Source organism: Eleutherodactylus coqui, chromosome 11 (genome assembly GCF_035609145.1).
Source record: "Eleutherodactylus coqui strain aEleCoq1 chromosome 11, aEleCoq1.hap1, whole genome shotgun sequence".
NCBI lineage: Eukaryota > Metazoa > Chordata > Amphibia > Anura > Eleutherodactylidae > Eleutherodactylus > Eleutherodactylus coqui.
In genome coordinates this window covers 91,871,911-91,993,806 of record NC_089847.1, presented here as the reverse complement: position 1 = coordinate 91,993,806, position 121,896 = coordinate 91,871,911, and the positions used below count along the sequence as shown (strand labels likewise).

The following is a 121,896-nucleotide window of genomic DNA, read 5'->3' as shown; positions in this document are numbered from 1 at the left end:
CCTGGGTCCCACTGGTCTCTACTAGTTCTGAGCTGGTGGCACTATTGGACATTTTCTGATTTGGAAGGGAAGTAAGCATGATGTGTCTTTCAGCTACTGCACCAACCTCCCTTAGCCGACCACTGCATCTACGGTCCTCAATGTTGGCCCTTTTTTTTTTTGCCTTTTCAAAAAAAAAACCTGAACAGCACTTGTTAAAACTTCATTTTATTTTGAAATCTTTATTTTGAAAACTGGGAAAATAAGGATTCCGAATCTGGCACCCAATGTCCTCCGCATGTTCCAGCTGCAATCTGACAGGGAAGATGAATTTGTATGGCATCTGGACAGCTCTCTTCCCTCCAGAACTTCAGGCTGGGGTTGGGGTTCTTCCTCTTCCTCATGACTCTTCCAGACTGCACACTCTTCTTCCAAGTCTGCAAGAAAATGAAACCCAAATGATTTGAATGACCTCATTAAGATTCTCAAGTGCATAACTGCCGCAATATCCAGAGGCCCTGGCGACCCGGTGACATTTAAAGGCCCTGGTGATATAGTTCCCATTCCTTTGTGGTATATTGATAGCTAGAGCTCCCAGTCTTCTGTAGCACATCGGTAACTGCAGCTCCCTGGTTGTTCAGCGATGCGCACCGCACCAGCTCCTACCATAGTTTATTACATACCAATAAGTGGATAATTTCACATACCTGCTTGTTTCTCCATCTGCACCAAAGTATCTTCTGTGGGGGCTCGTCCAGTAGCTTCTCTGCCAGATGACAACCACGAGCCTTCAGTAACCTGCCAAAAACTTAGTCAGGTTATATCACAATACCAAGTAAGACGATGCAACCAGAAAATCAGCATTAACATCCTACGTTCTCGATCCATCAGCCCCATACCTTACATGTGGTTTGGAGATGAATTCATTTCCACAATTATTAGTCCACCATAGTAGATACAATACATAGGCGGATACAGCAGTTCCTTTCCTATTCCTATGTATTGTGGACTTGACAGCTGATGACCCCGGTGAAGAGAGCTAAAAGGTGGATCCTAGATTTGTCAATGAAATGATTAGCCATGCATTGGCTGTTGGTTGTCCCTCTGTGTCACAGGGGATATATGAACCAGGTGACCACTACAAATCTGCTGGGGGAAAAAAGGTGTCTACCTGAAAAGGAAATCCCCCTTAAAATTTGAAAAAAATTCCCCCCCCTAGTCAGAATTAGCCGGCTCCCGGCTTGTCCCAGTTTTTCCTGGCAAGAGACCATCTCTTAGGTATTCCAATCCCCTTGCTGACATGATTCATTAGTGACCCGGTTATACATTTCATTTAAAGGCTTTTTCTGGGTCAGGCAAGTGTTTATTTTTTGCGCGGGCAAAAATAGCGCTTCCAAAATAACCAATGGGTTCCTATGGAAGCGCTCACATGAAAGAATGTAGTTGCGTAAAACGGTTCGCACACCTAACAAAGATAGGACATGCCGCAGGTCACATGCAGCTCTGCGGTGCGCACCAAAGATAGGACCTGTCCTATTTTTGGTGTGCTCTGTGCAGGAGTTTCCATTGACCCCTATGGGAGCAGGAGCTTATGCAGGACATTTAAAACCCGCTGTCCAGAAGCACATTTTAAATGACTGCTGTAAACTCCTATTAGTCCTCGCGGGGATGAGGGGACTCCCTGAGGGTTCCCCTAATCCCTGCGGGGACTAACAGGAATTTACAACAGGACATTTACAATGTGCTTCTCGGCAGCATGTTTTAAAATGTCCTGCTGTAACCAGCGGGGTATTCCTCCAGCTCTGCTGGTGGGCAATTCTCCAGCAGTTCAGAGCAGTAGGGGATGCTCTCCCCCAGGGATTTCCATATAGCAGAAATAGAGAGGGGGTGGAGTTACGGGGCTTTCCCGAGGGCTTTCCAGAAAGCGTGGGTGGAGGGGGTGGGGCTAGAGGATCCAAGCTCTAGCCCCACCCTCTATATATTTGCTATGGGAAATCTGAGAGAAGCCCTATAGCTCCGCCCCCACCCTAGCCCGCACTGCGGGCATGTTTTTTTTCCTTTTTGCCACACACAGCCAATCCCACTGCGGGCATCTTTTTTTTTTTGCTTTTTGCCACACACAGCCAATCGCATCACAGACACCCTTTCTTCTCCACACACTGTCAATCGCACTGCGGGCATCTTTTTTTTTTCTTTTTGCCACACACAGCCAATCGCACTGCGGGCATGTTTTTTTTCTTTTTGCCACACACAGCCAATTGCACCACAGACATCCTTTTTTTCCCACACACAGCCAATCGCATTGCGGGCATCTTTTTTTTTTCCTTTTTGCCACACACAGCCAATCGCACTGCGGGCATCTTTTTTTTTCTTTTTGCCACACACAGCCAATCACGCTGCGGGCATGTTTCTTTTATTTTTGCCACACACAGCCAATCGCACCACAGACATCTTTTTTTTCCCACACACAGCCAATCGCACTGCGGGCATCTTTTTTTTTTCTTTTTGCCACACACAGCCAATCGCACTGCGGGCATCTTTTTTTTTTCTTTTTGCCACACACAGCCAATCGCACCACAGACATCCTTTTTTTCCCACACACAGCCAATCGCACTGCGGGCATCTTTTTTTTTCTTTTTGCCACACACAGCCAATCGCACTGCGGGCACCTTTTTTTTTTTTTCTTTTTGCCACACACAGCCAATCGCACCACAGACATCCTTTTTTTTCCACACACAGCCAATCGCACTGCGGGCATCTTTTTTTTTTTTTCTTTTTGCCACACACAGCCAATCGCACTGCGGGCATCTTTTTTTTTTCTTTTTGCCACACACAGCCAATCGCACTGCGGGCATCTTTTTTTTCTTTTTGCCACACACAGCCAATCACACTGCGGGCATGTTTTTTTTCTTTTTGCCACACACAGCCAATCGCATCACAGACACCCTTTCTTTTACACACACTGCCAATCGCACTGCGGCATGTTTTTTTTTTATTTTGCCCCGCACAGCCAATCGCACTGCGGGCATCTTTTTTTTTTCTTTTTGCCACACACAGCCAATCGCACCACAGACATCCTTTTTTTTCCACACACAGCCAATCGCACTGCGGGCATCTTTTTTTTTTCTTTTTGCCACACACAGCCAATCGCACTGCGGGCATCTTTTTTTTTTTTTTCTTTTTGCCACACACAGCCAATCGCAACACAGACATCCTTTTTTTTCCACACACAGCCAATCGCACTGCGGGCATCTTTTTTTTTTCTTTTTGCCACACACAGCCAATCGCACTGCGGGTATCTTTTTTCTTTTACTTTTTGCCACACACAGCCAATCGCACTGCGGGCATCTTTTTTTTCTTTTTGCCACACACAGCCAATCACACTGCGGGCATGTTTTTTTTCTTTTTCCTTTTTGCCACACACAGCCAATCGCACTGCGGACATCTTTTTTTTTTTTTTGCTTTTTGCCACACACAGCCAATCGCACTGCGGGCATCTTTTTTTTTTTTTTGCTTTTTGCCACACACAGCCAATCGCATCACAGACATCCTTTTTTTTCCACACACAGCCAATCGCACTGCGGGCATCTTTTTTTTCTTTTTGCCACACACAGCCAATCGCACTGCGGGCATCTTTTTTTTTTTTTCTTTTTGCCACACACAGCCAATCGCACTGTGGGCATGTTTTTTTTCTTTTTGCCACACACAGCCAATCGCACAACAGACATCCTTTTTTTTCCACACACAGCCAATTGCACTGCGGGCGTCTTTTAAGATCTATTTCATGGAAAAACGTCTTCCAAAATATATAGATTTTTAGGGCTCAGTCAGAGGAGCGTTTTTTCCCCGCATCCATAGAACAAATGCTTTCTAATGAATGTGGTCACATATCCATTTTTTACTAGTGAACAATTCGCCCCTGCAAAAAAATAGGGCAACGTTTTTTTGATTCGCACAAAAATGCTGTTTTCGTGCAAATGGATGCAACTTTGACAATATGAAATCTTAGTCAAAGCCCTTAAATGAGCCCTAGATGCAGTAAAAAAAAATTAAAATATATATATTATAGCTGTGATTGGTCAAAGCGTTCAACCAATCAGGAAGAGCTGTGGCAGAGGAATTCTTCAGCCTATATATGTATATATTATTATTTTTTTCCTTAAAGAGAAACCATGGCTGATTTTCAGGGAAGGGCTTATATTTCAAACCCTTCTCTGAAAATCACTGCAGGGGTTGCCGGCATCCTATGTGTTCCATTGAAAGCAATGCTACACGGACCTGCATTCACGCGTGTTTGTGCACATATGTGGGTGCGTGCTTTGTGCGCACCTATGTATGGCACACGCACACACTCATCTGAATGCACCCTTAGGGCTCAGTCAGTCGGGCGATTTTTCAGCCCCGGTCACGCGATTTGCGGATGCGCATCCGTCATGCGATCCGCAAATCGCAGGAGAAAACACCCCTGTGACTAAGGCCTTATAAAGCAAAAAATACGATATATACAGTTAGTTATATCGTCTTTTAAATGTACATTTTCTTTTGCCCTATAGCTGCCATGCAGGGACTAACGTTATGCCAAGACTCATTTTATTTGATAGTCTCTATTGCCATTATCGCTACTATTGGTTTTATTCCTATGAGGGCTCTTTCACATGGCCGTTGGTGTTTTGACGTGTGCCCACCGGCGCCATAAAAACGTGTGAACGGGCACAGAAATCTAACGTTTGTGCGTCCGTTCAGACGGCCTGAGCCCAGTGCATATACGCTGAAGCCGCAATGCCGTTGGGCAGGGGAAGAAGACAGTTTAGCTCTGCTAAGCTGTTCTCCCCCTTCCCTTCCCCTCACTGACTCTCTGCAAAGGGAGGAGGCGGGACGGGGCAGGAGCTAGTGTGCCAAGCTCCCGCCCCCTCTCCGTCCCTTGTTGGCCGCCAGCAATAGGAGGGGTGGTGCTTAGCTCCGTCCCCGCCCCGCTCCCTCCCATTGCAAACAACTGGCAAGGGGCAAAGAGGAGGAGAGAAGGGGGAGAGAGTTCAGCAGTAACGCTGCTAAACTCCCTCCCATCTCCCCTCTCCGGCAGCTGTCATTGGCTCCCATAGGAGTCTATGGCAGTGGCTATATTCCGGCCGGGAAAGATAGTTCCAGGACTATCTTTCCTGCGTGGCATAAAAGCGCCTGGTATATCACACTACCAACTACTGTCCACGTCACCTTTTACTCCACTGTGACTCTACACCATATATGAATGTGTTGTATCGTGTAACCCCAGCAAGTACTGAGGAAGACGTTCCCAAACCCCCAGACGCGGATACAAGCTGGTTTTAAATGAAAAAAAACTGAGTTCTTTTTTGACAAAACACCCGAGATCAAGCAGTCCCACTTCCATTTTTATCCCATTTCCTCTTCCCCGGGGGCGCTCCATCCATTTTTCTTCCCCTCCTCCACACTATTGTCACTATAGGGGGATGTCTCCCCTTTAAGGGCTCATGTCCACGGGTATATATATATAAAACACTCCGGGTCTCCCGCAGTGTTGTACACATATATAGCCAATACACTCCTCCGGCAGAGACCTTTTATGGGCTGTGTATGGCACTGCGTATGCCTGGGAATCTGTCGTCACGCACATGCGCAGTCTGATTTTCTCTTTCTAATTCCCTGCTCTGAACAGCGCAGGGATGTGTATGGAAACGCTGCCTGTATCAATGTATTGTGTATGGACAGCGTATTGATACACAGCCCAAACAAGGGCAGTGTGATACACAGAGAATAGTGCATGCTGCAATTTATTTCCCTTGCGTATCGATAGGCAGTGCCCACACGCAGGTGTGTATGGAGCAATGGAAGCCCATATACTTTCATTGCCTCCATTCTATGCATATCACTCATGCGTGCAATGCATGCGGAATTCGTGGCGGGAAAACGCCCGTGGACATGAGCCCTAACTGGGGCTGATATGGATGCCTCAGCTATAGTGGGAAAGTGTGAAATAGAAAAGAGGCAATATAAATGACCCCCCAGGAGGTGTTTGATGTAAAAATAAATAAATACAGAATTATATATTAAATAAAACGACTCAACACTGACGCCAGCCAAAATCAGCGCTATTTGCGCCCTGTAATCTAAAACTATACAAATTATATATCTATACAGCGAAACCGAAATGAGGAACCCATTCCCTACTTTATTTTAGTGTAAATATTCTAATTTTACAAATAAACAACTATTATTTAAAAAAACAACATTTTTTAGCTTATTACTAGATATTTAAAAAAAAATAAAATAAATAAAAAATAAATAAAAAATGGCCCTATATGTCATAGAAAGAAAAATGCAGCAAAAATCATTTTGGTAGCTAAAGAAAACAAACAAAAAATAGGGGAGTAAAATCACCATACGGGTAAAATCCAGAAAAAGTGGTCCTTAAGGGGTTTTAAAAAAATGATTTTTCACAGCAGTTTAGCAGCAAAGCGCATCAAAAAGACACAAAAAAAATGCGCCTGCAGTATAAAGGAAGGACTTGTCTATTAGATGTTCTCTAGCGAGCGGCTGAGAATACAATCCCCTCATATAAAAGGGTTCCCCATGATATCTAACAATCACCGGCTCAGTATATAAACATGGAAACCCAGAGAGATGTGACACTTATCTGTGAGCGGCCAGAAGCTCCTCCGGACAGGGATGATGAAGGGTGCTAACAGCGAGCAGCAGCGGTTACATCCACGTAACGTCCACCTGCAGCGTCCAGAAGCTCCTCTCAGACAGGGATGATGTAGGCTGCTAACAGCAAGCAGCAGCGGTTATATCCACGTAACGTCCACCTAGAGCGTCGAGAAGCTCCTCTCGGACAGAGATGATGTAGGCTGCTAACAGCGAGCAGCAGCGGTTATATCCACGTGACGTCTATCTAGAGCGTCCAGAAACTCCTCTCGGACAGAGATGATGTAGGCTGATAACAGCGAACAGCAGCGGTTATATCCACATAACGTCCACCTAAAGCGTCCAGAAGCTCCTCTCAGACAGAGATGATGTAGGCTGCTAACAGCGAGCAACAGCGGTTATATCCACGTAACATCCACCTAGAGCGTCCAGAAGCTCCTCTCGGACAGGGATGATGTAGGCTGCTAACAGCGAGCAGCAGCGGTTATATCCACGTAACGTCCACCTAGAGCGCCCAGAAGCTCCTCTCGGACAGGGATGATGTACGCAGCCAACGGTTGAGGAGAAGTTATGGGGTGCAGCAGAGGCAGCAGAGCTCCGGTGACTGTTGTAGTGCCGCTGCTGCAGGAACTGCCTGTGTGGACGGGTTCTATCTGCTTCTAGAACTGCAGACCGCTGTGACCTCACAGGAATTCTATAGAAACCCCTGTGACCTCACTCGACCGCACATACACACACCCTCACAGGTGGGCAGGACCGGCCGCAGGCCTCTCTAACCTGGATCTTCTATACACGTTTTGGGCTCATTTCTCACATATTGCGTAAATCCACACTGGAATTCAGCAGAATAATCCACAACAAATTCTGAGGCTTTTGGCGCAGATTTCACTCATATTAAAATGAATAAAATCCGCCTTGAAATATCCACAACCTGCAGAGCATGCTGGGAAGGGGAAAATCCGCAGCGAGACTCCAATCCACGGCAGATTGTTTTCCGCTGTGAGTGAAATCCCCATTCACCGGTATTTGACTCTAACTGGAATTTCGGTGCTAAATCAGCAACCAAACCGGACTATGACCCTTTCACCAATATTTGGCTATATGTTCTGATGAAGCGCCCCATATTCAGCCCAGCGTTACGCAGCTTATGCCGCCATACTGCAATGTGTGAGCCACGTTTGTTGCTACTTGGGGAGGGCTCTGTAATACGATTTCTGTCAAAAACCTAAAAAATACGACAATGCGGGATTTTCACCATCACAAGATCAGATCCGCATGACACTGCAGGTACAGATTCAGTGTAATGCGTTCGTGTAGGCGAATACTACAAGGAATATCGCAGTGCAATATAGCATAAACATGTGATAATCACTCACATTAACACCCTGCAGGGACCTGAACTTAATAAAAACGGCTAGTGTACTAGAATCGCGAGGGTTAAACATCATATATCTTGTAAGATAAGAGGAGAAGCCGTCACATTACTGTTCCCCTGACCCCAGATACCGGCGCTACAAGGGTCCTCCACCGCTCTCCTGCCCCCAGATACCGGCGCTACCAGGGTCTTCCACCGCTCTCCTGACCCCAGATACTGGTGCTACCAAGGTCCTCCACCGCTCTCCTGCCCCCAGATACCGGCACTACCAGGGTCCTTCACCGCTCTCCTGACCCCAGATACTGGTGCTACCAAGGTCCTCCACTGCTCTCCTGCCCCTTGATGCCAGCACTACCAGGGTCCTCCACCGCTCTCCTGCCCCCTGATGCCAGCACTACCAGGGTCCTCCACCGCTCTCCTGCCCCCAGATACCGACACTACCAGGGTCCTCCACCGCTCTCCTTCCCCCTGATGCCGGCGCTACCAAGACCCTTCACCACTCTCCTGCCCCCTGATGATGGCGATACCACCCTTCTCTCGCCTTCATTTATCAAAGCTGTCTGAAAAAAAAATTTGGCCTTGTTGCCCATAGCAACCAATCACAGCACAGCTCTGATTTCTGAAACGGCTCTAGTTACATGACAGCTGCGCTCTGATTGGTTGCTATGGGCAACAAGGCAGGTTTGTCTTCTAGATAGATTAGATTAATGAGCCCGTCTGTTCTTCCTGTCCCAGCGCTGACATGTCCGCACCACATACGATGCGGTGACCTGCAGTAATGCCAAACCTGCAGGATGCTGCGATTACAAAAATAGCCACTGACCCAAGAAACGCACGACTAAAAGAGAAAACCCCCCACAAAGGATCCCTGTAGTGTTTATGGAGCTCCACACTTCACTGTTGATCTACTGCTAAAATCCGGCCGCAGGGTTTATGGAAAAAAATAATCCAGAAAAACGTCCCTAAAAATACGTCACTATAAATGCGCGGGAGTAAAAACGTCCGTAAAGCGTATTCACGTGTCGCAGTCAGGGTGTGGCTGAGAACCACATCAAAGACCGCGTGTACTTTTACCTGTAAAAACCATGTGACCAAAAACACATCTCACATCTGCGGCAAAACTGGCGGGGTTCTTAGATTTGGTGTGACTATACCCTTACACACCGCGCTCCGCACCGCGTGCTTTACACTGTATTTACACAGGCCAGTGCGATATAGGTGAGAGAAAATCGTATATATATATCACAGTTGTAAACCTGCGTTTTTCAGGTTTCTGCGAAACGTTCCCATGTTCAAAATGCGCTATTCGCATCACTGTAGGTGCGTTTTTAAACGTGAAAAATAATAAAAAAGAAAGAATGAGCAGTTCTTGCAGTGGAATTGCCTCAAAACAGGACATGCTGCGTTATTTTGCACTTGCACTTGTGTGCGCCGTGAGGTCACAACCGCTGCATGAGCAACGAGTAACGTGAATATTCCCACAAAGAGACAGTTCATCTGTGCATGCGCCAGCGGAAGACCTCGCGGTGCACATGTGAGACTTGGCAGCGCTACATGGATGACGCCTACTGTGTTATCCACGGCTAAGGAGTTGGGAGGGGTGGACTTTGGAGCCGAATAAGCTGCTAGTAGATGGTTCAGCCCGCCCAGCTGATCGCTCCGCCTATTTTGGCCATAAAGTCATGATGATTTTTGGGGTATTTTCATCTCTAATTTTCAAAAGACATAACTTTTTTATTTTTCCGCTGACTTGGCGTTATTTTGTAAGGCAAAATGAACAAAATGAGCATTTTGCCTCTGCATCTTTTAGGGTTTATATTTACGTTTTTTGCAAGATGAATAGTGCGTTCAATTCACTGTAGAGATCGTTACGGATACCAGAAATGTGGGTTTATATATATATATATTATTTTTTTTTTTTTATAGAAAGGGGAAAGTGCGTAAAAGAGTTTTTTTGGTAATTTAATTTTACTTCTTTTTTTACCATTTTTTTTTTCTTTCATTTTTTATGTCACTGTGGGGGACTTGAACCGTAAAAGCTCTGTTTGCTATGACGTTGCACTGCAGTACTTTTGTAGTGCAGTGCATTATTGCTTACCATAGGCCAGTCTCTATGTACAGGTCATGTGCCGCACAGTGTAATGGGAGACACGATACTGGCCAAAGTCACAACTAAGTTGGCCTAACTTCACATAGGTATGCGTGATACGAGACCGTGAATCCCGCCACCATATCGTGCCCCCACCATGTGAATTCAATCCTCTGCCGCGGCTGTTCTCTCCCCATTGCTGTCGCCGGCCCCATTAAAAACAATGGACGCTGCAATGCAAGATCACGCAGCCAGATAGAACATGCCGCGGTTTGTTTCCCGCATCGCATCGTTCATGTGTATGACTCCATTCACAAGGTGGTGGTTCAGATTTGTGCGTCTCAAAATGCAAAAACAAGAACACTGTCGTGACAGGTTTAGGAACGGATGACAGGAAGTCTCTACAACCAACCCGCTCCCCTGTCCCTACCTACTTGTCCCCCTGGGCTAAACCCCGGGGACAGGGACAGGAGAGACCAACTAACCAGAAGACAGAATATCACAAAATCCAACTTAGAACTAAGAGGGTCAAATAATCACCAAAGAACTACCAAAGAATCCAAAGGAAGACAGATAGGTCAGAGCAAACCGCGTTAGAGGACTGGAGCGAGCAATGTGAGCGGGTGTTAGCTGGAGAACAATTAGCAACCACTGGTAGGGACTGACAGTGTCTGCAGAGCTAAATACCCAAAGCCCCACCTAGGTTGAGGCAGAACCTGGTGACGCGCCAGCCGGTAAAGCATGAAGCCCTCCTCCGGCCGCGCCCCGTAACAGGGGAACTCCGAGCCCAGCCGAGGCCCCGCCCAGCAGTGCCATGGACCCCACACCCAACACCGTACCAGACGCCAACCACCCCAGGAGACCCCGGGTGACATCACCAAGGCCACCAACGACCCTAGGCACTCCACCACACCCGTGCCGCTCATGACCGCCGACGGCCGCAAGTCCCCTCCTGACAAACACCATGCAAATTTTTGAGGTAACCGATGGTCTTGGAAACATAGTCTTCTACTAAAAGCTCTGAAGCAAAACAGAGTAGCATTGAGATTCTACCTTGTATTTAACCTTATGGCCTTTAGTTGTAATTCTCCTTTTAAACATGTGTACAGCAAATAATACTGGTGGTTTTGTTAATGATTAGAGATGAGCGAACGTGTTCTTCCGAGCTTGATATTCGTGCGAATATTAGGGTGTTCGGGATGTTCGTTATTCGTAACGAACACCATGCGGTGTTCTGGTTATTTTCACTTCCTTCCCTGAGACGTTAGCGCGCTTTTCTGGCCAATTGAAAGACAGGGAAGGCATTACAACTTCCCCCTGTGACGTTCAAGCCCTATACCACCCCCCTGCTGTGAGTGGCTGGGAAGATCAGGTGTCACCCGAACATAAAAGTCGGCCCCTCCCGCGGTTCGCCTCAGATGCCGTGTGAGTTAGATGAGGGACAGTGCTGTTTGTACCGGAGCTGCTGTAGGGAAAGAATTGGTAGTTAGTGTAGGCTTCAAGACCCCCCAAAGGTCCTTATTAGGGCCACTGATAGCTGTGTGTTGGCTGCTGTTAGCAGTGGCAATTTTTTTTTCCTCAAAATCGCCTCTGCAGACCGTTGCACCTGGCATTAGGGACAGAAGTGCTGCATAGGCAGGGAGAGTGTTAGGAGTGAGTGTAGCCTTCAAGAACCTCAACGGTCCTTTCTAGGGCCATATTTATCCATGTGCAGTACTGTCCAGGCTGCTGTTAGCTGTGCTGCATTTTTTTTTGCTTCTCAAAATCGCTTCTGCAGAGCATTGCACCCTCCATTGATACTGCAGGGAAAGAATTGTATAGGCAGGGCCACAACACAGTTATTATTCATTGAATATACGCAGTGCTGCCTTTTGCTTGTAAAACAAGTGAAAATAATTCTATTTGTCCGGCCTCTGTCCGTCCTAAGGGCGGTGGACACGTGTCGGCTGCGTGTGACACCTTTAAAAATCATACGCACCCAGCTACGTTTTACTCCTGGCTTCGCCATTTGCTTTCCTTAATTGGGAAAAAAAATACCTGCTCTGCCACAGTTAATAACTCTGCTACCCTCACGTTCTGTGACACATTAGCAGGGACACAGCACAGTTATTAAACTTCTCATGTTCATAGAATATACGCAGTGCTGCCTTTTGGTGCCAAAAAACGGAAAATAATTCTATTTGTCCGGCCTCTGTCCGTCCTAAGGGCGGTGGACACGTGTCGGCTGCGTGTGACACCTTTAAAAATCATACGCACCCAGCTACGTTTTACTCCTGGCTTCGCCATTTGCTTTCCTTAATTGGGAAAAAAAATACCTGCTCTGCCACAGTTAATAACTCTGCTACCCTCACGTTCTGTGACACATTAGCAGGGACACAGCACAGTTATTAAACTTCTCATGTTCATAGAATATACGCAGTGCTGCCTTTTGGTGCCAAAAAACGGAAAATAATTCTATTTGTCCGGCCTCTGTCCGTCCTAAGGGCGGTGGACACGTGTCGGCTGCGTGTGACACCTTTAAAAATCATACGCACCCAGCTACGTTTTACTCCTGGCTTCGCCATTTGCTTTCCTTAATTGGGAAAAAAAATACCTGCTCTGCCACAGTTAATAACTCTGCTACCCTCACGTTCTGTGACACATTAGCAGGGACACAGCACAGTTATTAAACTTCTCATGTTCATAGAATATACGCAGTGCTGCCTTTTGGTGCCAAAAAACGGAAAATAATTCTATTTGTCCGGCCTCTGTCCGTCCTAAGGGCGGTGGACACGTGTCGGCTGCGTGTGACACCTTTAAAAATCATACGCACCCAGCTACGTTTTACTCCTGGCTTCGCCATTTGCTTTCCTTAATTGGGAAAAAATATACCTGCTCTGCCACAGTTAATAACTCTGCTACCCTCACGTTCTGCGACACATTAGCAGGAAAACAGCACAGTTATTAAACTTAGATTATTCATTCACTAGAGGCAGTGGGGCCTTTCGTTTTCAAAAAAGGGAAAAAATTATATTTGGCCTGCAGTCTTGCGCCAATTTATTTCCTGCCTGTGAAATCAAATCACTGGTAATACAGCATGCTGAGGGGTAGGGGTAGGCCTAGAGGACGTGGACGCGGCCGAGGACGCGGAGGGCCAAGTCAGGGTGTGGGCACAGGCCAAGCTCCTGATCCAGGTGTGTCGCAGCCGACTGCTGCGCGATTAGGAGAGAGGCACGTTTCTGGCGTCCCCACATTCATCGCCCAATTAATGGGTCCACGCGGGAGACGGTTATTAGAAAATGAGCAGTGTGAGCAGGTCCTGTCCTGGATGGCAGAAAGTGCTTCGAGCAACCTATCGTCTACCCGCAGTTCTGCGCCGTCCACTGCTGCCAATCCGAATCCTCTGTCTGCTGCTCCTCCTTCCTCCCAGCCTCCTCACTCCACTACAATAACACCTGCTCAGGAGCGGGAGCACTCCCAGGAACTGTTCTCGGGCCCCTGCTTAGATTGGGCAGCAGCGGTTCCTCTCCCACCAGAGGAGTTTATCGTCACTGATGCCCAACCATTCGAAAGTTCCCGGGGTCCGGGGGAAGAGGCTGGGGACTTCCGCCAACTGTCTCAACAACTTTCTGTGGGTGAGGAGGACGATGACGATCAGACACAGTTGTCTTGCAGTGAGGTAGTAGTAAGGGCAGTAAGTCCGAGGGAGCAGCGCACAGAGGATTCGGAGGAAGAGCAGCAGGACGATGAGGTGACTGACCCCACCTGGTGTGCAACGCTTACTCAGGAGGACAGGTCTTCAGAGGGGGAGTCAAGGGCATCAGCAGGGCAGGTTGCAAGAGGCAGTGCGGTGGCCAGGGGTAGAGGCAGGGCCAGACCGAATAATCCACCAACTGTTTCCCAAAGGGCCCCCTCGCGCCATGCCACCCTGCAGAGGCCGAGGTGCTCTAAGATCTGGCAGTTTTTCACAGAGACGCCTGACGACCGACGAACAGTGGTGTGCAACCTTTGTCGCGCAAAGCTCAGCCGGGGAGCCAACACCAACAGCCTCACCACCACCACCATGCGCAGACATATGATGGCCAAGCACCCCGCAAGGTGGGACGAAGGCCGTTCAGCGCCTCCGGTTTGCACCCCTGCCTCTCCCCCTGTGCCCCAACCTGCCATTGAGATGCAACCCCCCTCTCAGGACACAGGCACTACCGTCTCCTGGCCTGCACCCACACCCTCACCTCCGCTGTCCTCGGCCCCATCCAGCAGTGTAGTTCAGCGCACCGTCCAGCCGTCGCTTGCGCAACTGTTGGAGCGCAAGCGCAAGTACGCCGCCACGCACCCGCACGCTCAAACGTTAACCGTCCGCATAGCAAAATTCATCAGCCTTGAGATGCTGCCGTATAGGGTTGTGGAAACGGAGTCCTTCAAAAGTATCATGGAGGCGGCGGCCCCGCGCTACTCAGTTCCCAGTCGCCACTACTTTTCCCGATGTGCCGTCCCAGCCCTGCACGACCACGTCTCCCGCAACATTGTACGCGCCCTCACCAACGCGGTTACTGCCACGGTCCACTTAACTACGGACACGTGGACAAGCACAGGCGGGCAGGGCCACTACATCTCCCTGACGGCACATTGGGTGAATTTAGTGGAGGCTGGGACAGAGTCAGAGCCTGGGACCGCTCACGTCCTACCCACCCCCAGAATTGCGGGCCCCAGCTCGGTGGTGGTATCTGCGGAGGTGTATGCTTCCTCCACTAAAGCACCCTCCTCCTCCTCCTCCTCCTCCTCTGTCTCGCAATCAAGATGTGTTAGCAGCAGCATGTCGCCAGCAGTCGGTGTCGCGCGGTGTGGCAGCACAGCGGTGGGCAAGCGTCAGCAGGCCGTGCTGAAACTACTCAGCTTAGGCGATAAGAGGCACACGGCCCACGAACTGCTGCAGGGTCTGACACAGCAGACCGACCGCTGGCTTGCGCCGCTGAGCCTCCAACCGGGCATGGTCGTGTGTGACAACGGCCGTAACCTGGTGGCGGCTCTGCAGCTCGGCAGCCTCACGCACGTGCCATGCCTGGCCCACGTCTTTAATTTGGTGGTTCAGCGCTTTCTGAAAAGCTACCCACGCTTGTCAGACCTGCTCGTAAAGGCGCGCCGGCTCTGTGCACATTTTCGCAAGTCCCACACGGACGCTGCCACCCTGCGCACCCTGCAACATCACTTTAAGCTGCCAGTGCACCGACTGCTGTGCGACGTGCCCACACGGTGGAACTCTACGCTCCACATGTTGGCCAGGCTCTATGAACAACGTAGAGCTATAGTCGAATACCAACTCCAACATGGGCGGCGCAGTGGGAGTCAGCCTCCTCAATTCCTTTCAGAAGAGTGGGCCTGGTTGGCAGACATCTGCCATGTCCTTGGTAATTTTGAGGAGTCTACCCAGGTGGTGAGCGGCGATGCTACAATCATTAGCGTCACCATTCCTCTGCTATGCATCTTGAGAAATTCCCTGCAAACCATAAAGGAAGCTGCTTTGCGCTCGGAAACGGGGGCGGGGGAAGACAGTATGCCGCTGGATAGTCAGGGCACCCTCCTGTCTATTTCTCAGCGCGTACAGGAGGAGGAGGAGCATGAGGAGGATGAGGAGGAGGGGGAAGAGACAGCTTGGGCCGCTGCTGACGGTACACCGGCTGATTGCCTGTCATCCTTTCAGCGTGTATGGCCTGAGGAGGAGGAGGAGGAGGAGGATCCTGAAAGTGATCTTCCTAGTGACGACAGCCATGTGTTGCGTACAGGTACCCTGGCACACATGGCTGACTTCATGTTAGGATGCCTTTCTCGTGACCCTCGCGTTGCACGCATTCTGGCCACGACGGATTACTGGGTGTACACACTGCTCGATCCACGGTATAAGGAGAACCTGCCCACTCTGATTCCCGAAGAGGAAAGGGGTTCGAGAGTGTTGCTATACCACAGGACCCTTGCGGACAAGCTGATGGTAAAATTCCCAGCCGACAGCGCTAGTGGCAGAAGGCGCAGTACCGAGGGCAAGGTAGCAGGGGATGTGCGTAGATCGAGCAGCATGTACATCCCAGGCAGTGCAACAGTCTTTAAGGGCCTGGCCAGCTTTATGGCTCCCCACCAAGACTGTGTCACCGCTCCCCAGTCAAGGCTGAGTCGGCGGGAGCACTGTAAAAGGATGGTGAGGGAGTACGTAGCGGATCGCACGGCCATCCTTGGTGACGCCTCTGCCCCCTACAACTACTGGGTGTCGAAGCTGGACACGTGGCCTGAACTAGCGCTGTATGCCCTGGAGGTGCTTGCTTGTCCTGCGGCTAGCGTCTTGTCGGAGAGGGTGTTTAGTGCGGCTGGGGGAATCATCACAGATAAGCGTAGCCGCTTGTCAACCGACAGTGCCGACAGGCTAACACTCATCAAGATGAACAAAGCCTGGATTTCCCCAGACTTCTGTTCTCCACCAGCGGACAGCAGCGATACGTAAGCAATACGTAGGCTGCACCCGCGGATGGAAGCTACGTTCTCTCTCACCATCCAAAACGGGGACATTTCTGCTTCATCAATCTGTGTCTAATATTCCTCCTCCTCCTCCTCCTGCTCCTCCTCCTGAAACCTCACGTAATCACGCTGAACGGGCAATTTTTCTTAGGGCCACAAGGCTCTCTCAAATAATTTTTCGGAACAATTTTTATAAGTTTCAATGCGCTTAAAAGCATTGGAACTGTAACTTGAACCAATTTTTCGTTACACTGGGCTGCCTCCAGGCCTAGTTACCACTTAAGCCACATTAACCAAAGCGATTAATGGGTTTCACCTGCCCTCTTGGCTGGCCATGGCCAATTTTTGGGATGTACATTAGTACTGTTGATACAGCAATTTTTGTGGGCCCTCGCCTACAGTGTAATCAAATTAATTTTTAGCCCACCTGCATTACAGCTGACGTTCCCTCAGCTGTGTTGGGCAATGCAATGGGATATTTTTATGTACCGCCGGTGGGTTCCAGGGAGCCACCCATGCTGTAGGTGCACACGGAGTTTTTAATACATGTGTCCACTTCTAAAGAACCCCAGTCTGACTGGGGCATGCAGTGTGGGCCGAAGCCCACCTGTATTACGCACGACATTACTACCTCAGCTGTGTTGGGCAATGCAATGGGATATTTCTATGTACCGCCGGTGGCTTCCTGGCACCCACCCAGGCAGTGGGTCCACAGGGAGTTTAACCTACATGTGTCCACTTCTAAAGAACCCCAGTCTGACTGGGGCATGCATTGTGGGCCGAAGCCCACCTGCATTAAGCACGACATTACTACCTCAGCTGTGTTGGGCAATGCAATGGGATATTTTTATGTACCGCCGGTGGGTTCCAGGGAGCCACCCATGCTGTAGGTGCACACGGAGTTTTTAATACATGTGTCCACTTCTAAAGAACCCCAGTCTGACTGGGGCATGCAGTGTGGGCCGAAGCCCACCTGTATTACGCACAACATTACTACCTCAGCTGTGTTGGGCAATGCAATGGGATATTTCTATGTGCCGCCGGTGGCTTCCTGGCACCCACCCATGCTGTGGGTCCACAGGGAATTATAAATGCATCTGTTTCCACTTATAAAGAAACCCAGTCTGACTGGGGCATGCAGTGTGGGCCGAAACCCACCTGCATTAACCCTTTCCAGTCCACTGTGTGACCTGTGAAGACATTAGGGTTTAAGGCTGTACAGCTCCGTTGTTGGTAGACGTCCGTCGGGGTTCTCTTACTGTATATTGCCAGCCTCTCTGCTGTCGGAGCCTATCCTACGTGTCAGCTCATGCAGTACTGGCTTTAGCCAGCATATAGCGCCGTTGTATAACGGCAGAAAAAGAGTAAGCCCCCTAGGAAAACCATATACAAATTGGATTGGAAAGGGTTAAGCACAACATTACTACCTCAGCTGTGTTGGGCAATGCAATGGGATATTTCTATGTACCGCCGGTGGCTTCCTGGCACCCACCCATGCTGTAGGTGCACACGGAGTTTTTACTACATCTGTACACTTATAAAGAACCCCAGTCAGACTGGGGCATGCAGTGTGGGCCGAAGCCCACCTGCATTAAGCACGACATTACTACCTCAGCTGTGTTGGGCAATGCAATGGGATATTTCTGTGTACCGCCGGTGGGTTCCAGGGAGCCACCCATGCTGTGGGTCGACAGGGACTTCACAATAGGGAGTTGTACCTGCCTGTGTCTATGAATTAAAAAGCCCGGTCTGACTGGGGCATGCAGACACCTTGACAGAATGAATAGTGTGTGGCACATAGGTTCCCCATTGCTATGCCCACGTGTGCAGCTCCTGATGGCGGTGGCACAGGATTCTATTTCTCATTGCTTCTGTACAGCATTGTGGGCTATCGCTCCGCCACTTTTAAAGAGGGTCGCTGCCTAGCCGTGCCAACCTCTGCAGTGTGTGCCTGCGGTCCCTCGTCATGGCAGACGCAATTCTAAATAGACATGAGCGTGGTGTGGCATGAGGGCAGCTGAAGGCTGCCCAGGGACACTTTGGTGTGCGCTGTGGGGGGAGGGGGGGCGGTTGGGCAGCATGTAACCCAGGAGAAGTGTCAGTGGAGTGTCATGCAGGCAGTGATTGTGCTTTGTTGGAGGTAGTGTGGTGCTTAGCAAAGATATGCCATGTTAATGAGGGCTTTTCAGAAGTAAAAGTTGTTGGGAGGGGGGGGGGGGCCCACTCTTGCCGGTATTGTGGCTTAATAGTGGGACCTGTGAACTTGAGATGCAGCCCAACATGTAGCCCCTCGCCTGCCCTATCCGTTGCTGTGTCGTTCCCATCACTTTGCTGAATTGCCCAGATTTTCACACATGAAAACCTTAGCGAGCATCGGCGAAATACAAAAATGTTCTGGTCGCCCATTGACTTCAATGGGGTTCGTTGTTCGAAACGAACCCTCGAGCATCGCGGGAAGTTCGTTCCGAATAACGAGCACCCGAACATTTTGGTGTTCGCTCATCTCTATTAATGATCATTTAGGGTTGTACCATTAACAAGGATCAGGGTCCAAACTCTTTGCTGATGGAAGTGCAATTCCAGAGCTACAATTCCTACTATAGCTGTCAGGTTATAAATAGAGATGAGCGAACACCAAAATGTTCGGGTGTTCGTTATTCGAAACGAACTTCCCGCGATGTTCGAGGGTTCGTTTCGAATAACGAACCCCATTGAAGTCAATGGGCGACCAGAACATTTTTGTATTTCGCCGATGCTCGCTAAGGTTTTCATGTGTGAAAATCTGGGCAATTCAAGAAAGTGATGGGAACGACACAGCAACGGATAGGGCAGGCGAGGGGCTACATGTTGGGCTGCATCTCAAGTTCACAGGTCCCACTATTAAGCCACAATAGCGGCAAGAGTGGGGCCCCCCCCTCCCAACAACTTTTACTTCTGAAAAGCCATCATTAGCATGGCATACCTTTGCTAAGCACCACACTACCTCCAACAAAGCACAATCACCGCCTGCATGACACTCCACTGCCACTTCTACTGGGTTACATGCTGCCCAACCGCCCCCCCTCCCCCCCACAGCGCACACCAAAGTGTCCCTGGGCAGCCTTCAGCTGCCCTCATGCCACACCACCCTCATGTCTATTTAGAAGTGCGTCTGCCATGACGAGGGACAGCAGGCACACACTGGACAGGGTTGGCACGGCTAGGCAGCGACCCTCTTTAAAAGGGGCGGGGCGATAGCCCACAATGCTGTACAGAAGCAATGAGAAATAGAATCCTGTGCCACCGCCATCAGGAGCTGCACACGTGGGCATAGCAATGGGGAACCTATGTGCCACACACTATTCATTCTGTCAAGGTGTCTGCATGCCCCAGTTAGACCGGGCTTTTTAATTCATAGACACAGGCAGGTACAACTCCCTATTGTGAAGTCCCTGTCGACCGACAGCATGGGTGGCTCCCTGGAACCCACCGGCGGTACACAAAAATATCCCATTGCATTGCCCAACACAGCTGAGGTAGTAATGTCGTGCGTAATACAGGTGGGCTTCGGCCCACACTGCATGCCCCAGTCAGACTGGGGTTCTTTACAAGTGGACACATGTAGGTTACACTCCGTGTGCACCTACAGCATGGGTGGCTCCCTGGAACCCACCGGCGGTACACAAAAATATCCCATTGCATTGCCCAACACAGCTGAGGTAGTAATGTCGTGCGTAATACAGGTGGGCTTCGGCCCACACTGCATGCCCCAGTCTGACTGGGGTTCTTTAGAAGTGGACACAGATGCATTTACAACTCCCTGTGGACCGACAGCATGGGTGGGTGCCAGGAAGCCACCGGCGGTACATAGAAATATCCCATTGCATTGCTCAACACAGCTGGGGTAGTAATGTCGTGCTTAATGCAGGTGGGCTAAAAATTTATTTGATTACACTGTAGGCGAGGGCCCACAAAAATTGCTGTATCAACAGTACTAATGTACATCCCAAAAATTGGCCATGGCCAGCCAAGAGGGCAGGTGAAACCCATTAATCGCTTTGGTTAATGTGGCTTAAGTGGTAACTAGGCCTGGAGGCAGCCCAGTGTAACGAAAAATTGGTTCAAGTTACAGTTCCAATGCTTTTAAGCGCATTGAAACTTTTAAAAATTGTTTAGAAAAATTATTTGAGTGAGCCTTGTAGCCCTAAGAAAAATTGCCCGTTCAGCGTGATTACGTGAGGTTTCAGGAGGAGGAGCAGGAGCAGGAGGAGGAGGAATATTAGACACAGATTGATGAAGCAGAAATGTCCCCGTTTTGGATGGTGAGAGAGAACGTAGCTTCCATCCGCGGGTGCAGCCTACGTATTGCTTACGTATCGCTGCTGTCCGCTGGTGGAGAAGAGAAGTCTGGCGAAATCCAGCTTTTGTTCATCTTGATGAGTGTTAGCCTGTCGGCACTGTCGGTTGACAGGCGGGTACGCTTATCTGTGATGATTCCCCCAGCCGCACTAAACACCCTCTCCGACAAGACGCTAGCCGCAGGACAAGCAAGCACCTCCAGGGCATACAGCGCTAGTTCAGGCCATGTGTCCAGCTTCGACACCCAGTAGTTGTAGGTGGCAGAGGCGTCACAGAGGACGGTCGTGCGATCGGCTACGTACTCCCTCACCATCCTTTTACAGTGCTCCCGCCGACTCAGCCTTGACTGGGGAGCGGTGACACAGTCTTGGTGGGGAGCCATAAAGCTGTCCAGGCCCTTAAAGACTGTTGCACTGCCTGGGATGTACATGCTGCTCGATCTCCGCACCTCCCCTGCTACCTTGCCCTCGGTACTGCGCCTTCTGCCACTAGCGCTGTCGGCTGGGAATTTTACCATCAGCTTGTCCGCAAGGGTCCTGTGGTATAGCAACACTCTCGAACCCCTTTCCTCTTCGGGAATGAGAGTGGGCAGGTTCTCCTTATAGCGTGGGTCGAGCAGTGTGTACACCCAGTATTCCGTTGTGGCCAGAATGCGTGCAACGCGAGGGTCACGAGAAAGGCATCCTAACATGAAGTCAGCCATGTGTGCCAGGGTACCAGTACGCAACACATGGCTGTCTTCACTAGGAAGATCACTTTCAGGATCCTCCTCCTCCTCCTCAGGCCATACACGCTGAAAGGATGACAGGCAATCAGCCGGTGTACCGTCAGCAGCGGGCCAAGCTGTCTCTTCCCCCTCCTCCTCATCCTCCTCATGCTCCTCCTCCTCCTCCTGTACGCGCTGAGAAATAGACAGGAGGGTGCCCTGACTATCCAGCGGCATACTGTCTTCCCCCGCCCCCGTTTCCGAGCGCAAAGCAGCTGCCTTTATGCTTTGCAGGGAATTTCTCAAGATGCATAGCAGAGGAATGGTGACGCTAATGATTGTAGCATCGCCGCTCACCACCTGGGTAGACTGCTCAAAATTACCAAGGACATGGCAGATGTCTGCCAACCAGGCCCACTCTTCTGAAAGGAATTGAGGAGGCTGACTCCCACTGCGCCGCCATGTTGGAGTTGGTATTCGACTATAGCTCTACGCTGTTCATAGAGCCTGGCCAACATGTGGAGCGTAGAGTTCCACCGTGTGGGCACGTCGCACAGCAGTCGGTGCACTGGCAGCTTAAAGTGATGTTGCAGGGTGCGCAGGGTGGCAGCGTCCGTGTGGGACTTGCGGAAATGTGCGCAGAGCCGGCGCGCCTTTACGAGCAGGTCTGACAAGCGTGGGTAGCTTTTCAGAAAGCGCTGAACCACCAAATTAAAGACATGGGCCAGGCATGGCACGTGCGTGAGGCTGCCGAGCTGCAGAGCCGCCACCAGGTTACGGCCGTTGTCACACACGACCATGCCCGGTTGGAGGCTCAGCGGCGCAAGCCAGCGGTCGGTCTGCTGTGTCAGACCCTGCAGCAGTTCGTGGGCCGTGTGCCTCTTATCGCCTAAGCTGAGTAGTTTCAGCACGGCCTGCTGACGCTTGCCCACCGCTGTGCTGCCACACCGCGCGACACCGACTGCTGGCGACATGCTGCTGCTAACACATCTTGATTGTGAGACAGAGGAGGAGGAGGAGGGTGCTTTAGTGGAGGAAGCATACACCTCCGCAGATACAACCACCAAGCTGGTGCCCGCAATTCTGGGGGTGGGTAGGACGTGAGCGGTCCCAGGCTCTGACTCTGTCCCAGCCTCCACTAAATTCACCCAATGTGCCGTCAGGGAGATGTAGTGGCCCTGCCCGCCTGTGCTTGTCCACGTGTCCGTTGTTAAGTGGACCGTGGCAGTAACCGCGTTGGTGAGGGTGCGTACAATGTTGCGGGAGATGTGGTCGTGCAGGGCTGGGACGGCACATCGGGAAAAGTAGTGGCGACTGGGAACTGAGTAGCGCGGGGCCGCCGCCTCCATGATACTTTTGAAGGACTCCGTTTCCACAACCCTATACGGCAGCATCTCAAGGCTGATGAATTTTGCTATGCGGACGGTTAACGCTTGAGCGTGCGGGTGCGTGGCGGCGTACTTGCGCTTGCGCTCAAACACTTGCGCAAGCGACGGCTGGACGGTGCGCTGAACTACACTGGTGGATGGGGCCGAGGACAGCGGAGGTGAGGGTGTGGGTGCAGGCCATGAGGCGGTAGTGCCTGTGTCCTGAGAGGGGGGTTGGATAGCAGTGTCAGGTTGGGGCACAGGGGGAGAGGCAGCGGTGCAAACCGGAGGTGGTGAACGGCCTTCGTCCCACCTTGTGGGGTGCTTGGCCATCATATGTCTGCGCATGCTGGTGGTGCTGAGGCTGTTGGTGTTGGCTCCCCGCCTGAGCTTTGCGCGACAAAGGTTGCACACCACTGCTCGTCGGTCGTCAGGCGTCTCTGTGAAAAACTCCCAGACCTTAGAGCACCTCGGCCTCTGCAGGGTGGCATGGCGCGAGGGTGCGCTTTGGGAAACAGTTGGTGGATTATTCGGTCTGGCCCTGCCTCTACCCCTGGACACCGCACTGCCTCTTGCAACCTGCCCTGCTGCTGCCCCTGCCTCCCCCTCTGAAGACCTGTCCTGAGTAGGCGTTGCAAACCAGGTGGGGTCAGTCACCTCATCATCCTGCTGCTCTTCCTCAGAATCCTCTGTGCGCTCCTCCCTCGCACTTACTGCCCTCACTACTACCTGACTGCAAGACAACTGTGTCTCATCGTCATCGTCCTGCGCACCCACAGAAAGTTCTTGAGACAGTTTGCGGTAGTCCCCAGCCTCATCCCCCGGACCCCGGGAACTTTGCAATGGTTGGGCATCAGTGACGATAAACTCCTCTGGTGGGAGAGGAACCGCTGCTGCCCAATCTGAGCAGGGGCCAGAGAACAGTTCCTGGGAGTCTTCACGCAGCTGAGCAGGTGTCATTGTAGTGGAGTGAGGAGGCTGGGAGGAAGGAGGAGCAGCAGACAGAGGATTCTGATTTGCAGCAGTGGACGGCGCAGAACTGCGGTTGTACGATAGGTTGCTCGAAGCACTTTCTGCCATCCAGGACAGGACCTGCTCACACTGCTCATTTTCTAATAACCGTCTCCCGCGTGGACCCATGAATTGTGCGATGACTGTCGGGACGCCAGAAACGTGCCTCTCTACTAATCGCGCTGCAGTCGGCTGCGATACACCTGGATCAGGAGTTTGGCCTGTGCCCACACCCTGACTTGGCCCTCCGCGTCCTCGGCCACGTCCACGTCCTCTAGGCCTACCCCTACCCCTCAGCATGCTGTATTACCAGTGATTTGATTTCACAGGCAGGAAATAAATTGGCGCAAGACTGCAGGCCAAATATAATTTTTTCCCTTTTTAAAAAAAGGAAAGGCCCCACTGCCTCTAGTGAATGAATAATCTAAGTTTAATAACTGTGCTGTGTCCCTGCTAATGTGTCACAGAACTTGAGGGTAGCAGAGTTATTAACTCTGGCAGAGCAGGTATTTTTTTCCCAATTAAGGAAAGCAAATGGCGAAGCCAGGAGTAAAACGTAGCTGGGTGCGTCTGATTTTTAAACGTTGCACACGCAGCCGACACGTGTCCACCGCCCTTAGGACGGACAGAGGCAGGACAAATAGAATTTTTTTCAGTTTTTTTCCACCAAAAGGCAGCACTGCGTATATTCAATGAACATGAGAAGTTTAATAACTGTGCTGTGGCCCTGCTAATGTGGCACAGAACTTGAGGGTAGCAGAGTTATTATAACTCTGGCAGAGCAGGTATTTTTTTCCCAATTAAGGAAAGCAAATGGCGAAGCCAGGAGTAAAACGTAGCTGGGTGCGTCTGATTTTTAAACGTTGCACACGCAGCCGACACGTGTCCACCGCCCTTAGGACGGACAGAGGTAGGACAAATAGAATTTTTTTCAGTTTTTTTCCACCAAAAGGCAGCACTGCGTATATTCAATGAACATGAGAAGTTTAATAACTGTGCTGTGGCCCTGCTAATGTGGCACAGAACTTGAGGGTAGCAGAGTTATTATAACTCTGGCAGAGCTGGTATTTTTTTTCCAAATTAAGGAAAGCAAATGGCGAAGCCAGCAGTAAAACGTAGCTGGGTGCGTCTGATTTTTAAACGTTGCACACGCCGCCGACACGTGTCCACAGCCCTTAGGACGGACAGAGGCAGGTCAAATAGAATTTTTGTCACTTGTTTTACAAGCAAAAGGCCGCACTGCGTATATTCAATGAATAATAACTGTGTTGTGGCCCTGCCTACACAATTCTTTCCCTGCAGTATCAATGGAGGGTGCAATGCTCTGCAGAGGCGATTTTGAGAAGAAAAAAAATATGCAGCACAGCTAACAGCAGCCAGCACATTACTGCACACGGTTAAATATGGCCCTAGAAAGGACCGTTGAGGTTCTTGAAGGCTACACTCACTCCTAACACTCTCCCTGCCTATGCAACACTTCTGTCCCTAATGCCGGGTGCAACGCTCTGCAGAGGCGATTTTGAGAAGAAAAAAAATTGCCACTGCTAACAGCAGCCAACACACAGCTATCAGTGGCCCTAATAAGGACCTTTGGGGGTCTTGAAGCCTACACTAACTACCAATTCTTTCCCTACAGCAGCTCCGGTACAAACAGCACTGTCCCTCATCTAACTCACAAGGTATCTGAGGCGAGCCGCGGGAGGGGCCGACTTTTATATTAGGCGGACACCTGATCTCGCCAGCCACTCACGGCAGGGGGGTGGTATAGGGCTGGAACAACACAGGAGGAAGTTGTAATGCCTTCCCTGTCTTTCAATTGGCCAGAAAAGCGCGCTAACCTCTCAGGGAACGAAGTGAAAGTAACCCGAACACCGCATGGTGTTCGTTACGAATAACGAACATCCCGAACACCCTAATATCCGCACGGATATCAAGTTCGGACGAACACGTTCGCTCATCTCTAGTTATAAAAACACCCATTGTTATTCCGAAGTAATCTCAGGTCTTCAGTAATGGGAATAATGGGTCATTCTGCGCTGTCTTCCTGTTTAAAGGGATTATTTTGAAAGATTTATGCTACCTCAACTACGGGCAGCATGAATTCAAGACAGAGTAGCCTATTGCCTTGTGAGTTCCTTATTCTGATACATTACATTTCATAAATATATTTTGAAGTTTAACTCTCTGGCATCTACTCATCCGCTGCATTAAGGCCTCATGTCCACGGGCGGGTCAGATTCCGCATGCGAAAGCCCACAGTGGAATCTGACCCTGCCCACGGCCAGTGACCCTGCTTACCTGTCCAGGTCTTCTTTTTTCTGTGGATGTGTGCGGAAGTGCCGCCTCGTGTGCCGGGGAACATGCGCAATAAAAATTTTTTTTCAAACTGCTGCTTTCCTGTGGGATGCACGGCCCATCATAAAGATTATCTAGTCTTTCTTGTTCCAAAATAGTAACAGAGAATACTGTAAAATCTTTGTTAGGCCCAATGCCCATGGCCGTATTTGTACTGCGGGATCTGGAGTGAGCGTTCGCCCCTGGATCTCGCAGTAGATACTCCCCATGGAACATGAAAAGAAAACAATTTTCCACGCCTTCGAGCGGAAATCGACTGCAATTTTCCGCTCACGGAGAAAAATCGCAGCATGTCCTATTCTAGTCCCGGCCTTGCACAGGCAGCTTCCATTGCAGTGAATGGAAGCCGTCCGTCCCACTGCGAGTTTCGGATCTGCAGAGATTTTGCAGTCGGAATCCGACCCGGCCGTGGGCATTTGGCCTTATGGGTAATGTCTGAAAAGGCTGTGTTTAAAAAAGTTGGAGTTGGATCTGTGCTTGTTGATCTGGCACCTTAATGCCTGGGTGATACATTCAATGTAAGCGGCAGGGACATTCTAGTAAATACATAACAAAATTCAGTAACAATTTAAAGGTGATTTAATTGGAAAGCTCTCGTCAGTCACGTAGCTCGTAAAACATTTTTTCTTGTAGCCTCTTTTCCCACAATGGTAACAACATATTATATGGGAAATAAGGGCACGCCATTGTGGTTTTGCTACCAATTTTAGTTTACAAGGTGCCAATATTGATTTCAGTATACGTGCCCTTCTAAAGGTAATTTGTAGATTGGGTGGAATATGTTTGGTGAGCTAAGGATCCTGTGATAGGATGGGCCAAAGCCGAGAAATCAGGGGACATTGTTCTACGTGACAAGTCCTCCTATATCCAAGAGGCTATTCGCATATTGGGCGATGAAGAAGAGGCGGTGCAATCATGTGAGCAATGCCTAGGCGGCACATGTTGTGGTAGGGAGTAGCCACTCTCGGTCTCTCAGTGGCACAGAAAATTTACACAAGTGCTATCAGCAAATTTAGGCACAGCCTGACTATTAAAGGAGTTATTGATTATTCAAAGTGAAAATTAGAGGCTTTATAAGGTGATAACATGTAATTTTTCAATATAATGTTAGAACTTGTTTAACAAAGCTGCTGAGATATTGTTTTTGTAGTCTCACCCCCCCCCCCCCCCCCCCTCCTTCCATCCGCTTAGTTCTCAATTGATTAAAGCCTGAATGTTTTATTGTTTTACTAGTCAGGTATACTCAGCGCCTTCACGTTCTGTAATGATGACACAGTTTCTACAGTTGTGAATGTGCACTTGCAATGGGGCATTGTGGGAGATGTATTTTTAGTAATTCTTGGCACCATTTTAGATAGCAATGTGGAAATCTGAAGCTTGCACAGTGGTGCGGGTCAGCAAAAAAGGTACTGGAGTTCAATTTGACGATTTAGATAAATGTTTGGAATATGACAATAAGTGGAAATGATAGTGAAATTTTGAAAAATGTTCCCATCTTCTGTAATACCCCTTTAAGGGTGGCTTATATTTGGTTTCAATGGGTTAATTCTCATTTACTTGTTTTGCATACCCTAAGTCTTAAAAAAAACTGCACAAGTTTTCTGTAACTGTTCTATTCTGCTGTTTAACAGATTGTGCCCAAGTATGAGAAAAAAAGTCAAGCCGTGTAGGGACTCTAGCGAAATTATACTTCTGTTCTACTTAAAGTAAAGTGGGTTGAGAGTCGGAATGTTGTCGGAAAAGAAGGACATGTAGGCTGAGGCTCTCCTTCTGAAGTCTAAGCGCAGGATGTGAAAATTCCAATTTGTCTTGGGATATGTTCTCTTGGTGGACTGGAAGAAGGAAGAGGTGTAAGGAACAGTAGAGAACACTGTGTGTTATGCTCCTGGTCTTCGAAGTGTTCTCCCAAGGACGTTTTCCAGCAGATAACTAAGACTGGTGATGACTGTGTTCCTGGGAAGAAGCGCCGCTCAAATGCAAATGTGTTTGGGGATTGTAAAGTGGGAAACAAGTATGCCAAAGGTATTATGTCAAAGACCGTTGCTGTGTAATGTTTGGAAAATCAAAGTTGGAAATGTTAAGTAAAGAACCGTGTGCCTCCGATTTAAACCTGCAATTTGACTGAGGACTCGTTTATTTAATTACTTAAAAAAGGGCACTGGCATCACATGAAACAGTAAGTCATAAATCTTCTTAGCACGGTTGCTAACTTTACCCCTGCACGCAGCCAGTTCAGGCCGTATTTTGGGTGTAATGGGAGGAGACAGCAGAGCCACCGTAGACAACCATAATTTCTCCCCACTGTCTTCCCCACCCAAGGGTCTGGCACTCGGCAATCATCAAGAACTGGAGGCCCACAGACTCTTCAGCACTATCTCATTGGTTCTGTTTAGTTGACTTCTATATTTTAATATACAGGATTTTGTATATAACAAGGCAATATCTTCCAAAATCTGAGATTTACCTGTATCAATTCAGCAGAGAAAAAGGCCTTTTTTCCACATGAGTGAAATTGCAGTCTTTTACATTGCCTTGTGTTTTGTCACTGTTGCAGCTGCTGCATAGTAGGTGTACAAAGGAAACTATTTGCAATGTTTTACACCATTTTTTTTTCATTTTCCAAGATTTTATAATGGACTTTATGAGGAACTATAACTATGCAACTAGCAATCTTACTAGTAATGCATTATGTTAAATTTTATTCTGCTGTAGCAGGGCGTCAGAATCCCCTGCTACAGGGTGTCTGCTACTGTTGATATATGAGATACTGCAGTACCAGGTTTGGAAACAAGAGGTAGCTCCAATACGGAGAAAAAGACATTCTCCATTAGAAATGAAAGGAGCAATGTTAATCTAAAGGAACCTGCTGGAAGGTTCTAGTAGACTTGCCAGATCACTCTACACTACAGAAGAACATTCTTGACATGGATGCTAAAGTAAGGGGCTACCCTAAAGGGTTAAAGTTTTGCTATATCAACAGACTGTAAAATGCACCAAAATCTGCACTAAATTATTATGTGCTTCAAAATCTGTGCCAAACTTCAGCATAGATGCCTAGTGGATACTTATTGAGTGGTTGATGAGTGGCATATAAATGGGACAATATCTTGCTTCTCAACAAGACAGCACAGGGTCTTCAGTAGTAAGCAGGAGATGCTCCTGGAGCACCATTAGAAAGAGGTGTCATAGCTTACAGAGGGTCTGCGGATGATGAGGCAGAAGAAGAGTAGTGGGAGCATAGAGCCTGCCTGTGTGGAAAGTGCAGTGGGCTCTGCACACAGGGACCTGGTATGCAAGCTGCCAGAGGTCCAGAAGGAAAAAGTTGTTGTGTAACTACCTCAACCCAATGGGGCATCTGGAGTGCGACTAGAAGCAAAGGCAATGACGCAGTAGAGTTGTACTCCTGACCTAAGGCAGCTTGGATCAGTGGCTCGCTGAGCGATCGTTTTGCACAGGGACCTGTTGCGCATCTGTTTCTGACAGGTTATTTCGTGTAAAAGGGCCCTAACTCCTGAAAATGGTGAAATGGGTTGCAGGTGTGGAATATGACAGCAGTTATGCAGAGACTTTACACAAGTTCAGTTAAACAAACAATGCTTTACTAAATTAGAATAAAATATCATATGGCAATAGCATACAATGGTATTATTTGGATACACTGCAGTTTACTAATATTCAGCAATGCTTTGACTCGGTCCATACCCTACAAATAGGGTGTCCTTAATATTTTGCACACAATACAGAATTATCACAGTCAATAAATGGTTTACCCTGGCCAGGGGTAAATAGCCCCACAGATGCTGGTGGAAAGTAGAAGTCTCCTTTAAAATAATTTAGTTTGGCAGGAACTTCAGTTAAAGGGGTTGTCCCGCGGCAGCAAGTGGGTCTATACACTTCTGTATGGCCATATTAATGCACTTTGTAATGTACATTGTGCATCAATTATGAGCCATACAGAAGTTATCAAAAGTTTTATACTTACCTGCTCCGTTGCTGGCGTCCTCGTCTCCATGGTGCCGACTAATTTTCGGCCTCCGATGGCCAAATTAGCCGCGCTTGCGCAGTCCGGGTCTTCTGCTGTCTTCAATGGGGCCGCTCGTGCAGAATGCCGGCTCCGTGTAGCTCCGCCCCGTCACGTGCCGATTCCAGCCAATCAGGAGGCTGGAATCGGCAATGGACCGTACAGAAGAGCTGCGGTCCACGGAGGGAGCAGACCCCGGCGGCCATCTTCAGCAGGTGAGTATGAAGACGCCGGACCGCCGGGATTCAGGTAAGCACTCTCCGGTTTGTTTTTTTAACCCCTGCATCGGGGTTGTCTCGCGCCGAACGGGGGGAGGGGGGGTTAAAAAAAAAGAAAAAAACCCGTTTCGGCGCGGGACAACCCCTTTAACTAAATGACTAAATCTGCTAACCGAAATATTCAATCACTGTTCCCTGAACAAATTATTAGCACAGAACCTCTGGGGAGGCCGGACAGTGATTAAGTAAGAACTATCCGTTTTAGGGTGGCTTCACACAAGCGTGTTTTTGTGCGTACATAGGTGTGTACATAAGTGCGCACCCATGTACTTGCAAAAACACACGTGAATGCAGGTCTGTGCATTGTTTAAAATGGAGCCGCGGCTGCTGCAGGTGCCTCCATTGAAAACAATGATCTGCCAACACCCCTGCATTGTTTTTCAGGGAAGGTCTTTACATATAAGCCCTTCCCTGAAAATCTAAAATTTTAGTGTAAAAAAATAAATAAATAAATAAACTTACCTGTCCACCGCTGCCATGTACCCTGCAGGGATGAAGAACACATCTGCCGCATGCGGCAGATGTTTCCTTCATCCCCACTAGTAAAAAGAATTCCTTGCTGCTACATCTGCCACATCTGTGACAGATGCAGCAAAGGAATTCTTCAATTCTCTACCGCAGCTGTCACACATGACAGCTGGGGTAGAGGATGCTCCTGCCGGCACCCTGTCATTGGTTTTCAGGGAAGGGCTTTAAATATAAGCAATTCCCTGAAAATCAAGTAAAAGGGCTGTAAAAAACAACAACAAAATAGATACTCACCTTGCTTCAGCTGCCGGGACTCAGCCACATCTTCTCCTGCTGGCCCCTGCTCTGTAGTGCTGATCTATCAGCAGGTGGGGATTTGAAATCTCCGCCTGCTAAAAGAACTAAGGCCTCATGTCCACGGGGAAAATAAGATCCGCTGCAGATTCTCCATGTAGAATCTGCAGCGGGTCCCTCCTGCCCCGCGGACATGAGCGCCGAAAATAAGAATTTAAAAGCATTTACCTATCCGGCGCGGGCGGGGAAGGTCAGCTGTTCCTCACGGCCGGATCTTCATTTTCGGCCGGCGGATGAATTCCTGACGCCGGCGGCACGTCGCCGGCACGTCGTCGACGTGCCGCGCGCATGCGCCGGGCACATCCGCCGAGCCGAAGCAAGGAAGATGCGGCCGTGAGGAAGAGGAGACCTTCCCAGTCCGCTACGGATGGTAAATACTTTAAATTCCTATTTTAGGTCCCCGCGGGAGACCCGCACGAAAATGGAGCATGGTCCAGATTTTTCCATGCTCCATTTTTTTTAAAATCCCTTTTATTGACGATCCGCGGGTATTTATCTACCCGCGGGTGGTCAATGCATCCCTATGGGATGCGGATCCGCATGCGGGAGATCCGCTGCGGATCTTAAATCACATTTTGCCCGTGGACATGAGCCCTAAATGTGCTTGGCTGAGGTGCTCAGCCAATCACAGGCAGATCTCTCCTGTCATTCATTCAGCGAGAGCTGCCAGATGTGTTTTTCATCCCTGCAGGGTACACGGCAGCGGCGGACGGGTAAGTTTATTTTTTTATTTATTTATTTTTTACACTAAAATTTTTGTTTTTCAGGGAAGGGCTTATATGTAAAGCCCTTCCATGAAAAACAAATCAGGGGTGCCGGCAGACCATTGCTTCCAATGGAGCCGCTGGGAGCGGCCGCGGCTCCATTGAAAACAATGCATGCATTCATTATGGTGCACACATGTCCTATCTTTGCAGGCACATGCCTGTAAAGCACAGACATGTGCACACACCATAGGGAATGCATTGAGGCCAATAGACGTGTGTTTTTGTGCGTGCTTCTGCACACACAAAATATACGCTTGTCTGAAGCCACCCTTACTGGTGATGAGCCTGGGTGATGGCACTCATGATTACATACCACCAAAACTTTAATATCCAGATACTGGCGCTCAGACTTTTTGCTCTCACTGGTGATTTCTTTCCCAGTGAAAGTTCGGCACTTGTGGTCGATAGTTGCAGCTGACATCTGCTTGGCAGACCAACCTCTGGCACTTGCTTTGCAGCAGTTGGGTAGTGCCACTTCAGGAATCCAAGTTGATCTCACTCTAGTATAAGAAAACCCCAGCACACTCGGATTTGGGATTTGCTGTCATTCCTCTCTGCAGTTCTTCTCAAGCTCTGTCAGGTTGGATGGTGACCATTTGTGGACATCATTCTCAGGTCTCTAGAGATGTTCAATTGACTTCAAGCCAGGACTCTGGCTGGGCCACTCAAGGACATTTACAGAGTTGTCCTTAAGCTTCTCCTGTGTTGTCTTAGATGTATGCTTAGGGTCATTGTCTTGTTGGTAAGTGAACCTTCTGCTCAGTCTGAGGTCTCTTGCACTTGACCCGGGTATAACGGAGTCGTATGCTGCTATGACCTACCCCTTTAAAATCCCCCTCCCCACCTACCATTACCCGAACAGACCACGGACACCATCTGTTGGATAAAATTTGGCCACAGCAGCCAATTTATTAAAACAAACAACATTAACATACAATTTTAAACGCATTTCCTTTCAAATATATCATACACCATTATAACCTCCTAACCATTATAAACATTCCCTAATGAAAAACCTGCGAAGAGGACCTTGGAGCCCCTCCTACTTCTAAAAATATCCTGTCGCCTCAAACCAACAAAGGAAATAGCTGTCCCGGTCACCCGCCGCAACTTGGCTGACTCAGGCGACGCTATTTCCAAAACCTTCTTCCTCCCGCCGCCGGTGGCAGACTCGGGAGCCCAAGCAAATTCCCCATTAACCTCCGGCCGCCGTTTCTTCCCGACCCCGAGGCCAGCTAGCCACCCCTGGCTAGCCTCTCCCACCGGCTATCAGGGCTCCGCCCTCTAACCCAGGAGGCGACAGGCCACGATTGACCAAATACAAAAAAGGGGGGAAGGGGCTATGTAGCCCCTGCTTTCCCCCACTAACCTTCTACACGGGCTCCAAGGGCCCCTCCCCCTCCCCTGCCACAGCAAGTGAGGCTCGACCACCTTGAGCCTGCGCCGCCCCCCACACCAATAGCGCCCGCTCAATGCCCTCCTGTAATCCTTCCGTCCATAGGTCAATGCCGATGTCATTTAAGTGGACGCCGTCTGACCTCCAGTAATTGCCGACCCCTTTCTCCAGGTCTATATGTCTCGCTGCTACCCCCCCTTTGCTGCCCAGGAACCGCGACACTTCCCTGTTGAGCTTCACTCTTGCTCTGTTCAGGTCCTTCTCCGACTGCGCCCCCCTCCAAACTTTCCTAGGCACGATTTCGGACCACACCACGACCGTTCCCGGGTATGACGCTTGCAGTCTAAGACAGTCATACCTTATGTCCCTTGATAGGTCCCTAAACCTCCTTTTTCCCAAATCGTTTCCTCCCGCGTGTATGACCAAAACCTCCGGCGCCCTATCCCACCTAACCCTCCTTTCAACTTCCTCCAATACGCTGCCCCAAGTCATCCCTCTAATCCCCATCCATCTCACTACCGCCTCACTCTTTTTAAACCGTAGCTGCCTCCCATTCGGCCGTACCCCCGCTCTCTCTGCTCCCCAAAAAACATAGGAGTCTCCCAAGATCCAAACTAATGCTGGACGACCATCTGTAAAATAAACAGCAACAATACTATATTAGCAAACCGCCATTATGACCCCCCCCCCCCCCTCCAGACGACCCCGCCTTGAACTTAAAGCAGGTGGGGTCGCACGTATGATTTAAAACGCCCTGACTCCCACCGACCTATTCTCTTCACTGCCTCCTCCCCCATACCTCTTACTGACGCTTCCGTCGCCGCCCCCACCCGAAATGAGTGAGACCCGAATTGTGTATTATTAAAACCCGCCACCTCTAAGGCCTTCTTGAACACCGCTATAAACTGAAAACGCGACAAAAACTGCCCGTTCTCGTGCCGCAAAAATGGTCCCGTGCGAAAATTTAACCCTTTGCTATACTGCTCCCAGGCACTCAGAGGGCACATACTGGCCCCCGGCACCTCACCCAACCGAATCACCTGCCCGCGTCCTTGCTGATCCGTCTTGGACCGACGGATAAGCAAGTCCAACCTCCCGCCTACCAACCGTACATCCTCCGCCTGCAGGCCGCCCCCCACGTTCTTGCTAGGTGACACCAATTCGCTTACCCGTAGGGCCCCGAAAAATGCAAATGAAAAAGCCGCCCTAAACAACCGCCGCTCGAACTCTTTTCCGCAAATAACGTCAACCGCCTCCCCTAATTTCTCCAAAACATCAAATGATACCGGTCGCCTAGTGTCCTGTCTCCCCTTCCCTCTCCTCAGACCCTTCAGCGCCTGTTTTACAAAAAATTTTTTCGCCGCGTCCTCCACCCCCCGTATTTTAAACCCAAAAGCCACCCCTGCTATAAACTGGTTCACTTTTGCCACTGACCGACCCAAATCTGCACTCACTCCCAACCAACTCAACAGTAAGCCCACTCTATCCTCCTCTGAACGCTCCCCCCCACGCTGCCTCAACCATTCTTCCCACTCGCTCCATGCTGCGCAATATGCCGCCCTAGTCCGCCGAGCCAGTGGCCGTTCTATCAGGCCCCCCACTGCTCGCTTACCACGTTCCAGATTCGAGACGGGCACTTCCTCCCCTCCTTCTCCGCACTCGGCGCCAGTGTCCGGAACCGCTCCCACTGAAAGCGAGAGAGAGCATCCGCAATTGAATTCTCGACACCTGGAACGTGTACAGCTACTACCCACATGTTTAATGACAAGGCCTCTAGCACCAACTGACGCAGCAGGTTAACCACCGGGGGGGGATGACGCCGAGAGGTTGTTAATTACCTGCACCACCCCCATATTGTCACAGTGGAATCTCACTTTTCTATCCCGGAAGTGGTTACCCCACAGCGTGATAGCCACTACTATTGGAAATAATTCCAATAGTACTAAGTTCCGAACTAAGCCTTCTTGCTTCCACTGCTCCGGCCATTCCCCCGCACACCATCTACCTTGAAAATAGGCCCCAAACCCTGCGCTTCCTGCTGCATCAGTATAGAGCTCCCAGTCCACGTTGCTACTGACCTCCCCCATAATTACCGACCTGCCATTGTACTTCTCCAAAAAGACGGACCAGACTGCCAGGTCCGCCTTGTGACTAACTCCCAAACGGATAAAGTGATGAGGGGCCCGAATCCCTGCTGTTGCCGCCGTCAACCGTCTACTGAAAACCCGGCCCATGGGCATGATCCTGCAGGCAAAATTCAGCTTGCCCAGCAGTGACTGCAGCCCTTTGAGCGTGATTTTCTTCGCCACCCGCGCCGCACCTAATTCCTCCTGCAAGTTTCTTATTTTTTCTTCTGGTAATCGGCACTCCATTGCCTCCGAGTCAATGGTGATGCCCAAAAAACTTAAACAAGTTGTGGGCCCCTCCGTCTTTTCCGGTGCCAGAGGCACCCCGAACCGTTTGGCCACCCATTGCAAGGTTCCCAGTAAGTTCGCACAAATTGGCGAACCCCCGGGCCCTACGCATAGAAAATCATCCAGGTAATGAATGACCGACTGCACTGCCGCCGTGTCCTTCACCACCCACTCTAAAAACGAACTAAACGCTTCGAAGTATGCACATGAGATTGAACATCCCATGGGCAAGCAACGATCCGCAAAATAACTCCCTGCCCAAAAACACCCCAACAACCTCACACTTTCCTGTGTTACTGGCAGCAAGCGAAAGGCTGACTCTATGTCAGCCTTTGCCATCAATGCCCCCCTTCCATATTTCCGAACCCATTGAAGCGCCGCATCAAACGATGTATACACCACCGAGCATAGCTCGGGGTCTATTCCGTCGTTTACAGACGCCCCCTTTGGGTACGATAAGTGGTGAATAAGCCGGAATTTATTCGGCTCCTTCTTCGGTACCACTCCCAAAGGTGACACCACAAACTCTTGCACGGGTGGCTCTTCAAACGGCCCCGCCATGCGCCATAAGCTAACCTCTTTCATTAACTTCTCCGTCACCACTTCCGGATATTCTAACGCCGAACGTAAATTTTTTAACGAAAAGGGGACCCCATGAACCGGAGGCGGGATGCGAAAACCATCCCTAAAACCCTTAAACAGTAACTCTGCCTTCTCTCTATCCGGGTACCTACTTAGGTACGGTACCATCTCTTCCAGAATCACTGGGGTCATCCCTTTTCGTAAAACCCCCTGGACCTTTACCCTTTCCCTTCTTGAAACATCTGGCAGCCCCGTGAGACCCCGCGCCGCAGTGAGAGCAGGCATGACGGAACTTGCATGTTGTTCCGAATTTGCACTGACCCTCGTTGTACTGCCAGCAGTACCCGGTCCTACTCCCCCCTGCTGAACCACCCTGCCCCCCGGCTGAACTAGAGGCCGAGCCGAAGGACCCGGCACTGCCCTGAAAGGGCTGACCGAACCGCGCGGGGGCCATTACTCTCAACCACAACCCTATATCTTTGTGATCCCATCTGATAGATGGGCACACTGCCTTGCGCTGCCTGAACTGCTCATCATAGCGCAGACAGGTCTGTCCCCCATATACTCGATAGGCCTCACGAATGGAGTCCATGTAACAGAAAAGGCCGGAGCAATTGTCCGGCGCTTTTTCTCCGATTACGCTCGCTAGAATGGCAAACGCCTGCAGCCAGTTCGCGAACGTCTGGGGTATAAGGCGCCACCTACGCTTCTCCTCCTCCTCTTTTTTAATCTCAGTCCGCTTTCCCTTGTCTAAATTAAATTTTTCCAAGGGTAGGAGGGAGAATATCTCGACATATTCGTCCCTCCAAATCTTTTCCCTCACCTTTTTTTAGGTGGGCCCCCCAACGGGCCCTCAAAGCAGACGTAGACCTCGCCTTTTGCCTTATCGTCTAGCCGCACCCCCTCCCCGTCCTTTTCTGTCTGGACCGCTACTGCCACCCCGGCCGACCCCCCTGACTCCAACGTACCTGCTGCACCCCCCACTTGAGAGATTTCCCCAGTGGATTGTGCCCCCGTCTGTAACCCGCCCGTGGACATCTGTCCTACCAGCGGGGCAGATTGTAACACCCCAACCGCCTGGTCCTACCCCAGTCCCACCAGCCAACGGTCCTCCCGGTCCGTCCCTAATGCTGGACGACGCACTGCATGGTGAGCTCCATGCTGTGACAGGCGACGGAGCGTAACCTACCCCCTGCCTCCTTAACAAACAATTCTAATACAACCCCCAGCAATGCGCCTGCTTCGCCGCCTACCCCTAGCGCGTTAGTTAACGCAGCGCTACCCCCCGCAAATACCCCACTACTAGACCCCGCATGCGCCACGCGGCTAACATTGCTGGACACACCAGACATAGAGCATGACTCACCTGGCTGCGTAGGGGCTGTGAACCCACCAGCCGCCGACCAGTCTTGTTGCTCTTCCTCCTGGACTCAGCTAACGCCGGGCTGTGACCGCTCCGCTGGGACCGCAACCGCCGCTGATCTTCTTGGTGCCGAAGAAACATAGGCCACCTCTGTCGCCGTCGCACGCCTTCCGGATGACTCCGCCACCGGACCCCGAGAAACCGCGGGCCGCCCGTCACTGGAACTGTTGCAGGGCTGCTCCCCCTCCGATGCACCTCCGGGTGAGCAGCCCCTGACCCCTACCACGCTCTTTGCTTTCTGTGCAGCGCTTGGCCCCGCCCCCCTCTCAGCACGGGACCTCGCGCTGCCCGCCGCACCTCGTCTTTTGGCGGGAGTCCTCCCCGCCCTGCTCCCCCTGCCTGTTGGTGTTGCCGGGGGGAGCCTACTACGGGGGGGGGGGGGGGGGCCGGAGAGGCACTCCGCAGCCTCTGCCTGCGCGAGGGAGCATGTTCGGGGCTCAGTCTCTCGGGGGCACGCGCCCTCCGCGGCCGCTCTTTTGCCAGCCCCGCTGGTGCTCCCGCCGCCGGCCCCGCACCTGTCCTCCGACTCCGGTCCGCGGTCCGGACCTCTGCAGCCGCCTCTGCACCTCCCGCCGCCTCCACTCGAGCTCCCGCTGCTCCTGCTTCTGCCGCCGCTGCCGTGCATACCGCCGCTGCTTCCAGGGCTTCACCCGGATCTTCTCGAGGATCGCCTCCATCTTCTCCCGGTAAGTGGCTGGTCTTCGGGCTCCGCTGCTTCTTTTCTGGCACCTCGGGTCTCCGGTCTTCAGTCTTCTTGCCTCGCTGACGTCTGCTGCGCTCTTCAGCTCCGCTGGGCACCTCAGGTCTGCTGGGCTCTTTGGGACTGCTGGGGTCTTCGGTCCGCTGGGGTCTTCGGTCCGCTGGGGTCTTCGGTCCGCTGGGGTCTTCGGTCCGCTGGGGTCTTCGGTCCGCTGGGCTCTTCTAACTTCAGCTTCTTTCTTCCTCTTCTTCTGGACGCTGTAATGCCTTTCCCTGCTCTAAGCTCTCTATTTAACCCCTCTTCCTAAGCTCCGCCCCCTCCTGCCATCCTCTACTCTAATTAACCCCCCTCCTCCCCGTTAACCCTATCATGCTGCCTTCCTCCTACCGCCCTGCGGGCTTCCGGCTCCGGCAGACCTTTAAATCAGATTTTCATTAAGAACATCTTCCTACTTTGCTCCGTTTAGCTTTCCATCAACTCTAACCAGTTTCCTTGACCCAACCACTGAAAAATACTCCCACAACATGATGCCATCACCACTAGGCTTTACTATAGGTATGGTATTGAGCAGGTGATGGGCAGTGGGTGGTTTCCTCCAGACAGAACGCTTAGAATTGAGATAAAAAAATTCTGTCTCGGTTTTATCAGATCAGAAATCTTGTTTCTCACACTCTGAGAGTCCTTTAGGTGCTTTTTGACAAACTCCAGATGGGCTTTCATGTGTGAGTAAAGCTTCTTTCTGGCCACTCTGCCATAAAGCCATACATCTCAAAGATGATCAAGAGAAATTGGAGGCACTAGAGCTAAATTTTAAGTGTCATGGCAAAGCGTCTGAACACTTATGTGAATGCAAAATATTAGTTTTTAATTTTTCTTTTTTGATTACAAAGATTTCTAAAATTCTGTTTTCTCTTTGTCATTATGGGGTAATGAGTGTGAATAATGGGGGGGAAATTGATATATATATATTTTGAATTTGCACAAGGCTACAACTAGAGATGAGCGAGCACGCTCTGTTAAGGCAGATACTCGAGCAAGCATCGCCCTTCTCGAGTAACTGAATACTCATCCGAGCAAATGCTGGGGGGGCAAGGGGAGAGTGAAAGAGATCTCTCTCTTCCCCCGTTCACCCGCGTTTCCCCTCGCTCACCTCTGCCGCCCCCCCCCTCCCCCACCCCCCACATTTGCTTGGGCAAGTATTCAGTTACTCGAGAAGAGCGATGCTCGCTCGAGTACCTGCCTTAACCGAGCATGCTCGCTCATCTCTAGCCACAACATAACAAAATGTAAATAAAAGTATAAGGGTCTGAAGATTTTCCAGACCCAATATAGTACAGCCAACCATGACAGCTGGCACGCTACATAAATTGAGTAGGTGGCTATGCTACTCTAGCATGTCCGCTGCCATTTAGTTTTAATGGCTGTCTGTGCTACACAAATAGTCTCGCTACCTCTGTAGCATGCTAATGAGATTTGCGTTAGCATTGCTACAATTGTACGTAGGTTCACCTTGGCAAGAGTTGAGGCCAACGCAAGTAAGTGGGGTCACAAAACAATTTCAAAAGTAAACAATAAAGACAATGCACAGAGGCTGGTGGATTATCAAGCTGGGAATACCTGTTTTTACAGTGGTGCCATAAAAACACGGTGTCCTACTAAGTCTGCCATGTAAATCCCATTCTAGGAAGAGCTGGGGCTTAGATGTCTGACAGCCAGGCTCCTGCTCTAACTGTTGGAATCAAAGAAACCCCAGATCCTGGCCATTTAATCCCTTAAATGCCATGGTATCTATCATGACATGTAAACTGATGACATCTGCATGCCAAAAAATATGCCGATACACATTGCTGAGTATAATTTAGCAAGAATACAGGTAGGAAGTCTAATTTTCAAAAATGTATTAAGTCCTTGAAGACCTGACATTCAATAGGCCCTAGGCTGCCATGGCAAACCATCAGCACTCCACAATCACATTGCAGGGACCAATGGGGTGCTGTATGATAGGGTGTTGTGGTAGAATCAGTACCAGCATGATGGCCGTATTTTCTGTGGGCTCCCTTGCGTCGATAACACTCTGACTAAAGTGGTGGTGGTGTGTACTTATTAGAGATGAGCGAGTATACTCGCTAAAGGCAATTGCTCGAGTGAGCATTGCCTTTAGCGAGTACCTGCCCGCTTGAGACCAAAGGTTCGGGTGCAGGCAGCGGGCAGGGAGCTTCGGGGGAGAGCGGGGCGGAACGGAGGGGAGATCTCTCTCTCCCTCTCTCGCCCCCTCCTGCTGACAGCCGCTACTCACCGCTCCCTGGCGCCGGCACCTGAACCTTCCGTCTCGAGCGGGGAGATACTCGCTAAAGGCAATGCTCGCTCGAGCAATTGCCTTTAGCGAGTATACTCTCTCATCTCTAGTACTTATTTTAGGGCTAGAATGTTACAAAAGCTATTAGACATGTATCTAGAACTGGTAATCCTTCTAACTCAGTATTTTCCAACTCCAGTCCTCAGGGACCACCGACAGGTCATGTTTTCAGGATATCCTCTAGTAAGAACACCTGTGGCGATGTCTGAGGCACTGACAATAATTACATCACTTGTGCAACACTGAGGAAATCCTGAAAACATGACCTGTTGGGGTCCCTGAGGACTGTAGTTGGGGAACAGATTAAAGGATGTTTGCAGAGAGTGCTGCTTACATTTGCTTGCCCGGATACTACAGCGTGCTCTGATCCTGGACAGGTCATTCCCATGATGTCTAGTTATTTATTGTACAAATTTGCCGATCATTACCATAATGGTTTTCTGCATCAATGACTAATAGAATAGTTAACTGCTTAAAAAAACCCTTTTTTTTATGCTTTTTCTCATATTGCCATAAAAAAAAGGTTAAAAAAATTAAACCCCCACATATTTGGTATTGTCGCGTCTACAACGACGCGTACAATAAGCTGCACATGCTTTTGAGTGTGCACGGAAAAAAGCGTAAAAAAAAAGCTACAAAACTGAGGCAAAATGCTACTTTTTAGCATTTTGCCTCCCTAAAAATGCAATAAAAGTGATCAAAAAACCCGTATGTACCCCAAAATGGTACCAATAAAAACTGCAGCTCGTCTCACAAATAATAAGCCCTCACAGAGCTCCGTACATAAAAAAATAAAAAAGTTACAGGACTTTCAATGCAGCGATTTAGAAAAAAAAAACAGATAAAAAAAAAAGGGATTTTATTGCAGAAAAGTGGAAAAAAAATGTAAGAATTATGGTATTGTTGTAACCGTACCAACCCGCAGAAAAAATAGAATGTCTCATTTATGCTGCATGATTAACGCTGTAAAAAAAGAAAAAAAAAATCTATGGCAGAATTGATGCGTTTTCTCTCCATGCTATCATAAAAAAAAATAAAAGTTTTACAATATAGTCAATGTATCCAAAAGTGGCACCGATAAAAACTACAGTTTGCCACGCAAAAAACAAGCCCTTATACGGCCGCGTCGACGGAAAAATAAAAAAGTTATGGCTTTGATAAACGGAGAAGAAAATCCGCCAAAAATTGTTGCGTCCTTAAGCCTAAAGTAGGCCATGTCATGAAGGGGTTAAATAATTAAAATCTGTTACTATTAAAGGGATATTCCGGTTACCCAAAGTTGCTGTCAGAGAATGGTAATCAAAAGTTTTTAAGGTTTTCAGTGTGGTTATAAACCATCACCTTCTACTGGAACTTCAGAAGTGTTTATCTGGTTATGACCTGTAGGCATTCCAGCTCGATAGGGTTGACACCCAGCCGGTAACTCACTGGCCCAGTTGGTAATCAAGTCCAAAGGCCTCCGTACCAGTATTTATTTTTCATCAGCCATATTAATGGGTAATAAAAAATAAATGTCAGGTGGTCTCACCTGTGGCCAGGCAGCAATCCAGCACCATCCAGTATGTCACTTACCTTGTCAAGCTTCCAGTGGGCCATTGCTGTTGTAAACAGACACTGTGACCGTTGACCTCTCCTCCCAACATCTATGTCCTGTATGCACTGCAGATGCCAGGAGGAGAGGTCAGGAGTCACATCCTCTGATCACAACAGTGGCGACCGGATAGGAGCTAGACAGAGTGACTGACATATTGGATGGTGCTGGTTTGCTGCCTGGCCGCAGGTTCAAGGTGGGTAGTGTACAAGGGGAGCCCTATTACTATTGGGGGCCACTACTAGGGGCATTATTACTACTGGGGACCACTACTGGGAGCACTGTTACTAATAGAAGCACTATTGCTACAAGAGGCACTGCTACTACTGCAGACACTGTCACTAATGGGGCCACTACTGGGTGCATTGTTACTATGGGGACACTACTGTGGGCACTATTACTACTGGGGCATCTCTGAGAGCACTGTTATTATTGTGGCCATTTCTGGGGGTACTATTACTACTATGAGCACTGTTACCATTGAGTCACTTCTGGGGGCATTATTACTACTGCAGTCACTGTTACTATTGGGACCACTACTGGGTGCATTGTTACTATGGGGAAACTATTGCGGGCACTATTACTACTAAGGCACTACTGAGAACACTAATACTATTGGGGCCACTTCCGGGGGCACTACCACTACTGTGGGCACTGTTACTATTTGGGCCACTACTAGGTGCATTGTTACTATGGGGACACTATTGTGGACACTGTTATTACTGGGGCACTGTTACTATTGGGGCCACTTCTGGGGACACTACTACTGTGGGCACTGTTACTACTGGGGCCACTTCTGGGAGTACTATTACTACTGCAGGCATTGTTACTATTGGGGCCACTACTAGGTGCATTGTTACTATGGGGACACTATTGTGGACACTGTTATTACTGGGGCACTACTGAGAGCACTGTTACTACTGGGGCCACTACTTTGAGTACTGTAACTATTGGGGCCACTCCTTTGAGCACTATTACTATTGGGGTGACCTCTGAGGGTGCTATTACTACTGCAGGTATTTCTACTATTGGAGCACTACTACTTTTGGGAACACTAAGGCCTCCTTCCCACGAGCGTGACGGGCTCCGCAGCGTAATATTCCGCTGTGAAGCCCGTCACGGCGCCCCCCAGAGCCCCTATACTTACCTGCGGGAGATAGCGTGAAATCGCTTCCCCGCCCACCACCGCCGCGTCACCGCTCGTCACCGCTCGTCACCGCCCACCGCTCTCGCGTCACCAGCCGTGTCACGTGACGCGGCCGGACCGCGTCATTTGGCGTCATATGACGCTCGGCGGTGGGCGGGAAAGCGTTTTTTCACGCTATCTCCCGCTGGTTACAGCGGGAGATAGCGTGAATGGACGGCTTCCATTGACTGCAATGGAAGCCGTCAGTGCGTACAGCCCGTCCTCACCCGCAGAAAATAGAGCATGCTGCGGGTGAGGACGGGAGAAATCGCGGTGCGTAATTCCGCGGTGGAATTACGCATCGTGAGCATGGAGCTATTAGGTTCAATAGAACCTAATAGCTGCGTGCAACGCAGCGGATTTTCGCCGCGAATTACGCGGCGGAAATCCGTTCGTGGGAAGGAGGCCTTAGGGATACAATTACTAGTGGCAGCCACTGAAATTATATAGGTAAAACTAGATTTTCATCTAAGAACTAATTAATGTAAAAAGGTAAATGTGATGGTGATGGGCCTTATTTCAACATATGTGATAATAATATAATTATAGAATAATTTTTAAGAAACCAATGCCATTTAACTTAGGGAGGCATTTCAGAAATGATGTCTACTCTTGAATCCAACATTGTCACAGGCAGTAAATTAGAGGTGGAGAACTGCTGAGTATATAACTAATGGTTAACTCGATCCAAAAAAGTACATAAAAGGCCTTTCTGAACTTCTTGCCCTTCTTAATGACTTTTCTTCTCAATGTTAATAGTGAAGATTTTTCACTCAAAATATTCAATAATAATTTAATAACAAAATGCCCAGATTACAGATTCCAGAAATCATCACATTTGCGGTGTGGGACTACCTTGTTTTTGGGTCGTTGTTTTTGATATCTGCAGGAATTGGAGTATTTTTTGCTGTAAAAGAGAGAAAAAAAACAACCTCGGCTGACTTTCTTGTTGGCGGTAAACAGATGACATGCGGACCGGTGGCATTATCCCTGACTGCCAGCTTTATGTCAGCGGTGACGATTCTTGGGGCCCCGGCTGAAGTTTATCGTTTCGGGGCTTCCTTTGGCTTATTTTTCATTGCCTATACCTTCGTTGTCATTTTTTCAGCAGAGTTGTTTGTACCTGTGTTCTATAGAGCTGGAATTACTAGTACATATGAGGTAAGCCCATCTTTACCAGACATTGCCAACAATGGATGTTATAATCAGTGATTACGGAAAATATTTAGATGTGATATTAATAATTTAGCATGACTTTCCTATTAACATAATTTTAACCGCTTATAGACCAGCCAGCTTTATTTTTTTTATTTTTTTTTCACCCCACCTCCCAAGAGCCATAACTTTTTGATATTTCCCATGACATAGCTGTATGAGGGCTTGCTTTTTGTGAAATGAGTTGTAATTTTTAATGGCACCATTTAATGTAACATATATAGTATTGAAAAACCTTTCAATTTTTTGTGAGAAGAAATAGGAAAAAAAACACAATTAATTTTTTTTTGGGGGGGGGGATTGCTTTTATAGAGTTCACTACACAGTGCAAATATTTTAGCTGCATTTTGTGACGATACCTAATTTATATAGTTTTTGTTACATTTTAGCAATTTTTTATAATAAAAAAAAAATCACATCTCCTGTATATAATTATATATGTACAACTGGTATAAGCTATACATTTCCTGTATATAGTGATATTGACCATTCTGATATAACCTGGATATTTCCTGTATATGATTGCACACTTTACACACAATTTAAAAATGTATCCAAAACTGACCAGTTACTCGTAGTGGTGGTGCTATGTCTTTCATGCACATGAACTGTCAAACCCCGGTGGAACATGGAGACAGCAGACATAACTAATGGACTGGCAACCAAAACATGCACCATACATACCTACACACATAATAGGGGGAACAGATCAAGAATGTAGGAGGTATTGGTTTGTGGATTGGCCAAGTCACTTAAGCCCGCAAGCCCACTTCAAAGGTCCTTGTTGTCTCGCGGGTCCCTACTCTAATGAGACAACTACACCCAGAAAACCGGCCTGCAAACAGGGTGATCATCTGATTAGGACAGCCCCATGCTGCAAACCAAGTACTAACTCACCCAGATATGGTAAACAATCAAAGCAGATTAGGACACAATTCACACTAATACAGCATGGAAACACATACAAAATGGAACAGGACTGTTTACACTACATCTCTGCAACCAGCTCAGTCACACAGAACACATCAGAGCTCACAACCACAAAGCAACAAGCATGAATGCAAACACAAGGGGGAATGAGTAATACCAGCTCTTTCCAGCCAGAGGGCTGATTTTTATATGCAACAGACCGGTGATGATTGGCTGGCTAGAGAACATCACACCCAGCCAGCTCAATCATTCCACCCCTGTGGAAATGTAGTCCTGACAACCCATAATACTACAGGTCCCAGAAGCACAACCTAACAGGTGGCTGTAGCACTCTCACTCCATCTCAGTCAATGTTACTGGACCTTGGTTACTTCTTATGGTTATTAGTTCCACCCACTCAGATTCGTTCCACAGCTAGGTGCCCCAGTCGGCCAATGACTTCCTGCTTTCTGCACTTCACTGAAAATGTTCCCCTTTACCCTCTTGCAGAATCACACCTACTATGTATGGTCAGGTTCAGCACCAATATTGCTGGTGGCATACACCAGGCCTCACTGCCCCTGCTCTCATCCTTCATGCTGACAAGTGGTGGTAGTTCTATGTTCAAGCTATTCTGCTTTGAATCCATCAATAGGCCACATCTTCCAGGCATAACCAAACTCAATGCAGGACTACAAGCTTTGTAAGCTTACTCTAAGCTGCACAAGCTGAGGTCTAGACTATATAACCTTTACTCATTCCCCTGCTTTGCATGGACTTTGGGAAATGACCTAAATTTGTTTAGCAGCGTGAGGCCTGACTTACATGAGCGTATGGTCACAGTTTATTACATGAGCAGGTTTTGAGCGAGTAATACTGTAACATCAAACTGGGTCATGTACACTCAGCAGAGTTTTACTGGCCCGCAAACTGCCGAACTGCGGGCTGGACATGCAAATCGCCAGCAGGCAAATTCAGAAGCAGCAAACATAACTAAAGGATAGACATAATACACTGACTGACAAACACTCAAAACACTTACCAGCATTCTTGCACGCATAGCCAGTTTGAATAACTATAGAATGAACCAATGAAATTAGTTTGTATTTTGGCCAAGATACTTAATCCTGCGAGCCCAACTTCAAGAGTCCCTACACTAATGAGACAACTAACCCCAGGAAAACTTTCCTGCAATGTGGGGCGATCGTCCTGATAGGGTCGACCCTGTGCTGGAACCTAGGGACCTACCTCGTTCTAGATGATACACGACCCACACCAAGATACAGATCACACCACACACACTGAGAGCCACAGACATTCAGGAGCATGACACTGTTCACACTGAACATCCTGAACGCTGCACAGACACTTTAGGAGCAAACACTGTTCACACTGAATATCCTGAACGCTGCACAGACTCTTCAGGAACAAACACTGTTCACACTGAACATCCTGAACGCTGCGCAGACACTTCAGGAACAAACACTGTTCACACTGGAAATACAGAATAAGCACAAAAGATACAGAAGGTTGCACAGACATGCAGAAGTAAGGCACAGTTCATGCAGAACAGAGCCTGCTCAGACACGCAGGAGCATGACACTGTTCAGACCAGAACAGACTGGAAAAAGAACAGCAGTCTCACGCAAAGGAGCTGGTATATATATGAGCACAGACCTTAGGGATTGGCTGACTGGGGAAATCCACACCCAACAAGGTCAATCATTCCACTCCTGTGGGACTATGCTGCTGAAAACCTATACAGTACAACAGATCCCAGCAGCAACCCTAACAGTACCTCTTCCTTAAAAAAAGGGGCCTCTGGGGATACAGGTACCTAGCAAATACGCTGTACCAATCTCCCATAGGCTGCAATGTTGCAGCTCATACAAATTAAATGAACTACGCGCACAAGAAAAATCGCAGTATGCACTATTTCGGCACATAAAACACGAGCATACACGCCAAGATAGTGCATGGTGATACACAGCAGGTATGCAATATCATTGCATATTTGCTGCATGCTGTGCCAGCGGCTCTCGTTTGCGGCACACCAGCTTACAATGTTGTGTGAGCCTGGCCTGTGATAGAGACAGAGCCACCACCCTGTACATAATAAATAGACATATAAAAGAGCAATAAAACAGCAGCGCAACATTTCATATTATTAAACATTTATACCAATTGCCACTTCTGATAGATAGATAGATAGATATACGATAGATAGATATACGATAGATAGATATACGATAGATAGATAGATAGATAGATAGATAGATAGATAGATAGATAGATAGATAGATAGATAGAAAGATCGATATAAGATAGATAGGTGATGGATAGATAAATAGATATGAGAAAGATAGATAGATATTAGATAGAAAGAAGATAGATAGTTGATAGATGGAAAAATAGATATGAGATAGATAGAAGATAGATAGATAGAGAGATTAATAGATATTAGATAGATAGATAGATAGATAGATAGATAGATGATAGGTAGATAAATAGATATGAGATGGATAGAAGATAGATAGATATACATGAGATAGATACATAGATATTTAGATAGATATAAAATAGATAAATATGAGATACATAGATTCATAGATGATAGATAGATAGATATACATGAGGTAGATGGATAAATCGATATGAAGATAGATAGATGATAGATAGATAAATAGTTATGAGATAGATAGATAGATACTAGATAGATAGATAGATAGATATTAGATATATATGAAATAGATAGATAAACAGATATTAAGATAGATATAAGATAGATAATTATGAGATAGATAGATATAAAATGGATAGATATGAGATAGATAAAAAGATATTAAGATAGATATATGATAGATAAATATGAGATAGATAGATAGATAGATAGATATGAGATAGATAGATAGATAGATAGATAGATAGGTTAGACACTATTTGTGCAGCCGTTATTAGTGTAACACTGCCAAAGACCTGCCTTTCTGATTTTGACCTTTTATATGCAGCGTCATATACAAATTACAACTCGGGTTGAACACCAGAAAGTTTCATTTCAAATGCAAGCAATGTCAGAAACTCTGGGCATATCCTGTCCTCCAATGCATTGCCTTCTACGAAATTCTTTAATGTGTTAAGAGTAGAGATGAGCGAACGTACTCGTCCGAGCTTGATGCTCGGGCGAATATTAGGGTGTTCGGGATGCTCGTTACTCTTAACGAGCACCACGCGGTGTTCGGGTTACTTTCACTTTCATCTCTGAGACGTTAGCGCACTTTTCTGGCTAATTGAAAGACAGGGAAGGCATTACAACTTCCCCCTGTGACGTTCAAGCCCTATACCACCCCCCTGCTGTGAGTGGCTGGCGAGATCAGATGTCACCCGAGTATAAAAATCGGCCCCTCCCGCGGCTCACCTCAGATACGTTGTGAGTTAGCTGAGGGAAAGTGCTGTTGTGTTGGAGCTGCTGTAGGGAGAGTGTTAGGAGTGAGTGTAGGCTTCAAGAACCCCAACGGTCCTTCTTAGGGCCACATCTATCCGTGTGCAGTAGTGTGCAGGCTGCTGTTAGAAGTGTTGCACATTTTTTTTTTCAAAATCGGCTGTGCAGAGCATTGCGCCCTGCAGTAATACTACAGGGACAGAAGTGGTGGTTAGGCAGGGAGAGTGTTAGGAGTGAGTGTAGGCTTCAAGAACCCCAACGGTCCTTCTTAGGGCCACATTTAACCGTGTGCAGTACTGTGCAGGCTGCTGTTAGCAGTGTTGCATTTTTTTTTTTTCAAAATCGGCTGTGCAGAGCATTGCGCCCTGCAGTAATACTACAGGGACAGAATTGTGTAGGCAGGGCCAGAAGACATATATTATTGATTGAATATAGTCAGTGGGCCTTCCCTTTAAAAAAAAAAGGGAAACATTCTATTTGGCCTGCCTCTGACAGTCCTCAGCGTTCTGGGTACGTGTGTGGTGGGTGGAGAACGTAAAGAAATCATACGCAGCCAGCTACGTTTAACAGCAGGCTTGCGCCAATTTATTTCCTGCCTGGGAGAAATCACCGCTGTGCTGCACTTCATATAACACTGCAGTTCTGTGGAACACATTTCTAATCTGATTGAATATAGTCAGTGGGCCTTCCCTTTAAAAAAAAAAAGGGAAACATTCTATTTGGCCTGCCTCTGACAGTCCTCAGCGTTCTGGGTACGTGTGTGGTGGGTGGAGAACGTAAAGAAATCATACGCAGCCAGCTACGTTTAACAGCAGGCTTGCGCCAATTTATTTCCTGCCTGGGAAAAATCACCGCTCTGCTGCATTTCATATAACACTGCAGTTCTGTGGAACACATTTCTAATCTGATTGAATATAGTCAGTGGGCCTTCCCTTTAAAAAAAAAAAAGGGAAACATTCTATTTGGCCTGCCTCTGACAGTCCTCAGCGTTCTGGGTACGCGTGTGGTGGGTGGAGAAACTTAAAGAAATCATACGCAGCCAGCTACGTTTAACAGCAGGCTTGCGCCAATTTATTTCCTGCCTGGGAAATCAAATCACTGGTAATATAGCATGCTGAGGGGTAGGGGTAGGCCTAGAGGACGTGGACGCGGCCGAGGACGCGGAGGGCCAAGTGAGGGTGTGGGCACAGGCCGAACTCCTGATCCAGGTGTATCGCAGCCGACTGCTGCGCGATTACGAGAGAGGCACGTTTCTGGCGTCCCCACATTCATCGCACAATTAATGGGTCCACGCGGAAGACCTTTATTAGAAAATGAGCAGTGTGAGCAGGTCCTGTCCTGGATGGCAGAAAGTGCTTCGAGCACCCTATCGTCCACCCACAGTTCTGCGCCGTCCACTGCTGCAAATCCGAATCCTCTGTCTGCTGCTCCTCCTTCCTCCCAGCCTCCTCACTCCACTACAATGACACATGCTCAGGAGCGGGAAGACTCCCAGGAACTGTTCTCGGGCCCCTGCTCAGATTGGGCAGCAGTGGTTCCTCTCCCACCAGAGGAGTTTATCGTCGCTGATGCCCAACCATTGGAAAGTTCCCGAGGTCCGGGGGATGAGGCTGGGGACTTCTGGCAACTGTCTCAAGACCTTTCAGTGGGTGAGGAGGACGATGACGATGAGACACAGTTGTCTATCACTGAGGTAGTAGTAAGGGCAGTAAGTCCGAGGGAGGAGCGCACAGAGGATTCGGAGGAAGAGCAGCAGGACGATGAGGTGACTGACCCCACCTGATTTGCAACGCCTACTCAGGACAGGTCTTCAGAGGGGGAGGCAAGGGCAGCAGCAGGGCAGGTTGCAAGAGGCAGTGCGGTGGCCAGGGGTAGAGGCAGGGCCAGACCGAATAATCCACCAACTGTTTCCCAAAGCGCACCCTCGCGCCATGCCACCCTGCAGAGGCCAAGGTGCTCTAAGGTCTGGCAGTTTTTCACAGAGACGCCTGACGACCGACGAACAGTGGTGTGCAACCTTTGTCGCGCCAAGATCAGCCGGGGAGCCACCACCAACAGCCTCACCACCACCAGCATGCGCAGACATATGATGGCCAAGCACCCCACAAGTTGGGACGAAGGCCGTTCACCGCCTCCGGTTTGCACCGCTGCCTCTCCCCCTGTGCCCCAACCTGTCACTGAGATCCAACCCCGCTCTGAGGACACAGGCACTAACGTCTCCTGGCCTGCACCCACACCCTCACCTCCGCTGTCCTCGGCCCAATCCAGCAATGTCTCGCACCGCACCGTCCAGCCGTCGCTAGCGCAAGTGTTTGAGCGCAAGCGCAAGTACGCCACCACGCACCCGCACGCTCAAGCGTTAACCGTCCACATAGCCAAATTTATCAGCCTTGAGATGCTGCCGTATAGGGTTGTGGAAACGGAGTCCTTCAAAAGTATGATGGCGGCGGCGGCCCCGCGCTACTCAGTTCCCAGTCGCCACTACTTTCCCCGATGTGCCGTCCCAGCCCTGCACGACCACGTCTCCCGCAACATTGTACGCGCCCTCACCAACGCGGTTACTGCCAAGGTCCACTTAACAACGGACACGTGGACAAGCACAGGCGGGCAGGGCCACTACATCTCCCTGACGGCACATTGGGTGAATTTAGTGGAGGCTGGGACAGAGTCAGAGCCTGGGACTGCTCACGTCCTACCCACCCCCAGAATTGCGGGCCCCAGCTTGGTGGTGGTATCTGCGGCGGTGTATGCTTCCTCCACTAAAGCACCCTCATCCTCCTCCTCCTCCTCCTCCAACGCAACCTCTGTCTCGCAATCAAGATGTGTCAGCAGCAGCGCGTCGCCAGCAGTCGGTGTTGCGCATCGTGGCAGCACAGCGGTGGGCAAGCGTCAGCAGGCCGTGCTGAAACTACTCAGCTTAGGAGATAAGAGGCACACGGCCCACGAACTGCTGCAGGGTCTGACAGAGCAGACCGACCGCTGGCTTGCGCCGCTGAGCCTCCAACCGGGCATGGTCGTGTGTGACAACGGCCGTAACCTGGTGGCGGCTCTGCAGCTCGGCAGCCTCACGCACGTGCCATGCCTGGCCCACGTCTTTAATTTGGTGGTTCAGCGCTTTCTGAAAAGCTACCCACGCTTGTCAGACCTGCTCGTAAAGGTGCGCCGACTCTGCGCACATTTCCGCAAGTCCCACACGGACGCTGCCACCCTGCGGACCCTGCAACATCGGTTTACTCTGCCAGTGCACCGACTGCTGTGCGACGTGCCCACACGGTGGAACTCTACGCTCCACATGTTGGCCAGGCTCTATGAGCAGCGTAGAGCTATAATGGAATACCAACTCCAACATGGGCGGCGCAGTGGGAGTCAGCCTCCTCAATTATTTTCAGAAGAGTGGGCCTGGTTGGCAGACATCTGCCAGGTCCTTCAAAACTTTGAGCAGTCTACCCAGGTGGTGAGCGGCGATGCTGCAATCATTAGCATCACCATTCCTCTGCTATGCATCTTGAGAAGTTCCCTGCAAAGCATAAAGGCAGACGCTTTGCGCTCGGAAACAGAGCCGGGGGAAGACAGTATGTCGCTGGATAGTCAGAGCACCCTCCTGTCTATATCTCAGCGCGTTCAGGAGGAGGAGCATGAGGAGGATGAGGAGGAGGGGGAAGAGACAGCTTGGCCCACTGCTGACGGTACCCATGCTGCTTGCCTGTCATCCTTTCAGCGTGTATGGCCTGAGGAGGAGGAGGATCCTGAAAGTGATCTTCCTAGTGAAGACAGCCATGTGTTGCGTACAGGTACCCTGGCACACATGGCTGACTTCATGTTGGGATGCCTTTCTCGTGACCCTCGCGTTACACGCATTCTGGCCACTACGGATTACTGGGTGTACACACTGCTCGACCCACGGTATAAGGAGAACCTTTCCACTCTCATTCCCGAAGAGGAAAGGGGTTCGAGAGTGTTGCTACACCACAGGACCCTGGCGGACAAGCTGATGGTAAAATTCCCAGCCGACAGCGCTAGTGGCAGAAGGCGCAGTTCCGAGGGCCAGGTAGCAGGGGAGGTGCGGAGATCGAGCAGCATGTACAGCACAGGCAGTGCAACAGTCTTTAAGGCCCTGGACAGCTTTATGGCTCCCCAGCAAGACTGTGTCACCGCTCCCCAGTCAAGGCTGAGTCGGCGGGAGCACTGTAAAAGGATGGTGAGGGAGTACGTAGCCGATCGCACGACCGTCCTCCGTGACGCCTCTGCCACCTACAACTACTGGGTGTCGAAGCTGGACACGTGGCCTGAACTCGCGCTGTATGCCCTGGAGGTGCTTGCTTGTCCTGCGGCTAGCGTCTTGTCGGAGAGGGTGTTTAGTGCGGCTGGGGGAATCATCACAGATAAGCGTACCCGCCTGTCAACCGACAGTGCCGACAGGCTAACACTCATCAAGATGAACAAAGCCTGGATTTCCCCAGACTTCTCTTCTCCACCAGCGGACAGCAGCGATACGTAAGCAATACGTAGGCTGCACCCGCGGATGGAAGCTACGTTCTCTCTCACCATCCAAAACGGGGACATTTCTGCTTCATCAATCTGTGTCTAATATTCCTCCTCCTCCTCCTGCTCCTCCTCCTGAAACCTCACGTAATCACGCTGAACGGGCAATTTTTCCTAGGGCCACAAGGCTCACTCAAATAATTTTTCTGAACAATTTTTATAAGTTTCAATGCGCTTAAAAGCGTTGGAACTTTAACTTGAACCAATTTTTCGTTACACTGGGCTGCCTCCAGGCCTAGTTACCACTTAAGCCACATTAACCAAAGTGATTCACCTGCCATCTTGGTTGGGCATGGCCAATTTTTACTGAGGTACATTAGTACTGTTGGTACACCAATTTTTTGGGGCCCTCACCTACAGTGTAATCATAGCAATTTGTATGTTCTTCGCCTGCACTCATGGTACAGAAAGGTGTGTGGGGTTGGCCTACACTTTAGCTACATAAATGTAACTTGGGCCTTGGCTATACTAAGGCTACTGAAATGGAACTAAGACTGCGCTCCCACTATACTGCTGCTTCAGAATTGTTACTGGGGCCTGTCTTGAGTGCTAGTATTGCTGACATGGAACGAAGACTGCGCTCCCGCTATACTGCTGCTTCGGAATTGTTACTGGGGCCTGTCTTGAGTGCTACTATTGCTGACATGGAACGAAGACTGCGCTCCTCCTATAATGCTGCTACTGATATGTTAGTGGGGCCTGTCTTAATGCTACGGCTGAAATGTTACGAATTCTGGGCTCTGCCTATACCGCTGCTAATGGTATGTCTCTGGGGTGTGGAAACAGAGGCTTCCCAAAGACATGATGGCGGCGAGGCCATTTCCCACCAACGCGGTTACTGTTAAGGTGCATATAACCACGGACACGTGGAGAGGACACATAGTGCCTCAAAAACATCCCCCTCCTCCTCCAACAGGGAAAACATTCTTGGCAAATGCCTTTGCATTGGTTCGTCTGGTGGCAGTCCAAGAATTTCACCTTTACCGACACAACAAGAGAGCCCCCACACCATCCCCCCGCCACGGCCCACTTAATCCTGGCCGCATTCCGAAAACCAACAAAATACAACCGTGCTACTAGGTCCGCAGTCACCACCAAATTACCACCAACGCGGTTACTGTTAAGGTGCATATTACCAGTCTGACTGGGGCATGCAGACACCTTGACAGAATGAATAGTGTGTGGCACATAGGTTCCCCATTGCTATGCCCACGTGTGCAGCTCCTGATGGCAGTGGCACAGGATTATATTTCTCATTGCTTCTGTACAGCATTGTGGGCTATCGCCCCACCCCTTTGAAAGAGGGTCGCTGCCTAGCCGTGCCAATCCGGAAATCCGGACTTCCCATATATGGTTATGCTGTGAATTTTAGCCAATGAGCCCATCACCCATTGCTAGTGATGAGACCAAAGGGTATAAGATTTCATGTAATCTGTAATAAAGCGCGCAGCGCAGTCATGTCCCCGTGTGAGAAACTATACCAGACCTCCGTGTGGTGTTTTCTTCTTTCCGCCGGCAGCGGGGCAAGTGGGGTGGGCCTGATTGGTGCTGTACTTAGAATTTCCCTGACACCATTATAGCGACCCTCCCGTTTTTGGACAACATTCTATCCTGGGACTGAAGAGAGTGGGTGGTATATTATCTGTAGTATACCTGTGGTATATTACCTGCAGATGTTTCTCACTGCTGTCTGTCTGAACTACCGGTTCCAGTTCACATTTTTAGCTGTTCAAGATGGCTGACACAATTTTCAGATTACCTAATCCTCATAGTGCATTAGTGGTGTTAGACTATCAATGCACTATACCTGCTCTCTGACTGATGTTGGTCACGTGATCAGCACTGGCCAATCAGAGCAGTGCACAGTGTGCTAGATAGGAAATTGTAGCAGCCAAAAACCAGAACTAGCAGATCGGACGGCAAAGAAGAAAAATTGCAGATAATATTTTTTCAAGCCCTCCAGTACCAGGATATAATTTTGCCCTGAAACCAGAGTGTCGCTTTAACGCCACATTAAAGAAATTGCACTGTACATATTTTGAATTGATTTTCCTAATTTGCAAGCATGTATTTAAGGAGTTTCAGGATTCCTTAGACAAGCGACTCTTGAGATGCCACAGAAGCATGAAGTGTGGCAAGTCACACAGACATCGTCTTGTATGTTGTAAGTGTCTTCTTATTTACTTCAACCCATTAGTTTATCTAAATGTTCCTTGGAGAAATCTACAACCAGAACTAAATAAATTGGGTCTTGTAAAACAAAAACAAACAAGAATTTGAATATACCATATATTCATTTAACCCCTTAATGACGCGGCCATTTTTCTTTTTCCATTTTCGTTTTTTCCTCCCCCCTTTAAAAAAATCATAACTCCTTTATTTATCCATCCACGTCACTGTATGAGGGCTTGTTTTTTGCGGGATGAGTTGTATTTTTCAATGGTGCTATTTAAAGTACCATATAATGTACTGAAAAACTTTTAAAAAATTCTAAGTGGAGTAAAATGGAAAAAAACCGACATTTTGCCATCTTTTAGTACGTCTTGCTTCTACGGCGCACAAATGGCAACAAAAACGACATGATAACTTTATTCTATGGGTCGGTACGATTACTACGATGCCAAACTTGTTTAGGTTTTTTTTTACTATACTCCTCTTTTTTTTTTAAAAAGACATAACATTTTTTTCAATTATTTTCTGTCGTCATTTTGTGCGCGCGATAACTTTTTTATTTTTCCGTCGACGTAGTTGAGCAAGGTCTCATTTTTTGCGGGATGTCCTGTAGTTTCTGATAGTACCATTTTGGAATACATATGACTTTTTGATCGCTTTTTATTGCGTTTTTTCTTGGAGACATGGTAACTAAAAAAGTGCATTTCTGGCGTTCTTCATTTTTTGTTTCGGATGACGTTCACCGTGCGGAAAAAATTATGTGCTACTTTGATAGATCGGACTTTTACGGACGCGGCGATATCAAATACATATTTTTAATTTATTATTTAGATTTTTTAATAATAGATATGGCAAAAGGGGGGTGATTTAAACTTTTACAACTTTTTTTTTTTTCAATTAAAAAAAAACTTTATTGATTCTTTTTTTTACTTTACTTTGAAGTCCCCCTGGGGGACTTTAAGATGCGATGCTTTGATCGCTCCTGCAGTATGACGTAATGCTATAGCATTACGTCATACTGCTTTTTGACAGGCAGCCTATGAAGCCACCCCACGGGGACGGCTTGATAGGCAGTCTGCTAAGGCAGCCCTGGGGCCTTTCATTAGGCCCCCGGCTGCCATGACACATGCACGGCTCTCCCGATCTCACCGCGGGGGGGCCGCGCGGGACCCCCGAACATCGTTCGGGGGATTTAAATGCCGCTGTCAGAATTGACAGCGGCGTTTAAATGGTTAATAGCCGCGATCGGCCGCGCGGCCGCTCGCGGCTATTGCCCGCGGGTGTCAGCTGTTATAAACAGCTGATGCCCGCACTGTATGAAGAGAGGTTGCCACGCAACCTCTCTTCATACATACCCCGACGCTCCATGACGTACCAGGTACGTCATTGGTCGTTAAGGGGTTAATATATTTACTTTCTCATTTTCACCTATATTTGCAGATCTTTTCACGATTTTCTGCTTCCTAACAAATAGTCTTTTGTGGGGATTTCATCGGCAAGAGAACATATGCTGTTTAGTTTGGAGGCGTGTGTCTTACTGTACTTGCTGAAAGGTAGAAAACAGGCCACAAGGTAATGAATAAGATGTTATATTGAGGGTATCTGTTTAATATATACACCCTCCCCCAAGAAGATGCTGAGGGGGGAAAAAAAAAAAAAAATCGAAACGCGCTGTGCATTCAAGAATTCACTCAAATATCACATGGCTGAAAATATTCTTCATGGATGAGAAAAGAAAAGCTTGATATAGGTTGTATCTACCAAAGTGTATAGTAGTAGGTACATAATATTTCTACCTAGGGAAATGCTATAAAAAATTCACAACAGGGACAGATTGACCACTTAGACATTAGTGCAGGGCCAACACAACTCCTTGGTGTGACGATGTCTACAATAGCAGTTGGAGTCTTACAAAACTGTGATCAGACTGGAGATTAGGGAGTAGCTTATGTTAGTGAAATGAATGTATGCGGTAGGGATCTTGTATCATCCTTCATACAATGTCATTTTTCCCTTCACAATAAGATACTACAGATAATAGAAATAGTTGTTCAAAAAGCCTTTAGTGAACAGCCGAGGCTGGAACTACCAGAAGATAATCAAAACGCCTCCAGACTGGCCCCGTGTCGACATGACGTGTTTCTCGCTGTTCGCATATGTTCCAAAATACTTATACTAAACATTCTATTGTTTTTCATTTGTGTACCCGTGTTCCGAGAAGTCAATCATGTATGATTCTACTGCGCCTACATATGTTTGTTTGACATTTTAGATGTTAAATTCTTTATCTTGCATATTCATGTTGTGTTTGTTTTATCAACCAATGGTAATAAATGAATTATAATTCTGCTGCGTAGACCAGCAGACAAGCCTTCACAATGATATACCAGATCTGTGTTGGGTTTTCACAGTGTGTTATAGCCGAACAGGGTTCTGGCAATGTAATAGAGCTAAGCAGACTCGACAAGACTAACTATTGTAAGAAGGCGATCTGTGTCTAAAGTTTTGTTTAATGTAATCTTGTTTTTATGGTTTAAAGTTTTGTACTCTTAGGTGCTAGGGAACAAATACCAGTTTTACACAATGGAGGTCTTCCAAAAGGTAGAGCTAAAATATAAGGCAGTCAAATAATTGAGCTGCGGAGTTGCAATTAGTGAATGTTGCCAGACACGTGGATTGCTGAGAGTTTGTAGTAGTCTGCAAATACCAAAAAACTGAAGGAGTTGTGCCAGGCGCTTAGGATTGAAGCATGCCTCAACTACTACAGTCTGGGCAGAGTACTTGGAGGGAGTTTCAGTGCCTCTAAAGGTTGAGATTGGAGATGCTGAGTTACCGAGTGCCACTGCTTGCATCCCTCGCCAATTAGCTTGCCCACCTCTCACGTATATCTTTCACATTTCTTGCATTGATTCATTAACGAACTTCTGATATTGTCAATTTGCATGTCAAATGAGGTTCATATCCATTTTCAGACTGCTGGTCTATGGCTTCTAATGGACAAGTAGCACAAAATTTCCAGGCACTAGGTGCTGTAAATAACTTGAGGTTCCTGGGCCCTAATTCAAAACCTGTAACAGGGCCCCCAACTATAATGCTTTATTCATAGTACTGGGCTCCCTATATGGAGAAGAGAGACCTTATGGGCCCCCTAAGGCTTCTGGGCCCAGGTTCAACTGCATCCTGTTACGGCACTCTGACCCCCTGAGCGCCAGGTGGCGCCCTGAACTTCTTGCACCCCACTGTCCCTGCCTACTTGCCTCGGCCCTGGCTAACCCCAAGCGGACAACTGGACGGCGGTCCCTGCACTGGCTAGGGACCTGGCGACTGACAAGATGTGACTAACTAAATGGGGGGACAGAGTGCCGACAGAGAAGGCAGATGGAAATGACCAACAGAACATACAGAGCAAAGCAAAGCTGGAGATGGAAGCAGACAGGCAAACTAGAGGCTGAACTGAGGCTAGCTGCAGACAGGACCTACTAGACGCTGACCGAACCAATAACTGGCAGTGAGCTCAGGTCACTGCCAGCCTTATGACTGCAAGCCTCTGCCCAGGGGCGGAGAGTGGGAGGAGCCGACTCTCCCACTGCTGCATAAGAAGGTGGAGGAGTGCGGGCGGCACCCTACGGGCGGACACGCCCACGCCGCCGCACACTGGCTGCCCCACGCCGCTGGGAGAGCCCAGACTCCACAGGTCCAGGACACCAGAGCCGACACCGGATCAGCGTGCGCCGACCGCGGGACCCTGCGCCGCTCTGCATGGTAACACATCCTCTGCATCCCCTATAGTTACGCCAGTCCTCCCACTGTCAAGGCTATTGCTATCTTACTCTCACTTTCTCACCTCAAGGCAGCATGGCCAGCAACGTCTTAGGCTGCTTTCACATCTGTGTCGGGGAGCAGGAAAGGAGAATCCCCTGGCTGAACGGGTCCGTCTTATGATGGAACTGAACAGCGCTGAATAGACCGTATTGACTATAATGGGGTCCGTTCAGTTTCCACTGAGTTGCCCAGCATTTTACTGGAAGAAAAAGTGCTGTATGTAGTGCTATTTCTTTTGGTATTTTGTGCCGGATCTAGGATGGAACCTTAGAGAGAAGGTTCCAGCGCAGATGTGACCCCGGCCTTACTCTTCAGTTTGGCACCTAGTCAACTCTCTACGCTTCAGAAATTGCCCTTTTTTATGTCAAGGCATCAACCAATCGGTTAGTGTCCAGTGAGCATGCTACACCAAATTTTGGTGCACGCTACAATCTTCATGCAATTTTTGCATCATTATATTGCTGTGGCAACATTACACATTGGAGTGATTCTCTTACAGGAGCTGACCACCAAGAAGATGGGTGGCCGTATGGGAATAAAGTAGGGAACTTTTAGAACACTAACTGCAGTTACCAGTAAAAAGGTAATTTAGATTATTGCTATTTATACAATCGTCCAACCCGCTCTTTAAAGGTAGAACTTTGTTTTAAAGAATCCTTTTCCTGGGCGTGGAGACACACATGTACAACACAAGATGGCACTACAGGCCAGGTACAGTAAAGAAATTGTATCCGGCTGCAAGTAAGTTTGAGCTGATAGACAGATGTAATGGGACTCTGACACGGGGACCTGTGAGGTCCAAAAGTAGACAATCGTATATGAGGCTGAATACAGAGCAGAAGATTTGTTACTGGGATCTATCATGTTTTGGGGTTAATTCACAAATAATATATGTGACATTACTGTGGATAAGACAGGGTGTGCAATGACAAAGCTCACGATAAGGGCAACTCAATATACAATAGTAGCGATGAGCCAACTAATAAGTTTGGCTCTGCCGCTTTGCTGAACTTCGGCATGAAGTTCGGTTACGCACAAGTTAGTTCGATCTGGGCTGGAACTTCCCCAATATCCCTAAAACTGCTGTATAGCACTGTCTCACAGCCATAAAACACCCTCAGATCATCTAGGAGTGTATCTAAGTACCTTTCATCTGTTTTTAAGGTAAAGTTAAAGAAGAAACAACAAGGAAGAAAAGGAAAATAAAACAAGAAGAAGGAAGAGAAGAAGAATGAGGAGAATGTAAAAGAAAGAAGAAAAATATTTTTTTTATTCTCCTTTTTCCATTCTTCCCCTTTTTTCTTCCTTTTCACCCCTTTCTTCTTTCCCTTCTCCATCTTTTCCATTCTTCTTTTTCCTTCTTCCCCTTGTTGTTTCCTACTTTCTCGTCCTATTCTTCTCCTTCCTTCTCCTTTTACTGGGTTTGGTTGAGACAAACCACCCATGGTCCAGCTTAACATCAAACCAAACTTTTAGCAAAGGTGAATCTAAAACAGGCTTCAACTGTTTCAGTTCTCTCAAGGGTTAACATAGGGACAAATCAGCAAGCAGTTCACTAACTTTATACATTATAAATAGTGCCATCTGGTGTCCACAGTGCACAATTACAACGTATCACAATTTAATTTACAGAATATGTTTTTTTTGTTGCTATTTTACCCTCTCCTTTTTAAGACACATGGTACCACCGGTACCTACACCTATTAGAACAACAAACCTTGCAATACTTCTAAATTATGTAGGTAGTAGCTTCTATACCTAACGGGGTTTTCATTGACTAAGATATTAATGACCTGGGGGGCGTGGCCTGCGACCAGCATGGAAGGTCGCAACTGAGAGTAGCTCCCCAGGGGGGATAACAAAATCCTGCTAAAATCCTGGCCTGACCAGAACCAGAGAAGCCCTAACAACACCAAGGGGCTCCTAGACCTTTAGGGACATCCTGGACCGAGCCCGAGAGCGATTGCAGCCCTCTAACTCCTACAACAGAGCCGTGAGAGGGAGACGGCGCCAACGCCCTGCTAACTCTTCCCGCGCTTCAGACACAGCCACCCTCGCCACCCCAGCCCGCCGCCTGACCGACCCGGAGCCCTAACGGGCTACCTCCCTCCAGCTACCACCCCGCCGGCGCTTGGGACCAGCCGCGCCGCTCCGGCCTCACTGGAGCCCCCTCCGCGCTGTCTCCGGACCACGGAGACCGGAGCTTGCCGCAAGTCGGGTGGGGGCAGCCCCCCCGGCCGAACCAGATAGACTCACCTCGGAGAGGTGCGACGCTCCGCTCACGCCGCACCCGGACCCAGACCACTGCTGCAGGAGCCGCAGAGAGACCGCCGGCGCCGGCAGCCCTGACACCGCTCATCCGAAGCCGATCGCAGAAACCGAGGCTCCCCGCCCGCTCCCCGCTGGTAAATAGTCGCCGCCGATCGAGCCAGAAGCGGAGCTGCGTCGTCACCGGACATCCCCCTCCTTGGAGAGCGGCGGAAGATATCTCCTGCGCCCGTACTGCTGCCGCGGGACCCGACGGAAGCCGCGCCTCGCCGGAGCCATCACACAGCAGCTCCTCCATTGCCATATACCGCTGGCACACGGCGCCTCTCACGTACCGGGTGTAGGGCCACGCGACGACCTGATCCCGGCACTGCAAGCTGCAAGCCTCTCTCCCTATCCTCAGCGTCGGTTGCAGCGGATTCGACCACCCCAGACTGATCAGTTTCTGCGGATCAATACATCACCGGTCTGCTCAGCCGTCAGCGAACTACACCATCTGAAGCTCGACCCCTGAGGGAATCCCCCCTTCGAGACCGGTCCTGCGGAGCCGGCGACGAAAAAAACGTGAGTTACGTACAAGGGGCTGGGGGACAATACCCAAGACTGTATAGACTCCTCACATACGCAGGCACAGGCCAGGCGGCCTATAACACAACTGAATCACCTTAATTCCTAAGACTGCCGAGGGACTGGCTGCTATCTTATTCTTATTCTCCTGCGAACAGACTGCACAGGGCCGGGCCAACAAACAAAAGACCCAGCAACAGGTACCGACCCATCCCTGACTATAAACTATACCAGTAGAAGCAGATTATAATATCCCGCGGTCGGTCGACCGCCATACTTGAGTGGCATAACCTCCTACCATCTTTTACCGTGGCCAGACCTAGGCCAGAGACAACCGGGCACTACCAAGATCTAGACAAACGAACACTCTCCGTTTAGCAGCCCACGACAACGCAAAGATATAGACCCCTGATCTCTACAAGCAAATACCGACACAGTCTATACTATAACAACAACTCTCATAACCCGCCATACCAACCCAACGAGTTCTAACATGAGTACGCGCGCGAAAGGTGGCACTGCCACCGAAAAACTAAAGGAATTCTCTCGTTCCGAAACCCCTGATCACACCCCGCGTGCAACGCGACCTACACAGGCGAAAGAACCTGAAACCGAAACAGGGCAAAACCCAGAACCTACCATGCGTCAACTCCTAGACGCGATCAATACTTGTAAATCTTCTCTTACTAATAAAATAGAAGAGATTAAATCTGACGTCTCCCTACTGAGACAGGACTTACACAATATGCGCGACAGAATGCGGGAAATGGAAGAACGTGTCTCCAACGCAGAAGACTCACTGCGTCCATTAACTACGGCGGTCAAAAAGGCAACAAGAGCTATAGAATTCTGCCAATCCAAAGCAGACGATTTGGAGAATCGCTCGCGTCGTAACAACTTACGCATAATAGGTTTACCTGAAAAATCAGAGGGTTCCCATATGGAAACATTCGCCGAAACCTGGCTAAAAACACTACTAGGAGACGACACCTTCTCTACCCACTTTACAGTAGAAAGAGCCCATCGAGTCCCTGCAAAACCGCCACAGTCGGGAGCTCCCCCGCCCCCCTTTCTAATAAGGATCCTAAACTGCAGGGACCGAGATGCGGCATTGCGCCAAGCCAGAATTAAAGGTCCGCTAAAGTATAACAACACAACGATTTCCATATTTCCTGACTTCTCTGCTGAGCTACAAAAACAAAGAGCCACCTTTACAGAGACGAAAAGAAAATTCAAAGAGAGACAGATTCCTTACTCAATGGCGTACCCCGCCCGCCTACGAATCGTAGCCCAGGGAAGGGCGATCTTCCTCCAATCTCCCGCAGAGGCCTTGGAGTGGCTAGATATGCACCCTGAAACACCAAAAGGATGAACGCCCCCACAACATTAATTAATGGGACTTTAAACCTTGTTGTGACCCAAACGCCTAACACTCCTTTGACACATAGACTGTGTGCTACACGAACGGGACACTGCTAAACTCATTGTTGGAGCCCAGCGGTCAGCCTTAAGCCTCTAAAGGCCAACAGAAGTCTCCCCCCCAAAAAAGACAGAACATCCGCTACTTCTAATTAGATTGTAGCTAAATTGTTTTCTTGTTTTCTTCTTCTTTGTCTTCCCCTTTTTCCTTATTCTCCCTCTCCTTCCCCCTCCCCCCCCCTTCCCTACCCTTTCTTCAACTTCTCTGTTCTGCTGCTTTCTCTGATATCCACGGTATAATTTTAGTGAGATGTCAATGTTCAATGTTTTGAATTGTTATGTTTTTGCTCTTCAACAATGTCTTCCACAAGCAGGCGCTAACACAATTCCCCCCCTTACACACATCAATACCAACCCCCTCCCATCCCAAAACCACAGACACAAGACTAAATCTTACATCCACGTAAACAATGACGTCCCTAAAATGCCTTAGCTGGAACGTCCGAGGGCTTGGTACAGCACTCAAACGAAGGACTGTATTCGCATACATCAAACAACTAAGTCTGCATATCATTAGCTTACAGGAGACCCACCTCGTCAAAGATAAAGCAGACACCATGTCAAAACCATGGATCCAGTGGACTTCCCATTCCTTTCACACCTCCTCCTCCAGGGGCGTCTCGGTGCTAGTTCACAAATCAGTGCGCTGGAACCCAATCACCACCCGCAGGGACCCCGAAGGAAGGTACATATTTATATACGGAGAAATAGACTCCAAACCATATGTCATCTTATCCATATACAAACCGCCTCACAATAATCTCCATATTTTGCAGGCTGCCATTGCGTTTGCACATCGCTATCCATTAGCAGAGGTGATGTGTCTAGGTGATTTTAATATGATAATGGACCCTATTAAAGACAAATTCTACACATCCTCTAATCCCACCTCTACCTCAAACTCCCCTTTGAGACAATTAATCGAAATGGTCGGATGGGTCGACCTCTGGCGACTACGCCACCCCGAGACACGGGAATACACTTGCCACTCACCGGGATACAACGCACTGACAAGAACAGACTACATCTTTAGCTCCAGAGAACTGGCAATACATCTCGCAAGCATAACACACTGCCCGAGAGGCATCTCAGACCACAGCCCCATATTGCTAACCCTAAAATTCCCACAAATTAAAATAAGGCCCACATGGAAACTGCACCCATTCTGGCTCAAGCTTATTGGATCGGACGACCAGATGCCTTTTCATATCTCCTTATTCCTAGACGCCCATAAGGACAATACTCACCCCGCCCTGAAATGGGACACACTCAAGGCCTATATTAGAGGATTCCTCAAATCAGCTATCTCACACATTAAAAAAACGACATCCCAGGCCGACAGGGAGATAGAAAACCAAACCCTAGAGGCCGAGAAAACATATATAGCAGCCCCCACAGACGCCAACAAAGTAGCCTGGCTCAGTTTATCCCGACTCTATAAGCATCAAATACATGCCAAAGCTAAACGTCAACTATTTTTCTCCAAACAACATTACTTTGAGTTAGGGAACCAATCCAGCCACCTATTCGCTAGCCTCATCAAACGGGAAAATCAAACAAACACGATCCTTAAGATCAAAAACCAGCAAGGAATAGAGTACACTGACGCCCCATCCATCACCAATTGCTTTAAAGAATTCTATGCTAACTTATACACCTCCACCTCTCATAATACGGTAACAGATGTCTTGGCTTATCTGAACGATCTAGACTTCCCTACCCTCTCTGAAGAACAGGTCAATCTCCTGGAAGCCCCCTTCACTCTGGAAGAGATCCAGCTAATAATCCAAGACATGGCTCTTAACAAATCACCAGGACCCGATGGTCTTCCCATAGAGACATACCGCAAATACCACGAGCAACTAGGCCCACAACTTCTAAATCAAGCGCAACTAGATAAAACACTCCCAGCCTCATTCTATAAAGCATCCATAGTAGTCATCCTGAAACCTGGGAAAGACCCCACAGATTGTGGATCTTATCGACCCATATCACTGGTGAACGTGGATTACAAGATCCTAACTAAAATTCTGGCCACTAGATTGAACCAGGTGATCCTCTCCATCATACACCCCGACCAAACGGGCTTCATGCCCGGGAAGTCTACAACCATTAACATCCGCAGAGTCCAAACAGCTATCCAGTTAGGTAAACAATACAACATGCCCTGGGCTCTGGTCTCACTCGACATGGCAAAAGCCTTTGACTCTGTGGAATGGGCTTTTCTGGAGGCCTGTTTGATCCGTTTCGGATTCGGACCCAAATTTCAACAATGGGTTAAAACTATATACAAATCCCCGACTGCAAATGTGGTCGTCAATGGTGTCCCTTCGGCGGATTTCCAGCTGGCAAGAGGTACCCGACAAGGATGCCCTCTATCCCCGGCCTTGTTCGCCATAGCCATAGAAGCACTGGCGATCCGACTAAGAAGTGCCCCTAGTGTAACCGGCATTAAATGGTCAGACCTCGAAAGCAAACTAGGACTATACGCAGATGATACAATCCTATTCTTATCGAACCCATCAGACTCCTTTGCCCAAGCCATGACACACATAGACAGATTCTCCCACTTTTCCGGACTACACGTTAATTGGTCCAAATCAACAATCCTCTACACCAGTGTTTCTCAACTCCAGTCCTCAGGACCCCCCAACAGGTCATGTTTTCAGGATCTCCTATAGTAAGAACACCTGTGGCAATGTCTGAGGCACCGACAATAATTACATCACCTGTGCAATACTGAGGAAATCCTGAAAACCTGACCTGTTGGGGGGTCCTGAGGACTGGAGTTGAGAAACACTGCTCTACACAGAGGCCAACCCAAAAAACGACCCCTGCGTCGCAAGATACGGACTAAAACCAGTCTCAACATTCAAATATTTGGGTATGATCATGTCACACGATCATAATAATGCAATAACAGATAACATAAACCCACTCTTAGAAAATATAAAACACAAACTGAAGCGGTGGGCTAAACTACGACTATCCGTAGCCGGACGCATAAATCTTATCAAAATGGTCGTCCAACCCAAATGCCTATACATATTGCAGCATATGCCAGTGAATGTCCCCAAGCGCCTCTTTAAGTCCCTAAATTCCCTAATTATAACATTTATCTGGAACTCCTCCCGCTCTAAGCTGAGTCTATCAATCCTACAAAGACCCAAAGAGCAAGCCGGAATGGCCCTACCGGACCTCCGGCTTTACTACCTGGCAGGGCAACTGCGAAACATCAGAGCCTGGGTCTTGGGAAAAGAACTACCCATAGCAGACAAACAACTTGCTAAACAAGTAACAAGTAGGACAAAATCTCCTGAACTTCTTAGAATTCCCAGAAGGCACCAAAACCACCAAATTAGTCCCACTTCATAAACTGGCTCTTAGCGTTTGGAAAGAAGTAAAGACTCTGCAGAACTACCAGGGTGTAATACCAGAACTCCCCCTCTGGAACAATCCTGGGCTTACCGCACTACAGACCGTCCCAGACCCACAATACTGGATCGCCCAAGGGATACAAACAATAAAAGATATATATATAGACGGAATACTCCCCACTTTTACACAACTGCGAGATAAGCTACAGGCCCCACACCTCCAACTGTTCAGATTCTTTCAGTTAAGACATGCACTAAACTCCCAATTTCCCCCCCCCCCCCCCCTTCGGCCCGCATATCCAAATTCCCCACAATAGGAATTCTCAAATCCCAAGGACCCAAAGGCCTAATATCAGCTCTATACACACACCTCCTCTCAGCTAAAATAGATCCTAACCCCCCCACCCCCCCCAGCATATGATAAATGGAAATTTGCCATTGCTTCCCTTACACCTGAGGAATGGCAGGATGTTTCTGAATCCCACCTATCAGTATCACCAGCTGTAAATAACAAGCTAATCCAGCTATACATTATACACCAAGCCTACCTCACTCCCAATCGACTACACAAAATGCGCAATACGACCTCGGATTCATGCCAGAGATGCCGCCAACCAAGGGCGGACTTCTGGCACTTGATCTGGAAATGTCAGTACGTTAGGGAGTTCTGGTCAGAAGTAATAAATCTTGTAAACTCGCTGTTACAACCCCCATTATCCATTGAACTAGACCCTAAGGTGGCGCTGTTTGGTTTATTGGAGGAGGAGGTGTGGCCATTCCATATTCGGGTCTTCCTACAGAAGACACTATTACTGGCCTGCAAAGAAATAGCCATGAAATGGATGGCAATAGAACCCCCTTCGACCCTACATTGGATTCAGAACGTAAATACTGTAACCTTGTATGAAAAAATCATATACCAACACAGAGGATGCCCGGCTAAATTCCAAAAAGTATGGGGAGCCTGGCTAAACTCTTACTCTACTCTAATCATCAACTGAAAATCCCCTCCCTCCCCCCCCCCACCCCCTAACATCCCCCCCCCCCCCACACACTGACAAGCGCCTGGAAGACCTGTAACCACTAAGACCCAAAATAAGGAAGAGCAAAACTCAACTTACGGTTTATATAAGTTTGAAAATGTTTATTGTTAATAAAGTTACAGACGGATAGTTTGGAAGACACAGTAACAAGTTTGATGTTAACCTTTAAAGTACGAATATATTCCTATTTACGTTTATATGTACTGTACAAACCTTTTCTATTATGTGTCTCACAGACTGCTTATCATTAATAAATAAAACGAATTTAAAAAAAAAGATATTAATGACCTATCCTCAGGATAGGTCATCAATATCAGATTGGTGGAGATACGCTGCTTGGGACTCCCACAATCAATCCCCTATGGTGCTTGGGTGAGCACTGCAGCCTCTTATCAGGACTAGGACATCCTTTTCATCAGTGACCTAGGAGCAGCTCAGTCCAATTCAGGAAAATGGAATTGAGCTGCTGTCATACCAAGCTCAGCTGCTATGAAATGTATGGCGCTGTGCGTGATATGCAGTGAAGTGGCCATGGAGTACGCTTGAGTGCTGCGGTCACTTTAGACAGGTGATCAGCTTGAGTCCTGATACTGATAGACTGAGGATAGCTTATCAGTATCGCAGTCCCAGACAACCCCATTAATAGCTGTGGCTCTAGACTTTGACCCCGTTCTGAATAAGCTGTTACCTCTATGTGTAGCTTTATCTACTGTACAGAGGGTTCGTGTTGCACCGCAGAAGTTGTAGTGACACAACATACAGTATCGAAAAGGATGTGAAAAGAACTGGTATGGAGGTGCAACACTCTAAGCTACTAGAAGATGTAGATCAAAGTCCAATGTGTCATGGTGAAAGCACTTCTTTTTTATTATTTTTTCAGAAATTAAAAACCAGCAATGGAATACGCGTTTCGGGGAAGAACCCCTTCGTCAGTTCGGCTGGATAGGACTGTGTGATAAGTACAAATAGATAATGGAGGAGTGATTAACAAAGAAAGGGGAGGAGAGGGGAGAGGAAAAAAAAATTCATATACATAATGAAGTCTCACAAATGTGTCAATAAGAACAATAAATATATGATGAAAGCATCGATCTGAACAGTGATAAAATATATATGAGACAAAAAACATAAAAGAATAGGAGCATCCGTACATGTAAATTAACATGAAATTTATACAAAACAAATATCTGCTAAAATAGGATGAAGACAATCCTGAGTAAAATACCAATCTTAAAAGTACCAATATGAGAGCGGATGGACTCAAAATCGTGTGGTTGCTTTCAGCTGAATGGAATGACTACAGAATTAAAATGCATGTACAGCCTATTGGGAAATATGATATGATTGCTACACCCGAGGGGGTGCATAAATAAATGTGTATATGTATGTAAAAATGAGAAAAGAAGAAAAAAAAAAAGGGAATCTATTGGAAAGCTACTTCAGAATGGTGTGCATTGACAGCATTGGGTTCATGGTGTGGGATAAAGTTGGGAAGAAAAAAAAAAAAAGTTGGGGGGGAGAAGGCTGTACATGCATTTTAATTCTGTAGTCATTCCATTCAGCTGAAAGCAACCACACGATTTTGAGTCCATCCGCTCTCATATTGGTACTTTTAAGATTGGTATTTTACTCAGGATTGTCTTCATCCTATTTTAACAGATATTTGTTTTGTATAAATTTCATGTTAATTTACATGTACGGATGCTCCTATTCTTTTATGTTTTTTGTCTCATATATATTTTATCACTGTTCAGATCGATGCTTTCATCATATATTTATTGTTCTTATTGACACATTTGTGAGACTTCATTATGTATATGAATTTTTTTTTCCTCTCCCCTCTCCTCCCCTTCTTTGTTAATCACTCCTCCATTATCTATTTGTACTTATCACACAGTCCTATCCAGCCGAACTGACGAAGGGGTTCTTCCCCGAAACGCGTATTCCATTGCTGGTTTTTAATTTCTGAAAAAATAATAAAAAATAAGTGCTTTCACCATGACACATTGGACTTTGATCTACATCTTCTAGTAGCTTAGAGTGTTGCACCTCCATACCAGTTCTTTTCACATCCTTTTCGCTACACTTACGCCCACACTGGTGGAGCGTCATCTGGTTGGCAGCACCTCCACCATTCAAAATACTCAATCATTGAAAACTCTTTGTACTCCATAAATATTCCACTACCCTCACTGGGTCTTGCTCCACCCTCCTTTTTCATTTCTTTTACTCACAACATACAGTATGTCACATAATGATTAATAGACAGCTTGGCTCTCTGGAATATAATTAGAGATCAGCGAGCATACTCGGTAAGGCGATATACTCGAGAGAGCATCGCCTTTTTTGAGTACCTGCTGGCTCGTCCCTGAAGATTTGGGGGGAACGCAGGGGTGAGCGGGGGGTTGTGGAGGAGAGAGAGAGTGGGGAAGAGAGGGGGGAAGAGAGGGGGGAAGAGAGGGGGGAAGAGAGGGGGGAAGAGAGGGGGGAAGAGAGGGGGGAAGAGAGGGGGGAAGAGAGGGGGGAAGAGAGGGGGGAAGAGAGGGGGGAAGAGAGGGGGGAAGAGAGGGGGGAAGAGAGGGGGGAAGAGAGGGGGGAAGAGAGAGGGGAAGAGAGGGGGGAGAGAAGGGGGGGAGAGAAGGCGGGAGAGAAGGCGGGAGAGAAGGCGGGAGAGGGAGAGAGAGAGGGAGAGAGAGAGGGAGAGAGAGGGAGAGAGGGAGAGGGAGAGAGAGAGGGAGAGGGAGAGAGAGAGGGAGAGGGAGAGAGATCTCTGCTTTCTGCGCTATTTCATCCTGTTTTTTAAAGTGAAAATCAGCAACGGAGGTTCCCAACGGTCATGTCAACTAACCTTTAGGAAATGTGATGACACTTGTGAATGATAAGAGACCACTGCAACGTCCCACCACAGATCTCCGCCCGCCGAGCAGCCGCACAGCCTGTTTGTTTGAATGAAAGGCTTTTAAAAAAGTTATTAAGTTGTTCAAGCCAAACGCTACAATAATGTTTACTTCTTTTGTATCAAATTTCACTTTGCATGTGATTAAAAGTCTTTTACAATGCCAAAACACAGAATATCACATACTGTATATTACAGATTTGAGCAAGACCAATAATTTGTTTGTAAGTATATAAAAGGCTTCCAGTATCTGTGGTTGCTTTAACTATTGTAAAACGTTGACTGGAGGTGGGATGATTGTCAACAAGGCCAGTAGCACATGGTAGAGGATGTTACCCTCATTAGAGGCCACTAGTCCATGGTAGAAGATGGTGGCCCACATTAGAGGGCAGTGGCTTTTAGCAGATGGTTGGGACTAGAGATGAGCGAGCACCAAAATGCTCAGGTGCTCGTTACTCGAGTCGAACTTTTCGTAATGCTCGAGAGCTCGTTTCGAAAAAGAACCCCATTGAAGTCAATGGGGGACTGGAGCATTTTTCAAGCTGACCGATGCTCCGCATGGGGGAGGTTGTGTGAAACATCTGAAAAAAATCAGAAAGTCATTGAAACACCACAGAAATGGATAGGGAATGGCAGGGGCAGCATGCATGGGTGCATCTGAGGCTCTCAGGTCCCACTATTAAGCCAAATTGGGGGCAAGAGCCTGGCGGTCACCCCTCTAACAATTTACTTGGGACAGACCAAAGGTAGCAAGGCACATGCGCTGGCACATCTTAGCTAAGCACCACACTAGCTGCAACCAAGGACAATAACTGCCTGCGGGTGACACCGCTGCCTCTTCTCCGGGGTTACATGCTGCCCAACCCCCCCGCACGACCCTGCGTCCACAGCGCACACCAAACTGTCCATGCGCAGCGTTCAGCTGCCCTCATGCCACACGCTGTCTTGATAGCCACAGCAGCCTCATGTCTATTTATAAGTGCGTCTTGGGTGAGGAGGAACCGGAGGCACACACTGCAGAGGGTTGGCAGGGCCAGGCAGCGACCCTCTTTGAAAGTGGTGGGCGATAGCCCACAATGCTGATGAGAATTGATGATAAATTGACATAGGAGTATAATTCCAATCCCATGCCACCTCCGTGGCAAAATTGTCAGGAGCCGCAAACATGGGCATAAATGGGGACTTTAAAAAAAAAAAAAAAGGCGATCAACTACAAAACTTTATTAAACATAAAAAAAAAAATTTGCAAAAATGGATCAAATTTATCAAAAAGGTATACAGTGCATACAATATTAGGCCTTAGTCAGACGGACGTTTTTTCGCGCGATTTGCGGATCGCATGACGGATGCGCATCCGCAAATAGCGTGATCGGTGCGCGCAAGTCGCCCGCAAATCGCCCGAAAATCTGCTCCTAGCCGCGTTTCATTAGAAACGGGCCGGAGCTGTCCAGCGCATTGCATTCAATGGAGACGGCAATACAGCCGTCTCCATTGAAAGCAATGCGCTGCGGGCGAGCCCGGGATGAATTGTCGGTAAGGGCTTAAATATATAAGCCCTTCCCTGCAATTAATCCTAAAATGTGTTAAAATAAAAAAAAAAATTGTATACTCACCTTCTGCCGGGAGCCGGAGCTCCGTGCGGCCGTCCTGCAGTGGGTGTGAAGGGGGTGTGAGTCAGACCTGCCCCCTGATTGGCTCAGCGCTGAGCCAATCAGATGCATGCCTCACTCACACCCATTCATGAATTCATGAATGGATGTGAGTCAGACCTGCCCCTGATTGGCTCAGAGCTGAGAGGCAGCAGTCACTCACCCATTCATGAATTCATGAATGGGTGTGTGAGTGAAACCTGCCTCTGATTGGTCAGGGCTGTGACCAATCAGAGGCAGATCATTCAGCAGGCGGGGATTTTAAAGCCCCGCCGGCTGAATAGTGCCGAGAAGCAGTTCAGGAGAACTGACAGCGGCCGCGGCTGGACTCCGGCTGCAGCGGAAAGGTGAGTATACAATTTGTTTTTATTTTAACACATTTTAGGATCAATTGCAGTGAAGGGTTTATATATTTAACCCCTTCCCGACAATTCACCCCGCGCACGCCGACAGCCCATTGCTTTCAATGGAGCGGCTGTATTGCCGCTCCATTGAATTCAATGGGCAAACATCATTCTTCTCTGCCACAGCTGTTACAGCTGTGGCAGAGAAGAATGATTTGTCTTCTATATGTTCTCAATGGGGTCGGCGCTGCTGCCGCCGGCCCCATTGAGCGCATATAGAGAAAAGAACAGGAATCGCAGATCGCAGATAGGTGCGATCTGCGATTTTTTTGTTCTATAATTTATCGGACGAGCGCATAAAAAGCGCTCATGTGTCCGATACCATTGCAAAGCAATGGTTTTATAAAATCGCCGGACGCATGCGCATGCGCAATTCGTGGCTAAAAACGCCCGTCTGACTAAGGCCTTAGGGCTTATTCAGACGACCGTATATTGGCCGGGTATTCACGCCTGGCCGATATACGGCGTCCCTCTCTGCAGGAGGAGAAGGCTGGAAGAGCCGGGAGCAGTGCTCTGAGCTCACCCCAGAGAGGGACGCCGTATATTCGCCGGGCGTGAATACCCGGCCGATATACGGTCATCTGAATAAGCCCTTAAAAACAAAAATGGTATGCTTTACATGCATGTGTTTTTACACAACACTGCAGCAAGGTCTGAAAGGCCCAGGGCAGCTACAGGAGGCCTGAAGCTATTAACCCTAGGAGTGCTGGAAGACACCAAACACAAGCTCAGGGAACAGACAGAATGGGACGACACCCATGTTTGCCAGACACAGAAGACCGTGTCTGAACAGTGCACCTAACAAGTACAAAGTTATAGATTCAGGCATCAAGATGTCAACCCACAGTGTAAGAATATCTATGTAAATCTCATTCATCTCTGAGATGCTCACCCCTGTCGGTGGCCACGGGGCTCCCACTTGTCAGCACAAATGCATACTTGCTGAGCGGCTTGTCATCTACAAACAAGACTGGGTAAAGGTTGGATCCTGGAGCCGTGCGGACATCAATCATGACTGCAAATTCTGTCAAGGCAAAAGAAGGCATTACTGGTACCATGTACAACACATACTGAGGGGGTAATGCCAACCTGGCACCAGTGCAGGGCAGTCACCATTTTCTGAACTGAACAATTACTTATGAGAATGCAGTCAGATTTTCTTTTGATGATCACAAGATTCATTGGGAGTTGCCGTAATCTTACCATGACTGGAGAAAACACAGCTACACCCTACTGGCTCTGCTACATCCTTAGGTCTCTAGGTGTTTATAAACTTTTGGGCATAACACTCACCAAAGGATTGCACATGTGAAGGGATCTCTGCCTAAGGGCTTATTTAGACAACCGTATATATAATGTGCAACAGATGAAAAACACATCAGAGCACATTTACAAAAGAGCACATTTCCCACAGTGAAAAAGTACGTAGATGCCTGTAATTTCCTGGGACTGAGTCCCTTAGGGCTATTTCAGACGACCGTATATCGGCTCGGTTTTCACGCCGAGCCGATATACGGTGTCCTTGTCTGCAGGGGGGCGAGGATGGAAGAGCCAGGAGCAGGAACTGAGCTCCCGCCCCCTCTCCGCCCCTTGCCACTATTTGCAATAGGAGGGGGCGAGACAGGGGCGCAGCTAAGTCCCGGTGCTTAGCTCTGCCCCCACCCCTCCCATTGCAAATAGTGGTGAGGGGCAGGGAAGCGGCGGGAGCTCAATTCCTGCTCCTGGCTCTTCCATCCTCCCCACCCTGCAGACAAGGACACCGTATATCGGCTCGGCATGAAAACCGAGCCGCTATACGGTCGTCTGAAATAGTCCTAAGGGACTCGGTCCCAGGAAATTACAGGCACCTGCGTACTTTTTTACTGTGGGAAATGTGCTCTTTTGTAAATGTGCTCTGATGTGTCTTTCATCTGCTGCACTATGTTTTTTGTATAGTTGAGTCACTCGGTCTTGTTTCTACTTGGGAGGTTTGACTTTTTGGCCACAAATCATCCATGAAGATCACTTCTGACCAGACTTCTCTGAACAGTAGATGGGTGTGCCTGGGTCCCACTGGTCTCTACTAGTTCTGAGCTGGTGGCACTATTGGACATTTTCTGATTTGGAAGGGAAGTAAGCATGATGTGTCTTTCAGCTACTGCACCAACCTCCCTTAGCCGACCACTGCATCTACGGTCCTCAATGTTGGCCCTTTTTTTTTTGCCTTTTCAAAAAAAAACCTGAACAGCACTTGTTAAAACTTCATTTTATTTTGAAATCTTTATTTTGAAAACTGGGAAAATAAGGATTCCGAATCTGGCACCCAATGTCCTCCGCATGTTCCAGCTGCAATCTGACAGGGAAGATGAATTTGTATGGCATCTGGACAGCTCTCTTCCCTCCAGAACTTCAGGCTGGGGTTGGGGTTCTTCCTCTTCCTCATGACTCTTCCAGACTGCACACTCTTCTTCCAAGTCTGCAAGAAAATGAAACCCAAATGATTTGAATGACCTCATTAAGATTCTCAAGTGCATAACTGCCGCAATATCCAGAGGCCCTGGCGACCCGGTGACATTTAAAGGCCCTGGTGATATAGTTCCCATTCCTTTGTGGTATATTGATAGCTAGAGCTCCCAGTCTTCTGTAGCACATCGGTAACTGCAGCTCCCTGGTTGTTCAGCCATGCGCACCGCACCAGCTCCTACCATAGTTTATTACATACCAATAAGTGGATAATTTCACATACCTGCTTGTTTCTCCATCTGCAGCAAAGTATCTTCTGTGGGGACTCGTCCAGTAGCTTCTCTGCCAGATGACAACCACGAGCCTTCAGTAATCTGCCAAAAACTTTTTCAGGTTATATCACAATACCAAATAAGACGATACAATCAGAAAATCAGCATTAACATCCTACGTTCTCGATCCATCAGCCCCATACCTTACATGTGGTTTGGAGATGAATTCATTTCCACAATTATTAGTCCACCATAGTAGATACAATACATAGGCGGATACAGCAGTTCCTTTCCTATTCCTATGTATTGTGGACTTGACAGCTGATGACCCCGGTGAAGAGAGCTAAAAGGTGGATCCTAGATTTGTCAATGAAATGATTAGCCATGCATTGGCTGTTGGTTGTCCCTCTGTGTCACAGGGGATATATGAACCAGGTGACCACTACAAATCTGCTGGGGGAAAAAAGGTGTCTACCTGAAAAGGAAATCCCCCTTAAAATTTGAAAAAAATTGCGCCCCCTAGTCAGAATTAGCCGGCTCCCGGCTTGTCCCAGTTTTTCCTGGCAAGAGACCATCTCTTAGGTATTCCAATCCCCTTGCTGACATGATTCATTAGTGACCCGGTTATACATTTCATTTAAAGGCTTTTTCTGGGTCAGGCAAGTGTTTATTTTTTGCGCGGGCAAAAATAGCGCTTCTAAAATAACCAATGGGTTCCTATGGAAGCGCTCACATCAAAGAATGTAGTTGCGTAAAACGGTTCGCACACCTAACAAAGATAGGACATGCCGCAGGTCACATGCAGCTCTGCGGTGCGCACCAAAGATAGGACCTGTCCTATTTTTGGTGTGCTCTGTGCAGGAGTTTCCATTGACCCCTATGGGAGCAGGAGCTTATGCAGGACATTTAAAACCCGCTGTCCAGAAGCACATTTTAAATGACTGCTGTAAACTCCTATTAGTCCTCCCTGAGGGTTCCCCTAATCCCTGCGGGGACTAACAGGAATTTACAACAGGACATTTACAATGTGCTTCTCGGCAGCATGTTTTAAAATGTCCTGCTGTAACCAGCGGGGTATTCCTCCAGCTCTGCTGGTGGGCAATTCTCCAGCCAGCAGTTCAGAGCAGTAGTGGATGCTCTCCCCCAGGGATTTCCATATAGCAGAAATAGAGAGGGGGTGGAGTTACGGGGCTTTCCCGAGGGCTTTCCAGAAAGCGTGGGTGGAGGATCCAAGCTCTAGCCCCACCCTCTATATATTTGCTATGGGAAATCTGAGAGAAGCCCTATAGCTCCGCCCCCACTCTAGCCCGCACTGCGGGCATGTTTTTTTTTCCTTTTTGCCACACACAGCCAATCCCACTGCGGGCATCTTTTTTTTTTTGCTTTTTGCCACACACAGCCAATCGCATCACAGACACCCTTTCTTCTCCACACACTGTCAATCGCACTGCAGGCATCTTTTTTTTTTCTTTTTGCCACACACAGCCAATCGCACTGCGGGCATGTTTTTTTTCTTTTTGCCACACACAGCCAATCGCACCACATATATCCTTTTTTTCCCACACACAGCCAATCGCATTGCGGGCATCTTTTTTTTTTCTTTTTGCCACACACAGCCAATCGCGCTGCGGGCATGTTTCTTTTATTTTTGCCACACGCAGCCAATCGCACCACAGACATCCTTTTTTTCCCACATACAGCCAATCGCACTGCGGGCATCTTTTTTTTTTCCTTTTTGTCACACACAGCCAATCGCACTGCGGGCATGTTTTTTTTTTCTTTTTGCCACACACAGCCAATCGCACTGCGGGCATGATGTTTTTTTTCTTTTTGCCACACACAGCCAATCGCACTGCGGGCATCTTTTTTTCGCTTTTTGCCACACACAGCCAATCGCATCACAGACACCGTTTCTTTTCCACACACTGCCAATCGCACTGCGGGCATCTTTTTTTTTTCCTTTTCGCCACACACAACCAATCGCATTGCGGGCATCTTTTTTTTTCTTTTTGCCACACACAGCCAATCGCACTGCGGGCATCTATGTTTTCTTTTTGCCACATAGCCAATCGCACCACAGACATCCTTTTTTTTCAACACACAGCCAATCGCACTGCGGGCATGTTTTTTTTTCTTTTTGCCACACACAGCCAATCGCACTGCGGGCATCTTCGTTTTTTTCCTTTTTGCCACACACAGCCAATCGCACTGCGGGCATCTTTTTTTTTCCTTTTTGCCACACACAGCCAATCGCACTGCGGGCATGTTTTTTTGTTCTTTTTGCCACACAGCCAATCGCACCATATATATCCTTTTTTTTCAACACACAGCCAATTGCACTGCGGGCATCTTTTTTTCCCCCTTTTTGCCACACACAGCCAATTTGCACTGTGGGCATCTTTTTTTTTTCTTTTTGCCACACACAGCCAATCGCACTGTGGGCATGTTTCTTTTCTTTTTGCCACACACAGCCAATCGCACCACAGACATCCATTTTTTCCCACACACAGCCAATCGCACTGCGGGCATCTTTTTTTTTTTCCTTTTTGCCACACACAGCCAATCGCACTGCGGGCATTTTTTTTTTTCTTTTTGCCACACAGAGCCAATCGCACTGCGGGCATGTTTTTTTTTCCTTTTTGCCACACACAGCCAATCGCACCATAGACACCGTTTTTTTGCCAGACACAGCCAATCGCACTGCAGGCATCTTTTTTTTTCCTTTTTGCCACACACAGCCAATCGCATCACAGACACCCTTTCTTTTACACACAGTGCCAATCGCACTGCGGCATGTTTTTTTTTTTTTTTGCCCCACACAGCCAATCGCACCACAGACATCCTTTTTTTCCACACACAGCCAATCGCACTGCGGGCTTCTTTTTTTTTTCTTTTTGCCACACACAGCCAATCGCACTGCGGGCATCTTTTGTTTTTCTTTTTGCCACACACAGCCATTCGCACTGCGGACATGTTTTTTTTCTTTTCTTTTGGCCACACACAGCCAATCGCACTGCGGGCATCTTTTTTTTCTTTTTGCCACACACAGCCAATCGCACTGTGGGCATCTTTTTTTTCTTTTTGCCACACACAGCCAATCGCACTGCGGGCATCTTTTATTTTTTTTTCTTTTTGCCACACACAGCCAATCGCACCACAGACATCCTTTTTTTTCCCACACACAGCCAATCGCACTGCGGGCATCTTTTTTTTTTTTTTTTTTTGCCACACACAGCCAATCGCACCACAGACATCCTTTTTTTTCTACACACAGCCAATCGCAGTGCGGGCATCTTTTTTTTTTCTTTTTGCCAGACACAGCCAATCGCACTGCGGACATGTTTTTTTTTTTTTCTTTTTGCCACACACAGCCAATCGCACTGTGGGCATCTTTTTTTTTTTTGCTTTTTGCCACACACAGCCAATCGCACTGCGGGCATCTTTTTTTTCTTTTTCTTTTTGCCACACACAGCCAATCGCACCACAGACATCCCTTTATTTCCACACACAGCCAATCGCACTGTGGGCATGTTTTTTTTTCTTGCTTTTTGCCACACACAGCCAATCGCACTGCGGGCATCTTTTTTTTTTTCCTTTTTGCCACACACAGCCAATCGCACTGCGGGCATCTTTTTTTTCTTTTTCTTTTTGCCACACACAGCCAATCGCACCACAGACATCCTTTTATTTCCACACACAGCCAATCGCACTGCGGGCATGTTTTTTTTTCTTTTTGCCACACACAGCCAATCGCACTGCGGGCATCTTTTTTTTTTTCCTTTTTGCCACACACAGCCAATCGCACTGCGGGCATCTTTTTTTTTCCTTTTTGCCACACACAGCCAATCGCACTGTGGGCATCTTTTTTTTCTTTTCTTTTTGCCACACACAGCCAATCGCACTGCGGGCATCTTTTTTTTCTTTTCTTTTTGCCACACACAGCCAATCGCACTGCGGGCATCTTTTTTTTCTTTTTGCCACACACAGCCAATCACACTACGGGCATGTTTTTGTTCTTTTTGCCACACACAGCCATTCGCATCACAGACACCCTTTCTTTTACACACACTGCCAATCGCAGTGCGGCATTTTTTTTTTTTTTTTTTTGCCCCACGCAGCCAATCGCACCACAGACATCCTTTTTTTTCCACACACAGCCAATCGCACTGCGGGCATCTTTTTTTTTCTTTTTGCCACACACAGCCAATCGCACTGCGGGCATCTTTTTTTTTTTTTCTTTTTGCCATACACAGCCAATCGCACCACAGACATCCTTTTTTTCCCACACACAGCCAATCGCACTCCGGGCATCTTTTTTTTTTCTTTTTGCCACACACAGCCAATCGCACTGCGGGCATCTTTTTTTTTTTTTTTTTGCCACACACAGCCAATCGCACTGCGGGCATCTTTTTTTTTTTTTTTTTTGCCACACACAGCCAATCGCACTGCGGGCATCTTTTTTTTCTTTTTGCCACACACAGCCAATCGCATCACAGACACCCTTTCTTTTACACACACAGCCAATCGCACTGCGGGCTTCTTTTTTTTTTCTTTTTGCCACACACAGCCAATCGCACTGCGGGCATCTTTTTTTTTTTTCTTTTTGCCACACACAGCCAATCGCACTGCGGGCATCTTTTTTTTTTTTTCTTTTTGCCACACACAGCCAATCGCACCACAGACATCCTTTTTTTTCCCACACACAGCCAATCGCACTGCGGGCATCTTTTTTTTTTCTTTTTGCCACACACAGCCAATCGCACTGCGGACATGTTTATTTTTTTTTCTTTTTGCCACACACAGCCAATCGCACTGCGGGCATCTTTGTTTTCTTTTTGCCACACAGCCATTCGCACCACAGACATCCTTTTTTTTTCAACACACAGCCAATCGTACTGCGGGCATGTTTTTTTTTCTTTTTGCCACACACAGCCAATCGCACTGCGGGCATCTTTTTTTTTTTTCTTTTTGCCACACACAGCCAATCGCACTGCGGGCATCTTTTTTTTTTTTTCTTTTTGCCACACACAGCCAATCGCACCACAGACATCCTTTTTTTTCCCACACACAGCCAATCGCACTGCGGGCATCTTTTTTTTTTCTTTTTGCCACACACAGCCAATCGCACTGCGGACATGTTTTTTTTTTTTTCTTTTTGCCACACACAGCCAATCGCACTGCGGGCATCTTTGTTTTCTTTTTGCCACACAGCCATTCGCACCACAGTCATCCTTTTTTTTTCAACACACAGCCAATCGTACTGCGGGCATGTTTTTTTTTCTTTTTGCCACACACAGCCAATCGCACTGCGGGCATCTTTTTTTTTTTCCTTTTTGCCACACACAGCCAATCGCACTGCGGACATCTTTTTTTTTCCTTTTTGCCACACACAGCCAATCGCACTGCGGGCATGTTTTTTTTTCTTTTTGCCACACAGCCAATCGCACCATATATATCCTTTTTTTTTCAACACACAGCCAATCGCACTGTGGGCATCTTTTTTTTTTCTTTTTGCCACACACAGCCAATCGCACTGCGGGCATGTTTCTTTTCTTTTTGCCACACACAGCCAATCGCACCACAGACATCCATTTTTTCCCCACACACAGCCAATCGCACTGCGGGCATCTTTTTTTTTTTCCTTTTTGCGCCACACAGCCAATCGCACTGCGGGCATCTTTTTTTTTTTCTTTTTGCCACACACAGCCAATCGCACTGCGGGCATGTTTTTTTTTCCTTTTTGCCACACACAGCCAATCGCACCATAGACACGTTTTTTTTGCCAGACACAGCCAATCGCACTGCAGGCATCTTTTTTTTTCCTTTTTGCCACACACAGCCAATCGCATCAGAGACACCCTTTCTTTTACACACAGTGCCAATCGCACTGCGGCATGTTTTTTTTTTTTTTTGCCCCACACAGCCAATCGCACCACAGACATCCTTTTTTTCCACACACAGCCAATCGCACTGCGGGCATCTTTTTTTTTCTTTTTGCCACACACAGCCAATCGCACTGCAGGCATCTTTTTTTTTATTTTTGCCACACAGCCAATCACACTGCGGGCATGTTTTTTTTCTTTTTGCCACACACAGCCAATCGCATCATAGACACCCTTTCTTTTACACACACTGCCAATCGCACTGCGGCATGTTTTTTTTTTCTTTTTGCCACACACAGCCAATCGCAATGCGGGCATCTTTTTTTTTTTTTTCTTTTTGCCACACACAGCCAATCGCACCACAGACATCCTTTTTTTGCCACACACAGCCAATCGCACTGCAGGCATCTTTTTTTTTTTTTTTTTCTTTTTGCCACACACAGCCAATCGCACTGCGGGCATCTTTTTTTTCTTTTTCTTTTTGCCACACACAGCCAATCGCACCACAGACATCCTTTTTTTTCAACACACAGCCAATCGCACTGCGGGCATGTTTTTTTTTCTTTTTGCCACACACAGCCAATCGCACTGCGGGCATCTTTTTTTTTTTCCTTTTTGCCACACACAGCCAATCGCACTGCGGGCATCTTTTTTTTTCCTTTTTGCCACACACAGCCAATCGCACTGTGGGCATCTTTTTTTCTTTTCTTTTTGCCACACACAGCCAATCGCACTGCGGGCATCTTTTTTTTCTTTTCTTTTTGCCACACACAGCCAATCGCACTGCGGGCATCTTTTTTTTCTTTTTGCCACACACAGCCAATCACACTACGGGCATGTTTTTGTTCTTTTTGCCACACACAGCCATTCGCATCACAGACACCCTTTCTTTTACACACACTGCCAATCGCAGTGCGGCATGTTTTTTTTTTTTTTTTTTGCCCCACGCAGCCAATCGCACCACAGACATCCTTTTTTTTCCACACACAGCCAATCGCACTGCGGGCATCTTTTTTTTTCTTTTTGCCACACACAGCCAATCGCACTGCGGGCATCTTTTTTTTTTTTTCTTTTTGCCATACACAGCCAATCGCACCACAGACATCCCTTTTTTCCCACACACAGCCAATCGCACTCCGGGCATCTTTTTTTTTTTTTTTTGCCACACACAGCCAATCGCACTGCGGGCATCTTTTTTTTTTTTTTTTTGCCACACACAGCCAATCGCACTGCGGGCATCTTTTTTTTCTTTTTGCCACACACAGCCAATCGCATCACAGACACCCTTTCTTTTACACACACAGCCAATCGCACTGCGGGCATCTTTGTTTTCTTTTTGCCACACAGCCATTCGCACCACAGACATCCTTTTTTTTCAACACACAGCCAATCGTACTGCGGGCATGTTTTTTTTTCTTTTTGCCACACACAGCCAATCGCACTGCGGGCATCTTTTTTTTTTTCCTTTTTGCCACACACAGCCAATCGCACTGCGGACATCTTTTTTTTTCCTTTTTGCCACACACAGCCAATCGCACTGCGGGCATGTTTTTTTTTCTTTTTGCCACACAGCCAATCGCACCATATATATCCTTTTTTTTTCAACACACAGCCAATCGCACTGTGGGCATCTTTTTTTTTTCTTTTTGCCACACACAGCCAATCGCACTGCGGGCATGTTTCTTTTCTTTTTGCCACACACAGCCAATCGCACTGCGGGCATCTTTTTTTTCTTTTCTTTTTGCCACACACAGCCAATCGCACTGCGGGCATCTTTTTTTTCTTTTCTTTTTGCCACACACAGCCAATCGCACTGCGGGCATCTTTTTTTTCTTTTTGCCACACACAGCCAATCACACTACGGGCATGTTTTTGTTCTTTTTGCCACACACAGCCATTCGCATCACAGACACCCTTTCTTTTACACACACTGCCAATCGCAGTGCGGCATGTTTTTTTTTTTTTTTTTGCCCCACGCAGCCAATCGCACCACAGACATCCTTTTTTTTCCACAAACAGCCAATCGCACTGCGGGCATCTTTTTTTTTCTTTTTGCCACACACAGCCAATCGCACTGCGGGCATCTTTTTTTTTTTTTCTTTTTGCCATACACAGCCAATCGCACTCCGGGCATCTTTTTTTTTTCTTTTTGCCACACACAGCCAATCGCACTGCGGGCATCTTTTTTTTTTTTTTTTTGCCACACACAGCCAATCGCACTGCGGGCATCTTTTTTTTTTTTTTTTTGCCACACACAGCCAATCGCACTGCGGGCATCTTTTTTTTCTTTTTGCCACACACAGCCAATCGCATCACAGACACCCTTTCTTTTACACACACAGCCAATCGCACTGCGGGCTTCTTTTTTTTTTCTTTTTGCCACACACAGCCAATCGCACTGCGGGCATCTTTTTTTTTTTTTCTTTTTGCCACACACAGCCAATCGCACCACAGACATCCTTTTTTTTCCCACACACAGCCAATCGCACTGCGGGCATCTTTTTTTTTTCTTTTTGCCACACACAGCCAATCGCACTGCGGACATGTTTTTTTTTTCTTTTTGCCACACACAGCCAATCGCACTGCGGACATGTTTTTTTTTTTTTCTTTTTGCCACACACAGCCAATCGCACTGCGGGCATCTTTGTTTTCTTTTTGCCACACAGCCATTCGCACCACAGACATCCTTTTTTTTCAACACACAGCCAATCGTACTGCGGGCATGTTTTTTTTTCTTTTTGCCACACACAGCCAATCGCACTGCGGGCATCTTTTTTTTTTTCCTTTTTGCCACACACAGCCAATCGCACTGCGGACATCTTTTTTTTTCCTTTTTGCCACACACAGCCAATCGCACTGCGGGCATGTTTTTTTTTCTTTTTGCCACACAGCCAATCGCACCATATATATCCTTTTTTTTTCAACACACAGCCAATCGCACTGTGGGCATCTTTTTTTTTTCTTTTTGCCACACACAGCCAATCGCACTGCGGGCATGTTTCTTTTCTTTTTGCCACACACAGCCAATCGCACCACAGACATCCATTTTTTCCCCACACACAGCCAATCGCACTGCGGGCATCTTTTTTTTTTTCCTTTTTGCGCCACACAGCCAATCGCACTGCGGGCATCTTTTTTTTTTTCTTTTTGCCACACACAGCCAATCGCACTGCGGGCATGTTTTTTTTTCCTTTTTGCCACACACAGCCAATCGCACCATAGACACGGTTTTTTTGCCAGACACAGCCAATCGCACTGCAGGCATCTTTTTTTTTCCTTTTTGCCACACACAGCCAATCGCATCACAGACACCCTTTCTTTTACACACAGTGCCAATCGCACTGCGGCATGTTTTTTTTTTTTTTTGCCCCACACAGCCAATCGCACCACAGACATCCTTTTTTTCCACACACAGCCAATCGCACTGCGGGCATCTTTTTTTTTTTTGCTTTTTGCCACACACAGCCAATCGCATCACAGACACCCTTTCTTTTACACACACTGCCAATCGCACTGCGGCATGTTTTTTTTTTTTTTTTCCCCACACAGCCAATCGCATCACAGACACCCTTTCTTTTACACACACTGCCAATCGCACTGCGGGCATCTTTTTTTTTTTTTTTGCCACACACAGCCAATCGCACTGCGGGCATCTTTTTTTTTTTCTTTTTGCCACACACAGCCAATCGCACTGCGGGCATCTTTTTTTTTATTTTTGCCACACAGCCAATCACACTGCGGGCATGTTTTTTTTCTTTTTGCCACACACAGCCAATCGCATCATAGACACCCTTTCTTTTACACACACTGCCAATCGCACTGTGGCATGTTTTTTTTTTCTTTTTGCCACACACAGCCAATCGCACTGCAGGCATCTATTTTTTTTTTCTTTTTGCCACACACAGCGAATCGCACCACAGACATCCTTTTTTTTCCACACACAGCCAATCGCACTGCGGGCATCTTTTTTTTTTCTTTTTGCCACACACAGCCAATCGCACTGCGGGCATCTTTTTTTTCTTTTTGCCACACACAGCCAATCACACTGCGGGCATGTTTTTTTTCTTTTTGCCACACACAGCCAATCGCACAACAGACATCCTTTTTTTTCCACACACAACCAATCGCACTGCGGGCATCTTTTTTTTTTCTTTTTGCCACACACAGCCAATCGCACTGCGGGCATCTTTTTTTTTCTTTTTGCCACACACAGCCAATCGCACCACAGACATCCTTTTTTTTCCACACACACAGCCAATTGCACTGCGGGCGTCTTTTAAGATCTATTTCATGGAAAAACGTCTTCCAAAATATATAGATTTTTAGGGCTCAGTCAGAGGAGCGGTTTTTCCCCGCATCCATAGAGCAAATGCTTTGTAATGAATGTGGTCACATATCCATTTTTTACTAGTGAACAATTCGCTCCTGCAAAAAAATAGGACAATGTTTTTTTGATTCGCACAAAAATGCTGTTTTCGTGCAAATGGATGCAACTTTGACAATATGAAATCTTAGTCAAAGCCCTTAAATGAGCCCTAGATGCAGTAAAAAAAAATTAAAATATATATATTATAGCTGTGATTGGTCAAAGCGCTCAACCAATCAGGAAGAGCTGTGGCAGAGGAAGTCTTCAGCCTATATATGTATATATTATTATTTTTTTCCTTAAAGAGAAACCATGGCTGATTTTCAGGGGAGGGCTTATATTTCAAACCCTTCTCTGAAAATCACTGCAGGGGTTGCCGGCATCCTATGTGTTCCATTGAAAGCAATGCTACACGGACCTGCATTCACGCGTGTTTGTGCACATATGTGGGTGCGTGCTTTGTGCGCACCTATGTATGGCACACGCACACACTCATCTGAATGCACCCTTAGGGCTCAGTCAGTCGGGCGATTTTTCGGCCCCGGTCACGCGATTTGCGGATGCGCATCCGTCATGCGATCCGCAAATCGCAGGAGAAAACACCCCTGTGACTAAGGCCTTATAAAGCAAAAAATACGGTATATACAGTTAGTTATATCGTCTTTTAAATGTACATTTTCTTTTGCCCTATAGCTGCCATGCAGGGACTAACGTTATGCCAAGACTCATTTTATTTGATAGTCTCTATTGCCATTATCGCTACTATTGGTTTTATTACTATGAGGGCTCTTTCACACGACCGTTGGTGTTTTGACGTGTGCCCACCGGCGCCATAAAAACGTGTGAACGGGCACAGAAATCGAACGTTTGTGCGCCCGTTCAGACGGCCTGAGCCCAGTGCATATACGCTGAAGCCGCAATGCCGTTGGGCAGGGGAAGAAGACAGTTTAGCTCTGCTAAGCTGTTCTCCCCCTTCCCCTCACCGACTCTCTGCAAAGGGAGGAGGCGGGACGGGGCAGGAGCTAGTGTGCCAAGCTCCCGCCCCCTCTCCGTCCCTTGTTGGCCGCCAGCAATAGGAGGGGTGGTGCTTAGCTCCGTCCCCGCCCCCTCCCATTGCAAACAACTGGCGAGGGGCAAAGAGGAGGAGAGAAGGGGGAGAGAGTTCAGCAGTCACGCTGCTAAACTCCCTCCCATCTCCCCTCTCCGGCAGCTGTCATTGGCTCCCATAGGAGTCTATGGCAGTGGCTATATTCCGGCCGGGAAAGATAGTTCCAGGACTATCTTTCCTGCGTAGCGTAAAAGCGCCTGGTATATCACACTACCAACTACTGTCCACGTCACCTTTTACTCCACTGTGACTCTACACCATATATGAATGTGTTGTATCGTGTAACCCCAGCAAGTACTGAGGAAGACGTTCCCAAACCCCCAGACGCGGATACAAGCTGGTTTTAAATGAAAAAAAACTGAGTTCTTTTTTGACAAAACACCCGAGATCAAGCAGTCCCACTTCCATTTTTATCCCATTTCCTCTTCCCCGGGGGCGCTCCATCCATTTTTCTTCCCCTCCTCCACACTATTGTCACTATAGGGGGATGTCTCCCCTTTAAGGGCTCATGTCCACGGGTATATATATAAAACACTTCGGGTCTCCCGCAGTGTTGTACACATATATAGCCAATACACTCCTCCGGCAGAGACCTTTTATGGGCTGTGTATGGCACTGCGTATGCCTGGGAATCTGTCGTCACGCACATGCGCAGTCTGATTTTCTCTTTTTAATTCCCTGCTCTGAACAGCGCAGGGATGTGTATGGAAACGCTGCCTGTATCAATGTATTGTGTATGGACAGCGTATTGATACACAGCCCAAACAAGGGCAGTGTGATACACAGAGAATAGTGCATGCTGCAATTTATTTCCCTTGCGTATCGATAGGCAGTGCCCACACGCAGGTGTGTATGGAGCAATGGAAGCCCATATACTTTCATTGCCTCCATTCTATGCATATCACTCATGCGTGCAATGCATGCGGAATTCGTGGTGGGAAAACGCCCATGGACATGAGCCCTAACTGGGGCTGATATGGATGCCTCAGCTATAGTGGGAAAGTGTGAAATAGAAAAGAGGCAATATAAATGACCCCCCAGGAGGTGTTTGATGTAAAAATAAATAAATACAGAATTAAATATATATTAAATAAAACGACTCAACACCGACGCCAGCCAAAATCAGCGCTATTTGCGCCCTGTAATCTAAAACTATACAAATTATATATCTATACAGCGAAACCGAAATGAGGAACCCATTCCCTACTTTATTTTAGTGTAAATATTCTAATTTTACAAATAAACAACTATTATTTAAAAAAAACAACATTTTTTAGCTTATTACTAGATATTTAAAAAAAAATAAATAAATAAAAAATAAATAAAAAATGGCCCTATATGTCATAGAAAGAAAAATGCAGCAAAAATCATTTTGGTAGCTAAAGAAAACAAACAAAAAATAGGGGAGTAAAATCACCATACAGGTAAAATCCAGAAAAAGTGGTCCTTAAGGGGTTTTAAAAAAATGATTTTTCACAGCAGTTTAGCAGCAAAGCGCATCAAAAAGACACACAAAAAAATGCGCCTGCAGTATAAAGGAAGGACATGTCTATTAGATGTTCTCTAGCGAGCGGCTGAGAATACAATCCCCTCATATAAAAGGGTTCCCCATGATATCTAACAATCACCGGCTCAGTATATAAACATGGAAACCCAGAGAGATGTGACACTTATCTGTGAGCGGCCAGAAGCTCCTCCGGACAGGGATGATGAAGGGTGCTAACAGCGAGCAGCAGCGGTTACATCCACGTAACGTCCACCTGCAGCGTCCAGAAGCTCCTCTCAGACAGGGATGATGTAGGCTGCTAACAGCAAGCAGCAGCGGTTATATCCACGTAACGTCCACCTAGAGCGTCCAGAAGCTCCTCTCGGACAGAGATGATGTAGGCTGCTAACAGCGAGCAGCAGCGGTTATATCCACGTAATGTCCACCTAGAGCGTCCAGAAGCTCCTCTCAGACAGAGATGATGTAGGCTGCTAACAGCGAGCAGCAGCGGTTATATCCACGTAACGTCCACCTAGAGCGCCCAGAAGCTCCTCTCAGACAGAGATGATGTAGGCTGCTAACAGCGAGCAGCAGCGGTTATATCCACGTAACGTCCACCTAGAGCGCCCAGAAGCTCCTCTCGGACAGGGATGATGTAGGCTGCTAACAGCGAGCAGCAGCGGTTATATCCACGTAACGTCCACCTAGAGCGCCCAGAAGCTCCTCTCGGACAGGGATGATGTACGCAGCCAACGGTTGAGGAGAAGTTATGGGGTGTAGCAGAGGCAGCAGAGCTCCGGTGACTGTTGTAGTGCCGCTGCTGCAGGAACTGCCTGTGTGGACGGGTTCTATCTGCTTCTAGAACTGCAGACCGCTGTGACCTCACAGGAATTCCATAGAAACCCCTGTGACCTCACTCGACCGCACATACACACACCCTCACAGGTGGGCAGGACCGGCCGCAGGCCTCTCTAACCAGGGATCTTCTATACACGTTTTAGGCTCATTTCTCACATATTGCGTAAATCCACACTGGAATTCAGCAGAATAATCCACAACAAATTCTGAGGCTTTTGGCGCAGATTTCACTCATATTAAAATGAATAAAATCCGCCTTGAAATATCCACAACCTGCAGAGCATGCTGGGAAGGGGAAAATCCAGCGAGACTCCAATCCACGGCAGATTGTTTTCCGCTGTGAGTGAAATCCCCATTCACCGGTATTTGACTCTAATTGGAATTTCGGTGCTAAATCAGCAACCAAACCGGACTATGACCCTTTCACCAATATTTGACTATATGTTCTGATGAAGCGCCCCATATTCAGCCCAGCGTTACGCAGCTTATGCCGCCATACTGCAATATGTGAGCCGCGTTTGTTGCTACTTGGGGAGGGCTCTGTAATACGATTTCTGTCAAAAACCTAAAAAATACGACAATGCGGGATTTTCACCATCACAAGATCAGATCCGCATGACACTGCAGGTACAGATTCAGTGTAATGCGTTCGTGTAGGCGAATACTACAAGGAATATCACAGTGCAATATAGCATAAACATGTGATAATCACTCACATTAACACCCTGCAGGGACCTGAACTTAATAAAAACGGCTAGTGTAATAGAATCGTGAGGGTTAAACATCATATATCTTGTAAGATAAGAGGAGAAGCCGTCACATTACTGTTCCCCTGACCCCAGATACCGGCGCTACTAGGGTCCTCCACCGCTCTCCTGACCCTAGATAGCGGCACTACCAGGGTCCTCCACCGCTCTCCTGCCCCCAGATACCGGCACTACCAGGGTCCTCCACCGCTCTCCTGCCCCCAGATACCGGCACTACCAGGGTCCTCCACCGCTCTCCTGCCCCCAGATACCGGCACTACCAGGGTCCTCCACCGCTCTCCTGCCCCCAGATACCGGCACTACCAGGGTCCTCCACCGCTCTCCTGCCCCCAGATACCGGCACTACCAGGGTCCTCCACCGCTCTCCTGACCCCAGATACTGGTGCTACCAAGGTCCTCCACTGCTCTCCTGCCCCTTGATGCCAGCACTACCAGGGTCCACCACCCGCTCTCCTGCCCCCTGATGCCAGCACTACCAGGGTCCTTCACCGCTCTCAGGCCCCCAGATACTGGCGCTACCAAGGTCCTCCACCGCTCTCCTGCCCCCTGATGCCAGCACTACCAGGGTCCTCCACCGCTCTCCTGCCCCCTGATGCCGGCGCTACCAAGACCCTTCACCACTCTCCTGCCCCCTGATGCTGGCGATACCACCCTTCTCTCGCCTTCATTTATCAAAGCTGTCTGAAAAAAAAATTTGGCCTTGTTGCCCATAGCAACCAATCACAGCACAGCTCTGATTTCTGAAACGGCTCTAGTTACATGACAGCTGCGCTCTGATTGGTTGCTATGGGCAACAAGGCAGGTTTGTCTTCTAGATAGATTAGATTAATGAGCCTGTCTGTTCTTCCTGTCCCAGCGTTGACATGTCCACACCACATACGATGCGGTGACCTGCAGTAACGCCAAACCTGCAGGATGCTGCGATTACAAAAATAGCCACTGACCCAAGAAACGCACGACTAAAAGAGAAACCCCCCACAAAGGATCCCTGTAGTGTTTATGGAGCTCCACACTTCACTGTTGATCTACTGCTAAAATCCGGCCGCAGGGTTTATGGAAAAAAATAATCCAGAAAAACGTCACGAAAAATACGTCACTATAAATGCGCGGGAGTAAAAGCGTCCGTAAAGCGTATTCACGTGTCGCAGTCAGGGTGTGGCTGAGAACCACATCAAAGACCGCGTGTACTTTTACCTGTAAAAGCCATGTGACCAAAAAACACATCTCACATCTGTGGCAAAACTGCCGGGATTCTTAGATTTGGTGTGACTATACCCTTACACACCGCGCTCCGCACCGCGTGCTTTACACTGTATTTACACAGGCCAGTGCGATATAGGTGAGAGAAAATCGTGTATATATATCACAGTTGTAAACCTGCATTTTTCAGGTTTCTGCGAAACGTTCCCATGTTCAAAATGCGCTATTCGCATCACTGTAGGTGCGATTTTAAACGTGAAAAATAATAAAAAAGAAAGAATGAGCAGTTCTTGCAGTGGAATTGCCTCAAAACAGGACATGCTGCGTTATTTTGCACTTGCACTTGTGTGCGCCGTGAGGTCACAACCGCTGCATGGACAACGAGTAACGTGAATATTCCCACAAAGAGACAGTTCATCTGTGCATGCGCCAGCGGAAGACCTCGCGGCGCACATGTGAGACTTGGCAGCGCTACATGGATGACGCCTACTGTGTTATCCACGGCTAAGGAGTTGGGAGGGGTGGACTTTGGAGCCGAATAAGCTGCTAGTAGATGGTTCAGCCCGCCCAGCTGATCGCTCCGCCTATTTTGGCCATAAAGGCGTGAAGATTTTTGGGGTATTTTCATCTCCAATTTTCAAAAGACATAACATTTTTTTCCGCTGACTTGGCGTTATTTTGGGAGACAAAATGAACAAAATTAGCATTTTGCCTCTGCTTTTTTAAGGGTTTATATTTACGTTTTTTGCTGTGCAAGATGAATAGTGCGTTCAATTCACTGTACATGTCGTTACGGATACCAAAATTGTGGGTTTAAATATATATATTTTTTAATGAAAGGAGAAAGTGCGTAAAAGAGTTTTCTTGTTAATTTAACTTTACTTCTTTTTTTAACACCATTTTTTTTTAATGTCACTGTGGGGGATTTGAACCATAAAAGCTCTGTTTGCTATGATGTTGCACTGCAGTACTTTTGTAGTGCAGTGCATTATTGCTTACATTAGGCCAGTCTCTATGTACAGGTCATGTGCCGCACAGTGTAATGAGAGACACAATACTGTCCAAAGTCACAACTAAGTTAGGCTAACTTCACACGGGTGAGCGCGATACGGGGCTGTGAATCCAAACCACCATATCGCGCCCCCACCATGTGAATTCACAGGGGTGCGAGGCGTTTTCATGTGAAAACAGCCTTGCACGGCTTCCGGGAGGAATCAATCCTCTGCCGCAGCTGTCGCAGAGCATGGGAGGAACTCTGCAATCGCTTTCCTCCCCCATTGCTGCCGCCGGCCCCATTGAAAACAATGGATGCTGGGATGCGAGATCACGCAGCCAGATAGAACATGCCGCGGTTTGTTTCCCGCATCGCTCATGTGTATGACTCCATTCAGAAGGTGGTGGTTCATATTTGTGCGTCTCAAAATGCACAAATCTTGAGTGATTGTATCCCCCATGTGAAGCCGGCCTTATGGCGCCCATAGTTCAGGTCTGAAGTAGTCCGGGGATGTGAGCGGGACTTTTCAGCCAGCGCAGGCGCATTCCCTTGGAGATCAGTATGCGCGCACACTGACTGAAGAATCACACAGACCGCGTGCCAACTTCCAGGGGCTACGCCGCAGGAACCGTGAGCTGGGGAGGTAAGCAGAACACACCCCGGACTCCTCCTAACCTGTCCTATGTGCACCAAAACTTCATAGTGCTTATAGGGGACGACTGGTTGCTTTTAAAGGGGTTGTCCAATTACCAGACAGAATCTTTTTAAACCTGTGTTCACACATGGCGTTTTTCAACGGCAATTAAAAACTGAATTAAAAAAAAACTCTACAAAAAAACGCCATGTGTGAACGCGGCCTAATAGGGCTGTCTGTACTAAATTAATAAATCGCAACACTTACCACTCTGATAGGATCCAGCGCTGCAGTACTGGTGTTTGTTGTGACAGCGGCCACCACAGGTAGTCAGTTGATTGCAGCCAATCAGAGGCTGCTGTGTCACGTTCATTTCCTGTAACTACAAGAGACTGGATACGGCACTGACAGGTCAGCAATAATTATCTTTCTATATATCAGCACAGGTTATGTAGAGCCATGACCCGGGATGAGTACTCCCCTCTGCCGTCCGTTGGTTCGCTCCTTTTTCGCCCGCCGCCGGGTCCAGTGCACATGGCCTGTTAGTGCTGCCGAGCCTCGAACGTCGTTCCATCGTGACCCCCAAAGTCTGAGGGAGATCCCGAACCCAGCAGCTCCATGGGGAAGCACGGAGACCTCGAGTACGAGCGGAGCGGTGAAAGTTGGAAATGCACCAGGCGGATAACACGATAGATGAGCCGGAGCTCGACATGGAGGAAGAGGAAGCCACCGAGGAGGAGATGTCATTCAGTGAACCGGAGGACTACATGGACGACATGGTGGATGAGGATGGCACATAGGGGTGAAGGGAACCGGGAAGCCCCACTATATGTAATGGGCCACTAGGCCTTAGCGTATTGCAGTTTCCAGCTGCTGTAGCTCCCAGCGTGCACATATAGCAGGGGCGTAACTAAAGGCTCAGGGGCCCGGATACAAAAGTTCAGCTTGGCCCCCCCTTTCTTTACCGGCACCCATACCTAAACCGTGCTGCATACAGCTGCAAAGCAAATTTCCATACATGATCTGGCGCCGTGGCATTTCCAAACATGACTTATTTCTGGACCCCTTAAGCCTCTATCACACATGGCCCTGGCAAAGCACCGCGCTTTGCCGCCATTTTACCTTCGTTTTCGGAGGCAGCGTTTCTGGCTGCAACAGTGGCTTTAGCACACCACATCATTGATGAAGTGCGCTATAGGCAAAAAATAAAACAGACAGCGCTCGAAAAGCGCCCCGTTTGAGCACGTCTGTGAGCCCCCATTGAAATCAATGAGAGCGTTATACTGCGATTACCACGGCGTTCAAAACGCCGCTGTAATCATTGAAAAAAAAGTCTGAATGAGAGTGGCTTCAGGAATCACGGCCCGATATCGCGCTCGCCAATATGCGAATTCACCGCGGATGCGAGGCATTTTTGTATCAAAAATGTCTTGCATTACTCCGGGGAAGTAGTTTCAACAGAGAAACCTGGCATCGCATTGCATGCACCCAGCACATGGTACGATGATGCCGCCGGCACCATTGAAATCAATGGGAGATGTGATGTGAGGGCACACACAAAGAAAGGCTGCAAGGGCCTTGTATTCCTGTATATATGTACAGCTGGTATAAGTTATACATCCCCTGTATATTGTCCAGCAGGATAATGCTTGGCCGCGCACACAAAGGCGTCACAGGAGCCTCCACAACATTGTCACAGTTTCGTGGCTGCCTGGGCACCAGATTAATATATGGGACCATCGTTGGCGCCAACTACAACAGACAACAAGTTTGGACGATCTAGAGGCTCAGTAACAGCAAATGTGAAGCGATGAGCTGCAGGGTATCATACAGAAAATATGTATATCCATGCCCGCCTATATCACACCTTGTACCAAGCTAGAGGCAGTACAACAGGATACTAGAGCCTCCATGCCCACCCGTATTATATCTTATATACAAGCTTGAGGTGGCCCAACAGGGTACTAGAGCCTCCATGTCCGCCCGTATCACATCTTGTATCCAAGCTAGAGGCGGTACAACAGGATACTAGAGCCTCCATGCCCGCCTGTATTACACCTTATATACAAGCTTGAGGTGGCGCATCAGGGTACTAGAGCCTCCATGCTCACCTGTATCACATCTTTTGTCTAAGCTAGAGGCGGTGCAACAGGGTACTAGAGCTTTCATGCCCGCCCGTATCACATCATGTATTCAAGCTAGAGGTGGTACAACAGGCTCCAAGAATCTCCATGCCTGCCTGTATCACATCTTGTATCTAAGCTAAAGGCGTTACAACAGGGTACTAGAGCCTCCATGTCTACCCGTATGACATCTTGTATCCAAGCTAGAGGCGGTACAACAGGGTACTAGAGCCTCCATGCCTGTCCCTATCACATATTGTATACAAACTAGAGGCGGTACAACAGGGTACTAGAGCCTCCATGCCCACCCGTATCATATCTTATATACAAGTTAGAAGCAGTACAACAGGATACTAGAGCATCTTTGCCCACCTGTATCATATCTTATATACAAGCTAGAGGCGGTACAACAGGATACTAGAGCCTCTATGTCCACCTGTATCACATCTTATATACAAGCTTAAGGTGGCCCATATCACATCTTGTATCTAAGCTAGAGGTGGTACAACACGATACTAAATTATCCATGCCCGCCCGTATCACATCTTATATACAAGCTTGAGGTGGCCCATCGGGGTACTAGAGCCCTTATGCCAACCCATATCACACCTTCTATCCAAGCTAGGGGTGGTACAACAGGGTACTAGAGTCTCCATGCCCGCCTATATTATATCTTGTATCTAAGCTAGAGGCAGTAAAACAGGGTACTAGAGCCTCCATGCCCACCTGTATCACATCTTGTGTCTAAGCTAGATGTGGTACAACAGGGTACTAGAGCCTTAATGCCTGCCAGTATCACATCATGTATTCAAGCTAAAGGAGGTACAGCAAGATACTGGAGCCTCCATGCCTGCCCTTATCACATACTGTATCCAAGCTAGAGGCGGTACAACAGGGTACTAGAGCCCTCATGCCTGTCCCTATCACATACTGTATCCAAGCTAGAGGCAGTACAACAGGGTACTAGAGCCTGCATGCCCACCGATATCACTTCTTGTATCTAAGCTAGAGGCGGTACAAAAGGCTCCAAGAGTCTCCATGCCCGCCTGCATCACATCTTGTATCCAAGGTAGACGTGGTACAACAAGATACTAAGCATCCATGCCCACCCATATCACACCTTGTATCCAAGCTGGAGGTGATACAACAGGTTACGTGAGCTCCCATGCCCACCTGTATCACATCTTGTATCCAAGCTAGAGGTGGTACAACAAGATACTAGAGCCTCCATGCCTGCCCCTATCACATATTGTATCCAAGCTAGAGGCAGTACAACAGGGTACTAGAGCCTCCATGTCTGACCATATCACATCTTCTATCCAAGGTACAGGTACCGTATTACAACAGGGTACTAGAGCCTCCATGCCCGCCTGTATCACATCTTCTATCCAAGCTAGAGGCGGTACAACAGGGTACTAGAGCCTCCATGCCTGCCCGTATCACATCTTCTATCCAAGCTAGAGGCGGTACAACAGGGTACTAGAGCCTCCATGCTTGCCCGTATCACATCTTCTATCCAAGCTAGAGGCGGTGCAATAGGGTACTAGAGCCTCCATGCCTGCCCGTATCACATCTTGTATCCAAGCTAGAGGCAATACAACAGGATACTAGAGCCTCCATGCTCCATCTCATCTTGTATCTAAGCTAGAGGCGGTACAACAGGGTACTAGAGCCTCCATGCCCCCCTATTACATCTTGTATCCAAGCTAGCGGTGGTACAACTGGGTACTAGGGCTTCCATGCCAACCCATATCACACCTTGTATCCAAGCTAGAGGTGGGACAACAGGGTACTAGAGTCTCCATCTGTAGCACAGATTACATCTAAGCTAGAGGCTTAGCAACCAATCACAGCACAGCTGTGTTTGGTTGCTATGGGTAACAGAGACAGTTTTTATAACAGTGTGGTGCCATGATCCGCTCTGTATTTACACACACAGCTCTTCTATATGCACAGCACAATATAGGCTGTCAGATAGGCTCACCGCGGAGATCTGTCTGCTGGCTCTTGCTCCCGCGGTGAATCTCCGCAATGCCTGTGGACAGGCAGCCTAACCCTTCACTCCCTGTGTGAGATCAGCCGCCCCGGCTGGGGGGCGACTGATAGCACTGATTTTAAATCCCCGCCTGCTGAAAGCTCCTCAGAGCAGTGCAGGAGAAGAGGCGGCTGGACACGGCTGAGCACTGGCAGCTGCAGAGAGGTGAGTATACATTGGGGTTTTTTTTATTCTTACACATTTTTAGGATGGTTTTCAGGGAAGGGCTTATATTTTAAGCCTTTCCCCGAAAATCACTGCAGCGCTTGCCAGCAGCCCATTGCTTTCAATGCAGTCGGCTATATTGCCGGCTCTATTGAATTCAATGGGAGAACATCTTTCTCCTCTTCCACAGCTGTGACAGCTATGGCAGAGGATCACTATGTTCATATATGTTCTCAGTGGGGTTGGCACTGCTGCCACCGGCCACATGAAGCACAAGGTGAAACCCCCGGATGCGACAGCATACACAGAACACTGGTTTGTTCTATAATTTTCACTGCAGGCGTTTTTCTGCATGTAAAATTTGCCCATGTGACCGCTCACATTGAAGAGCATTGGTTCTATCTAGTGCGAATTTTTGGACGTGCGGAAAAACGCCGGTTACAAACGCCCGTGTGACTGCGCCCTAAGCTGGAACTTTGCAAAACTTCATACAGGTGGTGTATGAACAATGAACATTCTGTAAAAATTTCAGAAAAATTGAAGATATTCGAGCAGGGACCCTCTCCCAAATTAGATCATTTGACGTGGAATGACGCACTCCCTACATTACCACAGAGATGATGTCCCCCTGCGCAACAGATGAACGCTGTGACCAACAACATTAAAGGGCTTTTCTGTGCTCAGGATAGGTCAATAATAGTTGATCAGTGAGGGTCCACTATTTGGGATCCCTACCAATCAGCTGACTGAAGAGACAGCAACACTCAGATAAGAACCTCTGTCACTTCAGTCCATACCAGGCACAGCACCATACACTGCATAGTGCCTGTGCCTGGTACTGCAGTTCAAGTGAAATGGACTGAGCTGCTCTCTAGCCATGACCGATGAACCTTAATGTCACATGCCTGAGAAGAGGATGTGGCACTCATCAGAGCACAGCATTTCAATCGGAGGGGATCCCAAGCCCTGCACCCTCCATGATCAACTATTGTTGACCTACTTTTAAGGATAGGTCATCAATAGTGTAGTCCTGGAAAACCTTCTAAGTAATAACATACCTCTTGGCTCCTTGAAGGTTGTGACACAGCAACTTCATCGTCCTGATTAGTTTGTTCAGCATCTTGAAGCTCTGGATGCTTGGGTTGTTTTTTTGCTGCGACCTAGGGCCATAAATAAAAAAGTAGAGATTTGTGAAAGGTTGTATGGATAAGATACAATATAGCCGGCTTCACACGGGCGGACCGGATTCTGCATGCGGAAGGGCCTGCAGCCGATTCGGGGTATGAAGCCGGTGACCCCACTTACCTGAATTTTCTGTCCGTCGGTCATGTGCTGTAGTTTTTTTCCCCTTTTTTAATGCTTGTATTTCCTGCGCAGTCGCTTAGCAATGACGTGGGTACCTGCGGGCCATACACAATGTTAGCTGCGTATGGGCTGCGGGTTGGACTGACTCCACTGACTTCAATGGAGGCCGTCTGTGTGGAGTCCGCAGCAAAATATGGCATGTGGCAATTTTTCCCTGGTCACGGAATACATAATTCGTATCTGCGAGTGTGAGCAAAAAATGCGATTTAACATGGTTTACAATGTGGAGAGCGGGAATCGGGAGCCAAACTTAATCTGCCGCAAACCTGGAAGGACCGCTGCAGGCTCCCACAGAGAGAGTAGCAGCAGGCCACACACCGCACTCCTCATACCGCTGGTAGCGGGAGCTCCCACAGCTAGACGCAGCTCAGAGAACCACGTGTGAGGGACCAGCGGCTCCCCATCAGGGACAGAGCGTGAGACGCTCACAGCACTCCTCTGCAGGTTGAGGTACTCCCGGGTGTCAGAGAAGACCCCCTGACCCCGGGAGAAAGAAGCTGCACAGCTAGGGTTGCCACCTTTGTCACGAAAAAATACCGGCCATGGTTAAAAGGGGACGTGGCTTGGGTGTGGCTTATCACGGCATTCTTTTTTCTCCCTTATTATTCCAGCGGCTGCTGGTGATAGTGCCCCCTAAACTGCTCCACTGGTAATAGTTCCCCCCTTGGTGCCCTTCCCCACAATTGAAAATTCGGACCGCACATCGCTATATACAGGAGATGCCCAGAGCTCTGCTACATCTCAGTGTGACTTTTCTGTAATGTGGCGCAGGCTGCAGCAGAGCTCTGCTACATCTCTGTATGACTGCTCTGCCCACTGCCCCTCCTGCAACAGTTGTGATCCAACCTGGAAAGTTGGTGTCACTCACTGACTACTGTAGAAACCCCCCAGACCACCAGGAGTGACAGCAGCCTGTGCCTGACCTCTGGATGCCGTACAAGTATGCCATATACTGCCATCCAGTGCGCCTACAGCGCCATCCAGTGCTCCTTTATCTCCATAGTATGGAGCTATAAGCGCACTGGATAGGGCTACTACAGGAGCACTGGATGGGGTTACTACAGGAGCACTATATGGAGCTACAGGAGCACTGTATGGAGCTACAGGAGCACTGTATGGAGCTACAGGAGCACTGTATGGAGCTACAGGAGCACTGTATGGAGCTACAGGAGCACTGTATGGAGCTATAGGAGCACTGTATGGAGCTATAGGAGCACTGTATGGAGCTATAGGAGCACTGTATGGAGCTACAGGAGCACTGTATGGAGCTATAGGAGCACTGTATGGAGCTATAGGAGTCCACCCAGTGCTCCTATAGCTCCATCCAGTGCTCCTGTAGCTCCATACAATAACAGTGCTCCTGTAGTATCCCCATCTAGTGCCCCTATAGCTCCATCCAGTGCTCCTATAGCTCCATCCAGTGCTCCTATAGTAGCCCCATCCAGTGCTCCTACAGCCCCACCCGCCCAGTGCTCCTATATTGACTGTCTGCAGTCAGGCAGCATTCAGGCTCTTTTGTGTGTCCCACACTCCCTGGGACCCAGACTCCCGAGTCCCCACTCCCCAAGCAGCGAGCAGCCCCCTCCTCGCCACCATATTGACTAGTCTTCTGTTCTGCTCTGCAGCCTTTTTACATCTCTCTCTCTCAGTCACGGTCTCACCACCAGACTCACCCCTGCCTGTACAGCCACCAATGTCCAAGGTCCGACCAAGTCCCGAGTCAGTACTACCACTCCTGAGTCCTGACTCCCGCCATCACACGCGGGCTGTATCTCTCTGCTGCCTGTGCGCGCTAGTAGTCCATCAGGCTGAAGCGCATGTGCGAGACTTCCTGTGCTCTGGCGGACACACGACAGGGGCGCGTCATCAGCATAGTCTGCTGGCTGCTGACTGACGCTGCCCTGTATCATGGGTTGCCTCCTGCAGACTATACAGGCCAGTATTTTTGTCGCAGCCTGCTGCAGTCCCCGGGGCCCGATAATAACACTGGCCTGTAATAGGGCCGGTAAAAAAAATACCGGCACCAGCCTGGGCGGTAAAAATACTGGCCAGGCCGGTGATTTACAGGTCGGGTGCCAACCCTATTCACAGCGGAGGCACGGCAGCTGGACCTGCAGAGTGCTGGTGAAATGACTGCAGCATCTACCAGGGTGAGTCCCCTGCTGCTCTGCTACACCCCGCACAGCAGAGCCGGCAGCACATACACCAACAGGCCACTCAGAACCACAGGGGCACCACATAGGACAGACGGCACCCTGCATATGGCCTCTTATAATAGAGTCCCTACTGTCACAATACCTGCAAGCCTTGTAAGACCACCACCTGCACTAAGGCCGGACTCTCCCACCATTCCTAGTTGGCTCCACCCCACAACCAGTGCCAGCTCTGTAAAAGGGCATTCTCCACCTTGTGTGGACCCATGCAGGGTTTTCTATCCCTCCCAGCACTGTGAACAACACCTCACCTACATTGGTCAGTGCTGGTAGTTCATGACCCACTGCAAAGCTCTAAGTTTTCTCCAACTGCAGTACACCTTGCTAGATATACACAGTAGGAGGAATCTGTTGCCACCTAGTGGTCAGTATTGCTATAACAAGCAAAAAGCAATCGTGCTTTAGTTACAGCGCAGACGAAAGCTTGCCGTAGCCTCTGCAGTACAACATACCTATAACGCACGCATCGCCACACCAGTGCATCCTACCGAAAGTGTATCAAGAAAGAGACTCTGGTTTCTAAATAGACTCCAAAATAACGACTAAACTTTCCAACGAATTCCGAGAGCTTAGCCAGAGGACAATTACTCTTCAAGACAGGATGGACAATGCTAAAAGTAAAAAAAAAAGTTTTGAAAAGTTAAAAAAAAGTTAAAAAGCTTACCTTTCATCTCCCCCCACCGGATCATATCCGCGAGGGAGCATGAAATGACTTACATAGGGCCCCCGGACTTATCCGCGGACCTTACCCCAGCTTCTGCGCACGCGCCAATCGACAAAATTGCAGACGCATTCGCGAAAGTCAAAGATTGCCCGGGAAATTCAAAATCTCCCTCCTCCTGGCTACAAAACTTAGCCGAGAGCCTGAAGATTTCACGGGGGCCGTGGTGAGCGGTTCCTGATCACGTGTTCGCCGTTATCCAGTGGATAATGGCGATCACGTAAAAGTAAAAAAAATGTGAAGCTTCATCTCCCCTCACCAATGCGATCGGTGAGAGGAGATGAAACTTTTTACCAGAGGCTCCGTATTTGCACCCCGACGCGATCTTCCTCTGTGAACTTTCCCTGATTTTGCACATGCGACCACCGGCAAAACACCAGACACATGCACAGGAGGCGGGGAGCCCAGGAAACGTAAAATCTCCTTGCTCCCAGCAACCAATGGTCGCCGAGAGCCTGGAGCAGTGACCTTGTTGAGCGGTCGCCGGTCACGTAATAAAAAGGTAGGATAAAAAGGATCTACATTAGGCCGGTGTCACATGACCGGATAGGAATTACGGATTCCGCATGCGTCTGATCCGCGGTAATACGCAGATCAATCGCATTGGATTACACAATTCCGCTCACATTAGCGGGTTGGAATTGCATAATCCATTCGCAGAAAAGAGAACGCAGCATGTTCTATTTTACCGCGGATATCCGCAACATAGAGCCCATTGTGCTCCATGGTCACGGATATACCCGCTGCCCATACGCTACTACATTGTAGTCATCGCTAAGTGACGGTGCGGGAAATACAAACAAAAAAAAAAGTGTACTGCGCATGACCGCCTGTGTGAATAGGCAGTTATGCGCAGTATATTAAGCAGCCGTACGCAGGGTCACACCCAGGCTCACAGCTGGGATCCGCTGCGGGCCTCCGCAAGCGGATTCCACATACGGCCGCGTGAGCCCGGCGTTGTTCAGACCGCTACCTGTAATACGTAATTTACAAGAAGCCCCGGGAACGCTCGCCTTCCTGCAGTTCCAGGAGCAGCTTGTTGAGCGCCTTCTGTGTGAGACCGCCGCACCTCGGCATGATTATGAAGCCTCACAGAGCGCCACTTTTTACACCCCATACCTGCCACTGGGGTCACAAAATACCCCAAAAAAAGCATGAGAGGAGGGGGGGCACCGGTTTTATTACCCCAACCAGCCTCCGTAATTGCCTCTGTCTTCGGAAATACCACACAGTTCATATTATTACTTTTATCTAAGATTTGGGAGCAAGGGGGAAGGGGGGGGTGGAGGGAATTTTTTTTTTTTACGTGTCAATTTTTATTCCGTACAAGTGAGCAATGGGGCCTGGGATTTATTCAGTTGTGCCCTGCAATCCAACGGGTGTTCCCTCCATTGCAGGCCTTGCTATGTGTCCTATAAGTAGATTAGGGCCACAAGGGGTATGTTTTTGAACACGGGAAAAACGGGGGGATCCATTTTGGGGTGAACGTCTTCATTCTTATGTACACTGTACAAAAAAACCTGTTTTTAAATTGACAAAATTGCCCAAAAAATTAAAATCGTAATTTTTCCTTCTGCTTTGCTTAGATTCATTCAAATACTGTGGGGTCAAAATATGCAGTACACCCTTAGATAAATTCGTTAAGGGGTCTAGTTTTCAAAATGGGGTCATTTGTGGGGGTTCTTTATCGTTTTGGACGCTAAATAGCTCTATAAGTGGGTGATGGGGCCTGGAATTTATTCCGTTGTACCCTGAAATCCAACGGGTGCTCCTTCCATTATAGGCCTAGCCATGTGTCCTTTAAGTAGATTAGGGCCACAATGGTTATGTTTCTGAACACAGGACAAAGAGGGGTATGGATTTTGGGGTGAATGTCTTCATTTATTTGTGTGCTGTACAAAAAAAAACAGTTTTTCAATTGATACAATTGCCAAAAAAATGAAAATTGTAATTTTTTCCTACTGCTTAGATTTATTCAAAAATTGTAGGGTAAAAATACACAGTACACCCCTAGAGGAATTTGCTAGGGATCTAGTTTTCAAAATGGGGTCATTTGTGGGGGTTCTCTGCCGTTTTGGCCGCTCAAGAACTCTACAAGTGGGCAATGGGGCTTAAATCACCTTCATGCTAAATTTCTGTTCTGAAAGCCACCGACTACTCCTTACATTTTGGGCCCCATTATGCATCCAAACATAAGAATAGGGCCACAATGGGTATGTCTCTAAACACGGGACAAATAGGGGTATCCATTTTGGGGTGAAAGTCTTCATTCATATGTGTGCTGTACCAAAAATCTGTTTTTAAAATGACAGAATTGCTAAAAAAAGGAAAATCACAATTTTTTCCCCTCTAAATTGAATTAATTCCTGAAAAAAAAAAACTGTGGATACATTAAGGGGTGTAGTTTTTAAAATGGGGTCATTTGGGGGAGTATCTATCATTCTGACACCTATGAGTCTTTGCAAACTTGGCTTGCTGAAAGAAAACAAAGTGTTCCTCAAAATGCTGAAAAGTAATGTTAAATTTGTACGTCATCTAAATGGTTAAAAAAAACACAAGTTTTTCAAATGTGCATTTAGAATAAAGTAAACAGATGAAAATATATATCCTATCAAAAAAATTGTACAGTATATTTGGACATATTTGAGATATTACAGTTGAAAATTTTTCCAATATTGGCACTTTTAATAAATATACACAAATGCTATGGGTCTATTCTTACCACCTAAATGAAGTACAACATGTGGCGAAAAAACAATGTCAGAATCACTTAAATATGCAAAAACGTTACGGCGTTATGCTATGTTGAACGACGCATGTCAGATTTCCAAAATTTGGCTCCGTCACTAAGGCGCAAACAGGCTTCGTCACTAAGGGGTTAACTATCAGTTGTTTCCCAACTTCGCACCATCAACACTATCCAAGAGGAGGGCCCTCAAGCTGTACTTATTGATCCTGCAACAGGAAAGGATACAATACAGATGGGGCTTTCCATTTAAGCTGACAAGGAATTAATCCTTCAAAAACCTCCTCCTCAGCTGGGCTCTGCAGCTTCATGTCCTACATTCCCTCACCTCCTATACCTACAGAGAGAAAAATGCCACAACTCCCAGAAATGATCCATAATCCCGTGTTCCCCGAAAATAAGACAGGGTCTTATATTAACTTTTGCTCCAAAATATTTATTTTTTTACACATATAACTGTCGGGACACTATTTAAACATCTTGCTAAGGCTTATTTTTGGGGCCCTCAACTCTCCCCCGCCGACCCGCCAAGCACACTCGGATACGAAGGCAGTTACTCGAGAAGAGCGATGCTCGCTCGAGTAACTGACCTTACCGAGCGTGCACGCTCATCTCTAGTGATTTCCTATCCCTACTGTCCCACATGCATAAAAAGTAACAGTATTTAGTGTACCCCAGTTGCATTCCGAAGAGTACAGCAATGACTTTTAGAGCACCACAGATTTTCCACTTGTGTTCAATATATTTGATTGAGTCGAGGAGGGCTGTCATGTTTGTATACGTGTCCTTCATGTGAACTGCATGACCAACAGGAATAGAAGGAAGACCGTTGGCATTGTGAAGTAATACAGCTTTCAAACTAAGCTTGGAGGAGTCTATGAATAGCCACCATTTAGCTGCATCATGGTCCAAATTCAAACATTTCCTCACGCCATTAACGTCACAGCAGATCCCTCTGCCGTTCTCTGTACTGTAAGACCGTGACATCACGTTGGAGAAGATTCCATTGCTGTAGTCTTGACCCAAGAAGTTCCGCCTTCTCCTTTGACAAGTCAAAATCTTGAATGAGATCACTCAATTCCCCTCAACTCAGTCTGTGCGTTGTATCATCTTTTACCTCAAAGTCAGGGTCATGAGATGTGGAAGGCTTGTTGGGTTCCTCTTTTTCCACACTTTCTTCATTTTCTACTTCAAGCTCGTAATGTTGTGGTGGAGTAGGAATGGTAAACTATCTAAATGTGGAATAGGTCGAATAGCAGATGGAAGATTCGGGTATTGAACTGTTCCTATTTTCTTCATTGACAATCCTGCCATACCATAGGCACAGCGAAAGCCATAGAGCGTTTTTTATTTTTCAGCCATTCTCGTAGTTTAACTGAACAAGAGCTGCAACATATATGTGGAGCCAAACCTTATCCTGGTCCCCGACCTTCATACCAAAAAAATGATGATAGGCAGTCTTCACAAGAGGCGTCAGATTGTGTTTCTGTGACGAAAATGTTATTTCCCCACAAATCTAACAAACATTCACTAAATTGACACAATTTTGTGGCATTTTGATATAGCAAATTTTACACTTCAAAAGCACTCCAAAACTAGAAATTCTAAAAAAAAAGAAAATCAGAAACAATATGAAACTCAATCATAGCAACATTTATTATGTTTATAACCTACAAACATACGGAGAATGTTGTGTTTTGTCAGTTGAGAGGTGTGACAACTCCCCCCCCCCCCCCCAAGAAAAAAAAATTCCCAAAAAATAAAAATGTAAACTCTAAAACAATGACATGTCACTGTATCTCCAAAGCATGCCTTAACCCCTTGAGTGGCGGGTTTCCTACCACCCTGTCGTGCCCACCAGGGCAGGTTTTTTAAAATGGTCTAATCATTGAATTTCAACTAATTTTGCAGTTGCGTCTCAAGAGCCATAACTTTTTCATTTTTCCATTGACATGGCCATATAAGGGCTTGTTTTTTGCGGGACAAGTTGTGATTTTTTTAAACAGGGGGGAGGAAAAAAAGAAATGGGGAAAAAAGAAAAAAAGGGGCCATGTCATTAAGGGGTTAAATAATGTATTAACTTCCTTCTCTGGGTCATTACGACACATGGATAGCACATGTGTGATTGTATTTTTGATTTTTTACAAAGTAAAGGGAGACAAGTGTTTTTATTTTTTTTTTTAATAATTTTTTACCTTTTTTTAATTTTTTTTTTGTCCCTTTAGGGGACTTCCACAGGGACCCATCAGGACCCCCTGATCACATTCCAGGGGTCTGATGGTGACAGCCCTTTACATGCTGCAGTGACAGCCCTTTACATGCTGCAGTCACATAGACTGCAGCATGTAAAGGGTTAACACAGCAGAGATCGGAGGTTTTCTCTGATCTCTGCTGTAAATGCTGGTACCTAGCTGTCCTCTCACAGCCAAGCACCAAGCTCTCCCTGCCACAGAGACCATCGGCTTGCTTCTGACAAGCCGATGGTCTCTATGGCAACCTGTAAACAAAGCAGGAGGTTGCCGACATATCGGCAATATCTTCTGCTGGTTTTTAAAAGCCCTTGCACTGCTCTGTGTGGGTCTGTGCAGGCAGAGCACAATGTCACAGCTTGTGGCATTGTGCTTTGCAGCTCCCATAGTGATACATAGCCCGGAAATCTTCCGGGCTATGTCACTATGAGCAGTGGAGCTCGTCCCGGAAAATTTCCGGGCGTGCCACTCAAGGGGTTAAAGGCATGCTCCATGTCTGCAGTCCATGGTCACTTCCTTATGTAATCAGTATATAGGCAGATAGGTAATGTAGATTGTCCTCACTATACTCACACAGAACAGTGTTATATTCTCTTCAGTATAAACCCGGATGTATGAGGTAGATTCTAATCAGTATATAGACAGATATAGACACTGACTTTTTACACTTAGAATTGAATAATCAAGTTTAGGACCTAAGGAATGCTTGTGCCAAATTTTACGCTGACACCAGGAAGTTATATTACATAGGGGTGCACTTACTTTTGCACTTAGCATTAACTGATAGAGTTCTAAGCCCTTTACTTTTCCTATTTAGGACCTATAGAATGCTCATGCCAAATTTCATGTTTCTACGACATCGGGAAGTTGGAGAATTAGTGGCCTGTAAGGATGTGCGAGTATATTAGCTAAAGCACTACTCGTCCAAGTAATGTGCCTTAGCCGAGTATCTCCCTGCTCGTCCTTAAAGATTCAGGGGCCGCCGCGGAGCGGGGAGCTGCGGGGGAGAGCGGGGAAGAACGGAGGGGAGATCTCTCTCTCCCTCTCTCACGTCTGCTCTCCCCTGCTCCCCGCCGCGACTCACCTGTCAGCTGCAGCGGTCCCCGAATCTTTAAGGACGAGCATGGAGATACTCGGCTAAAGCACATTACTCGGATGAGTAGTGCTTTAGCGAGTATACTCGCTCATCCTTAGTGGCCAGTCAGTCAGTCAGTCAGTGAGTGCTTTCACTTTTATATATATATATATATATATAGATTTACTTTAGAAACTGGCATAAATTGTGCCAGAAATCTACTCAAGCTCACAGCCGGTGTAGATTTCTTTTTAGACGCTTGGACCGCCCGAGATGCGCCTAATGTATAAAAAATTGTGCATTTGAAACTGCAATCTAAATAATATCCACTGAATGTCACTTTCAAATGAAGCATGCCTCAGGGGTAAATGTATATGAATATAATACAGAAGAGGTGATGGCATTTTGCTAGGCATATTAGGGCAGATTTGCTGTTGAAGATTCACCAGAAAATGTACAAACTGTAGCAGAAAACTGCCCTACATGTTTATACCACGTCATGATTGTTGAAGACATTTTTTGACACTTTTTGCTGTGCCTGAAATGGGGCGTGGCTTCACTGGAAGAGGGTGTGGTTTAGTGGGAAAGGGGAAGTTACAAAAATAGGACATCCCATGTCAAAAATTGCACCAAAACTTTAGTGGAAAAACTGGAGTCAACTAAGCCAATAAGTTGAATAAAGTTAGACAGAGCTGACTAAAAAATGTGCCAGTTCTTCATTCAGCATGCATCACTCTGATAAATCTGATGCATTTTCAGACTGTCTAAGATTGCACTGTCTAGCTATTAGAGGGCGATACATTTTTTAAGCATTTTCATTAATTTTAATGTCCCAAACAAACAGATACACTTTTGGGGGTTTGCACAAATAAAGTTTATTTGACTTAGTGCTTCTTCAAATGGGCGTATGCGCAACTACGCTCACCGGTACGGAGCATAGCTGCATTTTGGAGATTGAACCTACAGGGGAAGCACTATTAGTTCACATTTAAACCAATCCCAAGATTGCTGAGCATGCACAGTCGCGACTCCATTAATTTCAATGGGGATGACGGAAGTACTTGAGTGCTTGCTACTTGGCTATCTCTGGCAGTCCCTTATAAAATTAACCATTCAGCTTCCTCATCACTGCGAGGGGTGTAGGAAAGTAGGGGTACACAGGGCCGCCCATTCTCGAGAGCAATGGGTGTCTCAGTGGTCGGACCCCTACCGATCAGCGAGCTATCCCCTATATTGTGAATAGGTTGTAACTTGTGATTCTGATACAACCCCTTAATGAACCCACACATGAGAAATAGACATCTGAACCTACACAAACCATAGAACATCTTTAAACACAGACCATGACCCCACCCAACTGTGCTTTCAGTAACATACATTTTCCTTGATATATTTGGTCCAAACATTGTCATCACCTGATCCGAACCGACCCCTTAGAAAACGGAAGGATCGGTTTTGCATTGTTTCCAGAACCGCCGGAGCCGGAAGCCCGCAGGGCGGTAGGCGGGAGGCAGGCATGAAAGGGTTAACGGGGAGGAGAGGCGTCATCGGGCGCAGTGGGTTCTGGGATGGGGCGGGGCCTCAACCGGGAGGTACTATAAAAGGAGCAGAAGCACCGGAGAGGCCCAGAGCGGCGAAAAGAAGAGGAGAAGCAAGCAAAAGAGCTCGAAGCAAAGATCAAGCATCGGGAGCGGTGAAGAGGAGCGGCGAGCGGTGAATAGGAGCGGCGTGCGCTGAAGAGGAGCGGCGAGTGCGGCGAGCGCTGAAGAAGGGCGGCGAGCGCTGAAGTGGAGCGGTGAGCGCTGAAGAGGAGCGGCGAGCGCGGAAGAGGGTCAGCGAGCGCTGAAGCAGGAGCGGCGAGTCGGCAGCAGGAACGACAGGTGCGGAAGGAGTGACGGAGAAGCGGGATCGGCGTCTGAAGGCGGAGGGTGAAGAGCGGTGAGAAGAGCAAGCCGGGGCGGCGATCGACAGACGGCGAAGAGGGCAGAGGACGCGCGGCTTACCCGAAGCACCAAAAGTCACGTGGGACCCCCGGACAGCGGCAGAGCAGGAAGACTCCGTCCTGAGCAGTGAAGCAGGAAGAAGAGGAGAGCCAGCAGCGAAAGCAGCAAGGAAGCGCCCGAAGATCGCAGCACCTGAAGAGATGGAGGCGGTCCTTTCCAGAATCCGGGCAGCGGCAGAAGAAAGAGGTCTGGAGTGGCTCTTAGAGCTTTCGGACGAAGCGCTCGGTGCAGCGGCAGGATCTTCAGCGATTGATACCAACGTGGCATCGGCAGCAACACAAGAAGTGGCGGCAGGAAACGCGGAGATGGCGGAAGCAGATCGGGTGGAAGGAAGGAGGTCAACCAGGGGTGCGGGGCCGCCGGCGGCAGCACCAGCGGGGCACGCAAAAGAGCTTAGGCCGCGGAGGGCCCGTGCGCCAGAGAGATTGAGCCCCGAGCACGGTCCCTCACGCAGGCAGAGGATGCGGAGTCTCTCCCCGGCCCCCCCGCGTAGTAGGCTCCCCCCAGCAACACCGACAGGCAGGGGGAGCAAGGCGGGGAGAACTCCCGCGAAACGAAGGAGTGCAGTGGGCAGCGTGAGCAGAGGGAGAGGAGGTGGCGGCTCTGCAGGACGAGAGCAGCCTTGCAGCGGGTCAGGTGTGGAGCGGCCTGGAACATCTCTGGGTCTGACGGTGAGCGCATCAGGAAGGCGGTGGACATCGACAGAGGTGACCCACGGTCAAGCGGGGCCAAGAAGAACGGAGGCGGTTGCGGTTCCGGCAGAACGGTCGCAGCACGGCGAAGGAGATCAATCGGGAGGTTCGGCGGCTGGTGGGTTCACAGCCCCTACGCAGCCAGGTGAGTTAAGCTCTTTGTACAGTATGTCCAGCAATGTTAGCCGCGCAGCGCATGTGGGGAATAGCGTTGAGCAAGTTGCGGGGGGTAGCGCAGCGACAGGAACCACACCGGGTGTAGGCGGCGAGGCAGGTGCATTGCTGGGGCTTATGTTAGATTTCTTGAGAAGGCAGGGGGGGGGCCACAACCCGTCGCCTGTCGCAGCATGGAGCTCGCCGTGCAGTGCGTCATCCAGCATGGTGGGACCGCTTGCTGGGGGGACTGGGGTAGGACAGGCGATGGGATCCATGCAACCCCCCCCCGTTGGCGGAGCGGGGGCCCGTAGGGGCCTCACAAGTCACCGGGGAAAGCCTCCAAGCGGGGGCCATGGGGGGTACCACGGAGGTAGGGGCAGCAGCAGGGGTTACAGTGGCGGTACAGACAGAAAAGGACGGGGAGGGTATACGGCTAGATGACAAAGCAAAAGGCGAAGTATACGTCTGCTTTGAGGGACCGCTGGGGGCCCATCTCAAAAAAGAGGTGAGGGAAAAGATTTGGAAGGATGAATATGTTGAGATATTCTCCCTCCTCCCCTTGGAAAAATTCAATTTGGACAAGGGGAAAAGAACGGACTTTAAGAAAGAGGAGGAGGAGAAGAGGAGATGGCGCCTGATCCCCCAGACGTTCGCTAATTGGCTGCAGGCGTTTGCCATTTTAGCGAGCGTGATAGGCGAAAAAGCGCCGGACAATTGTTCCGGCCTTTTTTGCTATTTGGACTCAATAGGTGAGGCATATAGGGTATACGGGGGGCAGACCTGGCTGCGCTATGATGAGCAGTTCAGGCAGCTTAAAGCGGTGCGCCCATCTATCAGATGGGAGCATAAAGACATTGGATTATGGTTGAGAGTAATGGCCCCCGCGCGATTTGGACAGTCCTTTCAGGGCGGTGCCGGGTCGTTCGGCCTGGCCTCTAGTTCGGCAGGAGGTCAGGGGAGCTCAGCGGGGGGAAGTAGGCCTGGGTACTGTTGGCAATACAATGAGGGGCAGTGCAAGTTCGGTGCAACCTGCAAGTTTCGCCATGCCTGCTCCCATTGTAGCGCAGGGTCCCACGGGGCATCGAAATGTTTCAAAAAAGGGAAAGGAAAGGGTCCCGGCGGTTTTACAAAAAGGGATGACCCCGGTGAGTCTGGAAGAGATGGTACCTCATCTAAATAGATACCCTGATAGAGAGAAGGCGGAGTTGCTTTTTAGGGGTTTTAGGGATGGTTTTCACATCCCGCCCCCGTTACATGGGGTCCCCTTTTCGTTGAAAAACATGCGATCGGCGTTAGATTATCCGGGGGTGGTGACGGAGAAGTTAAAAAAGGAAGTGAGCTTGGGGCGCATGGCGGGGCCGTTTAAAGAACCGCCGGTGCAAGATTTCGTGGTGTCTCCTTTGGGAGTGGTTCCAAAGAAGGAGCCGAATAAATTCCGGCTGATTCACCACTTATCGTATCCAAAGGGCGCATCGGTGAACGACGGAATAGACCCGGAGCTATGTTCGGTGGTGTATACGTCGTTCGATGCGGCGCTTCAGTGGATTAGAAAGTACGGGAAAGGAGCATTGATGGCGAAGGCTGACGTTGAGTCGGCTTTTCGCCTGCTCCCGGTAGCACAGGAAAGCGTTAGGTTGTTGGGGTGTTTTTGGGAAGGGAGTTATTTTGCAGATCGTTGTTTACCCATGGGATGTTCCATCTCATGTGCATACTTCGAAGCATTTAGTTCATTTGTAGAATGGGTGGTGAAGGATACGGCGGCTGTGCAGTCGATCATTCATTACCTGGATGATTTTTTGTGTGTGGGGCCCGGGGGATCGCCAGTTTGTGCGAACTTGCTGGGCACCTTACAGTGGGTGTCGAGGCGGTTCGGGGTGTCGTTAGCACCCGACAAGACGGAGGGGCCCACTACATGTCTAAGTTTTCTGGGCATCACCATTGATTCAGTGGCAATAGTGTGTCATTTACCAGAAAATAAGTTGTGTGATTTACGAGAGGAGGTACGCGCAGCGCAGAGAGGGAAGAAGATCACGCTAAGAGGGCTGCAGTCACTGTTAGGCAAGCTGAACTTTGCCTGCAGGATCATGCCCATGGGCCGGGTGTTTTGTAGACGGTTGGCGTCAGCAACGGCGGGGATTCGCGCACCACACCATTTTATCCGTTTGGGGGCCAGTCACAAGGCAGACCTTGCAGTGTGGTCCACCTTCCTTGAAAAATATAATGGCAGGTCGGTATTCATAGGTGAGGTCAGCAATAATGTGGACTGGGAGTTATATACTGATGCGGCAGGGAGTGCAGGGTTCGGGGCCTATTTTCAGGGTAGATGGTGCGCGGGGGAATGGCCGGAGCGGTGGAAGCAAGAAGGATTGGTACGGAACTTAGTGCTATTGGAGCTATTCCCAATAGTGGTGGCCATCACGCTGTGGGGTGACCACTTCCGTGATAAAAAAGTAAAATTCCACTGCGATAACATGGGGGTGGTGCAGGTAATTAACAGCCTTTCGGCATCATCCCCCCCTGTGGTAAACTTGCTGCGTCAGTTAGTGCTCCAAGCATTGTCATTGAATATGTGGGTAGTGGCGGCTCACGTTCCAGGTGTCGAGAATTCAATTGCGGATGCTCTCTCACGGTTTCAGTGGGAGCGGTTCCGGACACTGGCGCCGGGTGCACAGCTGGTGGGGAGAGAATGCCCGGATCAAATCTGGAACGTGGTAAGCGAGCAGTGGGGGGCCTGATAGAGCGGTCACTGGCTCGGCGAACTAGGGCAGCGTATGGCGCAGCATGGCGGGAGTGGGAGGAATGGTTGAGGAAGGGGGGGGGGGCACATTCAGAGGACGATAGAGTAGGCCTGCTGTTGAGCTGGTTGGGGAGAAGCGCGGAATTGGGGAGGTCAGTGGCACAAGTTAATCAATTTATAGCGGGTATAGCATTTGGTTTTAAGTTAAGGGGGGTGGGGGATGTGACAAAAAATTTTTTGGTAAAACAGGCATTAAAGGGTTTAAGGAAAGGTAGGGGGAGTTTAGACACTAGGCGGCCGGTTTCCTTTGACGTATTGGAGAAATTGGGTAGAGCATTGGACATTGTATGCGGGAGTGAGTCTGAGAGGCGGTTGTTCAGGGTAGCCTTTTCACTGGCATTTTTCGGGGCATTTAGGATAAATGAGTTGGTGTCTCCCAGCAGGACTTCCGGGGGCGGGTTGCAGGCAGAGGACGTAAGGGTAGTAGAAGGGAGGTTGGAGTTGCGGATTCGTCGATCTAAGACGGACCAGCAGGGTCGGGGACAGGTAATCCAGCTAGGCGAGGTGCCAGGGGCCTTTATGTGCCCTAGGAGGACATGGGAGCAGTATAGTGGAGGGTTAGAATCTCGGTCAGGCCCCTTGTTGCGCCATGAGAATGGCCAATTCTTATCCCGTTTTCAATTCATAGCAATATTTAAGCAGGCATTGGGGGTAGCGGGGTTTGACAAAGAGCAGTTTGGGTCACACTCATTTAGGGTGGGAGCAGCAACGGAGGCGTCAGTAAGGGGCATGGGAGTGGAGGCGATAAAGAGAATAGGTCGTTGGGAGTCAGGACGTTTTGAATCCTATGTACGCCCCCACCTGCTTTAAGCCTAGGGGTGGGGGGACATATAGGGGCGGTTGTTAACAAATTGTATCGTTGTTTTTGTTTTGCAGATGGTCACCCAGCCTTAGTATGGATCTTGGGCCATTCATATGTATTCTGGGGGGCGGAGAGAGCGGGGGTGCGGGCCAACGGTAGACAATTAAGGTTCCCGAAGAGTGAAGCACTAATTAGGTGGTTGGGGATTAGAGGCTTGTCGTGGGGCACTGTTTTAGAGGAGGTGGAAAGGAGGGTGAGATGGGATAGGGCACCGGACGTATTGGTGATACATGCGGGGGGGAATGACTTGGGAAAGAGGAGATTTAGGGACCTATCGAGGGACATTCGGTATGACTTCCTTAGGTTACAAGCGTCATACCCGGGTGTAGTGGTGGTTTGGTCGGAAGTGGTGCCAAGGAAAGTGTGGAGGGGGGCGCTTTCAGAAAAGGGCCTAAACAGAGCGAGAGTGAAGCTGAATAAAGAAGTCTCGCGATTTGTGGGGGAAAAAGGGGGAATATCGGTGCGGCACATAGACCTGGAGAAAGGTATTGGCAACTATTGGAGGTCAGATGGCGTCCATCTGAATGAGATCGGGATGGACTTATGGATGGAGGGCTTGCAGGAGGGCATTGAGCGCGCGCTGTTGGTGTGGAGGGCGGCGCAGGCTCAAGGGGGTCGAGCCTCGCTTGCTGTGGCGGGGGAGGGAGAGGGATCCTTGGAGCCCGTATAGAAGGTAGTGGGGGAATGGCAGGGGCTACATAGCCCCCTTTTCCCCTCCTTTGCCGTAATTTGTGGCCTGTTGCCTCCGGGGTTACAGGGCGGAGCCCTGATAGTCGGGGGGAGAGGCTAGCCAGGGGTGGCTAGCCGGCCTCGGGGTCGGTAAGAGACGGCGGCCGGAGGTTAAGGGAGAGTGTCGTCGGTCTCCCGAGTCTGCCGACCTGCGGCGGGAGGAAAAGTTAGAAAAGGTTCGGGGATAGCGTCGCCTGAGTCAGCCAAGTTGCGGCGGGTGGCCAGGACAGCTATCCCCTTGTTGGTGTGAGGCGGCAGGATGTGGTAGAGACAGGGGGTGGGCTCCAAGGTCCTCTTCCAGGTTGACATTTGAGGGATATTGTTATTATTGAGGTTGGGGGTGAAATAAGTTTAAAATGTATTAATGTTGTTTGTGATAATAAAATGGCTGCTGTGGCCAAATTTATCCAACAGATGGTGTCGGTGGTTTGTGCGGCGAATGGTAGGTGGGGTAATGGTAAGGGAAGGTCATAGCAGCGACAACTCCGTTATACCCGGGTCAAGAACCGCCGGAGCCGGAAGCCTGCAGGGCGGTAGGCAGGCATGAAAGGGTTAACGGGGAGGAGAGGCGTCATCGGGCGCAGTGGGTTCTGGGAGGGGGCGGGGCCTCAACCGGGAGGTACTATAAAAGGAGCAGAAGCATGGGAGAGGCCCAGAGCGGCGAAAAGAAGAGGAGAAGCAAGCAAAAGAGTCCCACCCGCCCGCCCTAGAGGAAGCAAGAGGGGGGAGGTGGGGGTCAGGAGAAGGAGATCTTGTCATAGCAGCGGGGGAGGGAGAGGGATCCTTGGAGCCCGTATAGAATGTAGTGGGGGAATGGCAGGGGCTACGTAGCCCCCTTTTCCCCTCCTTTGCCGTAATTTGTGGCCTGTCGCCTCCGGGGTTACAGGGCGGAGCCCTGATAGTCGGGGGGAGAGGCTAGCCAGGGGTGGCTAGCCGGCCTCGGGGTCGGTAAGAGACGGCGGCCGGAGGTTAAGGGAGAGTGTCGTCGGTCTCCCGAGTCTGCCGACCTGCGGCGGGAGGAAAAGTTAGAAAAGGTTCGGGGATAGCGTCGCCTGAGTCAGCCAAGTTGCGGCGGGTGGCCAGGACAGCTATCCCCTTGTTGGTGTGAGGCGGCAGGATGTGGTAGAGACAGGGGGTGGGCTCCAAGGTCCTCTTCCAGGTTGACATTTGAGGGATATTGTTATTATTGAGGTTGGGGGTGAAATAAGTTTAAAATGTATTAATGTTGTTTGTGATAATAAAATGGCTGCTGTGGCCAAATTTATCCAACAGATGGTGTCGGTGGTTTGTGCGGCGAATGGTAGGTGGGGTAATGGTAAGGGAAGGTCATAGCAGCGACAACTCCGTTATACCCGGGTCATGTACTTCGCTAGAGAGAATACAGTTGGAATGGATGAATACATATAAACATAAGACAATCTTATATTTTGTACCCTAGCCAACAGTAGATGGGATTTGCCGTTTTCTAGACTTCAACCTTATTTGCAGATGTAAACACATGCTACACATTTATTATCGTCTACTAACTGCCTTAATTGCATGCTGCTACGTTGGTAGCGAATCCTTCAAAACAAGAACACCATGCAAGTTTTTGAGGTAACCGATGGTTTTGGAAACAGAGTCTTCTACTAAAAGCTCTGAAGCAAAACAGCGTAGCATTGAGATTCTACCTTGTATTTAACCTTATGGCCTTTAGTTGTAATTCTCCTTTTAAAAATGTGTACAGCAAATAATACTGGTGGTTTTGTTAATGATCATTTAGGGTTGTACCATTAACAGGGATCAGGGTCCAAACTCTTTGCTGATGGAAGTGCAATTCCAGAGCTACAATTCCTACTATAGCTGTCAGGTTATAAAAACACCCATTGTTATTCCGAAGTAATCTCAGGTCTTCAGTAATGGGAATAATCTGTCATTCTGCATTGTCTTCCTGTTTAAAGGGATTATTTTGAAAGATTTATGCTACCTCAACTACGGGCAGCATGAACTCAAGACCGAGAAGCCTATTGCCCTGTGGGTTCCTTATTCTGATACATTACATTTCATAAATATATTTTGAAGTTTAACTCTCTGGCATCTACTCATCCGCTGCATTATGGCCTCATGTCCACGGGCGGGTCAGATTCCGCATGCAAGAGCCCACAGTGGAATCTGACCCTGCCCACGGCCAGTGACCCTGCTTACCTGTCCAGGTCTTCTTTTTTCTATGGATGTGTGCGGAAGTGCCGCCTCGTGTGCCGGGGAACATGCGCAATAAAAACTTTTTTTTCAAACTGCTGCTTTCCTGTGGGATCCACGGCCCATCATAAAGATTATCTAGTCTTTCTTGTTCCAAAATGGTAACAGAGAATACTGTAAAATCTTTGTTAGGCCCAATGCCCATGGCCGTATTTGTACTGCGGGATCTGGAGTGAGCGTTCGCCCCCAGATCTCGCAGTAAATACTCCCCATGGGACATGAAAAGAAAACAATTTTCCACGCCTTCGAGCGGAAATCGTCTGCAATTTTCCGCTCACGGAGAAAAATCGCAGCATGTCCTATTCTAGTGCCGGCCTTGCACAGGCAGCTTCCATTGCAGTGAATGGAAGCCGTCCTTCCCACTGCAAGTTTCGGATCTGCAGAGATTTTGCTGTCGGAATCCGACCCGGCCGTTGGCATTTGGCCTTTGAGTAATGTCTGGAAAGGCTGTGTTTAAAAAAGTTGGAGTTGGATCTGTGCTTGTTTATCTGGCACCTTAATGCCTGGGTGATACATTCAATGTAAGCGGCAGGGACATTCTAGTAAATACATAACAAAATTCAGTAACAATTTAAAGGTGATTTAATTGGAAAGCTCTCGTCAGTCACGTAGCTTGTAAAACATTTTTTCTTGTAGCCTCTTTTCCCACAATGGTAACAACATATTATATGGGAAATAAGGGCACGCCATTGTGGTTTTGCTACCAATTTTAGTTTACAAGGTGCCAATATTGATTTCGGTATACGTGCCCTTCTTAAGGTAATTTGTAGATTGGGTGGAATATGTTTGGTGAGCTAAGGATCCTGTGATAGGATGGGCCAAAGCCGAGAAATCAGGGGACATTGTTCTACGTGACAAGTCCTCCTATATCCAAGAGGCTATTCGCATATTGGGCGATGAAGAAGAGGCGGTGCAATCATGTGAGCAATGCCTAGGCGGCACATGTTGTGGTAGGGAGTAGCCACTCTCGGTCTCTCAGTGGCACAGAAAATTTACACAAGTGCTATCAACAAATTTAGGCATAACCTGACTATTAAAGGAGATTTTCGATCATTCAAAATGAAAATTATAGGCTTTATAAGGTGATAACATGTAATTTTTCAATATAATGTTAGAACTTGTTTTACAAAGCTGCTGAGATATTGTTTTTGTAGTCTCACCCCCCCCCCCCCCTCCTTCCATCCACTTAGTTCTCAATTGATTAAAGCCTGAATGTTTTATTGTTTTACTAGTCAGGTATACTCAGCGCCTTCACGTTCTGTAATGATGACACAGTTTCTACAGTTGTGAATGTGCACTTGCAATGGGGCATTGTGGGAGATGTATTTTTAGTAATTCTTGGCACCATTTTAGATAGCAATGTGGAAATCTGAAGCTTGCACAGTGGTGCGGGTCAGCAAAAAAGGTACTGGAGTTCAATTTGACGATTTAGATAAATGTTTGGAATATGACAATAAGTGGAAATGATAGTGAAATTTTGAAAAATGTTCCCATCTTCTGTAATACCCCTTTAAGGGTGGCTTATATTTGGGTTCAATGGGTTAATTCTCATTTGCAATTTTTGCATACCCTAAGTCTTAAAAAAAACTGCACAAGTTTTCTGTAACTGTTCTATTCTGCTGTTTAACAGATTGTGCCCAAGTATGAGAAAAAAAGTCAAGCCGTGTAGGGACTCTAGCGAAATTATACTTCTGTTCTACTTAAAGTAAAGTGGGTTGAGAGTCGGAATGTAGTCGGAAAAGAAGGACATGTAGGCTGAGGCTCTCCTTCTGAAGTCTAAGCGCAGGATGTGAAAATTCCAATTTGTCTTGGGATATGTTCTCCTGGTGGACTGGAAGAAGGAAGAGGTGTAAGGAACAGTAGAGAACACTGTGTGTTATGCTCCTGGTCTTAGAAGTGTTCTCCCAAGGACGTTTTCCAGCAGATAACTAAGACTGGTGATGACTGTGTTCCTGGGAAGAAGCGCCGCTCAAATGCAAATGTGTTTGGGGATTGTAAAGCGGGAAACAAGTATGCCAAAGGTATTATGTCAAAGACCGTTGCTGTGTAATGTTTGGAAAATCAAAGTTGGAAATGTTAAGTAAAGAACCGTGTGCCTCCGATTTAAACCTGCAATTTGACTGAGGACTCGTTTATTTAATTACTTAAAAAAGGGCACTGGCATCACATGAAACAGTAAGTCATAAATCTTCTTAGCACGGTTGCTAACTTTACCCCTGCACGCAGCCAGTTCAGGCCGTATTTTGGGTGTAATCGGAGGAGACAGCAGAGCCACCGTAGACAACCATAATTTCTCCCCACTGTCTTCCCCACCCAAGGGTCTGGCACTCGGCAATCATCAAGAACTGGAAGCCCACAGACTCTTCGGCACTATCTCATTGGTTCTGTTTAGTTGACTTCTATATTTTAATATACAGGATTTTGTATATAACAAGGCAATATCTTCCAAAATCTGAGATTTACCTGTATCAATTCAGCAGAGAAAAAGGCCTTTTTTCCACATGAGTGAAATTGCAGTCTTTTACATTGCCTTGTGTTTTGTCACTGTTGCAGCTGCTGCATAGTAGGTGTACAAAGGAAACTATTTGCAATGTTTTACACCATTTTTTTTTCATTTTCCAAGTATTTATAATGGACTTTATGAGAAACTATAACTATGCAACTAGCAATCTTACTAGTAATGCATTATGTTAAATTTTATTCTGCTGTAGCAGGGCGTCAGAATCCCCTGCTACAGGGTGTCTGCTACTGTTGATATATGAGATACTGCAGTACCAGGTTTGGAAACAAGAGGTAGCTCCAATATGGAGAAAAAGACATTCTCCATTAGAAATGAAAGGAGCAATGTTAATCTAAAGGAACCTGCTGGAAGGTTCTAGTAGACTTGCCAGATCACTCTACACTACAGAAGAACATTCTTGAGATGGATGCTAAAGTAAGGGGCTACCCTAAAGGGTTAAAGTTTTGCTATATCAACAGACTGTAAAATGCACCAAAATCTGCACTAAATTATTATGTGCTCCAAAATCTGTGCCAAACTTCAGCATAGATGCCTAGTGGATACTTATTGAGTGGTTGATGAGTGGCATATAAATGGGACAATATCTTGCTTCTCAACAAGACAGCACAGGGTCTTCAGCAGTAAGCAGGAGATGCTCCTGGAGCACCATTAGAAAGAGGTGTCATAGCTTACAGAGGGTCTGCGGATGATGAGGCAGAAGAAGAGTAGTGGGAGCATAGAGCCTGCCTGTGTGGAAAGTGCAGTGGGCTCTGCACACAGGGACCTGGTATGCAAGCTGCCAGAGGTCCAGAAGGAAAAAGTTGTTGTGTAACTACCTCAACCCAATGGGGCATCTGGAGTGCGACTAGAAGCAAAGGCAATGACGCAGTAGAGTTGTACTCCTGACCTAAGGCAGCTTAGATCAGTGGCTCGCTGAGCGATCGTTTTGCACAGGGACCTGTTGCGCATCTGTTTCTGACAGGTTATTTCGTGTAAAAGGGCCCTAACTCCTGAAAATGGTGAAATGGGTTGCAGGTGTGGAATATGACAGCAGTTATGCAGAGACTTTACACAAGTTCAGTTAAACAAACAATGCTTTACTAAATTAGAATAAAATATCATATGGCAATAACATACAATGGTATTATTTGGATACACTGCAGTTTACTAACATTCAGCAATGCTTTAACTTGGTCCATACCCTATGAATAGGGTGTCCTTAATATTTTGCACACAATACAGAATTATCACAGTCAATAAATGGTTTACCCTGGCCAGGGGTAAATAGCCCCACAGATGCTGGTGGAAAGTAGAAGTCTCCTTTAAAATAATTTAGTTTGGCAGGAACTTCAGTTAACTAAATGACTAAATCTGCTAACCGAAATATTCAATCACTGTTCCCTGAACAAATTATTAGCACAGAACCTCTGGGGAGGCCGGACAGTGATGAAGTAAAAGCTATCCGTTTTAGGGTGGCTTCACACAAGCGTGTTTTTGTGCGTGTATAGGTGTGAACATAAGTGCGCACTCATGTACTTGC

The 121,896-nt window shown here is 48.1% G+C and overlaps 1 long non-coding RNA gene across 1 annotated transcript; it reads right to left on the bottom strand.

The window, feature by feature from the left end:
• Positions 1-208: 208 nt before the first annotated feature.
• On the bottom strand, positions 209-99,089 carry LOC136582804 (uncharacterized). Its single transcript, XR_010787224.1, has 3 exons — positions 99,069-99,089; positions 687-777; positions 209-416 (listed from the first exon to the last, which is right to left on the bottom strand). It is a non-coding gene; the product is annotated as an uncharacterized lncRNA (long non-coding RNA).
• Between the last annotated feature and the right edge of the window lie 22,807 nt (positions 99,090-121,896).